Source organism: Borostomias antarcticus (genome assembly GCF_949987555.1).
Source record: "Borostomias antarcticus genome assembly, chromosome: 10".
Taxonomy (NCBI): domain Eukaryota; kingdom Metazoa; phylum Chordata; class Actinopteri; order Stomiiformes; family Stomiidae; genus Borostomias; species Borostomias antarcticus.
The window spans coordinates 15096565-15211564 of record NC_140243.1 but is presented as its reverse complement, the minus strand read 5'-3'; the positions used below and the strand labels follow the sequence as shown (position 1 = coordinate 15211564).

Sequence of the window (115000 nt, the reverse complement as noted above, 5' to 3'; positions counted from 1 at the left end):
AAAATCTCCACAATGACCCCCGGGAAGTTAGTAAAATGAAATAGCGTCTGGCGTGTGCACAGGGATGTTGTCTTTTCCGGGGATGCTAATGTCATTTTAGACTATATTGATATATACTATTTTTTCCCCCAAACTAGCTCAAATGTTATAAAAACAACAACAAAATAACCACAACAAAAAGGCAAAGTGGTGATGAAAAGTGGGGGTTCAAAAGCACACATTTGCACCAGAGGAGGCTCGTACATTGAGGTACAGGAGGATTGTCCTCCTCAGTTTTGGAGAGAAGAGAGAGAGTAAAATGTATATATATATATATATATATATATATATGTATATATATTAATAATTAAAGGTATAATATGTAATATGTGGATTAAAATAAACATTTTTTCAAAAATAATACATCCATAGGGCTTTGCGAAGGCTGCAAAGTAAAAGTATTGTTTTTCCATAATAAATTATATTTTGTCTAAAATTATTACATTATGAAATTTTGACGGCCCAACAATGACATTATGTTGATATCATACCAGCCAATAGTATTACAGCGTTGGTACTGCGCGCTGGGTTGCCAGGTACTATTCTAGCTTCACCACTGTGAGATTAGCAGTAGCCAGCTAACGTTATACTTCCATGAATTAGCAGCATTATAGATGTTGGTTAGTGTGTGTGCGACTATAAAATGACAGCTTTTCCGTCCATTTCCGCTCACTCTTTTCAGCTAAATGTTTGGTAAAATTGCCGAGTTTCGTCGTCCTGCTTCTTCGCCTGAGCCCCGGCGAACCGTGCGATATGAATCTCAAAAGCTCAGTGAACGAAGAAGGAGCAAAAGTCAGATAGATATCGGGCCAGCCTTTGCTCTTTGGACGGAGTTTATGGAGTTTCATGTGATAAAGTCGTATGGTGACATGGCTACTTTTCTGCTAGACCGGTGAGCTAGCTAACTATATAGCTATCGTTATCTTTCTTGGAAGTGTAAGTGCAGCTGGCGGACCCCTACATATCTTATGGAAGGGAGTAGCCTACAGTCCTCCTTTCGGGCGGGTTCATTTACGTAATGCCATTTTTTTCTTGCTAATTTGTGATTGGCCAAAACACTGAAAATGATGCGCATCGGAGGACTGTCCTCCGGCCCTGTCTGAACAGGATTGAAATATTGTCATTTTTTTGGTCCAATCACATTCCAGATTTACCACAGTGAGTGTGACGAGTGATGGTGAAGACATTCATTTGCCACAAATTTACCGACGGTGCTAAATGCAACTTATGTAAAAAGTTAGTTGTGTCCAAAGGGGGTAACACCACCAACCTCGTGAAACACTTAGAAGTTTCACCTTTGGTAAATGTGAAGCAGTGCAGCGTGTTTGACTGCTTTAGCGAAGCAGCTAATGCTAATGCTGTTGGCTCTGATAGCAATGCTGCAGTAGCTAGAAGATGAGCCAGGCTAAAGACTCAGGTAACACTCATTATTGTTATTATAAATAAGTCTGTACAGTGTTTCCCCAAACAGACCTCTGCACCTAAAGGCATTTTGTGGCTACAGTATGTGCATGCCAAAATTGAATGGGTTCTAAATTGGCCAATGCTACACACCTCCACTGAGTTTATGGTCCAGTATTTTTTGTGTAATCCTAGTCCAAAAAAATTAATGGCTGTGACTGGCCGGCCCAGACGTGTTTGGGCAGTTCACAGACCCATCCCATGATTCAGATCCACCCCAGAATTGAATGGGTTGTTAGGTGACCCATGCTACACCCCTCCACCAAGTTTCATGAAAATCAGTCAAGTACCTTTAGTGTAACCATGGTCTAAAAAATGGATGGAGGTGAATGGTCGGCCAAGTTTGGGCGGCTCGTGGACCCACCCCGTGATTTGGATCCGCTCCTACATTTAATGAGCTATAAGCTCTAAGTTGGCCCATGCTACATCCCTCCACTGAGTTTCATGTAAATTGGTCAGGTAGTTTTTGCGTAATCCTGCTAACAAACAAACAAACCAAGAACAGCTCGTGGACCCGTCCCGTGATTCGGATCCGCTCCAAAATGTAATGGATTCTAAGAAGTGCTTCCTACAGTACAAGCTGCTGTCAACCGTAGCAAAGCATGATGCCTTTCTCTTAAGCACCTAACTCACATTATTCCTCATCATTGCTGTTATCCATTTTACAGTAAGAAAAGAATGTAACATAGTCACAATGACAGGAAAAGCACTGTGGCATAACGCTTCACTGGATGTGCAGCCATTAACCACTCTGTGTGCTGCTGTCACAAGCATGAGAGTGGTCTGTGTGCTCCTGAGGTTTTTATGAGTCAAAGGCAGCCAGGAAAGGAGCAATGAGAAAGCATAAGCCCACGTCTGCCTTCTGTTGTGATTATATAAGATAGCTGTATTAGCATGCTAAATATGCTGGAATACAGGAGCAGGGAGAGAGGTCGGCAGGGACCACCATCTCTATGAGGACCTAATTATAGAGTGCCTAAGCGGAAGCAGGAAGGAAAACCGCCATGGGACCTTAAATCAGAAAAAATATGAATGTTAGTGAACGGCGTGAGAAAAATAATTTATTGATCCCGATTGAATTGTACCATGACCGTCACATACGATGTTTGTCAATTTAAAACTTACAATGCTGCACATTTTACTCATCTTGGTTAACTCGCAAGTTAGCTAATATTAGCTAACCGACATTACACTTGTTTAACACTCACAAAAACCCTGTAAAGCCAATCTGCCAGCTCTTACAGAACTGACAAACTCTCCTTTCGCATTCCTGCAGCTCTCAACATGGCCAGACTAATAGTGATTTTCACCTCAACTCGTTCTGGAATAACTGCTTTACAGTTTTACGATGAAATGCGACTTTCTTGACTTGCAAAAATTATGTAAATTGACAAACATCATATTTTATGGTCATGTAACAATTCAAACGGGATCAAGAAATAGGCTAATTTGTTTATCGCTATTGACACCAGCCTACATATTTTTTTCCGAATTAAGGTCCCATGGGACGGCTCTACTTGTTTCCGCTTAGGCACTCTATTGAGCTACATTATGTTATCAAGGACAGTTTGGGCTATTCCGATGGCATTGGCAAGATTTTGGATTGACACCTCAATCCCTGATCACATGAGTTGGTTGGATAATGTACTACGACTGCTTGATTTAGCTTGTCAGACACATTGAAACCCAAAAGTCCTCAATAGTCACTCTTATTTCATTAGAGTGTAGTGCACGTGCGTGTACTGTACATGTGTTGTGTGTGGTCGTTGGCGCTCATTTCACTGTGTGCATTAGTGTGTCGATCACCGTGTGGCGAATCAAAGACCCTTGAGGTCCCGAATTATATAATTATTATATCATACTGTGGTCTAAAGGTACATGTCATGATGCTGAAGATGGTTACAGAAACATCCAAAGTTCACTCAATTTTAAACCCATAAGACAACTTGGCACTGGGGGCATGTCAGCTTGCATGCCTAGTGCCCACATACAGGTTGGCATCCAGAAGAGCAGCTGACATGTGAAGAAGAGTTTAGGGGATGCAGGTGGCTGATTGACCTCCAAGTGCTGCTCCTGGTAAACATCACCGACTGACCCACTGTTGCTGGTCCTTGGTGAGAGCTGATCGCCAACTCTCTGGAAGCAGGAGTACAGGAGAGATAGAGAGAGAGAGAAAGATAATATCTTATTACATTAATAGTTCAGTTAATTGTATTAGCAGTTACGCATTATGATAAGATGAATTAGAACATTACACATGGATGTGACAAATCTCTTGAATCTTGAATGATGAATTGACCTCAGGCCTTGGGGGCAGGAAGAACTGCCGGAGCATATCCTCCTCTTGGTCCAGGACAGGGCCATCCTTATCCCAGACTGTGGAGGCAGAGGCTGAGGTCTTGGTCCGGGACAGGGCCAGCCTTATCCCAGACTTTGGAGGCAGAGGCTGAGGTCTTGGTCCGGGACAGGGCCAGCCTGATCCCAGACTGTGGAGGCAGAGGCCGAGGGAGCGGAGCGGGGGCCTGTGGGTCTTTGCCTTTAGCAGAAATAACGCAAAATAGTTAACCTACAATCACATTTGAAGAAGAAGAACAATTTCAACCAGTGTGAGTCTTTTATCAATGCTTATCGGTAAAGCCAAATACACAAATGACGTGCATTATGAGGTATTATGAGTGAAAGTAGTGAGAGTGTTCAAGGGAGTGAAGGGAGTGTTAAAGTCAAGTAAGTACTGTTAATATGCAGTAGCAGACATGGGCAGTCAGATGAAGATGGCAGGATGAGATGCGACAAGATGACAACTACTGAGAAATGGCCGTGGCTATTAAACATGCAGCATATCTGAAACTCACCAAACCTTCCTTACCCGTTTTATAGATATATGTCCACACAGCTCCTTCGTGTGATGAACTGTAAAATGAAATAATAAGTTAAGTCACTGCATATTGCAATGGTCACCATCATTAATAAACAGTATAATTTCAACTTGAAATATACCTACACATCTCCATGGACATGGCTGCCTGGATCAGCTCTTCATCATTGTCATCTTGAAGAGCTGGTTGTGGGAAAGACACCCCTGCATTATACAGAGAGAGAGGAAGAGAGAGAGAGTTGTGAGATACATAACTAATGAGTAGTCGCATTGATGATTTCTATAGATGTATTACCTCGAACTGCATGCTGAGAAAGATGTTTTTCACGGCAGCCTGCAGTTCACCCGGGCCAATGGAACACTGTGCGAGCAACACGGAGATCACAGGACCAAGAGACCCTTGATAACAGAACAGGATTAGGGTTGTTTTTTTGTTTTTTTAACCAAGAAACTTCATGTATCAGACAAGTTACAAGAGAAGTTAATACTTACGTCGCGGCACTCTTAGGCCGGGTGGTGGTGGCAGGGACAGATGTTCTGGCAGGGCTGGAGGCTGGAGCAGCAGCTGTCCCCTCCTGGTCTCAGCACCTCCTGTACCACCTCCCTCACCTCCACAGTTAACTACATCCTCCAGCGATGGGCCCCCAAGATGACGTGGACGAGCTAAAACACAGAATCAAAAGAAATTGGACTTGGTACATGGCTGAAAAAGGTGGTACAAATATATACTGTATAATTGAAAAAATGTGACTAGTTAAAAAAGGATCAGATCAGTCAGAAAAAGCAAGCACCATCCATCAGGACTGGCGTCACGTGCTGTTTGTGGACGATGCAGCGTGGAGTCCCATGTTGGGCCCCCAAGGCAAGTGGTCTAAAATAAGATAAAAAACAATATTAAGATAAAGTCTAGGCCTGCCTTGGTCCATGGTTTGAACCCATTTGTTCTTTAATAAATACATACAATGATGATCTAACTTTTCTTAGGCCTGTTTATTGATCATCTCAGCCTGGGGAAACCCACACAGTAAGTTCCAGATTCAGCCAGCAGTGCACACGCAAGATTCTGTCAAATCCACTTAGACCCTTTCTTTGACCATAAACACACACACACCACTCGCACGTGCACACACACAGAAACCTATGTCTCTGGCCATTCGGTGATGCTGAGTGGTCATGTGCAGACAGACATATGGACAGTAACAGATGGGGACAAGCGGATGGAGTAAGAACAGTCAAAGAAAACAAAACGCATTGATAATAGGATTTGGAACAGGTTACTCAACGCCAACTCTGATCTCTCTCTCTCTCTCTCTCTCTCTCTCTCTTACATACACACCCACTCGCATGGGGAAGGGGTTGTTACCTGAGCTGGCTGTGTAGTGAAGTTAATGTTTTTCATTTATTGATATGTGTGTGTTTGTTTTTGTTTTTATGTTATTGTCTACTGTCTGTCTGTACATTGTTGTATTGAAACATGTATTATTATCAGTTTATTTACTTTGACACTTTTGTTGTTATGTAGTGTGTGTGTGTCATATATGTTAGGACCCCCTCGAAAACGAGATGGTTCATCTCAAGGGGTTTATCCTAATAAATAAGATGTATTCTTAAGTTGTGACACCACTTTGACAGCAACCAGTGCAAACAAGCTCATAATACAGCTCTGTGGAGAAGGAGGGTCATCAAGTAAAACATTTGGTCTTGCCTGGGTGATACTCATCCTAATGTCAGTTATCTTGTCTCTAGTATGCACACTTGGAGGTAGAGAACATGTTGAACATCTAAGTGGCTCAAGGACTGTATTCAAACGTCCAGGTCACTGTAGGAGTGCAGTTTCAAGTGGAAGTAGGGAAGGCTTTGGGACAATAGATGGTTAGAGTCTAGACAAAACTACTCGATCCCTTGTACTGGGGCTCCAGGAGACAGCGTGTGTGTGTGTGTGTGTGTGTGTGTGTGTGTGTGTGTGTCTAGAGAGGCTCTTACTCCTGTCAAGTGAATGAGTGAAGTTGTACAGTCTCTGCAGTGGGTGGGTGGGTTCCTGTCAGGAAAGCCATGTGCTATAGGCTAGCCTAGCCAGATACAGCTGAACAATGGTTTCCTCCATTAATTTCATTAAAGACTGTTTGGCAATAATTACCATTTTGTAACAATAGACTTTGGAATTGAAGTTGACCATCTGACCTGAACTGAACAGACTAAAACCTCCCAAACAACCAGGCCAGGTCAAGCCTGGCTTATGTGCGTGGCTGGCTTGTTTCTGTTCAGGACTGGTAGGACGGAAGCTAGTCATGCCACTGAAATAGCTGTGAATTGAAATGACATGAAATAATGTCTGATAAATTAAGATAGGTCTTGTCGCCTGGACACATGAGTTTCAATGCTTCCAATGCTAATCCAGCACAATAAGAGCGGGATAGCCAGATAGCTCATGAGCTCACAACTAGCAGCAGCTTCCATAACATTAATGGTAGCGGTCAGTGTCTAAAGCAATGACACTGATGATTCCTGTAACGTTTGCTATTTTGCTGCAGTTGGTTCAACTTCTGTTTCTGGACAAAGGTAAGGGATAAAAATATTAGAGTGAAAGGATGAACATGCTGAGGTTTGGGGTATAGTCCCATAAAGTCATCCCCACCAGGGGCCTTGAACCCCAGTCTCCAGGGTGGGAGCCCTACGCTCTCACCACTACTCTACTTGTGCAGGGAAGATTGGCTGGTTGGTTTTGGTGTCCTCCTTCCAGTCTCTAGTGTGGGTTGGGGTTAGAATAAGGGTTGGGGTTAGAATACGGGTTCGGGTTGAGACAGGATCTGACCTATAAGGCAAGGGGTAAGGGTCGGAGTGAAAGGATGAACATGTGGAGGTTTGGGGTATAGTCCCATAAAGTCATCCCCACCGGGGCCTTGAACACCGATCTTCCGCGTGGGAGTCTATTGCTTTCACCGCTACTCTATTTCTGCAGAGGAAATCAGCCGAGTAATTTTGGTGTCCTTCTTTATTTTGGTGTGCTGGGACTACTGCCTCTTGTGGTGCCAACAGAGACATGCAGATCAACATTCAACAAAGGGAGGGGGGGGAGGGAGGGAGTGAGTGATAACCATAGACATAACAAAGTTCTTTATTATGTCTATGGTGATAACCAGACAAACGCTATCCTAGGTGCGCTGGCTTACAGCCACGCACAAAAAGACAGACAGGCAAGCAAAAAGATACAGGCAGACAGACAGACAGGCAGACAGACAGACAGACAGACAGACAGACAGGCAGACAGATAAGCAGGCAGACAGACAGACAGGCAGGCAGGCAGAAAGATAAGCAGGCAGACAGACAGACAGACAAGCAGGCAGGTGTGCCAGTCATTCCTACCATGAGCCAATGCCACATCATCAGCTTTGTGAGTCAGGGGATCCATATCACAGACACACACACACACACACACACACACACACACACACACACAGACACTCGGAGCAGACCTTGCATCTGAGGAAACTGTCATTGAATGAAGATGTTGAATGAGTCATTGCTATATGGAACGCTGTGAGGCCTGACTGTAACTGTGTCTCCAGGGCATCATTGTTATGTGTGATGCACCACAGTGTATCTCTGGGTCAGGTTGCAGTGACTAGTAGGAGAACATTAGTGCTGTTTCTGGGATTGATATAGAGGTTTCTCGTGATTAATTGATTGGACATATCGACAGTTCAAATGTTTCAAGAAAGAGTTTGACAAGCAATTAACTCAAGCAAGGTGACAGTTTTCAAGTGCTGCACTGTATTTAGAGTGCAAACTATGTTTGAATAGTTGAGTCTTATATGAAACATATATAACATGTTAGGACTAAATCTACGTGTGTGACAGGATCAGAGACCTACAAACGCCAGTTGTTGTCTTATTGTGTATTGTACCCCAGAGGATGCCTAATCTTTCATTCGAGAGACAAGTGTGTGTGTGTGTGTGTGTGTGTGTGTGTGTGTGTGTGTGTGTGTGTGTGTGTGTGTGTGTGTGTGTGTGTGTGGGGATAGTTGTTTTTGTGGGAGGCGAACACACTGCTGCACTGTGGGTCTGGCACTGAAAAAAGGCTGAATCACCAGAGCCTGTCTGTGTGCCAAGCCCACGTGGGTGACTGGCAGAGAGAGAGATAGAGGGGGGGAGAGAGAGAGGGGGGGAGAGAGAGAGAGAGAGAGAGAGAGAGAAAGGAGACTGTAAAACATTGACAGAGGACAGGCCGCCATCTGAAACTAGCAAGTTTCTTTATAAAAGCTTATAAGCCTATAATACAGAGGCTTTCAACACACACACACACGCATACTGTACACTCTTACATTTATTGATTGCTCTCAGCTGTCACAATTTGACACCAAATGTGGTACTTTGTTTCCGTCTCTTTTGATACACTGTGAAATCTCAACAGAGTGTAATCTAAAACAGGCTAGAATTTTTGTTTCTATTTTACATTAGATATAGGCCTATTTTTCTCCTGAGGCCATCTTATCCGTGCTACTTTTAGCCAGGAGAGGCTATTTCAAGCTTTAATCTACTTTCATGGTTTCATTCAATCAAAACGGAATCAATATCATGTTAAAGGTGGTAAGAAACAGTGTAGAAACTCAGTGAGTATAGATCCATAGTAGAAGAAGCAAAGAATGGTACAGTAACATATATGATTTTGAGGGATTTGAAATGCAAATAATAATAAAAATAGTTGAATCATTATAGCCATAATATTTTCAGCACAAAAAAGAAGGTAATTCATAGGTTAATGGGTAATGTAATAAATAGGTTTAATAATTGAAATGGAGTGTACATGTGGTTTGTAAATGTATTTAAACCTTATTTCCACAGGAATTAAATTCCATGAGTAATCGTGATAAAATTAATCAAAAAATGAAATACATATAGAAATCACTCCGATTTTGAAAATCACTAGCCTCAAATACAAAATGTCTAAACCACCAGCAGCCAGACAGAGAGATTGAACAAAGCACATTTTCTGCCTGAGAGAGAAAAGGGATTCAGAGAGCTGAACTGCAGTGTTTAATTGCTGTAAAATAGGCTGTAAGCTTTTCCTCCCACATCCTCTCAGGGTCGTTAATATGCTGTTAGTTCCCCTCCACCCCTCCACCCCTCCACCCCCCCCACCACCCCCACCCCCACCCCCCTCCACCCCGGCAGGCGCATTAACCAACCAGACTCCCTGACACTCCCCCAGTCTTTAGAAAGAGCACCAGTCGCCCTGTCCGCCCGCCCGGACGCTGTTACGCAACAAAGCCCCGAACTGCCGCTCACGCGCTGCCCCCGCCAGCGGCCCTCTGCAGCCCAGCAGGAGCCTCTCTCCTCGCCAGCGGCCCTCTGCAGCCCAGCAGGAGCCTCTCTCCTCGCCCACCCTCAGCATCTCTCTCATGCATGTGAACAAATTCCACCGACCGGCACCGTTCTAAAGCACTGATGAAGAGCACGTACTGTCTAAAGCACTGATGAAGAGCACGTACCGTCTAAAGCACTGATGAAGAGCACGTACCGTCTAAAGCACTGATGAAGAGCACGTACCGTCTAAAGCACTGATGAAGAGCACGTACCGTCTAAAGCACTGATGAAGAGCACGTACTGTCTAAAGCACTGATGAAGAGCACGTACTGTCTAAAGCACTGATGAAGAGCACGTACTGTATAAAGCACTGATGAAGAGCACGTACTGTCTAAAGCACTGATGAAGAGCACGTACCGTCTAAAGCACTGATGAAGAGCACGTACTGTCTAAAGCACTGATGAAGAGCACGTACTGTCTAAAGCACTGATGAAGAGCACGTACTGTCTAAAGCACTGATGAAGAGCACGTACCGTCTAAAGCACTGATGAAGAGCACGTACTGTCCTGTATGAAGGCAGATATGTGCATAGAGGAGACAGCACCGACAGATTTTTCCACATTATTTTTTTAAATCTATGATTTTTTTTTGTATAATGCTGTCTCACTTTATGACGGAACATGTAGGCTGGATGAAGGCCTATCTGTACATTTCCTAGAGACAGTACACACACTGTCAAATATTTTGTATGATCTACAGATTTTGAGTTGACTCAGTTTATAAGGAAAATTGTTGGGACTAATCTATTTCTGTTGGACACATTCATCTTAAGAGGCAATGGAAATAGTTTCCAAATCATTTCAAGTTGGGGGTCAAAAACATTTTTAGTTGAGTGTGTGATCACAATCAATTTTGTGGTTCACTCAAAACTCAAGTTAATACTGTCTAAGAAATGTCTGACTAAAACTAAGAAATGTCAAGTTTGCTTTTTACTACCAATGTCTACATTTACATATAGACAACAGATGCCATTTCATTCACAGAATTAATTAATTATAACAATTACCCAATAAATGACTGCATACATGGACAAATAATACACTTTTGCAATGCTCTGGATTATATCACTTCATAATTCTTTTGCTGAGAGACGGGCTGCATGTGTGTGTGTGTGTGTGTGTGTGTGTGTGTGTGTTTGTGAGTGATGTACGTTTCAGCCTCCCAGCCTCCAGACTTCAGTAACCCAGCCTCCAGCCTCCATCACCCCAGCCTCCAGCCTACAATCACACACTCCTCCTCTCCTGCTGAGAGCAAGAGAAAAAACCTTCTTGTGGGCAAAAGGGCTCCTTGCAGAACAGACTGTCACAGCCTCTAGGTGTAAACACACAGCACAGGCTCACCGCATACATGAATATTTCACAAGGTAAATTAGCCCCTTTGTAGCTACCATACCTGTGACAAAAGTCACAAAGGAAGAGAAGAAGCATGCCCCTGTCCCACGCTCCATTCTGTCAGAAGGAAAATGGCTGAATTTAAAGAAAATCTATCCAGCAGGATGTATTGTATCCCGTAAATACTACTGTTCACCTCCTGACAGAACACAATAATGGTCAGCTGGGGAGATATTGTTATCACCATTGTGATGGCTGGGGAATGGCGGCACAGGGGCTTGCAGTGCAAACATTACAGGAGACCCCAGAACGCAAACAGACTGCAATAGCCACAAACTTGTCAGTTAGTATAGCCCTCATCCTGGAATAAATTCCAACACTAACTATCTTTCTGTGACGCTTCATCAAACTCAAACCTGACTGCATGGGCTCTTATTCCAAAGAGAGCAGCTGTGGATCTCCCAAGAACGGAACCACATTGAAATGAAATGATTTGTTTCTGCAACAACGCAAGCTAGATGGCTGCTCGCCACCATTGTCATTGTGGCTCTTAAAACACAGCTAAGTGATTTGGATTGCAGAATCCTATTCACAGTACATGTTTGCTATTTAGAGGAAGATGAGTGTCTGTCTCTTTGTAAGGCTCAGTGAACCAGGTTTGCTACTGCATCAGTGATTTATTGGTATTTTTGCGGTAGCTAGCGTGGTTATTTGGGTGAAATCATGAGACCATTAATTGTAACAGCAGCCAGTGTCTTATCGGTGGCAGCCAAGCAAAACCTCAATTCAGATGATCAACCCTCTTGATTATAGCCGACTCTGTACTCATCTCCTCTCCTCGCTCCTCTCCTTTCCTCACCTATCTCCTCCCCTCCTCTCCTCCCTCCTCCCCCTCCTCTCCTCTCTTTTCTCACAGTAGTTTTCTTTCAACCTCTATTCCCCACGGCTCTAATAACATTTCTTATCCCTTGTCTTCCTGAAAAGCCATTATGCTTCATTTGGGCCCCAGGGCATCAAGCATGTTCTCTCCCTCCCTGGTCTATTTAAATGGAGCTCAATTCTCAATGCTTATTCTTTGTCTGTGCAATGGTACACAACATTTGGGAAATGAGAAATACGGTAGAACTAACTCTTCAAATCGTTTTGCACAATGAAGACTAATGTGACACGCCTCCTGGGTTCCGTCCTTGCCTGTATTAGCGTCTGTCCTACAGTATGTCCTCTTATCCTCCCTTACTGTGAGGGCGGCCAGGATCCGTCAGACCTCTCTGAGTGTCTGACGTTGAAACTCAATTGTCTGTGTCCCCACGAGCAGCAAGACCGAAGGCAGCCGACATGATCGCCCCATTAACCCTGAAGTGTCCAAATCATCTAGTTATGAATGGATCATCTGGTTATGAATGGACTAACCCCCCCCCCCATCCATTCTGCCCACACACCTCGCCCTCTCACTCCTCACTCCCAAACCCCACCCCCACCGCCACACCGCCCACCCCCCCGAACACCAGACGCACCCAGAACCATCTCTATCTCCTCCCGGTATCACATATCCACACACTTTCATTTCCTCAACGTAGTAATGTGTCCATTTCCTGAAGGACGAGCGGGGGGCCTCCCACTCAGACTGGGAGGGGCCCCTGGCCTCCTCTCCTCTCATTAGGCCAGCATCATCTTCCTGAAAATGCACTTTGATGCACCTTAATTGCATTTGGGAGATAACCCTGTGGGTTAGTGACAGGAAGCTTGCCCATATAAAGCAGAGGGGCGGGGCCCGGACAGGCTCTTTGCTCTAAATCAATGGTCCAACCAGGCCTAATGCAGCTCCGGGCAGCTCCTCAGGAAGCATTAGACCTATTAGTGCAGGCCTGGCAGGAACACACGCGCACGCACACACACGCACACACACACACACATACACACACGTACGTATACAATATGAGAGAGAAGAGAAGCAGCAACGGTGGCTGTGGGTGATGGAGTGTGTGTGTGTGTGTGTGTGTGTGTGTGTGTGTGTGCGTGTGTGTGTGTGTGTGTGTGCGTGTGTGTGTGTGTGTGTGTGTGTGCGTGTGTGTGTGTGTGTGAGAGTGTGTGTGTGAGAGTGTGAGTGTGCGCACCCCATGTGTTCTCTGCCAGTGAGATGGGTCAAGTGTAGAGGCGTGCTCAGCAGTCCAGACAGGTCCAGTCTGGTGGGGTCAGCAGACAGGGGGGGGGAGTGTGGGTGGGGGGCTACAGTCGAGGAAAAACAGCCGACCGCTGCCTCCTATCTGCTCTCAATTAACTCACAACTGACGAGGAGTTGCTGTGTGAGAGAGCACGTGTGTGTGTGTATGTCTGTGCTGGCATGTTTACAGTGTGTGTGTGTGTGTGTGTGTATGTGGGTGTGTGTGTGTGTGTGTGTGTGTGTGTGTGTGTGTGTATGTGCTGGCATGTTTACAGTGTGTGTGTGTGTGTGTGTGTGTGTGTGTGTGTGTGTGTGTGTGTGTATGTGTGTATGTGTGCGTGTGTATATAAAGTGCTGAGTCTAACTCAGGGTCAAATGGTTCAGTTACAGCACCAAGCCTCTGGTAATGCTTTGTTTAGCCTGTGTTCACACGGGCCAGTGAGCATCTCCTCTTTGATATGAGAGCTGCTTCAGAATGGCTGCCTCCAACTAAGCAATGATTCATCTCCCTTCCTCGTCTGAGTGTGTCTCCACTGAGTCACTGTTCAATACCCCGTGGTGTCTGGATGTCTTACACAGACAATAGCAGGACTATTAATACACAGCCAGGGCGCAGACACAGACAGCCCTGCTTAAGGCAGAGATGTCTGGATATATAACTGAAGGTGAATATGAAGCATGCTTTATCTTTTTTTAACCTGATAATTGCTCAGGTTGTGGGTTCAGAGCCCTCCGATTATAGTTCAGGGTTGTGGGTTTAAAGCCTGATGTTGCAGAGTTCTGGAGCGATCTGTCAGCCCGGCAGGCACCTCCCACTCTCAATCGGGGGTTTGGCTGTCACCGTGACAACCAAAGGAGCACCATTCCTTCACCTGAGCGGTTGCGGTCGGCAGGTGCTCGAAGACAGGTCGACACCCAGCCACCGATGACATACAGTACACACTAACACACACACACACACACACACACCTATATATACAAAAAACACACTGTCATTACAGTGAGTGTTCTCTCTGTGAGTCATCTGGGAGAAGAGTATCCCTCCCCCCCCGCACACACACACACACACACACACACCACACACACACTCACCTACACTGTGGCATCATGTTTTATGGATTCCCCCCTCTTCTCTGTGTTCAACCCTTCGCCCGCTGTCATCTCCGGGCCCAGCTTGGTATTTTTAGGCGTGTATTTCAGTGCAGCTGCTTCCCGAGAACCTGACACAGCGAGACCCGTTCGGCAGATTGATTTCTCTGTCTTCTCTCTCTGCCTCTCTCTCCCTCCCTCTCTCTCCCTCTCTCTCTCTCTCTCTCTCCCTCTCTCTCTCTCTCTCTCTCTCTCTCCCTCTCTCTCTCCCTCTCTCTCTCTCTCTCTCTCTCGTCCTCCCCTGTTCTCTCTCTATTTGTCGCTCTCTATCCGTCTTTCTATGTTTGTTTTTTTTGTTTTCTTTTTGCTTGGCCCTCATATTCTCTTCTTCATTTCCGTTCTGTCTCTCCATCCCTCCCTGGGGCCCACTGAGCCTCTAAGCAGGGTTGTGTTCGGTGTGTGTGTGTGTGTGTGTGTGTGTGTGTGTGTGTGTGTGTGTGTGTGTGTGTGTGTGTGTGTGAGTGTGTGTGAGGACTAGGGTTAACGCCCTGTCCGCAGGGCTACAAACATTAGACTAAACGCTGACCAAGCACATCTGTATTTCTCCCAAAGGTTACATTACACACATGTCTTATCCTCCCAGTGCTTATCAACACCTCTTCATTCCCGCTAAAAGCAGGTATTACTTTCCTTCTTCATGTGGGACTTGCATATGCAGTGTCTCTCTCCATCCACTGCGTCAGCAAAGTAAAGTAAGTCTATACAGTTTGTAAAGCATCGTTAAAACACCATTTTAAAAAGCAGTGCTTAACTGAAGTGAAGCAGTTCTCTGACATACACTATATGGACAAAAGTATTGAGACACCTATAGGAGCTTTTATGACATCCCATTCTCAATTCATAGGCATTAATATGGAGTTGGTCCCCCTTTTTCAGCTATAACAGCTTCCATTCTTCTGGGAAGGTTTTCTATAAGACTTTCCAACTTGAACCTGACTGGCCGGTACAGAGCCCTGACCTCAACCCCATTGAACACCTTTGGGATGAACTAGAATGGAGATTACGAGGCCCTCTGGTCCAACATCAGTGTCTGACCTCACAAATGCTCTTCTGGATGAATGGGCAATAATTCCCCCAGACACACTCCACCATCTTGTAGAAAACCTTTCCAGAAGAGTGGAAGCTGTTATAGCTGCAAAGGGGGGACCAACTTCATATTAATGCCTATGAATTTAGAATGAGATGTCATAAAAGCTCATGTAGGTGTAATGTGTAAGTGTCCCAGCACTTTTGTCCATATAGTGTAGAAGCAACAGCCGCCATTTTGGAAAATCTTCAACAGTGTAGAAGAATCACAAGCCAGTTGCATCATGGGTGATGCCTGTTCCTTTGAAGTTGCTGGCTTCCCACACAAGTGGAAATAGCAAAACTTCTGAGTCAAGAATGTTTTTCTGAAGTGAGCTGAAAGCAACTGCTAACTGCCAATCATACTTAAGGAGGAGTTTTGGGTGTCTGGCTGGTGATCTTATTCATTAATCAGGGTGTCAGCTCGCAGCGTACCCAGCATCAGTAGGGAATTACAATGAGAGAAACGAGAGAAGGCATTAAGCATCTGTGTTCTCCTGACAACCCCTGGTCCTGATGGACTACAGCCGCCTGAGGGGAGCGGCATGAAGAGATTGTGGCTGGGGTGGGAGGGGTTGGCCGCAGTACACACACATACACACATACACACGCACACACACACACACACACACACATGCATACACAAGAATGAAATTAAATCCATGTTTACTGGTCATACAGCTTGTCATACACACACACACACACACACACACATGCACACACGTGTGTGCATTTAGCTGTGACACCGAATACACACACAACACATGCGTGCAGGAGCGGTGAGCTGACAAAATGTCCTCTGCATTTATCATCTGTTTGGGACCAATCCAAGCGCTCATATCCAGTCTGGGTCAGGCAGGACAGGAGAGCGATCTGTTCTGCATGTTCCTGTTGCATCTTTTTGTGGAGATAGCACGGTTGCACAGAACATTGAAACATGAAAACTCCACACAAGTCCCGGGAGCACACACAGCCCTGGGGGAGAACACACACCCCACAGCGCACAGCGTCCCATACGGGAATCGAACCCAGGACCTTCTTGCTGTGAGGACAACATGTCCCAAGAGTCTGTAGTAGTCTTCCTGGCAGCAGTGTGCAGTGATGACAGTACATGTCCTCAGCTGCTTTCATTTCTGTTCTGAGAGTCTGACTCCCTTCCCAGCCTCCCTTGTGAGCCCTCCCCCCAGGGAGTTCACTGAGTGTGTTCTACCCAAACTGTTATCTGGTCTGGCCTGTCATTGGCTCTTATGAGGGCGGCTGCGTGACCGGCATCCTGATTAACAAAATCAGAAGTGTTATCCAATGCTGGCATATTTAGATATTCATCTGAAATCGTCGCTCTGTCTCTCGCTCACTCGCTCGCTCACTCACTCACTCACTCACTCACTCACTCACTCACTCACTGACATGCACTCACTCACTCACTCACTCACTCACTCACTCACTCACTGACATGCACTCACTCACTCTCTCTATTACTCACACACACATCCATTTACTCACTCACTCACTCACTCACTCACTCACTCACTCACTCACTCACTCACTCACTCACTCACTCACTCACTCACTCAGTCTCCCTCTACTATCTCTTTCTTTCTTTCTTTCTTTCTTTCTTTCTTTCTTTCTTTCTTTCTTTCTTTCTTTCTTTCTTTCTTTCTTTCTTTCTTTCTCTTTCTGCTGCTGTGCATCAGCTTGGTGACTCGTGAAGTGGTGACATGCATCTGAGTAAATATGGTGACAACACCGTCACATCATCACCGACCACAGCACTCTGCTCTCCTGACCACATACTGTACAGGACGAAGAGACCATTTAGAACACATACAGGACGAAGAGACCATTTAGAACACATACAGGATGAAGAGACCATTCAGAACACATACAGGACGAAGAGACCATTCAGAACACATACAGGACGAAGAGACCATTCAGAACACATACAGGACGAAGAGACCATTTAGAACACATACAGGACGAAGAGACCATTTAGAACACATACAGGACGAAGAGACCATTTAGAACACATACAGGATGAAGAGACCATTTAGAACACATATAGGATGAAGAGACCATTCAGAACACATACAGGATGCAGAGACCATTTAGAACACATACAGGACGAAGAGACCATTTAGAACACATACAGGACGAAGAGACCATTCAGAACACATACAGGACGAAGAGACCATTCAGAACACATACAGGACGAAGAGACCATTCAGAACACATACAGGACGAAGAGACCATTTAGAACACATACAGGACGAAGAGACCATTCAGAACACATACAGGACGAAGAGACCATTTAGAACACATACAGGACGAAGAGACCATTTAGAACACATACAGGACGAAGAGACCATTTAGAACACATACAGGATGAAGAGACCATTTAGAACACATATAGGATGAAGAGACCATTCAGAACACATACAGGATGCAGAGACCATTTAGAACACATACAGGACGAAGAGACCATTTAGAACACATACAGGACGAAGAGACCATTCAGAACACATACAGGACGAAGAGACCATTCAGAACACATACAGGACGAAGAGACCATTCAGAACACATACAGGATGAAGAGACCATTTAGAACACATACAGGACGAAGAGACCATTTAGAACACATACAGGATGAAGAGACCATTCAGAACACATACAGGACGAAGAGACCATTCAGAACACATACAGGATGAAGAGACCATTCAGAACACATACAGGACGAAGAGACCATTCAGAACACATACAGGATGAAGAGACCATTTAGAACACATACAGGACGAAGAGACCATTTAGAACACATACAGGATGAAGAGACCATTCAGAACACATACAGGACGAAGAGACCATTCAGAACACATACAGGATGAAGAGACCATTCAGAACACATACAGGACGAAGAGACCATTCAGAACACATACAGGATGAAGAGACCATTTAGAACACATACAGGATGAAGAGACCATTTAGAACACATACAGGACGAAGAGACCATTTAGAACACATACAGGATGAAGAGACCATTTAGAACACATACAGGACGAAGAGACCATTCAGAACACATACAGGACGAAGAGACCATTCAGAACACATACAGGATGAAGAGACCATTTAGAACACATACAGGATGAAGAGACCATTAAGAACACATACAGGACGAAGAGACCATTTAGAACACATACAGGATGAAGAGATCATTCAGAACACATACAGGATGAAGAGACCATTTAGAACACATACAGGATGAAGAGACCATTTAGAACACATACAGGACTAAGAGACCATTTAGAACACATACCGGATGAAGAGACCATTTAGAACACATACAGGATGAAGAGACCATTTAGAACACATACAGGACGAAGAGACCATTCAGAACACATACAGGACGAAGAGACCATTTAGAACACATACAGGACGAAGAGACCATTCAGAACACATACAGGACGAAGAGACCTGAAGAACACATACAGGACGAAGAGACCATTTAGAACACATACAGGACGAAGAGACCATTCAGAACACATACAGTACAGGACGAAGAGACCATTCAGAACACATACAGGACGAAGAGAACTGTAGAACACATACAGGACGAAGAGACCTGTAGAACACATACAGGACGAAGAGACCATTTAGAACACATACAGGACGAAGACACCATTCAGAACACATACAGGATGAAGAGACCATTCAGAACACATACAGGACAAAGAGACCATTTAGAACACATACAGGACGAAGAGACCATTCAGAACACATACAGGACGAAGAGACCATTCAGAACACATACAGGATGAAGAGACCATTTAGAACACATAAAGGACGAAGAGACCATTCAGAACACATACAGGACGAAGAGACCATTCAGAACACATACAGGACAAAGAGACCATTTAGAACACATACAGGACGAAGAGACCATTCAGAACACATACAGGACGAAGAGACCATTCAGAACACATACAGGATGAAGAGACCATTTAGAACACATACAGGACAAAGAGACCATTTAGAACACATACAGGATGTAGAGACCATTTAGAACACATACAGGATGAAGAGATCATTCAGAACACATACAGGATGAAGAGATCATTCAGAACACATACAGGACGAAGAGACCATTCAGAACACATACAGGATGAAGAGACCATTTAGAACACATACAGGACGAAGAGACCATTTAGAACACATACAGGATGAAGAGACCATTCAGAACACATACAGGACGAAGAGACCATTCAGAACACATACAGGATGAAGAGACCATTCAGAACACATACAGGACGAAGAGACCATTCAGAACACATACAGGATGAAGAGACCATTTAGAACACATACAGGATGAAGAGACCATTTAGAACACATACAGGACGAAGAGACCATTTAGAACACATACAGGATGAAGAGACCATTTAGAACACATACAGGACGAAGAGACCATTCAGAACACATACAGGACGAAGAGACCATTCAGAACACATACAGGATGAAGAGACCATTTAGAACACATACAGGATGAAGAGACCATTTAGAACACATACAGGACGAAGAGACCATTTAGAACACATACAGGACGAAGAGACCATTCAGAACACATACAGGATGAAGAGACCATTTAGAACACATACAGGATGAAGAGACCATTTAGAACACATACAGGACGAAGAGACCATTTAGAACACATACAGGATGAAGAGATCATTCAGAACACATACAGGACGAAGAGACCATTTAGAACACATACAGGATGAAGAGACCATTTAGAACACATACAGGACTAAGAGACCATTCAGAACACATACAGGACGAAGAGACCATTTAGAACACATACAGGACGAAGAGACCATTCAGAACACATACAGTACAGGACGAAGAGACCATTCAGAACACATACAGGACGAAGAGAACTGTAGAACACATACAGGACGAAGAGACCTGTAGAACACATACAGGACGAAGAGACCATTTAGAACACATACAGGACGAAGACACCATTCAGAACACATACAGGACGAAGAGACCATTCAGAACACATACAGGACAAAGAGACCATTTAGAACACATACAGGACGAAGAGACCATTCAGAACACATACAGGACGAAGAGACCATTCAGAACACATACAGGATGAAGAGACCATTTAGAACACATAAAGGACGAAGAGACCATTCAGAACACATACAGGACGAAGAGACCATTCAGAACACATACAGGACAAAGAGACCATTTAGAACACATACAGGACGAAGAGACCATTCAGAACACATACAGGACGAAGAGACCATTCAGAACACATACAGGATGAAGAGACCATTTAGAACACATACAGGACAAAGAGACCATTTAGAACACATACAGGATGTAGAGACCATTTAGAACACATACAGGATGAAGAGATCATTCAGAACACATACAGGATGAAGAGATCATTCAGAACACATACAGGACGAAGAGACCATTCAGAACACATACAGGATGAAGAGACCATTTAGAACACATACAGGACGAAGAGACCATTTAGAACACATACAGGATGAAGAGACCATTCAGAACACATACAGGACAACGCAGATGAAACACTGAGACGCTCAGTACCCTCAGATGGGCGGGGGGGGGGTTGGCATTGGAGAAGTAGAGCAAGAGAGAGAGGAGGGTGGATAAGGAGGAGAGAGAGCCAGCGAAAGAGGCTGGCTAGTGAGAAAAGATAGAGAGAGATTGAAGCCGAGAGGCAGAATTTAATAAATTAGATCTAATACAGCCTCCTGGCTGGTTTCCTAGCAACCCCGACGAGCCCTGTCTGGCCTCTAGAGGTGGCGTGGTGTCAGACTAGCGATGCACGCACACACACACATATGCGCAAATACACATACACACATACTCACACACACAAACACACACTGCCGCATGCACCAGTCTACCAACGTGGTAATTCACATTGTGCTCTGAGTGACGATGATTATATTTGTTTGTGTCACGGTATTGACATGGTATTTTGCTTATCTTAGGTGAAGCCAAAGGCAACTTTCCAAACAATACCTTCTTTTTTAAATGTATTTCTAATGTAATCAGCATCTAACTGAACACCACAGCAAACAGCACAGCATCACAGCGGTGATTGGCGTTCACAACATCTTTCTCCTACAGTATGCACTCGGACTCGGCAGTTTATCTGTCCCCTATGGGTCAAACTGTAACGTTGCCACAGAGACAGAACACTGACTCTATGGATCCTATCACACTGTATGGAGAGGGCTGGAATCCATCAGTGTTACGCGGTCAGACATTCGACAGTCCAGCGGACGGGACAGAAACTGTATCCATCCAGGCTTCTTGGGGATTTTTACACGAGTTTGCACATTTTCCTATTGATCCCGGAGTGATAAGCTCACAAGACAGGATGTACAGTAGAGATCCCTATCTCTGTTAATATCATAAGAAGCCTGAAGCTTCCGGATCTGTGGACGGAAACACAGAGACCGCACCCCCCACCCCCTCCCTCTCTCTCTCTCTCCCTACCCAGCTGCCAGTGCAGCAGCAGGCAGTTTCACTCTGCTACACTGTCCTCATATGCCCTCAGTGCTGCAGAGCAGCGACGGGCCCTCCCACAGCATCTGCCATCATCACAGACAGACCTCTCACACACAGATTTACCACTACCACAACTACTACTAGGAGTAGTGAATGTGTGTTGGGGTGGCAGTGTGACGTAACGTTGACCTTGATGGTTGAGCGTGTGCAATTGCAGCAGTGAGATTGTAGGCGCCACCAGTTCACATAGGGCCTTACGCATGGCCTTCATCTCCTAAACTGAGTGTGATTGCCCCCTATTGGACATTAAGTAGTACTACTAATGTTATTCTAATGTTGTTATGGAACGGGGCGACTAGTCCTGATAGAGGGAAGGATGAATGCAGCTAAGTACACCAAGATCCTTGAAGAAAACCTGCTCCAGAGCGCTCTGGACCTCAGACTGGGGAAAATGTTCACCTGTCAAAAGGACAATGATCCTAAACACAAAGCCAAAATAACAAAGGAGTGGCTTCAGGACAAGTCTGTGAATGTCCTTGTGTGGCCCAGTCAGAGCCCGGCCTTGAACCCCATTGAACATCTCTGGAGACCTGAAAATGGCTGTACGCCGATGCTCCCCATCCAGCCTGATGGAGTTTGAGAAGATCTGCAAAGAAGAATAGGAGAAACTGACCAAAAATAGGTGCGCCAAGCTTGTAGCGTCATCCAGACTTGTGGCTGTCATTGCTGCCAAAGGTGCTTCAACAAAGTACTGGGTAAAGGCTATGTATACATATGTGATATTTCAGTCTTTTATTTTTAATACATTAGCAAAAATCTCTAAAAACGTTTTTCACTTTGTCATTATGGGGTGCTGTGTGTAGATTGATGAGGGGAAATAATTTAATCAATTTTGGAATAAGCATGTAACGTAACAAAATGTGGAAAAAGTGAAGGGGTGTGCAGACTTTCGGACTTGACTACCTGTATATATGCGTAAGATGCATGTCAGACTAGTGTACTACATAACCAGTAAACACTCACATAAACATATATGAGATACAGAGAGAATTATCAGCACAATTTTTAACTGCTTGCTACAATCTGGGGGACAGTACGTCACACACCTAGAGGTATCCTAACATTCATATAAGGCTACAGTATACACTTAAAGGTGCTATAGATAACATTTTTGTATAGACGATCATAAATAAAAAATAAATTTTTTTTAATGAACAAGGCTCGTGAGCCAATTATGACTTCTGATCACTCCCGACACACACTGTTCCCGGGATACCGCGTGGTACCCATGTCATAATACTATTGGCTCACCTTGTTAGAGCTGGGAACCAAACAGACAGACAGAAATAAACACAAAATGCATTATTCAAAATGTTTTAAATTATAAATTTATAATAAAAAATGTTGGGTAGGGAAGCAATACTTTCATTCCGCACCTTTCTAAAAGCTCTGTGGATTCTTTTTTTCCGTCTACATAAACGTTATCTACAGCATCATCAATCTCATGATCCTCAGTGAAGGGTTTTGAGGATTATAATACTATTTTGTCCAACTCCCTATTGATCTATTATTTGTATTTACTGTATATAAAATATAAAGTCCATATATAATGTATACTTATTGTTGATGTTGTATTTACTGTTTGCATAGTCCATGTACTTACTGTTGATGGCTTTATTCTCTGTCTTTTTCTCACAATTTGTTACCTGTTTATTATTATTTTTTATTTTTTTTTACATTTTGGCAATTCAAATGTCTTTGTCATGCCAATAAAGCAACATTAAGTTGGAAAGAGACAGAAAGAACGGAGCAGAGAGACAAACAGACACAGACAGAGGGAGACAGACAGACAGAGACAGACAGACAGAGGGAGAGAGACAGAGAGAAAGAGGGAGAGAGACAAAGACAGAAAGAGAATTGAGAAGGAGACATACAGTATCACAGTAGCCAACAAAGAGACATTTCTATAAGCAACCAATAATGTTTTCTGACTAGTTTTAGAATGACTTAATTGCAATGCATGCATGAATAATCACATTTCGAACTGTGTGAAGACCCGTACCTACAGTGTGTGTATACAGCACCACAGTGTGTAGATCAGTATGGAGAAACCTGACACATGGTCCCAAGGCTAATACACAGATGCCAGGAACACAGAGATGATTCAGAATCACATTGTATAGAGTACAGTGCAGTGTCAGCACACAGGAAGACATCATGGATCCTGTTTCTGTGAAAAATCTATTCCATACTACCTGAGGCCAGTCTTTCTTTTATCAGCTGTACTGACAGATTGCATTTCCATCCAATCATTTCCTATACAGATGCTCAGATATATGATATGGAATCAGAGTTAAATATGATGTATGAATGGTCAACAGCGGGTTTGGCTTCACTACAATCAATCCGGGAAGTATAGTAGACTTAACAGAGAACTCCCACATGAAACCACTATAATGAAAATTAATTCACTCCAAATCTGTCTGAATGACTTTCAGCATTCTCATCAAAAGAAGCAGAATAAAATAATACATTGAAACTGGCACACACAATGTTTTAGCTGCAGCTCTATGGCTCACTCTGTAGGTCGTTCAGTTAGTTGGTCCTCAAAAATGTAAAAGTGCAATGCTGCTGTTGACCACAGGGCAGGGGCGCACACCAGTGCAACATTCAGTATACAAGTCTCACTACTGTAAGTTGTGTTGCGCACTCTATCCTTGTGTATTATACAATAGGCTACTGTCAGTGATTTCTGTATTCAATTGGATGGCCGGCTCAACACACAAAAGTCTCACTGAGTTGTGTTTACCTGACCATTATATCTGTGTGCATTACACGCTACTATATCAGCTACCCGTTGGCTATGTTCCACCAGCTGCCATCGTCTGAAATTTGTATTAGCCTACAAACCTGTGCATGCCGGTAGGATTCTGTGAGACAGATTAAATAAGGAGACAGGATAATGTTAGCTGTTGTTGCTTTGGTTCCTTGCGGTAGAATTTATTAACATGTTTAAATAAAAGTCTTTATTTTGGTCTTTGTTTCATTGTGTCTTAATGTCTCATTCACATATTGTTTAACAGTAAACGTTATCAGAAAAGGTAGACAGATTACAAACACAAGGTTAGCCTATATAGGCCTAGTGAAATTTTAGATACAGTACACCCCCTAAATAATAAGTTATCTTATAAAGACAGTCTTTTCAGAGCTCTTCACCAATCTCTGAACTCCTAGAACCTATCCAATCATCTACTCATCTTTCCTCCAAGTGTGAATAAAGGGGGTGTAGTTTGTATGTACATCAACTGCATCATGCCAGACAAGGCATACTTACTGTAGCCTACTGTAATATTGTATGTACAAATTGCTTGAAATGGCCACCCTTGGTTCCATGTGAAATGCCTGTACTGATCCCCTCTCCTGTCCTGTCCAGGAGGGAACTCTGGAACTGACCCAGTTCTGCTCAGCCCAGCAGATATCGACTATGACGAGACCCTCACCGCACTCAGGTAAAACGCTAACACACACACACACACACACTGCTCTCTCACTTTCTTTCTCTCCCTCTCCCCCTGTCTCTCTCACCTTTTCTCATTCTCTCCCTGTCTTTCTCTCTCTCTCTCTTTGCCCCCCCCCCCTCCTCACTCTCTCTCTCTCTCGCACAACATACAAAAGTCTCTCTAAGTTGTGTTGACTATTATATCCTTTTATATTCTAAGCTACTATCAGTGATTGCTGTATTTAATTTGGCATCAATTTTAGTATTAATATCAGTGATTTTCAATTGGGCTGTCGGCGACCGGCGAACAGTCTCACTAGTTGTGTTGACCATTATACCCTTGTTGTTTTTTCGTATTTATATTTGTTTGTAAGGTTCTTATGTGTATATACATGCACGCTTGGGTGCGTACATGGTCGTGCAAATTTGCGCTTGTTTAAAATCCTGAGTATGACTGTAAAATAAATATGGGTAAAATACACATGCATTCTCCAGCAGTATGTTCACCACAGGGCAAACTAACCAGTGATGCAGTTCAGTCTTCATCTGGAGATCTGTGTCTCACGTTGGTACCCTTACAGAAATGGCAGCAGCTATGCACAGTGAGGGTGACAGTGTGTGGGTGGAGGAGGCCCAGCTCTTCCTGACTGCCCTGCGCTCGTCTGTCTGCTGCCTCTCAGGCGCGCACGGACAGAGGAGGGGTCAAGGCCGAGGCGGGTGTTAAATTGACGCTTGCTGCAGGTGATCGCAGTGACCACCGTTGGCGGCCCTCTTCAGTCCACCTTGTCGAACACCCGGAGCACTCGTTCGTTGAAGTCTTCGGGCTGGTCGGCGTACACGTAGTGGCCCGCCCCACGGATGGACTGGGGTGGAGACACGCACCCACGCACGCACACACACACACACACACACACACACACGCACACAGAATCACAGTATCTTGTGTCAGGGTTCTGGTCCAGGTAGTGCCCGATCTCTTAGAGTATAGGCTCCTGCTCAATAGACAACTACTGTATCCTGTATTCTGTTTTATCTTTATTATTTTATTAGCACTCAGAGATTTTCGAATGAAAAGTGCATTATAAAAAAAAAGTATTATAATTTGTATTATTATTATTATTATTATTATTATCATCTGTAAAAAAAAAAAAAAAAACTTTTCATGTGTTAGGGTCACATTAGGGTTGGTTAAAAGCGTAAAAAGAGAGGCAATTCAAATGAGCACCACAACCCACGAATGTACCTGTGCACTAACAAGGTTTCCCCGCCCACAGCTTTGACCCCTGATTACAGTCCAGTGTGTCGGTCTACTGCCGTGCCCTTCACATCGTCTCCGTAGAGGCAACCAGAGCAGAACTTACCATGATCTCCACCTGGGAGTTTGGCCTCATCTCCTTGATGGCGTTGCCAGAGTTGCCGTCGATGCTGGAGCGTGAGCCGTAGATGACGGTGACGGGGATGTCGGCCTGGAGCTGGCCGATCCTCTGCAGCATGGGTCTCTTAGCCCAGACGTACGGGATGGTCATGTTCTTGAAGGCAGTCTCCCCACTGCAACACCACAGACCAGCACAGGACTCATCACGGAGGGCTTAGTTACCCGACACAGAGGAGGCGTGGTCCTGGGTGAATCATAGTTACATTCAGTGCGGATCTCTGTTGGGGGGTACTGACCTGGGCGTCTGTACATTGAGGTGGTAGATGTACTCAGCGACTGTGTTGTCACTGAACTTGGAAGAGAACTTCCTCTTGAAGTCTGGTCTCAGGGTCTGCACTAGAGATGGACCTGGGGCGCGCACACGCGCACGCACACGCACACACACACACACACACACACATAAGCGGCCCACGGTTAGCAATAGGTTTAGATGTATTTTCTGGTTTTAAAAATATAATACAAAGAAAAACATCAATTTGGGGGACGGTCCAGATGCTCAGATAACTATCAATAAACATTAAACTATCCATTAGCTCTAGCTTCAATGCTAGCCCTACCACTTGTGCATAATCAGCAGAGTTGCAGTTGAAAGTTCATTGATAGTGTATACTGAGCATCTAGAGTCCGTAAAACGGTCACAGTTTTGAGCCCTGGTAGACCATCGGTAGGGTGAGGGTCCCTTAAGACAAAGTGTGACCGACAGTTTTGCCGTAGTCAGATTGGTACACCGGTCTCACCAAGCGGGCCGACCAGTCTGAGGCCAGCCAGGGGGTTGAAGGGGCTGAGCACGGCCCCCAGCACTTTGATCCACACCGGGATGGGCCGGTCCTGGTCCGACGCTTCTGGGCGCTCTGGGAAACCCCACGGCTCCACCAGAATCACGTGCTTCACCCTGCACAACAGGAGGATACCAGGACCGAGTTAAATCAAATCGCGTCTGAGCTGATCTGCTGATCTCAATCGGAATCAGTTTGAGCAATAAGGCACTGGGGACACCGGCCTGGGGGCACGGAGACTGACCTCACTGCTGAAATCTAGTTTAGCTCTGGTGACATGCAGGGAGCAGTCTCCAGACAAACAGTACTGCTATCAGATGTTAGGCTGGTCCAGACTGCATCAGTAGGTTTACTCAGAGAAGGACGCTAGCATATTAATAAAGAAATACGTTTTTAAAACCCACCATTGTCGATGAACAGGGGCGGACTACAAGACCCCTGCTTGAAGCCTCCTGTTCCTAGAGGCCTGTACCAGAAGCCACTTACCGGTCAGGGTGTTTCAGAGAGTAGGAGGCGGACAGGTAGCCTCCCAGGTTGTGTCCCAGCAGGATCATATCCCGCAGGCCCATCTTGGCCCTCCACTCCTCGATGGAGGCCACGAAGTGGGCCTCCGCCTCCCGGGCGTCCTGGGGGAACGGAGGCCGGCTGCTCTGGCCGAAGCCCAGCAGGTCCAGGGCGTAGAGAGGCCGGCCCTGGGACAGAGCGTCCAGGTTGAGGGCCCACAGGCCTACCCCGCCCCCGAAGCCGTGGAGGAGAACCACGGGGGTCTTGTTCTCCTTGGCGCTCCCGTTGAAGACCAGAGTCCACAGCACGTTCCCCTCCGAGATGGGCACGAGCTGCCCCCGGAACCTGCTGGTGAGGCCTGGAGAGAGAGAGAGAGAGGTTGAGGGAGAGAGAGATAGGGGGAGGGGGGACAGAGGGAGAGAAGGGAGGGGTGGAGAGAGAGGGGTGTGTGGGATGAAGGAGAGGAGACAGAAGAGAGAGAAAGAGAGATAGAGAGATAGAGAGAGAGAGAGAGAGAGAGAGAGAGAGAGAGAGAGTCAGTAGTACTATTGTATAGGCCTTATCCACCAGACACCTGACAGCTCACTGTGTCAATCATGTGACAGGCTGGGAGCCAGGTCCCACACAGGGGTCCCCTGTGAGTGAAGACCGTCTATATGACCGACAGTATGTGATGCACCTCTATCTAGTTCCGAGACACAATTCATAATCAGACTGTCCAGAAACTAGGCTAGACTGGACTGTCATGGGTTAGGGGCGGACCAGGCCAGAGGAGGTCCTTACACTGCAGCATCTTCTCTTCTGCAGCTTTAAGCTGGTTCTGGGAGGAGGGACACCAGGGGGGCAACCAGCTGGAGATCCACCAGGACCTGCAGAGTCCAGAGAGACCGTTTAATTCCAGGTCAACAACTCAGGACACAGTCCAGCACTTTAGCTAAGCATGGCCGCCATGGCCAACTCCATAAAATCCACTTTACATTATACAGATTGCTTTTATGATAAAATACCGTTTTGGTTCTCAACATTTCTCTAGTTATTGTGGATAGAAGTATTTGGTGCACTGCTCAGCAAGACTAGCCTCTAGCCAATCTGAAACACATGCAGCATTAAGGGAGTTAGAGAGGACAGCAGCAGCAACAGCAGCAGAAGAATTGGGGAAAGCCAATCACACAGGGTAGGGTACCTCAGAATTCTGTCCAGGAATGAAAACACACCGTTGAACAGACTATGAATACCCAGAAGCATCAATATTCGCTGGACTGGTCTAAAGCCGCAAAACAGAGGAAATTGTGAAAAGAGGGTGTTATTGTTAAAGCCAGGGACTGGACACAGTCTACTAGAGGTCAATCAATAATGTCATGCTTGGCACAATTGAGTGAAAGGCACATATACACTAAGGGTCGGGGATTGTTTTTAAGAGTAGGCTGAAGTACCCCCTATCCCTTCTAAAGCCTTAGCTATCACCAGTTGTTTGACTTTGAGAGAACACTAACGTTACTGTCGAGTACCCGGTCCAGATAATTGCATCAACCGTTGAATTTACACCATTACAGCTGTAAACAAATGACGCGCACGGTTGACAGCAAATAAGTTACTTGAACTATCCCAACAACATGCTATAGCTACATAGCTTGCAGTTAGTCAACAGGCGGAGAGACGATGAAAGGGACACAGCGTATCACTTGAAGGTTTGGTTTATGACTGAGATTAGAGAGTTAGTAGAAGAACTCACCCTCCTGTTGACACTTCTTGCTCGGCCATTCTTGCAGTGACGTCCCTTTCGCCGTGACGTCCTCATTGATTGGACGTTCAGCAGGACGTGAGACACACTGCGGAAGAGGGCGATCCTCTTGGAGAACGACCCTGGATCTACAGCATAGCTCCTGATCTAAACACACCACAGATGAGCACTGGTAAATACAAGTAGTTGTTATTTCCTTTCACAGCAAAAGGAATGCAATGCATGGTGTTCTCTCTTCTTTGTTAGTTAACCCTGTCAATGGATGGTTGCTGACATACTTGCTAGCTAGAGTATTATTCTACGAAACGAATCCAGGCGATTTGCTTACAACGTACCAATTGCATTAGAAACGGAACCAAGCATGTCACGCGGGAATCAGTCAGCAAGCCTAGCCTTTTATGTACAGTAGCTAATACAGCCAACGTGGGTGTGATACGGACCGAAGTCTGAGTGACGTGGAAGCAACTTCTGAGACATGATGTCATTCGAGTTTTAGGGGGGGGGTTTCTATCGCTGAAATAACATTTTGTTTGGTGAAGCAATCGCAGGATCTTAAGTATCTACAGTAGTGTACAAGATAATCTGTTATGTATAATTTATTCACATATTGATAGCTTGTGATTTATTTAAATCAGACCTCACGAGTATGTAAACTTGCACCGAGCTAGCCCCTCCCTCTGTTATCACAAAGCCCCAGCTGCCAATGTCAGTAAAGCTCCAGATCGCCAGATTACTGTATGAAACGTGGGCAATATCTGACTTCAAGTTGCACTGGTATGCCAAGTGTGTGAACCTGAACAGAAACTGTGAGGCAGGGCGAGGGCCACACCTGTCCTGTAAACATTGCAATGTGGAACACACACCCTCATTGTAATGTAGGCCTAGTGTTTGGAATAATTAAATAAATCATACGTTTACATGGTAAGTATTCTGAAACAATTAGACTACCGTATGTCTACAATAAATTAATTTAAAAGCCTACAAGGTATTTCAAGCTAGTGCTACACAAATATTTTGCATTATAATACCGGAACAATGAACGATTAGGTTACAGCAACATTTGAATGTGCAATAATATGTAAAATCCTTACTATAACATTACTACCGCCTCAAACTGTCCGAACTGTCTCTTTGCTGTCCAACTGCCTGTCTGTCTCTCTGCTACGTTGTGTTCTCTGTACGAAGGGTCGGCCTGATGTTTAGCTCATCTGTCTCATATCTCGGTCCCTTTCCCAGCTGCCCAGGGCGAGGAGGAAGAGGAGGGGAGGATGCTGAAGGGCCTGTCTGTGTCCGACAGCGAGGGCCCCTCGTCGTTTGCCCCCCTGGTGGTAGTGGAGCTGGCCCCGGACGCCAAGGAGGAGGCCATCTCATGGCTGCTCACCAGGATCAGGGATGGCCAGCGAAACGGAGGTACTCTATTCTACAGTGCTCTATACTGCAGCATTCTACTGTACTCTGTTGTACTCTGTATTCTACCGCATTCTACAGTGTACTGTACTGCACTCTGTCCCACTACACTACTGGCTTTACCAAACCAGGAAAGTCAGTAGTGATTTGGAACTTATAGGCCCTCTGCTGTTGAGCACGAGATACAGAATACATTGCTCGTAAAGTAAATCTGTTGATATTATTATATTCTATTGGTATTCTATTGTGTATTAGATTTTTACCTTTTTTTATTCTACCTTCCTCTCTCTACCCTACAGGTACCCCTGCATATCTCGACCTGCCCTTCCCCTACGCTAGCACACCTACTCCTCTACACTCTATAGATTTGTATTCTTTTTTGTTTGTGTATTCTATTCAACCCTCCATCTTCATGCCTGCCCCACGCGCTGCTCTTTATTCAGGGGCTGAGTTGCTGGTGCAGCAGCTGAGCCCAGGTGCCGAGGGAGAGGAGAAGGAGAATCCCAACGTGTTCGTTGTGGGGGCGCGGTGGGAGAGGCTTCTGTCCGGGGCCGAGGACGTGGGCCTCTTCAGAGAGTTCAACGACGGCTCCATGAGAGGCTTCACCTGCGCTAACAAACACAACTTCAAAGACTTCCAAGGTAGGGTGCAAGTATACTAGGTAAGTATACAACATGTAGTATGGTATCGTAGTGTTCAGAATGCATTTATTTAGTGCTTTATTTAGACAGGTTAAGACTGATTCGTACTGTTTGCAGACACTGTAAAACCTGAGTGCGCCTCACATACTTCCCTCTGTGTCTGTGATGCATTTTAATTGAACCAGATACACATTTTTGCATATTTTTGATACACAAACACAGCAAGCTGCCATTTTCTGTGCCTGCATCACAGACCTTCCCTTGAGTACACTGTGTACTCCAAGCCTTAGTCACAAAGATATCTGTCCCAAGGTGGTTGGGTAACTGTGTTATTATTAGTGTGTTGAGGAGTGTGTTTCTCTGTGTGGTGAAGGTGATGGCGATGGGTTCCTCAGCATGGCAGAGTGCCAGTACATCATCAAACACGAACTGGACACCCTGCGAGCTAAAGAGGAGACCCACATTCCTGGTTATCCTAAAATGAAACTCTACCCTGGGAAGTCCATCAGTGAGTCTTTCATTTTCATTTTTGTCTCTTTGTGTGTGTGTGTGTGTGTGTGTGTGTGTGTACGTATGTGTGTGTGTGTGTGTGTGTGCGCGTGTGTGTGTGTGTGTGTCTCTCTCTCTCTTCCTCTCAATCTTTTTCTCTCTCTCCCTTTTTGTCTATCTCAGTTACTTATCTTAAAACCCTCACTCCTATAAAATTCCCCAGTATTAGCAGCTGTATTTCTGTATGCAGTCATTCACAATGTGTACTGATTGCTGTTTGCAGCATAAGGGCAATCAATATGCAAATGTGGAGGGGGGTTATAATGAAACATTCAGCTGAACTAATGTACTTTTTGAGCAGATAAGAAGCTACTTACAGTCCGTGTCGTAATGAAAGATGAAGTAATTTATTTTACATATATACAGTATGTATTTGAACCACCATTGGACTCCAACCACATTCAGAATGCCTTTTGTTTCCAAAAAACGGCCTCTCTTTTGTTGAGAGGAAAAGAACACTGCTGCCTCTGAAAAAACACTATTCCCTCGCCACTCGAGTAGACGGCGTTCTCTATTCATTTACAGCCCCTTAACAACTTAACAAGGCCTATTCCAAAAGGGGATTACGTATGAATAGAACCTTGTTCTACCTTTATGTAACATATGAGTGGATTCTTTCTCTGTTCTCCTCAGTCCGCAGGCTCCAGTCCAAGGGGATTCTTTACCAGGTCTTCCCTCTCCATGAGAAGGAGGAGCTGAAGAGGTTGTCCTTCTCCTGGTACAGAAAGATCAAGCTGTCCTTCCAGCCACTTGGTAAGCTGGGGAGGAAGTGATGTCATATGGCCTCGTGGTCAGGATTTTCTTCAAACCTTTAAATAAGCAGCCAGAACTGCGCTTTGATATGTGAAACAACATTGTGTTCTTTGTGAAACACAAAAGAACAACATAACAGGATGGTTAGACCTGTATATTACAACTCCATGATACACACAATGCATTCATGTTAAATGTGTGTGTGTGTGTGTGTGTGTGTGTGTGTGTGTGTGTGTGTGTGTGTGTGTGTGCGCGTGTGCGTGTGCGTGTGTGTGTGTGTGTGGAGCGGCTGTAGTTCATGTGAATGTGTGTGTGAATGGGTGAATGAGAGAACTTCATTGTAAAGCGCTTTGGATAAAAGCGCTATATACTGTAAGCGCAGTCCATTTAGCGTCACCATTTACCATTTTGCCCGCGTCTGCATGCGCGCTCATCCCCCCCAGACGACATCCGCCACTACTTCGGCGAGGGCCTGTCCCTCTACTTCGGCTTCCTGGAATACTTCACGATGGCCCTGCTGCCCATGGCGCTGGTCGGCGTCCCCTACTACCTGTTCGACTGGGAGGACTACGACAAGTACGTGGTGTTCGCCGTCTTCAACCTGGTCTGGAGCACCGTGCTGCTGGAGTTGTGGAAGAGACGCAGCGCCTCGCTGGCCTACGGCTGGGGCACGCTCAGCAGGAAGAAGGCCTTCGAGGAGCCCCGGCCCGGCTTCCACGGCACGCTGGGCCTCAACGCGGTGACGGGCCGCGAGGAGCCGCTCTACCCCAACGCCAAGCGGCAGCTGAGGATCTACCTGGTGTCGCTGCCCTTCGTGCTGCTCTGCCTCTACCTCTCCCTCTACGTCATGATGGTCTACTTCCAGGCCGAGGGCTGGGCGCTGGCCGTCCACCACGAGGACCCGGGCTTCTGGACGGCCGCGCTGGTCTTCATCCCCAGCGTGGTCTACGCCCTGGTCATCGAGGTCATGAACCTGGTGTACCGCTACGCCGCCGAGTTCCTCACCGAGTGGGGTGAGTCGCCGGCCGGGGGGGGGGGGGGGGCGGGGGCGGGGGCGGACTGCGGCGGGGGTCAAATCAGAGTCCGTTTATTGCCAGGTAGTTTACAGCTGCTGGACTAGGAATTTGATTCGGTATGTTGTAAACTACCTAGCAATTCTGATTCTGATACAGAGATAGTGAGATATTTGATAGGAATGCTATTATTATCAAATATCACTATAAAATACTTAAATTGGCCCAATCTTGCTGGAACACTCCTACAGTATGAGCACTCTGCTGGGGAAGTATTACTGATATTGAGATATGTTCATGATTTCTCAAAAGAGGAGATCGTTTTTCAAGTGTTTTCTCCTCTTCAGGGGAGAACATTCAGGTATTGTTTGAGAGTTTGTTCATTGCTCTGCACCAGCGAGTGGGGTGCTGTAGGTGCATTCAAATTTGCACTTTGGGAGTGTTTAGGTTTGGAGTGGGGATGAGTGGAGGACGACTGGTGACTTGAGCACATCAACATCATAATGACGTTATTAACTGTTGCCAACTTGGCGACTTTGTCGCTATATCTGGTGACTTTCCAGACTCCCTTGGCAACTTAGTCAACAGCGGCTAGCGACAAATCTAGCGAGTTTTTCTGGTCATTTGGGGAATGATTGTGTTGACAAAGCTCTGCAAAAGCATCTAACATCCTGTTCTGCGGTTAACCTTACAAGCGAGCTCACGAGAGCCGAGTAGGCCTACAGCGAGGGCTGTCATCTCCTCGCCACTCACACTCACGCTGCCAGACTGACTAGATAGCAGCCCCGCAGCAATGAAAATAGTTTGTTGTAGGTCTACATTCATTAGGCCACTGCATAAATGTAAAATGAAGAAAGAGGAAAAAAAGCCAACGTTATAGTTATACTGTATGGCAACAAAAAAACATGTTTGTAAATACGTAAGTAGCTAGTTTGTTTACTACCTGTTTTTCCTCTTTCCGAATTGCATATTATGCAAATTAGTTGAGTATGTCATCTACTATATACAGCAACACTGTATTAACAACACAGTAGATTCCTACATTCTGAAGTTATATCGTTCCTTGCCACGTAGAAAACCACAGACTGGAATCGACATATCAAAATCACCTGGTTCTTAAAGTGTTGGTGGTAAGTTATAAACCTTTTTTAAACATTTTTTTCTTTTTTTCTTTCACATTAACATGACAGTATGCTCTGCAGCTGTTTTAACTCTCTCCTCTCCGCAGTTCAACTTCTTCAACTGCTTTGCCTCGCTGTTCTACATTGCCTTTGTGATGCAGGACATGGTGCTGCTCAGACAGGTGGGTCCGTAAAGACCCTGTCTACAGGGTTAAGCCTACTTAATACGCAAGGTACGCAACACTGATACGCAAAATGGAGGTTTAGCATACTTGTTGCATCGGAAATATTCACAGGTGTGCTTCTAATTCAAACACAATACAAGTACTGTATGTAAAACAGGCACTCGTTTACTAATATATGTGTACACCATAAGTCATTCACTGCATCAGATGAGTCAACTGATTTCTGAGTACATTACATTACAGTTATTTAGCAGACACTTTTATCCAAAGCAACTAACAATAAGTGCATCTCCTTTCTAAACAAGCAACTAAGAGCATAATCTAGTGCTAAAGCCAAAGTGCAAGACTGGCAAACTATGAATACAATAGGTGGAGGATCCTGGTAGTACTTCTTGAAGAGGTGTGTACTTGTTTGAAATTGAAATGTGTCTTATGGCCTATGGCTCTAACCTTGAGGTTACCACTCACTCACTCACTCACTCACTCACTCACTCACTCACTCACTCACTCACTCACTCACTCACTCACTCACTCACTCACTCACTCACTCACTCACTCACTCACTCACTCACTCACTCACTCACTCACTCACTCACTCACTCACTCACTCATCCATCCACCCATCAAACCAAGTGTCTTGTGTGTGTTGCAGAGCCTGGCAACTCTGCTCATCACGTCCCAGATCCTGAACCAGATAATGGAGGCCTTCCTGCCCTACTGGCTCCAGAGGCGACGCAACAAGCAGATGCACCGCAGGGTGAAGAAGAGGACGACCATGGCCAGCAAGGAGCTGCCCCTGACCCAGCAGGTCAGGCTGGAGGCCAACATGAGCACCTACCTGGTGAGTCAGAGGGATGGGGGACAAGCCACACCAGACACGACTAAGCCACTAACCCGGCACAGACATGGCTTTTTAGGTAGCCTAACATTTACTGGAGGCGGTCTTCCAAGGTGACTGAATGATTGTACGGCGATCGAATTGTCTTTCAGTACAAAACACGGTCCCGGTTTCAACTAAACCTAAAAAATGCTAGTGTTGCAAATAACAAACAAGTGTCATACTCAATAAGCATAAAAGTTAACCTCACTGTGTGTGTGTGTGTGTGTGTGTGTGTGTGTGTGTGTGTGTGTGTACGCGTGTGTCAGGGGACGTTCGATGACTACCTGGAGCTCTTCCTGTTGTTTGGCTACGTCAGCCTCTTCTCCTGCGTGTATCCCCTGGCGGCCGTGCTGGTGGTGCTCAACAACGCCACCGAGTTCTACTCCGACGCCCTCAAGATGAGCCAGGTGTTCAAACGACCTTTCTCCGAGCCGGCCGCCAACATCGGAGTGTGGCAGGTGGGTCCCTGTTGTCGCCAATGACATTTCGATGTCATACAGCTAGATTTCTACCCCCCTGTTCTGGTTTAGCTCAGTGTAATATTGCGGTTGCCGTGAAACTGAGCATGATTCACTGATTCACGTCTCTATCTCTGACCCCCCCCCCCCCTCCTCCCTCCAGCTTGCCTTCGAAGCCATGAGTGTGATCGCCGTGGTGACCAACTGTGCCCTGATCGGCATGTCTCCTCAGGTCAAGGCCTACTTCCCCGACGCCGACACCCAGCTCATACTCTGGGTGGTGGCTATCGAGGTAGACACACGCACACACACACATTCACCTGAGCCTGCTGGTTTAGTACTGTTGTACAAGTTAGCCAGACCATACAGCAGGTGGCACTAGAGAGTCACAGATAGATCTCTGTAGCCCTGCCTGCTACAATGTAAGAGGAGGAAGAGGAGGAGGAGGAGAAAGAGGAGGAGGTTCATGGTGATTATAACATAATGGTGATGATGAGGATAAGGATGGTGACGATGGTGATGAGGATGGTGATGATGAGGACGATGAGGTTGATGAGGAGGAGAAAGAGGATGATGATGGTCGGTAGGGGTCAGTCTTGTGGACGGTGGCTAGGTCAGCAGATAGCACAAGTGGAGGGAGCAGGAAGAAGCATTATTAGCTTGGGGTAGCCTTTATGACTATCCTCTATTTATGGGAGCTTTCTAGCCTCAGAATGAATTCAAAACAAAATAAATTCGTATGAAAATGCATATATGTAAGTGTTTGTTGTGCTGTGCTAACTGGCTCCCAGGGCACTATGCCAGCGGATGCTGCATCTGAACCGCAGTTGATCTGAAACTAGGCCATATCGATTCTGCTGCATGTTTGATTGAATATCTGATTATGCACAGACCTACAGTACAGCAGAACTGTCTCACTCTCACACCTACTCTGTGTTCAGACCTACAGCAGAACTAGCGCACTACCACACACACACACACACACACACACACACACACACACACACACACACTCCCTGTCAGGGTTGGGGTCATTGCCTTTCAAGTCAGTTCAGGAAATGCGATTCATTTCAAATGCAAATAGCTTCCCCGAATCAATCTTCCAAAATCATTTCAGATTAACTCTTGGGGACAGAATTGACCCCGACCCTGCTTCCAGCCTACATTAATTAATGATAAACTAATAATAATTAATTATTAACAGGGCATAGATAGAGCTCTGGTCACAGCTTAGTGGAGTCTTTCTCTGTATGTGCCTGACTGACTTACTGTCATCCACCTCACCACAGTGCATACACACTCCCTCAGCTGGGGCTGTGTGTGTGTGTGTGTGTGTGTGTGTGTGTGTGTGTGTGTGTGTGTGTGCGTGTGTGTGTGCGTGCGTGCGTGCGTGTGTGTGCACGTGCGTGCGTGTGTTTGAGAAAGACAGGTCGATAGACAACGAGTAAGATGAAACAGAGATAGATAATGAAAACGAGGAACAAAGAGAGGATTGTGTGTGGAGAGAGAGAAAGAGAGAGAGAATGAGAGAGAGAGAGAATGAGAGAAAGCAAGCGACCTGAGAAATAGACAGTGAGATGGAGAGAGGAACAGAGGGAGGGGCAGAGTGGTGTGTGATCTGAACCTGCCTCACTGATCGTACCAAGGCACATTTCTCCCTGCTGCTAAACAGCCAACACACACACACACACACACACACACACTAGCGTCCAGCTCTGCTGCTAGCCCGCTGTCTGCATCTGCCTTGCTGCAGGCCACCACAGACTTGGAAGGAGAGCGAGAGGAGATGCTCAGTATGCAGAGGCTAACTAGACGCACGCGCGCACACACACACACACACACACACACACACACACACACACACACACACACCTCCTAGCCCATTATGTGAGAATGATACAGGGACTATCATCTATACAGTCAGTTTGATTCAATTCACTGCAAGCATTGAATTGCATTGAAAAAGGAAAAGAGGGCCCTATCTCTCCCTCTCTCTTTATTTCTATTTATTCTCTCTCTTTCTCTCCATCTTTTTTTCTCTCTCTCTCTCTCCCTCTCTCGCTCTCTCTCCCTCTCTTGCTCTCTCTCTCCTTCTCTCGCTCTCTCCCGGCTCCCGCTCTGTGTTCATCCTGCAATGATACCTGGGTAATTGCTGTACTGGCTATGAGACATGCTTGGCCAAGCAGTAACCAGGCAACAGGCCAGCCACCCAGACACAGACATGCACAGAGGAAAAGCTGGAATCAAAGCTGATTGAAAAAAACTTTAATGACAGGTAAAGTGTATTAAATTCAGTAAACAACAAAAAAAGGTTTTGAATTTCAATTCACCTCTGATTGTAGTGGATGCCAAACCCTCATCTAAAGACCTAGCTCTAAAGACCTAGCACGTTCTCATACAAAATGGGAAATCTGGTGTGTAAATCTACTGTCCCTGTAATAATCCTTACAGACACCAACATTTGGGTATTAAAACGACTGTAAAAATGCAGAAAAGTCTACACTTCCATCTGTGTTTTGTCCCTTTCTCCAAGGTTATTTTCGTTAGCGAATCAGAGAGCAATCCCATTACGCTGGTCTGCAGATAATCAGATTTGAATCCAGCAGGCCTTGCCTTGCCTTGCCTTGACTTCCTCTGCTCTGCTAAACTCTGCTCGGATCTACTATACTCTGCTACTTTACTCTGATCTACTCTGCTATTCTCTACTCTGATCCACACAACTCTACTCTGATCTCCTCTACTCTAGTCTCGCATAGCCAGACCTATCTCCACACTTCGTTTACGCTGTGCCAGCGCCGGAGACAGGTCTGGCTGGACATATTACCATTCTGCAATAGGGGGGGAAAAAACGCAGTATTTCTTTAAACCGATCACAGTCGTCTTGGGGCGGAGCCAGCCCTGGACGCAGCGACGGTGCTCTTGCAAAATAGTCTGGATCGAATCTGATTGGTGCCGAGAGAATCTCTCGGCCCGAATCAGATTAATTTGCGTCACCAGTCTCGCCACTGATTGGGCAGTGTGACAACGAATGACAAGGTTTATTGCCAAAACCTACATCCGTTGAGTCAGACTACCTCTACTCTGATCCACACAACTCTACTCTGCTATACTCTAATTTACTCTGCTCTGATCTACTCTACTCCTCTATACTTTAGTCTACTCTACTCTGCTATACTCTGATCTATTCTGCTATACTCTGATCTATTCTGCTATACTCTGATCTATTCTGCTATACTCTGATCTATTCTGCTATACTCTGATCTATTCTGCTATACTCTGATCTACTCTGCTATACTCTGATCTATTCTGCTATACTCTGATCTATTCTGCTATACTCTGATCTATTCTGCTATACTCTGATCTACTCTTCTATACTCTGCTCTGATCTACAGTACTCTACACTGATCTACTCTGCTCTATATACTGCTCTATACTCTGCTCTGTTCTATACACTGCCCTATACGCTGCTCTGTTCTACTCTATACACTTCTCTATACTTTCTGCTCTTCTTCCCCTCTCTGGCTAGTTTAGAAGCTGACAGTATTGATAGATCTAAAACATTGATAGACCACAGCTGGCTTGTATTGTTCCGGTCATAACAATATTCCTCCCTATCACACACACACGCGCGCGCGCACATGCACAAACAGTAACACATAGTCACACATAAACACACACACTGCTTCTGTTTGGCTCAGGGGAAATCAGCCATTGTCCTCTAAAATAAAACCTTTTGTGCCCCTGCCAGGGTTTAGATCCAGTGTTTGTTCATCTGGTGTGTGTGTGTGTGTGTGTGTGAGCCTGCGTGTGTGCGTGTGTGTGTGTGTGTGTGTGTGTGTGTTAGCTGTGCTTCTGTCTGTTTTGGCACAATGCCAGTGGGCTGGTCTGTTGGAATAGCAGTAGACAGGCCAGTGTGTGTTTCTACAGGGTAGTACAAAACTCTGACAGGTTGCATGCCAATTGCACACACATCCAAAACACGTATACACACGCACACACACTCAAGCTTCCTGCCCCCAATCCATTACTTGTTCTTCTCACTAATACCAATACTTTGTCCTGTCAGGCTCCCCCTACCCAAGCTGTAGTCATAAACACCTTGTTTTGTGTTCCTCCTCCCAGATCAGTTCATCTGTTTGTGTGTGTGTGTGCATGCGTGTGTGTGTGTGTGTGTGTGTGTGTGTGTGTGTGTGCGCGCACGTCAGCCATGTAGTGTAGCTCCCTGCTACCTAGTTACCCCCTAGGGTGTGGTCTCAGAGGAATCACATTACACGGTGGCTGCCTACAGCGATCAATACTCCCAGTGATGGGATAGAGTCTAGAGCGCCCAGAATGAATCCTTTCATGATTCATGATTCTAAGTTCTGTCGCTTCCCTGCCGTCTGATAATGAATCCTCTGGCTTATGTTAGCCTGTGTTCTGTGCAGGAGTGCAGCTAGTAATGAATAGTAGTGTTGGTCTGTGTGTCATAGTATTACTAGACTCCTGGGTGCTCTGATTAAAACACACGGTATGAATGTGCATGTATGAATGATTATGTATCATTCTCACTCTGCCTTAATCACCAATTTGCAAATGTGTTAATGATGAAAAACAACAAAGTCCAACAAACGGCTTCCTTTGAGGCTAGATCCACTCTCTGTCATTCACATCAATTAGAAACGGCAAGAGGTAGAATCAACAATTCCGTTCATGCCGTTTTCCAGAATAAAATTAACGGAATCACTCTTGATCAATTTGGAATCAAAGTGGATTGAAATGCTAATTTTGCAATTAAACATGTACCGCAGTCATGGCAACAGTCACTCTGGCTGAATAGTGAGCAGAAATTACAGTGCCGATACCGAGGTCCTCACCAATCAGCTAAAAGCCGATGTTTATAGTGGCATTTCAATCAGCATGACAACCACAATGCTGAAGCAAGTAGTTCTGCTTACGCTTAGTTGCTCCTCATTCTGCTGTCCACAGCTGACCAGACAGGAACACCCCTCTCAGAGGTGAAAGCCACTAGTGTTAAAGCTGCTGAGCGTTTGCCGTTTTGTGAATGAGGGCCCACAGTCAGACTGCAGCCTGGTTCTGTAGCCAGCCAGTCATCTAGCTCAGGACCGCTGCTCCGCTGAGGAACACATTCTATAAGAATGATGGATCCCTTCACATCTTGGCTCAGCCAGCAGAATTTGTCATGGCTTAACATGCAGGAGTGGTTTTACTCAGATGAGAAGGCTGGCTTCCTCCCGAGGACTGACGGTAGCAGCAGAGCCCAGGGAGACTGATGGAGAGGTGCAGTGGTTGCTGGCAGGCGTCCAGCTATGGGTACTCACACATAAGAAAAAACGGTGCTATGTACAGTAGAACCATTTGTAACTGTAGAAGAGCCCCCTGTAGAAATGTTCCTTTTTTTCCAGGCAAATCTAATTCTCTTGGGATCGAAACAGCACTGTACGGTCATGAAAAGGGTTCTATCTGGGTTCTATCCATCTTTTAAGAGAGTTCTTCTACAGTATTGTTATTTTCAGTGTGGAAGACCTCCTATCAACACCTTCACATAGAGAATACAGGTCTCTCAGGTGTTCATATAGAATACAGGTCTCTCAGCTGCTCATATAGAATACAGGTCTCTCAGGTGTTCATATAGAATACAGGTCTCTCAGGTGCTCATATAGAATACAGGTCTCTCAGCTGCTCATATAGAATACAGGTCTCTCAGGTGCTCATATAGAATACAGGTCTCTCAGCTGCTCATATAGAATACAGGTCTCTCAGGTGCTCATATAGAATACAGGTCTCTCAGGTGTTCATATAGAATACAGGTCTCTCAGCTGCTCATATAGAATACAGGTCTGTGTATTCTCCCCTTCTCCCTGGCCAGAGCTAATATCCCACCCACCAGGTTTGGGGAGGTGGAAGCCCTTGTGCATCTCTGTTCAGTTCCTGTCGATCCAGTCTTATCGGAAAGTGTGAGAAACCAACCTGAGGTGTTTCTCAGAAGCCTGAGAAATTCTGAGCGTAGTAGAGATTAGTTCTGAGAACAACCTCCGTCAATATGGTCAGTGATGCTGGTAGTTAGTGGTTGTATTTCTGCTAACGGTTTCCTTTTCTGTTTGAGTCATTCTGCTGTTGTGGAACCGATGTCTTTACCGGTGAGCTCAGCAAACAGGGGGAACGTACAGTATAAGGGGAACACAGGGAGGAGGTGTACAGTACAGGTTACCTTAGAAGCTATAATACACGACTCTACCAAAGACCATTTTGTGTAATTGGGCGTATACTGTAACAATGAATTAGAACTCTGTCACAGTAGCAGGGAAAAGAGACAGACCCTCACACTCTGTTACCCCTCTGCAGAACCAGGCGGCCTTCATACTCTCTCTTGTCCCTGCGTTGTAGCACCTGCTCCTGGCCTTCAAGTTCATCCTGACCTTCGTCATCCCAGACGTCCCCAAACACATCCAGATCAAACTGTCCCGGCTGGAGTTTGAATCCCTGGAGGCCCTCAAGAAAAAGGTACGGCTGTCACTGTGTGTGTGTGTGTGTGTGTGTGTGTGTGTGTGTGTGTGTGTGTGTGTGTGTGTGTGTGTGTGTGTGTGTGTGTGTGTGTGTGTGTGTATGTGTGTATGTGTGTGTGTGTGCGTGTGCGTGTGTGCTCATTGTGCAGTATAAACTAGGCTGAACCCCTTACAATTATTTAGGCAGTTACTCACCTTGCACATAGCTTAGAAATAGGTCACTGACACGCACAAAAAAGGCGCGCACACACACACACACACACACACACACACACACACACACACACACACACACACATACATGCACACACACTGATTTCCTGCCTAACAGGACAGAAATAGGTCTTTTCACTTGTCCTTTCTGTCAGTTTAAAGTGCTATCTATCTATCTACCCCTATTTCTGCCTTTGCCCAACCCCCTCACGGTTTGCTCCCCTGAGGGGATGTGGAGCACTTATAGCTTCTACATCAGGAATTTAATCTACCGATTTCAACCACTAGGGGCAAACACAAGCCAGATTTACTACTAAAGCATCACTTTTGCAACAATCCTCCTCCGAGATCATCTCAGGGGAGGGGCAGTGTGGGGAGCGGGCTGTATTGTAGGTGTGGACGGCATGGCTCTGCCTGAATAGATTCGGCAAAGGCAGAAATTGGGGTAGATACTTGCACTTTGAGTAATGTCCAGCCCCGGAGTACAGTATAACCAGCCTGTAGTAGCAGCTATTTATGGGCTGTGTGGTTGAGAGGCAGCGTTTAGAAGGCATCAGCAGAAGAAGAGAGCCCTGCAGCATGTCTTTAACGACCTCAGTGTTCTGTATGCATGTGAGACTCACTGCGCCTCCCCTCGCGCTCTAGTTAATATAAATGATGGGTGTGTAGGTAACAGTATTGATATGACAGTCCTGTCCCGGGGCATTATAGACATTAGCGCTCCAGGCTCTAGAGCCATTTCCTGGGAGGGGCGGGGGACGGCTGAGTGCTTCACTAATTAGCCTGGCCTATCGTCTCTCAGCAGAGGGGCGGGAGGGAAGACATACTTCATTTTGATAGGTGTTTCTGTAGCCCGTGTCAGCGAGGGGTGAACCCGGGCAGGGTGGACTTAAACAGGGCTGATGTGTGATTTTCTTGGTCTGTGCAGAGCCAGGGTCCAGGCCGGTAAGTTGATGTGGCTCAGAGCCACGGTGTGGAGTCTTGATGGCGGTAGTCTGCGAGAATGATACTCATACATAACACACAGACACATACTACCTAATGATGCTTTGTAATACCTGGGTCAAATGGTATTTGAAATCCATACAGTATACTTTGAGTGTTAGTCTGTCCAGAGTGTCAGGTGTCAATCATTAAAGCACAGGTACGTACAGTATTTGAAAGGATTTCAAATAGTATTTTGACACAGGTGTGGCTGTAATAACTTTTGAACAGGTACATTACCCACTAAATATCACTTCACTGTACTCAATGCCTGTGGATGTGTTTGTGTAATAGCCATGGGTATTGCCTTGCTAGATTGTGCCAAAGTATTGTGGTGTGGTTCATCTGTCAGGCTACCTTTCATAAAATATAATACCTTTCAATTGTGCCGTAGTGTTGCCCAAGGGTTGTGGTGTGGTTCATCTGTCTGGCTACCTTTGAAATAGGTACTAGTCTATACTACTAATAACCCACCCATCAACTGCTGTCATGGTACCATTACTCACTCCTTCCGGTTCTTGCTAACTTTACCCCCCTTACTGTTCAGTGGAATACCCTACTCTTCCCCCCCAGCCTGGCTTTTCCCTCCCCAATATTACTCTTGTCATGAATTCCTGCCTTTCAATAAAAACCTCCGGTTATCCACTAATGCACAAATCTCTCCACCCGTTCTGCTGATGTTCTCCGTCACCGCCGATATCTCCATCGCGGTCCCAAACATACCCACCATCAAAACTTCCCCACCAACTCCGACATCCAAACTCTACCACGGTCCCCCCCCCCACCCCCTCCCACCACACCTCGCACTGCTAACCTGGATATCCTCAGACCTCTCCAGCACACCTCCTCTACACCTCCCTCTCATTCGACCAACTTTGCCCTCCCCAATACGTGATCAATAAATAATAAAGCTCCCATCCTATATGAACTGGTCTTGGACAATTCACTCGGTTTCCTTCTGCTCAATGAAACCTGGCAGCAACCTGATGACTTCTTCTCCATTAATCAAGCAACCCCCCCCCCCCGCCTAGTTTTAGTTACACCAGCAAGCCCCGTCCCTCTCGTCGGTCGCAGAGGAGGTTTTGCTGTTTTATTTAATCAGAATTTCAAGACCACAGAACTCACTCACTCATTCTCCCCAACGTCTCATCATTCGAATCCTTTGCATTTAAAGCCTGTTGCTCAACCACTGTCATCCTGCAGTAATGTACCAGCCACCCAAATCTCCATTAACTCGTCTTTCCTGTCTGACCTGTCTGAACTTCTCGCCATCCATCCCTCCCCCCCCCCCCCCACTACTGCTGCTCGGTGATTTCAACATACACATTGACTCACCCAACTGTAAGCTGACATCCGAATTCACCACTCTCCTTGACAATCTCAGCCTCACCCAGCACGCCACCTTCCCTACCCATGCTAAAGGCCATGTCCTCGACCTGGTCTGCTCTGTGAATTTGCCAGTAATCAACATCCATCCATCCTTATTCCCCCTGTCTAATCATAACCGCATCCAGTTTACCACTACATTCCCTACCCCATGTCAACAACTCCCAAGAGAAACATTCCGGAACATAAATTAAATCTAACCTGATGTTGTTCTCACCAATAACCTCAACTCCACCCTGGCTGCCGTCCTCAACACACTAGCGCCTTTGAAAACAAAAAACGTCACTTTCAACATCTCTGCACCCCGGTTCACACCTGAGCTCCACACCTGAGCTCAAATTGGAACGGCTCTCCAGGAAAACATTATTCACTGTCCAACTCCAAGCCTACAAACTCCACCTCTCTGCCTACAAAGATGCCCTCACCGCCGCCAAGTCTGTCTATTTCTCCACCATCATCAATGACCCCAGCTATAACTCCCATGCCCTCTTCTTCACTGTGAACAACCTCCTCGAGCCTCGTAACAATGCCGTCCCCACCTCTACACCTGAATAATGCAGCTCATTCCTTAAATTCTTCGCAGACAAAATCACCTCCATCAATAAATCACTGTCCCCTCTGCCTGAGCATCCAGCCCCTACTCCTGCCCATCCCCTCTCGACCCCCCCATGCCACGTCTCCCTGTTAAACAGGGACCAGCTGCCCCCTCCCTCATCACCAAACCCACAACCTGCTCCCTAGACCCCCTCCCCACTCTGAAGACCTGCCTTCCTGTCCTATGCCCCTCCCTCACCTACCTCTTCAACTCCTCACTGTCCCATGGAATTGTCCCCTCCACCTTCAAAACGGCTGCTGCCACCCCAATCCTCAAAAAAACTGGTCTCGATCCAACTACAGGCCAATCTCCAGCCTCCTCTTCCTCTCAAAAACCGTGGAATGCCTCATCACCACACAACTCCAAACCCACTTCAATAACTGTTTGAGCCGCTCCAGTCCGGTTTTCGCGCACTCCACAGCACAGAAACTGCACTAATACTGACTGATAGTCAGTGACCTCCTCACTGCTGCTAAACATCCTCATCCTCCTAGACCTGAGTGCAGCCTTCAACACCGTGAGCCACAACATTCAGACTAGAAGGCCTTGGTGTTGAGGGCACTGCACTCAGCAAGTCCTACCTCACCAACAGATCACACTTCATCTCCCTACTCAAAACACTCGTCTGTCACATCCATCCAGTAACACAAGGAGTTCCTCAAGGCTTAGTTCTCGGCCCCTTCTTTTCATCATCTACATCCTCCCTTTTGGTCAGATTCTCCACCACTTCAAGCTGGATTTTCACGATGACACCCAGATATACCTCAGCACCAAATCCCTCCACAAATCACCCCTCTCTGACATTGAATCCTGCCTCTCTGCAATAAAAGCTTGGATGCAACAAAATTTCCTCAAACTCAACAGTGACAAAACACAACTCCCCATCGGCTCCAATCCCACCCTCAGTAAGATCAACGGCTTCCCACTTACCATTGATGGCACCACAGTCTCCCCCTACTCCCCTGCAGTAACCTTGGCGGGATCCTCGACCCCCATATCTGCCAAATTGCCAAATCCTCCTTTTTCAACCTTTGCAGTATTGCAAAGATCCAACCCACTCTTGCATACCCCGTTGCCGAGAGACTGATCCACACCTTCATTTCCTCCCATCTCGACTATCACGACTCAAGGCATCAGCGCTAGCTCCAGCAATAGACTGGTCCAGAACGCATCCGCCAGACTCCTAACCCACACTAAATCCTGGCACGATATCACCTCAGTCCTAGAAGATCTCCATTGGCTTCCTGTCTTCTGTCAGATCTTCTTCTTCTTCTGTCAAAATCCTGGTCCTCACCTACAAAGCCCTTCATCAATGCTCCCCAACCCCCATATCTCACAGACCTCCTTTCCCCTTACCAACCCTCCCGGTCACTCAGATCTACCTCAGCCTCCCTCCTCTCCACCCCAACGTCCAAATATCACGGCTTGGGGGACAGGGATTTCTCCAGGGTGGGCTCTGGAACTCCCTCCCCCAATTCATCAGGGACTCAGGAGTCCCATTCAATTTTCTAATCCCGCCCCAAGACCTTTGTGTTTGTGTTGTCCTATGCCATGTTTGTGCTACGATTGTCTGTTGTTCGTCTCATTTGGTCCGGGACCTTTGTCGGTACCGATGTTCTGCCCAGATTATCTGGTAATGTCAGGGCTTTACAGATCCAATCCTAAACCACCAGATCTGTTTGCAGACTGATCTGGTAAGGAGAGCTCAGTTTTCCACTGGAGTTTGGAGGTCAGGTTCTAGGAACAGAGCAGGGCGACCGTCTTGGCTGTGCTTCTGAAGCCCCATCTGACTGGATCAATCAGACTGTTTCCATGGGTTCAGCAGTCAGCCAGTGAGCCAGTCAGCCAGCTAGTGAGCCAGGAGCTGAGACATCCATCACAGGAAGGAGACAGTCCTTTGGCATGGGGTGGGAGGTGGGCTGGGAAGAGGGGTGGAGGGGGAGATGGGGGGGGGGGGGGGGGGGCTAGGAAGAGGGGTGGAGGGGGAGATGGGGGGGAGGTGGGCTGGGAAGAGGGGTGGAGGGGAGGTAGGGGGGGGGAGGGCTGGGAAAAGGGGTGGAGGGGGAGATGGGGGGGGGGCGGGTGTTGTGAAGTACTGAGAAGAGCAGGTGTTCGGACAGTGGAAATCCCCTGTATAGTGAGCTACTCTGGCTGCCCTCCACACACGCCCACCACACACACACACACACACACTCTCTCTCTAGGTGACTCTGGGTGCATTTGATATGGCCCACAGTACATTGGTGTGGAGCCCATAGTGTGATGGTTATTATGAAGGGTGAACTTGCTATTAGCACATGGTTGACTGTGATGAAGCCTATAGGCCAGATCCTTATGCATATATACGTGCACATTATGCATATCACAAGAGCTGATTGCATAATTACACAACAAAATGATAGCAATAGTGGTGATAAATGGACTACTGGATTAGCAGGGATAGAATTCAGATTTCACACCAATAGTTTAACCTATTTATTATTTTACAAATGTGCACACACATTGTGGCAGAGTGACTGTCAATTTAAGCAGTGCGGGCCTCACCTCAACATGCAAACAGACTAAATGCCTGTAGCCTACAGTATTCATTATTATATTATGGTTTATTTCTGTTTACTGAATAATATATTCTTGTGACTGGATGACATTCATTCATTGTGACAGCTGACAGCACATGACAGTGCGCCCTCATGTGTGTGTGTGTGTGTGTGTGTGTGTGCGTGTGTGCACGCGCATGTGTGTGTAGCCTGCTACCCTACAGAGCAGTATTGTCAGAAGCCTAGGTGCTGGTGATGACTAAAGCTTTTAAAGCTGTACCGCTGTGGCTTGCTGTTCCATGATCAATACTAACATGTCAAGCTAATGAGCTGGACATGTTCACTGTGGCGCCCAGGAACACCAGAGCATTAGTTCCCACCGCGAGCCTCTGAGGATGGCCTAGGGCCTAGACTGGAGGTTCACTGTGGAAGTACTAGGTATTTTGGTACTATATATACTATGGTTTGGTTCTCTGTCTGTCTGTCTGTCTGTCTGTCTGTCTGTCTGTCTGTCTCTCTCTCTCTCTCTCTCTCTCTCTCTCTCTCTCTCTTTCTTTCTCACACACACACACACACACACACACACAGTTTCCGTCCCTCTTTCACCCTCTCTTTATCCATCTCCCCTCCTCTTCCTCCACGTCGCGTCCATGTGTCTGTCTGACAGACGGGTAACAGCCGTCCTACTATAGCCACGGCCGCGACCGCCGCTGCCTCCTCACAGACGCTCCACCGCGGTCGAGCTCTCTGATATATCAGGATATTATCAGCCCTCTCAGTGTAGGAGGAGCCCGGCTGTCCTAATGGACACGACTACCACGTTCCCTCCAGTAGTTCACGTTAACATTGTTAGAACAGAACGTACCAGGCCTACTCTGTCAGAGCGGAGCCACCAGGAGAGAATAATGCAGGGTCTGGATTGGCAAACAATCACAGAGATTTCCTGACTCACCAGTCTCTGCCCTCCGTTCCCCTTCTGCAGAAGGATGTAAACAGTCAGTGGCTGACGTGTTCCAATCCTCCTGATTGGCTGGCCTTCGGGCAGAATCCGCCACGCTCTATTTCAGAGGGAGGCAGAGCTCCCACTGAATCAACCCCGAACACAGAGCGCCGATGTCAGCAGATCTCTCCCTATTGATCGGGGCTCTGGACTCCTTTAATTGCACGTAACACATTTGAACCCAGAAAGTAATTTGTTGCTGTGGGCTGCAGGCAGTGCAATGAATTGATTAGAATGTAACTCAGAGCCCTGATAGGGGCCTGGGGACTCTGTGATGTACAAAGTCTTATAATATCCAAATAACTCAATCTGGGTGAAAATCTCCAGGTCCTCTCAGGGCTGCAAATCCGCGGCCATACGGAGATGTAATGCTATTTTCCAACCCCTCGCTTCCTCTCTTCAAAGGGCCTAATGTTATTTCAGCAGAGAGGGAGAGAGCCACAGTGTACCATAGAACAGAGGAAGGGAACAGTTCTTCTCAATGTCGTGGTCAGGTTGGATCCTAGGGGCTTTAATAGTTAGTACAATTAGTCTTTGTAAAGGAGGAGGACTGTACTTATTAGGGCCCGAGCACTGGCGGTGCGAGGCCCTATTGAAACTCGAAGGATTATTATTCTCCTTCTCCTTCTCCTTCTCCTTCTTCTCCTTTACTCCAAACAAATGCCTTTTAGGCGGCCTGAACATCGATGAAAACGGATGAAACTTTGCAGATACGTCAGTCCCGGTGAAAAATTTGATAATTCATGGGTGACGGAAATGGGCGTGGCAAAACGGCTCAAGTGCGCCCCCTGGAAAATTTAAAATGGCGAGCCCCACCTTTTAGTTTGATGTAGTCGAACGAAATTCGGTGGGCATATGTAGTTCATCGAGACACACTAAAATGTCTCTTGGAGCTATACCCAACATGCAACAGGAAGTCCGCCATCTTGCTTTTAATGTGCCATTTTGTCCTTGTTTTGACCATTTCCATGCCTCGTACTTCAACGAACTCCTCCTACAGATTTCATCCGATCAACTTCATATCCGGTCAGCTTCATCTTAAGACCTTTGTGATCAAAAGTTATCAAAAAAATTGAGTTTTCACCAAACACCCTTGCCGTGGCGCCCCGCCAAAGTTTGACATTTCGCCATAAAACACGAAGTCCTCATAACTCCTCCATACATTATCCAATTTGTCCGATATATCTCACGCTTCATGACGGTTCTGTCCTGAACACATCTATGTGTCAGTATTGCATCATACTTATAGCGCCACCTATTGGTGAAACAGGAAGTCCTCATAACTCCTCCATACATTATCCAATTCGTCCGATATATCTCACGCTTCATGAAGGTTCTGTCCTGAACACATCTATGTGTCAGTATTGCGTCACACTTATAGCGCCACCTATTGGTAAAACAGGAAGTCCTCATAACTCCTCCATACATTATCCGATTTGTCCGATATATCTCACGCTTCATGACGGTTCTGTCCTGAACACATCTATGTGTCAGTATTGCGTCAAACTTATAGCGCCACCTATTGGTGAAACAGGAAGTCCTCATAACTCCTCCATACATTATCCGATTTGTCCGATTTATCTCACGCTTCATGACGGTTCTGTCCTGAACACATCTATGTGTCAGTATTGCGTCATACTTATAGCGCCACCTATTGGTGAAACAGGAAGTCCTCATAACTCCTGCATACATCATCCGATTTGCACCAAATTGCTGACGCTTCATGAAGGTCACCTTCTGAACACATCTATGCGTCGGTATTGAGTTACACTTACAGCGCCACCTACTGGTGAAACAGGAAGTACTCATAACTCCTACATACATTATCCGATTTACTCCAAATTGCTCATGCTTGATGAAGGTCGCATCTTGAACACATCTGTAGGTCAGTATTGCGTCATACCTACAGCGCCACCTACTGCTTACAGGAAGTCCTCATAACTCCTACATACTTTGTCCGATTTACACAACATTTCTCACGCTTCATCAAGGTACTGTCCTGAACACATCTATGCGTCGGTATTGAGTCACGCTTAGAGCGCCACCTACTGGTGACAGGAAGTTTCTGTCAGTACTGGACACCGAAATAGCACACCCTTTAACGGCACCACACCCCGACCCGCATGGGGTGCGAGGGCCCGCTCACTGCTGCTCGCAGCACTAGTTCTGAATTGATTCTTGATTGATTGATTGATTGATTGATTGATTGATTGAAATCTTCACCCGGTGTTTTCAGAAAATGCTTGAAGCTACGGGGATCTCAAAGACAGTCGGGTGAGGAGGAGAGGAGAGGCCGACCCTGCAGACCCCGAGGAGCCCGGGGGACGGCTCCTCTGCCTGTGGCCTCACCACGGTTTACACCGCCGCTGCCAGAGGAAGGAGCATCATCCACGCAGATTTCATTTTGATACAAACGGTTGCTCGACCTGGTTTTAAACACATTATTTTGCTGTCTTTGGTGGTTCATAGAAATATCAGTTGTTGTTTTGATTTTGTGTGTGTGCGTGTGCGGATGGAGAGGGGGTTAAAGTCCCTCCAGCATCCTTATGACACATTTCAACAAACTAAGGACCATGTTCTCAAAACAGTTAACCCAGCCAGCTTGACTCTTGATAATATATAAAAAACTAAAAGTATTATTTTCGTTGTTTTCTTAATTGCAAAATTAAACACAATCTAGAAATCCTGTTCTGCAAATGTAACCCATGTTAAGGGCTTGACCCCACGTTCAACAAGCTCTCCTCCTTGTGAGGTAGACACGCTGATAGTTGCGCCAACAAGGACGTCCCCCTTGGAGGGACTGTCAGCGCTCCTTTGAGGAGTGAGTTTCACCAGCTACTCCATATTTCACTCGGTTACACAGTCTATTTCAGTTGCAGTGTTAACTGTTTTAACAACATGGAACCCGGTTTGGGGAAATTTGTCAAATTGTTAAGAGAAGAACAGAGTAAATGGTAAAAATGTTAGACATCTTTTCTCACCTTAAGATTCAGCTGTTCTAACAAGAATAATATATGGTTTTGTTAATATACCACTGTTGTGAAACTATACTGTAGCTACAAACCAAATGTTTGATGTGGGTTGTTGCATAGCTTCAATGTAGGGCCTATGAATAGGTATCACTTTTGACGGTTGCATCTTGTAGAACTGACACGTCTGTTGAAGAACTGACACATTTGTAGAACTGACACATTTGGCTGCCTGTAGCTACAGGTGAAGGTGCCATCTTGTCTGCAAATTCAGTATGAGGGGGAGTGAACAACATGAAGAATTCACCTTTCTTTTCGTATTTGGCTTACCTCGTTTGCGAGGTGTGGCTTCAAATGGAGCCATTTATTTTCTCACTGCCTTGGTGGTGTGGGGCGATCATCTCTATAGGAATAGTATCTTTCCAGTATTTAACCACAACAAACCCAATGATTCATCCATGACTGTTCATTGATATGGTTCTTCCACACAAGTATTTATTTGCTTATCAACCACTGACAACACTTTTTTTACAATAGGGTTGCATCAGAGTATCTAAGACTGCTACAGTACTGTATGTAAGATGAACTGCTTTTGATCTGGAGGGAGGGCTCAAGAACTGCGGTGTAATCATGTACTCCTTGATCATTTCAGAGGGTCTCGACTTGATACAGTTGCATGTAAGAAATATATGTTCAGAGTATTATTGGATTCAGAATGATACTGTATAAAATGTAAAGAATTTACATGGTATCACTCAAACCGAACCCTCACCTACAGTTAAAGATCAAAATCATGGTTACCTTAAAGATGGTGGAGCAGAATTCTAGCAGTGCTTGTGCTTAGACTATGTGTACGTTTACCGTAAGAGACAATTTCATAAGTTGTTTGCAACCTTAACAGACTGTGCAAAGACAATGCACTCCTAAAACACAGTGCCTTGAAATGTGATGTGCTATCTGTTATATTTTTGTTTTATATACTCCAGCACTCTGCACTATCATCAGATGCACAGTCAATCTTCTAGAAGGTTCTGGGCAGCATTATTGGAACTACATAAATTTGCCTTTGCTGAAATAAACCAATACGTGGTGATATACTGGCAGATAAGTGTAACTGATTTGTAATGGATGTCTAAATGTTTTAGTCTGTTTTCACCTGTGGTTGAGTTCCCAGTGTGAGGTGCTGCATGTCTGTGATACTGCTGGGAGAGAGAGTAGATTAGAGGACGGGGGTGAGCCATGCTGGTCTTGGTACTAGGGGCTGGTCTAGTGACCAGGCTAGGGCCGGGGACATGGCTAAATGCCAGAAAAAAGGGCCAGGCTAAGGACTGGGACAAGGAGCTAATAGATTATAAGGACATGGGGCTGGGGCCCGGAACTAGGGGCTGGTTCTGGTGTCCCAGAGAGAGAGAGAGAGAGAGACATGCACACACACATGCTCTCGAGGCTGCCTGGTTACTCGAGTGGAGAGACAGGTCGGGTAGCTCATAAATCACAGGAGAACATCTTTCAACAGAGGGCCATGGCCTGGGTGTTAAAACCATATCTCTTTACCCAGGGCATGGTCGGATATCAAGACTCAACGACTGCAGTCAAATCCTGCTCTAGTCACAGTCTAAACTCACTCCATGCTTAGATTGACATGCAATCCATTTCATAGAACTGAAATAGAACTCCATGCTTGGATCGACATGTACAGTAGTCCACTACATATAGAACTGCTGTCCACAAGCATTATTTGAATCATAAAATCACAAACAATGTGAGAGTTTCTGAGTGTGTTTTTTTCCACAACATTTTTATTTTGGATATTACCATAGCTATATGTAACGTTTGACAACAGGTATCAACTACAGAATAATACATTTAATAATTCTGTCATGTTCAATTTTTTTTTTTTTTTTTAAGCCAGTACATGGTTTGGTCCAGTAACATATTCTGTGGATGGTTCTTCTTTTGCTAGATGTCCTTGGATCGATAATGTCAAACACTGAACACATGCACGTCATTCACCGGTTTACAGCTGGGTAAGACAACAGTCAGAGACTGACAGTATGACTAGAATCATGTCTTTTCACACGGTATTTTTCTTAGACACCCATGACTAATAAGGCTATAATACAGCTATGCACCAAATGGTTCACTCAGCTGTTCTAAGTATAGAGAGCACCATATTTACACCACTATGTACAAACGTTTCAGTTGGAAAAGAAAAACAAACAAAAAAATACTCAAGATATCTTTCTCCTTTTATCAGTCCAATGTGCCATTCTAAGGCTGCACAGGTTTGAAATACAAAACAAAAAATATGTTTATTTACAGATAGCTGCAACATATAGCTTATTGCCAATGCCCTTAAAATATATTCCCAATCCCCACAGCCTCCATCTCTCTTTCGTTTCTAGTCCAGGTCCTTTAAAGCCTCTAGCGATGAGCCTACTCTCCTGACCTGTGTGACCGCTGGAGCAGTGGGGACACACGTAGCCTGGATCGGGGGGAGGGGGGGGTTTGCCTTCAACCAATGAAGCAGTCCAAGTCTCAACCCACTTGCGTCAAACATACGTGCCCACTGATTCAGACTGCAAAACCTCGCTTCTATCCTCAGTCTGTAGTGTCCAATAAAATTATCAAGGACACACTCTCACATACACACTCTCTCTCTCTCTCTCTCTCTCTCACACACACACAAACACACACATAATTGTTCTTCTCCAATGAGAGACTCGAGGGCCAGCATCAAGACAGCATTTTAAAACAGCAGATTTTTCAAAGTCTAAAAATAAATCTTTTTAAACATATATACTGTACATACTCAACAAACACCCTTAAAAAAAACATCCTGCCTGAAAAATCAGTTTCATAACTGGTTTCAACATAAAAAGGTCAAACACATTAAAACAAGCAGACATGTGGATGCCACTGAGCCCACTGGAACATCTACACCACAGTCATCTCTGCACAGTCAGATACTCTCTCTCTCCCTCTCTTTAGGTCTTCACAACAATTAAGCGGAGTGGAAGATACAGTAAGAAAAGAACAAGAACATGACCAGAACGTTACCATGACCAGATCTAGCATAGCCTCTACCGTGAGACACGCTACCGTTCAGTTCCGTCACATGGAAACATACAGCTCTATCTTACATTCAACTCGCATAAATCCACGTTGGTGCTGAATTCACCTCGCTCGGTTTGGGAACGCATGTACTGTAGCAGTAACGCCATGCTGACCTTCTGCACGCCGTGCCCTCTCTGCTGTCTACAGTGTATGGATGGACAGTAACCTGCTCCTTGGCGAGTATCATTCTCATTCTAGCTGTACTGGTGAGCTTTGCTGCCAGGGAGGAGTGGGAGAGGAATAAGCCCCATGGATGAAGGAGTTTTCCTGTATACTCAGTAACTAAGCTTGTGGGTCTCGGTAAGCTCTTCTTTATGGGTTGGTACGTGGTTCAGTAATTGCTGTGACCTGCGAATCAATTCAGTGAGAGCTGTACGGCCATTCAAAATCAATCTTTAATTTCATCAATATATATAGACGTTTAAAAACAAAAACACACATAAAACGGATTGTCTGGTGTGCAATTTTGGAGTCATAAAAGCACCTTGCAGACAGTAGTCGTGTCGTCGCTGTAAAAAAAACAAAAAACAAAACATAAAAAATGAGGTCACTCAAACATATTCATATCTCTCCACATCAGCATGTTACCACTGGTGGCTGGGTTTAAGACTGGGGGCGGGCCTCCAGGCAGCTGGGAGGAGCTCCTCTTCCTAGTGTGTTGGTACTACTAGATGGTTCGGAGCACACACCAGGCCCATCTATGGTCATTCCTGGCCCTGCCATCTCCTAAATATGTCACTCTCAGGTGCCCCATACATGGGTCACTGCGGATGGGTAGCAACGCCAAGGGCTTGATTTTAATAGACTTTCAGCCTGATTTAAGTGCTTGCCCTTTCAGCTAAAATGCTGTTTAGTACTATCCACTGTTGAAGTTTGGTCTTTTCTTTATTTCTCCTGAACACAGCTGTAAAATCTAACGTTCGTTCCCTTTCGCCCCCCCTCCCTTGCCGCTCATCTAGGAATATCCTTCAGCGCTACTCGTTTCAGGGGTGTGCAAAAGGCCAAAGTGAAAGTAACATGTATATAAAAATAAAAAAAACAACAAAGAACCTCTGTAGCAGCATGCACCTCATGGATCCTAATGAAGAGAACCACTATCCAACACAGATGGACGGACAGACAGACAGACAGACAGTCAGCCCAACCTAGTGAGGAGGAAGTCAACAGCAGAAGGCAGGTGTGATGGTGAGGTGCAGTGAGGTCCGAAGACATCTGCTACAGCTGTGACCGGGGAGGGGTGAGTTGCTGGACTCATGATTTGGGGTTTGAGGAAAGGGAGGAGCTTGGTCATATGACCTGGGATATGGTGGTGGTGGTGAGGGGGGGTGGGACTATATGACCTGACAACAGCTGGCCTGAGTGGAGGCACAGAGGAGGCCCTCCCTGGAGCTGCGCCGGATATTCACAGAGATGGTCTTCTCGCACAGAGGTAGCTGGAGCAGGCCGTTCTTCAGCCTCATGCTGCCGCCGCCACCCTCCCTGGCCTGGCGCGCGGCCGGGCGGCCAACAGGGGGCGGGGCCTTGGAGTCCGAGAACGAGCCGCCCAGACGCTCCACGGAGGATGCGTCGGGGTCCATGTAGCCCCCCAGGTGGCCCTTGCAGGCGGCTCGCCGGTCGGCGCTGTAGCGCCCCGCGTGTTCCGCGGGGGCGGCGTTCGAGTCTGAGGAGCCTCCCAGGCAGCCCAGGGAGGCAGCCCTGCGGCCCGGGAAGCCTCCGGGGCTGCCGAGGGCCGTGGCGGCGGCGGGCGGCGCAAGGGCGTCCAGGCTCCCGGTGGAGCCGACGCACATCTTCCACGAGGACGTCGCCCGGCCGGGCCGTCTGTGCTGCTGCAGCTGGGAGCTGAGACACAGGCTCATCAGCTTCAGACTCTCCACCAGCTCCCCGGCGCTGCGGCCCACCGGCGCCCCCCTCCCTGACCGGCACGACCCACCGCCGGAACCCGACGATGAGTGCTTCGAGCTGCCGTTGGAGCAGCTGGAGGGGCTTCCTTGTCCCTTACCCCCCCCTCCCCCTCCTCCTCCTCCGCTCCCTCCTCCTCCTCCTCCTCCTCCCCCGCCGCCTCCTCCCGGAGGGCTCCCCCTGTCCGGCCCGGAGCTGCCCTCCCCGGGGGGTTTGCCCTGCCCCCCTCCACTGCTGCCCCCGCCGTTGCCCCCCGAGCTCCCGGGCGGACCCTCGCTGCTGTCGCGGCGGTTCCAGCTGTAGCCGAAGCCCCCGTCCTTGTCCAGGCGGCGGCGGTGGCTCTCCGAGTCGTCGTCGCTGGTCTCCGAGCTGGAGCAGGAGGAGCCGCGGCCCTGCGACTTGCGGCGGTGGTAGCGCTTCTGGCTGCTGCCCGGGGAGGACGAGGCCGAGCCCCCCGCAGCCGCCATGTTCATCTTCAGCCGGCTCAGCTTGGGCGGCAGCCCCTCCTCCAGATCGAAGTCGTCGTCCGACTCGCCCTCCTCCTCGAAGATCTGGTTGAGGACGGGCGCGCTCTTCCGCGAGGTGAGGCGGCTGGTGATGGAGGGCGGCTTGCGGCGCAGGACGACCTGGGCGGGCAGGGGGGCGGGCTCCTGCTCCTCCTCCTCCTCCTCGTCCTCCTCCACCCGGAACAGGCAGGTGCGCTGCTTGGCCGAGGTGGAGCCGGAGCTGGAGGCGGAGCTGGAGGGCCCCGCCCTGAAGCCCCCGACGGCGGACCCCGAGGCCGGGCCCCCCTGAGGCTCCTCCTCCCGGCGGCCCAGCTCCAGCAGGCCCTTGCTCCGGTGGCCATTGAGCAGGTTCTCAGTGCTGCGGGCCGGAGACTGGGGCCCTCCGGCGTGGGAGATGGAGGACGCAGCCAGGCTGTCCTCGATGTCCTGGTGCATGTCAATCTTAGTGGGCCACGACTGCCTGCCGAGGGAGGAGAGCAGAGGAGAGAGATCAGCGAACATATAGGTAAGACGTTATATTAAGGTCCTCTTATTAAGCATAAGTTAATACAGTAGGTAATAAGGTCCTTATAAGATGATTAACATTAAAGTGTTAATGAAGCCATTTATGGGTCAAAGACGTGACGCTTGTTTTTTTGTGTCCCTTTGGTTAAGTTGACATTTTTAGGTTAAAAATTTAAAATAAACTTAAGGATAACTTGCATACATTCTTTTCTGACAACCTGCCCTAAAAAGTTGTGGTTTTAATTCATTTCGAGAGAATAATTGAGTAAAAATTGCAAAAATGTCTAAGTGGTGTAACCATAAAAACTGAGTACAGAAAAATTCAAATTGCTCAAAAGAGCTGAAAGTCTAAAAAAAACAAACATATAAACTAATTTTGCATAATCTTACATAAGAACTATTTTAAAGTTAATAAAAGAAGTGGAACTATGTTGTTCTGGATATTATAAATAATCCAGGGAATCATGTCAGGTCAACTTACATAAGTGTCTAGATGGTGTAACCACCATATAAGGAGTTTTTTCTTCTTTACAAAAAGACAATTTTGGTGGGAAATGTATCACAGAGAAGGACCCCTCTCTGCTCTTCATGGTTGCATGTCAAGGTTAGTAACTCTCTTAGAAATATTGAGATAATTTGACATTTTAGGGTATGGTCAGGTATGATTAGGTTTACATGTCAAATGGTGTAACCAGTGGAAAATGGTGTAACCAGTGAAAAACATTGATTATTGATCTTTATCATATTTCATGGTTTATCAGCTTTCATGGGTGTCCATGTAAATGCCTGACAAATTTGATTTTTAAAGTAAATGTCAAATGGTGTAACCAGTTTGACTCAAATATGATTCCTATTATAAGTCTTTCTGTTTGATGCTATTTTAGGCAAGGGCCAATATTTTATGATGCAGCACAAGGACAACTAGCCATCTTAAGAAGAAATGTTTAGTTTATTAGTCTGTTTTATTTATTTTCCAAGTAAAGGGGTATTGTCATTTACATCATAGAATGTCTGGCCAAATAACATGTAGGCTATGTTGTGTTGAGACTCAGAGATGGCCTGCCTAATAAGTCAGATGCTTGTCTGCCATTTCATCATTAATACAATATAATAAATGTGGTAAATGTGGATGGTTACACCAATTGACACTGGGTTGTGTCAAATGGTGCAACCAGCGTTTGTTCATGAAAATATGAAATTATAAAGAAATATTAATTATATTCCTATTCCTATCTAAGCATTATATTCTACTGTAGTGTAACAACATGTTTTTAGCCATTTTGACATACATTTCCATAGATTATAACAAAAACCAAGGTGTTTTCAGCATACCATATGACCCACTCGATGTTGCAAAACTGGAGAAATATTGAAAATTGAGATCACCCTGATAAAATCTATTCTTAGGTAACATGTTGCAATTTATTATTATTATGAGCACACCTACATACACTCTAGGTTGATAAAATATTGAATATTTACCACTTTTCTCTGGTTACACCACTTCACATTTTCAGGCGCATTTGGTCTTACTTTTTGAAAAAAAAAAGTGCAAATGTAATTTCAAATGACATAAAACCAACATAAATACAAAATCCACATATTAAAACACCTGATGCATGCTTTTAAAACAGTATTTCCCCCTTTTTTTTTCATCTTTCCCACCCTTGTCACTGACCCTTATAAGTGTTAATAATAGCATTATAAACACGTTCAGACTATATACACTGTACTTAATAAGAGGACCTTAATGTAAAGTGTTAGGAAAATACATTCCGTAATCCAGGCAAGACTTTATTCAGAGGTTGAATATTTGCCCGAATAATTCAAAAGGTCTGTGTGTTATCATAATTAAGAATTTCAGATTTCCACTTTCGAAGAATTGTGCCGCAAAATAACCTGCCTCATCACCACGTTCATGTTGACAACCATAATCCTCATACTCCTTTCACTCAGTAAAATACCTAAAAGACTGATACTCTGAGATAGAACAGAAAATCTGGTTCACAAAGCCGATTAAACCGGTGAGCTTGGAATATGGGATTCTGAATGTTAGTTGGTATAATGATGGCTGACATCATTATATTAGCTGATGACAAGGTAGACGTCGAGGTAGGTAACACTGCACTGAGATGATATAGCGCAGAGACGGATGAGAAAATGTCATAGTTCAGTGGGGTTGATATTTGAAGAAAAGATGGGGTTTATTTGTAATTCTGAACTGCTGAACTGGAATGAATCTTCCTGTTGACGTGGGCAGAGCTGAAAACAAACACCGTGGAATGATTCTCTCTCCACGCCACAGCCACTACGGCTGCGGCAGTAATAACAGATTAATCCCATGGTAGTCCACTTGTTAGTTGAACACACATGCAGACACACACTATACACACACAGATTCTGCCTCAGGGCACTGTGCATCTGAACTCCCATCCAATTTAATTTAGCTGGGCTTTCAAAGGCTTAGCCACATTAGAATATCTCAGACACACAAACAGGCTTTGTTACATAGCAGATCCATTTTCTCTCACACACACACACACACACACACACACACACACACACACACACACACACACACACACACACACACACACACACACACACACACACACACACACACACACACACACACACACACACACACACACACACACACACACACACACACACACACACACACCTCAGACAACCTCAGACAACCTCAGACCCCTATGTAATCTACCTGCTGAAGCTCTGAGTCAGGTATGGTACAGAAATATCCGACAGACAATATCCGACAGATCAAACAGAGATAGTCAGACAGACAGAAGGCGAGGGGAAGGCATTAGCTAGCAGTCGTGTTTCTATGGCTGCCATGAGCTCAATATGTTTAAAGGCAATGTTTTCATGCTTAGGGTTGCAAAATTCTGGGAATATTCAAAGTTGGAAACTTTCCATGGGAATTAACAAGAATAAACTGGGAATTTGGGGGTTATTTATATCAACTGTATTTACCGTGTCATAAACGTTTCTAATCAAGATTTTAAAAATGACATTTTATGCTTAATTTATGCGAGTAGAACTTTAATGGATTCTAGAGCCCTCTGAGTGTGCATGATGCTAGGAATTAGCTGTGCATGTGATGGAAAAATGTACTGCACATGTGATAGATCAATGCACAGTACAGGGCTGAAATTCAACTGAATTTGCATTAAATCAGGTTGTTTTAACCAAAATCATGCTGCAAGATCTAGAATTGCATTTTATGTTTTTTCCCCAACTAGGCTACATTTAAGTTCCCTGTTATAGGGGTCTGCGGTGGTGTAGCAGTCTAATGCATTGTGTTCCGGTGCAGCTGCCCACCGGGAACCGGTGGTCTCACCAGATCCGAGTATGGCCAGATCCCAGAGTGGCCTATTGGGCCACCGCTGCCCGAGGGTGGTTAGTTAAATCTTGGCTTGAGAGTTTGTCACACAACAGCAACCCTGTCTGGTGTTGGAATTACGGTTGTGAGCTGAGATAGTCAAGGAGGTGTCTCTCCCTTTCACATTGCCAACCGCCTGGGTTGTGTGACGAGTCCTCAACAGTTAGTAGGGGTAACTGGACACTAGGTCAGGGTCAATTGGCTACCAAATTGAATGAAAACAGGATAAAATCCTAAAATAATCCTAAAATAAGTATATAAAATAAAAAGCTGAAAACAAAATAAAAAGCTGAAAAAAGCTGTTATAGGCTACAAAACAGGTCAACATTTCCTAAATTCCCTTAGTTTAACTTTCCAGGGAAAATTTCCAGAAAGTTTCTGGAAATGTACCGAAAAATGACCGCCCCTTTGCAACCCTATGTATGCTACCCTACCCTTGACAAAAAGTTTTATTTCCAGTGTTGAAGCACATTCTTTTTTGTTTTCCTGCTTTACTAGTATATTCTCTCCCAAAGTATGAAAGCCACAGATATTCTGGTTTGCTTTGGAAGTGTAATATCCCTTTAACAAGAAGCAGATCCCAGGTCCTCATGGCTGGGAGACTGGAGAGAAAGTGTAGGCCAGGCTGTTCTGCTTTTTGTATTTAAAAAAAAATATATATATTGTAATTTTGTATTTAAATATATATATATCACATGTGCATTGTGAGTATTCAGACCCTTTACTCAGTACGTTGTTGAGGCACCTTTGGCAGCGATTACAGCCTCAAGTCTTCTTGGGTACTGTATGACGCTACAAGCTTGGCACACCTGTATTTGGGGTATTTCTCCCAGTCTTCTCTGCAGATCCTCTCAAGCTCTGTCAGGTTACATGGGGAGCATCGCTGCACAGCCATTTTGAGATCTCTCCAGAGATGTTCAGTCGGGTCCAAGTCTGGGCTGGGCCACTCAAGGACATTCAGAGACTTGTCCCAAAGCCACTCCTTCATTGTATTGGCTGTGTGCTTAGGGTCGTTGCCCCGTTGGAAGGTAAACCTTCGCCCCAGTCTGAGGTCCTGAGTGCTCTGGAGCAGGTTTTCATCAAGGATCTCTCTTTATTTTGCTCTGTTAATCTTTCCCTCTATCCTTACTAGTCTCCTACAGTAGTTCCTGCCACATCCCCTGAAAAACATCCCCACAGCATGATGCTTCCACCACCATACTTCATCGTAAGGATGGCATTAGCCAGGTGGTGAGCAGTGCCTGGTTTCCTCCAGACGTGATGCTTGGCATTTAGGCCAAAGAGTTCAATCTTGGTTTCAGCAGACCAGACAATCGTGTTTCTCATGGTTTGAGAGTCTGGTGCCTTCTGGCCACTACCATAAAGGCCTGATTGGTGGAGTGCTGCAGAGATGGTTGTCCTTCTGGAAGGTTCTCCCATTGTCACAGAAGAACACTGGAGCTCTGTCAGTGACCATCAAGTTTTTGGTTACCTCCCTGACCAAGGCCTTTCTTCCCTGATTACTCAGTTTGGCCAGGGGCCAGCTCTAGGAGAAGTCCAAACGTCTTCCATTTACAAATGATGGAGACCACTGTGCTCTTTAGGACCTTCAATGCTGCAGAAATGTTTTTGTACCATTCCCCAGATCTGTGTGTCGATACAATCCTGCCTCAGAGGTCTAAAGACAATTCCTTTGACTTCAGGGCTTGGTTTCTACTCTGACATGCACTGTCAACTTTGGGACGGTATATTGACAGGGTCACTTTCCAAATCATGTCCAATTAATTGAGTTTACAACAGGTGGACTCCAATCAAGTTGTAGAAACATCACAACGATGATGAGTGGAAACAGGATGTTTTTTCCTGAGTGAATACTTATGTGATATTTTCTTTTTTTTTTTGAAATATATTTTGGAATAAGGCTGTAAAATAACTAAATGTGGAAAAAGGGAAGGGGTGTGAGTACTTTCTGGATGCACTGTAAGTCCTAAGCAGCTTTCAGACTGCAGCCTGTCTCCCCAGCAGAGGCGCTCCCTCCCTCCCTCTCCCTCCCTCCCTCCCTCCCTCTCCCTCTACCAGTTTCTAGGTCACTCACAACCAATTACCTCCCGCACCCTTTAAACACATTTGTCATCTGGCACCGAGGAATCACACAACTGGGGATAGCTGGCGAGAGACCAAACAGGCCGTGTGTGTAACTGTGTGCCTGTGGTGAGTGTGTGTGTGTGCGTGTGTCTGTGTGTATAAGCACACAAGTGTGTGTTTGTGTGTGTGTGTGTGTATGTGTGTGTGTATGTGTGCGTGTGTATGTGTGCGTGTGTGTATGCACGTGTGTGTATGCACGTGTGTGTATGTATGGATTTTCCAGATGCCAGTGCAGACACCCAGCAGCACTAAAACTGCCAGAGCATGAGAGGTCAATGACCATGTGAACCTACTTCTGCCCGTGGCATAACTGAACGATAATCATGATGATAATGACTGGTAATTCTCCATCAAAGGGAGGTAAATCCCCTATCTGAATGGCTCTACAGAAGGAATGAGGACAGGATCATGATGGCCAAGGACACATAAGGCATGTTTATTTCAAGTGGCTAATGGCTGTCAAGATTGGGCGTTTGTTTAGGTTACCCGAGGTTGTGTAGTGTTTGTGTGTACTACAGTCAGTTAAGCGTACGTGAATGTCTGCGTTGCCTGTGCATGTGTGTGTGTGTGTATGCGTGTGTGCGTGAGTGTGTGTGCATGCACCTGTGTGTGCGCGCACGTGTGCGTGAGTGTGTGTGCATGCATGTGTGCAGCTGTGTATATGTGCGTGTGTGTGCGTGCGCCTATGTATATGTGTGTGTGTTACCTGAAGTGGGCCTTGATGTTGCTGGGGCTGGAGGAGCGTGTCTGGACCTCCTTCTCCTGCTTCTCTCTCAGGATCCTCTCGGCCAGCAGGAAGTAGGTGGCGGTGATGTGGTTGTACTTGTTGGTCTCCAGGGCTCTGTGGCGGTAACGTGGCAGAGGGGGGGGAGTTAAAGGACCATTTCACCCCAGTTCTATAATTAATAATTACAGGACCTCAGGGGGTCTTTAGTCTGCCAGACGGTAAGTGGAGCACAAAAGTGAGCGGCGACACAGCGCACGCACGCACGCACGCCGAACGCACACACGCACACAACTTCCAGGTGTCGACGGTCTACGGGACGGGAATCTGTCCTCTGCATTTATGCCATCCAAGCTGTCCTCCTCCAGGGGGGGACGTCAGGCGGCCTCATCAGTGGCGCCCGGGGACCGAGTCCGAGTGCTCAGTCCAAGTCCTGGTCAGGGACAGGACTGAAGAGCATCTGATGGTTTTCGTATGGGCTTCCTAGGAGGGGACCCTTACGAACACTTGGAGAACGTGCAAACTCCGCACAGAAAGACCCAGGAGAACATCCCCAGTATCGGCATCATTCCCAAGCGGGAATTGAACCCAGGACCTTCTTGCCGTGAGGCGACAGTGCCAAGTACTGTGCCGCCGTGACACTCGTGAGCTATTTGGGGAGCTGGGATCGAACTGGGGACCTTCCAACCCCCAGACGGCAGCTGTGTGTCGATGTGCGTTGTTGAACACCAGGAGGTGAGGATATTTCCTCCAGACTAGGCGGGTGGAGGTGAGCTGGATGGACGCATGATCATTTGTTCCCAACAGACTCATCAACTATGAAAAACAATCATCCGCATTCAATCCGCTGCCCACTAAAGGCGTGTCTCTCTAACACTTGGCAGAGGCAGTGGTTTCAGTTCTAGTCCTGCTGTTTTTACCAGCAGTGTTTCAGTTCATGTTCAGTGACTCGGCAGCAATCTACAACCATCCAGCATCTTACACACACATGCACGCGCGCACACACACACGCACACACACACAGTCACAGACACACATAGACACACACACAAACACACACACAGACCCTGAATTTGAGGCTCTGATCCTGAGATGACCTCTAATCCCTCTGGGAGAGGAGACTTCCCAGCAGCCAGTGGGATTAGCTAGACAAGTTAATGAAGCAACAAATTAACTCCTCAATTGTCAGCCTTGCAAGAACGGGTACGTGTATGTGCTAGTACAGTGCTAGTGAGCGTGTGTAAGTGCACTAATGTGTGCATGTGTTAGTGTCGTTATCACCTGAATGACTGTAAGGGGGTCAATTAACTTGTTTGTCAAATCCTCTGGCTTCTGACTAGAGAAATCAGACCTGATCGTAATTCATAGACATACACAGCGCAAAAGTCTGACGCGTACTTGCTTAGGAAAAAAATCCATGGAGGTTCGCAGCCCGATGAATTCCGACTCAAAAGCCAACTAGGAAGGGTTGCCATTCCGCCTAGCTGGCTTTATAGAGAGGACATGACTTCAGCCTGAGGAGGGGGGCATGTCTGGCTGTGAACCACGCCTACGGCACCATACTCCTCACGTGTTCCCCTATCACAGACACGATTCACATTCAGACGCGGCCGTTCAATTGCAAACGCTCAATTTAACACTCCGCTCACTTCTGCTCCTGGGCTCGCTTGAGATTCACAAGAGCGCGGGAGAAGTTGTACGCACACACACACACACACCTACGCAGGTGTAGGCGCAGAGGCTAGCAGAGGCTAGCACACACACACATATATGCACAGACACAGGCGTGCGCACACATGCGTGTGAGCGAGCGCACACACACACAGGATCTGATGTATTTTTCTGAGAGAGGGCTCAGAGGCATAGCACTGCAGCCTGGGAATGGAAACAGGAGGCGAAGATGAGAGTGATAGGAACACACTGAGATCAACGAACGCACACACACTCTCTCTCCCTCTCCCTCTCTCTCTCTCTAACACCTCACTTCGCAAGAGCATCACATGCATTACAGGCAGCTCTGGGTAGACTAGGGTCCACTGTGACACCTGTGTCCCAAGCCTCCTTCACAGGCGCAGTGCAGAACAGCGCAGTGCAGAACAACGCTAACTGGTTGGGCGGGTTACTAGAAGCCGCGCCACTCAGACTAGCAGAGGAAGAGACGGACTAGTCACGATCCTCTGATTCATGTCTGACACATTTAGGTGTAAATAATATCAAAGCGTGTGTGTGCGTGTCTGTGTGTGTTTGTCTGTGTGTGTGTATGCGTGTCTGAATGTGAAGGGAGTTAATGATTGGGCAGGTGAGCCTGCAGCCTTTGTCAGATGCATATCTGTTGCATGACTTACTCCACTATGGCCTCTCGGTCGGCGATGTCCCCCAGGACCATGCGCTGGATGATGCTGTTGTGCTCCTCCTCCGACAGGTTCTTGTGGGACACCAGGGGCGTGTTGAACTTGGTGGCGGGGGAAGGGTCCACCCCCTGGAGCCACGCGTGGCCCTCGATCTCCTCCAGGGACGCTCGTCCCTTAGGGTCCCGCTGCAGCATCCGGTCTATCAGACTGTGGGGGGGTGGGGGGGGGGGGGTTGAGGGAGGTAGGGGGGAGGTAGTTGAAGGGGGGGGGTGAAAGAAGGGGATGGAGGGATGAGGACAAGGGGAGGGGGGGTGGAAGGAAGGGAAGAGAGACGCGGCAGAGTGAAAGTGTTAGAATCCCGCTCCCACAGTGACGGTAGTCCGACTCTAAAGCCTTTCAGCTCGGTATCGCTCTCTCTCTCTCTGAGCCCCGCGCCGCCCCCCTGCTGGGGCAGAAACCCAGATTGCACTTTGAAGGTGCAATGGTACTGCTGGCTCACGAGCCCTGTTGGAGGCGCGCCAAACCGGACAGAGTACAAAACGGGACGTCCTTGTCCAACCCCTCAACATTTCTTAAATTGATGAATTCAGACTCAATAATGTTTTGGTGGGGAAAGGCCGTTTTATTCTGCACCTTTCTAAAACCTCTGTGGATGTATAATTTTTGTATATATTTTTTTTTCTACATAAAAATCTTGTCTATTATGACCTTTAATATGATTATGCAGGCTGTAAAATCTGGTGGAGAGACTAATCTAATCTAAACCAAAATGTATCAAAGGCCAGTCCAAAGCTATCTGGGAAAATCTCTGAGATATTATTCCCATAAAAGGACAGACAGCCCGATGCACTCCTGATAAAAGGCCTAGTATATTAGTATATTAGTGTGTGATGTGTTTAGAGCATATAGGCCTTTACACCTTTACATCAAGACAGAACACACGGATTATGTCACAAAGAGACACATTACCATAAAGGCAATCAGCCCTGTCTGCCTTGAACTGCTATTGCTAGCTATGATGCAAAATGATTAGCCTATGCCTAGGCATAATTTGTACATAGTTATATCCATCTAACACAACAAGTGGTTAGCCTTGCCCCATCCACTACTGTACATCAGCCTGCTAGCTAGCTAGATTCCACGATCAGAATCAGAACTCCACCTTCCTTGGAGTCCATCAATATCCACACAGCACACAACATGTGCTAGCTTTAGCTTATCTCCATCCGTTCCATCCAAATCAGCAGGCTAGCTAGCTTGGTTCCTGGGTAGAGGGTCCAGTTAGGAGTTAGTCTAGCTAGCAAATTAGACCCAAGACACCGGGCTCAATACTGTAGCTAGCATAGCATAGCTACAGCCAACACACTAGGCCATCTTAGAATAGTTCCATCCACTAGCTATATCAGGCTAGCAAGCTAGGTTCCTGAGTAGAGGGTCCAGCCTGAGCTAGTGTAGTGTTAGCGTCCATCAATCAGTGGGCTCTGGGAGGGGGCTTAGTGAAAGCTGGTCTCTCTAGGGACCCCCAGCAGAAAACTGGCAGCCTCCTGATAACACACCACTCCTCTGATTTAATACCCCCCCACACACACACACACAAACACACACACACACAACTTCCCTTTCTACTCATCACCCTGACTGAAAGCGTGACCAAATGTTTAAAAAAAACACACACTGACACATGCACACACATGCACACACATGCACACAGGCAAGAATGAGGAGGGAAGTGTTACGGTTATGGGTGGACATATGAAAGTGGGTTGAGAATAATGAGCTGAGTTCTGGACAGTAGAGCAGCTGCAGAGCACAAATAATGTGCAGGGAAGTAGTAAGACATCGAGGATGCCAGTAGAAGACCAGATAAGTGTGTGTGTGTGTTTGTGTGTGTGTGTACACGTGTGAGTGTGTGCATCCTCCATATCTTACTACTTCCCTGCACATTCTCTGTGCAGCTGCCCTACTGTCCAAAACTCAGCTCATTCCTCCCATGCCAGTTTCATACCTATAATGTCCACCCATAACAGTACCACTTCCCTTCTCATTCCTGCCTGTGTGCATGTTTGTGTGTGTGTGTGTGTGTTTCTGCCTATTCCTGCCTCATCTCTCCCTCTCTCTCTGCTGTCTCTGGGGACCGTGTCAGGAAGCTGCTAGGGGGATATTTATAGTAGCTCAGAACGTTGCTGGATCTTCTCCTGCACATCTCGGTTCTCATACTGAAACAGCTGGCAGAGAGGGAGGGAGGGAGAGAGAGAGGGAGAGAGAGGAAGAAAGAGAGTGGACAATGCATGTGGTAGAGTGTTAAATAGATACAAAAGCAAAGATACAAAGTTGGATGTCTGTCTTTTTCTAAACCTTGTACTTCAATCTCCTGCAGGCATTAAAAAATGGAACCCTCTTCCGAACAGCTGTAAGAGGACAGCACTTTTAGTTTATAACTACAGGAAGCCCCCAGAGAATCAGACCATCAAGACAGGAAACAAGACAGGAAAGTACACAGTGTTCAGTCCCCATGTCATTGTCTCAAAACGAGAGCATATCCCCCCCAATCCCATGTCACGCTGGCTTAAAGACTAGTTTTGAATCGGATCCCGAAAAATGTAGGCATATTTATTCTCATCATGAATGACAAACAGAAACGGGGGACGGATGAAGAGTGAGGAGGAACGAGCGGTGGGGAGTAGATGGGTTTGGGCACAGCTAGACGGGAGAGCGAGGACATTGTAATGAGGAAAGGGTCGCTTATCTGGCGCTCCAGCTCTAATATCCCAGGTGGACTGTTTATCTGCAGGGAGAAGACGGCTGCTCGTGCTTTGGGGGGGCGGGGTGGTTGTTGTAGCGGTAGCCTATCTACGTAGGGTGTTATCACACTCGGTCCATTTCAGCCCTTTAAAGTGAACTCAAGAGAGGTTTGCTAGAGTTTTTTGCACACGTGCGATTGTGAATGTTTGTGAACTCGGGGCCCATCTGAATCGGGAGCTGGTCTGAGTTCACGCTATGCTTCGCTTCATCTGCTCGGTGTGAACACCAAGTGCTCCCGGCTCACTTGTTATTTACGATCGCTTTTTGCATTACGTGTTTGGCCTGCTTGCCATACACAGCTCATGTGACAAAACACTGGAGAGCTCCCAAAACAAATCTGAAGTCACTTTTATGGTCTGAAGTGAAGAGTCATCTACTGCACCCCTTTTTCAGAATCCTTTTGTGCAATGTGGCTCAATAATGCAGGTGCAAGACATTTGAGAATGACAGTCTGTGTCCCTTGATCATGGGACAGAGAAAGTCCTGCATTTGTCCTTACTATTCAATTGGAGAAATCATCGTCATCTCCACATTTATTGTTATTAATTTGTCTTTATTTTTATTCCAGAAAGAGATCATTTGGTTCTTTAAAGAGAACTATGAGAAAACACCCTCAGTATCTATGCATCTGCAGGCATCTTCACTAGCCTTGTAAGACCACCCTGATCTCGCGAGCTCACGTTGTTTCACTCCACTCATCAGTCTGGAAAAGCTCCAGAGAGATCCGTTTGCAGAAAACGATCGGCCAATCAGCGTTCTTTGAGGAAATACTACATAGCAGCTACTGTACGCCGGGTGTGGTCTCCGGGTGACGACAGCGAGAAGCAACTGTTCGTTCTAAAACAACAATGGCAAGATTAGCGTAGATGCTGTTATAGCATCAGTTATCTTCATTGACAGAAATGTGTGGCTTTGACACTGAAGGTTTTCCTATGCGGAAAACACATTTTCGCAATTCTCCGACTGGCTTCGGTAAGAATTTGATTTAACCGCGATAGACGGTGATACACATACTGTATGGTTTATCCAATCAAATGCGAAGTAGTTTTGAAAGTGCCTGCCCATTTCCAAACAGTTTCCCACTAAGCTTTCCCAGATGGCTGAGTGAAACAGACCATCTGGCGCGCGTCAGGTTATATCTTCACGCTCATCCTGCGTCCGGTTACAGCCTCCCTGGTCCCTCGAACCTAGAAGCCTGGGGTCGTATACAGCCTCATGCCTGGTGAGTAGTGCCAACGCTATGAGCCAATGATACCAGTCCTAATAAAAAGAGAGACCTGGCCTCTCGCCCTCTCCAGGGGGCATCATTATCATCATCATCACACCGGGAAAGGTCAAACACTTGCCAACAACCAATTAGTGCAACTAACAGCCTGGCTAGCTGTTCATTAGTCAGCAGGGAGTGTCTCCAACTGGTTTTTGATGCTGGCCTCATTATGGTCAGTTATCCGACCCAGCACCAGCAGTTCTTTGGTTCAGTATCAAGCCTGCCTCCAAAGCCCGCAGCTTTTTCCTCAGAGTCAAGGGAACAATATCACTCATGGACACGGTCATTAATAAGGTAGATGGGCAGAGGGCGTATGACAGACTGGACATGACAGTTCACTTCCTGGTTGAGGAAGGTACTACTACAGTCATCTCCCATCTCTCTCCTCAGACACTCTTAAGTCTTCTCCTATAGAACGGGTGTCTCTCTCTCAAAAGGTTCTGGTCTGTCACAAAGATACAAGATGCCAAACACGTCGGGCCTGTATCAGACAATTGTTGCATGTGTATTGCATCAAGCTCTCTCGCCATATTGCTGCTTTAGCTCTGAGCAACACCGCCAGACTGAGACGGGCAGAGTGAGTCCACAGAGGATAGCGGCCTCCTACTCCGACTCTCCGCTTGCCCAGTCATACGGAAACGAGCTAGATACAATGTTCCAATTAGAGCGTCGTCACGGCAAAAAAAAAAAACGAGTGGCGGATTCAATTACATTCAGAGTTAGCTTAGCCATGCCCAGCCGGCCAGCTAGCTAGCAGTGAGCGAGCCTTCATTTCATTTGACTGGGAGATTGAGTCAAGACGTCCGAAGACAGGCGGTGGAGGGATGGAGGAAGGACACCCATATAAACAGGGGAGCGGAGGAAGGGGAGGAGGCGTTCGAGGGGCGAAGGAGGAGGAATAACAACCATCAGTCAAACACTGGCTAAGCACACAGGGCTCCACTGCAGGTCTTAAACTCTGCTGCACACCGGAAAAGAGACCGCGATGAGTTAGACGGCTGGAATACACTCCCTACATGCGACTGTGTGCGTGTGTGTGTGTTTGGCAGTGTGTTAGACTTACTCTTTGCAGGCGTTGGAGACATGGGCAGGCACGGTGTATTTACAGTCCATGATCATGGTGAGGGTCTCGCTGTCATTGGCCTCCTGGAAGGGAGGCTGTCCACACACCAACATGAAGAGGATCACCCCCAGACTCCAGATATCTACCAGGACAGATAGGGGGAGGGAGGGAGAGAGGGAGAGACAAAGAGAGAGAGCAGGCAGTGAGAGTGAGAGAGAGGGAATGTAAACATCAATCTGTAACAGCCATGTTAAAAACCATCTCCAGTCCCAGAGCACTTTGTGCAATCCTCTTCTGTCACTTCTGTCAGCTCAGGCTGGCCAGACAAAATCAGTGTGTGTGTGTGTGTGTGTGTGTGTGTGTGTGTGTGTGTGTGTGTGTGTGTGTGTGTGTGTGTGTGTGTGTGTGCGTGCGTGCATGCGTGTGTGTGTGCATGTGTGTGCGTACGTCCCTGAGGGCCAACCTGTCACTATACAGAGCAACTGAGCCATGTCGACTCTACTACAGTCTCTCTCTCTCTGTCTCTCTCTCACACTCACACAATGGTGTGTATGTGTAATGCAACCTTCACCACAGGACTAGCCAAACAGATCTTAGATGCCCTCTGGCATTGCTAGGCACCAGTCTACACAGACCCCTAACACAGAGAGAAAGATAGACTACTACTACTACTACTACTAGACTGCTGCTGCTGCTGCTGCTACTACTAATACTACTGCTGCTACTAATACTACTGCTGCTGCTGCTACTACTACTACTACTGCTACTAATAATAATAATACTACTGCTGCTGCTACTACTACTACTACTACTAATACTACTGCTGCTGCTACTACTACTGCTGCTGCTGCTGCTGCTACTACTACTACTACTGCTGCTGCTACTACTACTACTACTACTGCTGCTGCTACTACTACTTCCACTGTACTACTGAGAGGAAACTCAGTTCCCACATAACAGACTATTACTCACACCGGTATGGAATAGCCTGTCTGCTGAGTAGTCCCTGAGTTTGAGTAATGAATACAAAATAACTAGAATATAACATCTTTAAACCCCCAGTTTGTTAGAGCAGCACTCAGGCAACCTGATACTCGAGGAGAGAAAGAGACCCTCTACACAACACCAGGAGAATCTTCCCAGAGTCCCTACGTCCGTCCATCCCTCCGTTAGCAAGATTATGCAAAGATGACCAGACCGATTTTCATGAAACCCTGTGGAAGGGTGTAGCATGCCACGGGCCAACTTAGAACCCATTCGCCCGAACACGGCTGGCCATTCACCTCCATTCATGTTTTGTATTAGGACTAGGATTATGCAAACACTACCAGACCAAATGTCATGATACTCGGTGGAGGGGTGTAGCATGGGCCACCTTAGAACCAGAGCCGCCCATACACGGCCGGCCGTTCACCTCCATTCATTTTTTGGCCTTAGAGCAAAATATCTCGGCATGGGAAGATCACAGAGTTCCACAACTGTCTCGAATACTACTTTCAACTGTCCCAGGCTTAACAACTATTGTCCCAAATTGAGTTGCAGCTGAGGTCCCTTGGACACTGGAGGCTGAGCCTCATTGAAGATTGGAAGCTCCTCCTCCAATTTAAGGAGACAAACCGAATGGATAATATATTACAATGATATTACAATAATAGTAACGGTATAAGTTTCCTCTTGACCCAACTGAACAAGTTCTGTATGTACAGTAGGCCTACATTTTCATTAATATATTGGCTAGTCTTTTTATTGCTAGGTTTTTATAGCAGTTATTTATAGTTCTAACATATTTAATGCACAGTTTTGTGTTAAGACTATATAATATAGATATGTTAGTCCAGTCCTGGGGATCATTAAAGTTTGTACGTTTGATCCATCTGTCTGTCTGTCTATCTATCTAATAGGGCTGTCAAATAATATTTGATTTTCGCTTCGACTAAACATTCCGCCTAAACAGTAACCAAAAAGTGCAATATTATATCAGTAGGCTTATGGCCTAGATTTGTGAATGGGAAGGAGATGGATTGGTCTGGCAGCCATGGGAGGAATATTCCACCAAGCCTGTAACCATGGAGTCAACACTGGGGGAGTAAGAAATCTCTCTCACCTCACACACTCTCCCTGTCCTATCACCTCTCTCCCTCCCCCTTCATCTCAGACTTTTCGCACGTCAAGCGCATGACAGCACATAGCGGTGCATCGCATTTTTCAAATGTGAACGTCTAACAATTAAAATTGTATAATAGCATATAATACTCCATGACACAAACGTAATAATATTGTCCCAGACACCATATCTTTGTGTCCCAGGTGTTATTTTCTCTACTGTCCCAGAATTGTCCCAGACATTGTATCTTAGTGTCCCAGGTGCTAAATGTATTGTCCCCGGGGCAACGGGACACTCTTAATTTCTAACGCTGGCAGCAACACCACACATGTCCTGCTCACGCGCACAAGCTCGTGCAGAGCCACAAAATGCATTCATGGGCGGAGGTCTGTGCTCTCCTAGCACCATTTCTAGTTTCATTATTAAGCCAGTGCCCTGAAAAACTGAATGGGGTTGAGGGAATGCTCTGTAGTCAGCCTCAAGGCAGAACTGTGCAGTAGCTTAGCAGTAGTAGGCCAAATGAGCACAGCTGGGGGCCCTATTCACTCATTGTTTACAAGTAATCCAGCCTCATACCTGCGAGAGATAAAGGTCAGGTCAAGTCACCGCCAGATTTCCAGGTGAAAGCAATATGGCTGTGGTTCCATTTGGATACAATTTCATGAGGGGTAGGGCCTGGGCCCAGGGGGCTGATCTGCACGCCAGCCTGAGGCTGAGGCCTGTACTAAATGCTGTTCAAAATACCAACAGGTGTGGCCTAGCCTGCGTTCGATGAGAAAGGTCAGCACTCAGCAGCGCCACATGACAACGAGGGACCGCTCGGTGTTCTAATTGCACCTCGCGTCGCGCTGACAAATCACAGATCAGACGCTGCCGTTGGTGGAAGCAGACAGCTGCTGGGGCTTATCAGGCGGGGTGGGATGGGGGCTGGAGGGGTTTGTTGACCGGGTGAAGATGAACCAGGAGGACGGGGAGGGGGGGTCACCGGGCCGCGTCGATGCAAAGACAAGAGCGGGGAACAGTCTGTGCGCGTCGCATTCGTCTTCAGATGCAAGAGCTGCGAGTTGTGAGGTGAGTTTCTCTTTCTCTTCCCGTCAGAGGATGGAAGGAGGGAAGGGTAGGCTCCTCGAAGGTCCATGTCCTTGGGGGACAAACACCACATTCCAGGGCCTTCTTTTCACACCATGCCAATCAACATGTGTCAAAGAAATATATTCCTAACCATCAAAAAGGAAGTATTTCCATGCAGAGGCTGAGCCGGTTAAACAAGCCACAACCCAGCATGGAAATAAAGCAGAATCACTTTAGCCCTCCTATCAGACCATGGGAAGCAGTGCACACAAGGCCTGATGATCTATTTGTCTACTGACTGAGTGGAAACAAAGTAGTCTGCCTCTTGTAACAAGGCTACCTGCAGAAACCCACACTCTTCAGAGAATTCTTCTGACCGTGGGATGAAAAAAGAAGGCCTTGACTGCAGCATAAATACTGCAATGCAGGTTCAATTGAGTTGGTCCGAGCTAGTTAACACACACACGTCAGCACTTTGGTGTCAAAGACACATGCATAAGTTTTCAACTAGAGGACCACTTCAACCCCACTTCATTCGCTTTGAAACCAGACTGGCCCTGCTAGAGGGCTCTGTTGATGACAGCTTCCAGGTCCTTAACAGCAGGTCTCTCTACCTCTCTCCCTCCTTCTCTCTCCCTCCTTCTCTCTCCCTCCTTCTCTCTCTCTCCCTCCCTCTAGGTCCTTAACATCAGGTCTCTCTCTCTCCCTCCCTCCCTCCCTCCCTCCCTCTCCCTACCTCTAGGTCCTTAACAGCAGGTCTCTCTCTACCTTTCTCCCTCCTTCTCTCTCCCTCCCTCCCTCTAGGTCCTTAACAGCAGGTCTCTCTCTCCCTCCCTCTCTCTCTCTCTCTCCCTTCCTCTCTCTCTAGAATTTCTGCAACAGGCAAACACCAGACCTCTCCTTGCCGTGCCCTTGCCGTTCTCCGGTCTCATAGACGGGTCTCAGGATTAGCACTTCTCTCCACGCTGCCTGTCCAGGCTCAGGGTTTGACATTTAGTAGCTGACAGGAGAATGGCCCAGTTGGCCCAGCTCTCCTTTCAGACAGCCTGGACTCCAGTCCTCCAAGCCCCTAGTAGGGGCTCTCTCCTATGCCCGTCTTAGGCATGGTCAAGCATAGCCCGGTGGGAATTCCTGTTGTGAAAATCTCAGCCCGAGTAGAGGCAGGCAGACATCTTACACTGCTGACCTGAGTGGTTCTTACAGTGGGCCCTATAAGTAGGAGAGAGTGCAGCGAGGCTAGGCTATGTTGGGAATCTTGTCCGATTGCCGCAGAGAGCCAGCATGATACTCTCTGTGCTCCCGGCTCCTTGTTTTTATCTCAAGGGCCTTCCGTGCCAGCGCGTGCGAAAGGAGAGAGCAAAACTGGAGGAGAGGTGACATCTTCCGAAACGCTGACACGAAGGATACGCCAAGTTCCGTGATACCTGTTGCCCTCTCCTCGCGTTTCTCCAATATGCAATTGATCCTGCAAATTGTGCCGTCCCTGGCAGCAACATGTGTAACACGATGACAGGGACTGTCACAACATGTCATTGTGTGTCAGAGGCCCTGGAGCTTCCGAGGGGAAAGAACACGTCTACTTCAGACACAATTAAGAACTTGACGACCTTTCCCAGAAATATTACATGGTTTAGACTACATTCACGTAGGCCTAAAGGATATCTCAAGAGCAGTACAGGAGCAAAAAATAAAGGACTCTGGTCACTTTCCGTTCAAATTCAAATAGGGCTGAATCTCATCTCTTTCAAAATACTAGCTCAGATTGAATAACAGGCCGTCGGGCACTGAGAAGCCAGGATTCAACACTAACACAGACACAGCGAAAACATGCCAGGTCTGTGGGTGGCAGAGGTCTGGGGAAGGATGGCGCTAATTGGTACGCATATTCCTCCTCCAGAGAGTCACATGAAGAGTAACAGATGTTGAGAGACAAAAAGCACACAGTGGGGTCTGATTGATGCAGACAGCCTCATGTTACTGATCAGGACAAGAAGGGGAGAGGGGGGGAGTGAGAGAGAGAGAAAGAGAGAGAGAGAGAGAGAGAGAGAGAGAGAGAGAGAGGGGAGAGAGAGAGAGAGAGAGAGGGGAGAGAGAGAGAGAGAGAGAGAGAGAGAGAGAGAGAGAGAGGAGAGAGGGGAGAGAGAGAGTGAGAAGAGTGTAAGAGTAAGGGCAAAGACAGTAAGATTGTAAGGGAAGCTCTAAACCAGTATGCTTTTTTTTTGTTTAAGTCTGAGAGCAGAACTACAAAAAGAGTGGAGCTGTTGGTTAGTCACCACCAACATTAAACTCCAAAATAACCCCCGTGTTAACACAGGGAATGCCCTTCTGCCCATCCCAGCATAAAGGTAATATGGCATGATGGTAGTCTTCTCCATGTAAAGTACCTATGGCAAAATGTCAGCCTCAAAGTGCAATGACCTGCCACTGTGACACATGAGTAGCTTACGTCATGTTATGTGAAAGGAAAACCAGCCTATTTATGACAGAGAGAAAACATGATGTGCATTAATATGACTCAGAGGTAGGCCTAGGGAATGCTTACGCTGCACAAAATTCAGACCAGGCCACAGCCAACCCCAATCGCTGTACCCTACTTTGTCTTGTCTCCCCTTTCGGATGATCTCGGTCTAATTCATGTCAGATCACACAGTGCCTGCCATCTCTCACATATACCTATGAATGAATGCCAGATGGATTTGATTCTCGACCCATTACGCTTCTCTCTGTACCTTTCCTGTCTCTCCTGTCTATAGAGCAAAGAAGAAAATAAAGAGCTTTTCTCCTACACAAAAACATCACACCAATACACACAGAGAGGACCAGACCTTCCACTCCAATTTTTACAATCCAGTCCTCTAATAATCACCAGGCCAGGCCTGTCTGTGTGCGGTCTTTCTTACCCACAGCCGGAGCGTCATATTCGTCCCCTAGCAGGATCTCTGGGGCGGAGTAGGCCAGAGAGCCACAGCTGGTCGTCAGCTTCTTGCCTGGCTGGAACTTGTTACTGAAGCCAAAGTCTGTGAGCTTCACCAGGCCCTGCTTCTCGAAGAACACCACGTTCTCTGGCTTGAGGTCTCGGTGGACCACATGGAGTCGGTGGCAGTAGGAGATTGCATGGACGATCTGGGCAAAGTACTTCTTGGCCAGCTCCTCGCTGAGGCCGTCCTCGTGCTTCATGATGTAGTCGAACATGTCCCCCCCGTCGCCCAGCTCCAGGATGAGGTAGAGCTTGGTCTGTGTGTCGATCACCTCGTACAGCCTGACAATGTTGGGATGCTGTACCAGCTTCATGCAGCGCACCTCCTGGAAGAGGTGGCCCGTGGCGACCGTGTCCAGCTTGGTCTTGTCGATGACTTTCACCGCCACTTTCTCCCCGGTGAAAACGTGACGCGCCAGCTTGACCACGGCGAAGTGGCCCCGGCCCAGCGTCTTGTCCAGGTCGTAGAGGCCGGCGATCTTGCCGTCGTAGCCACGCTTGAAGCCTGCCATGGCTGCAGGGGCAGGGGAATGCCCCCGGACTGGGGGCTGGGGAAGGGTTGGCTGAGTCGTGTGGGTCTAGTTCACTTTAGTACATTCCAGGTAGCTGTTGCCGTGCCCATGGTGCCAGCTTCCTGGAAAGCCACAGGGAGAGACAGTCTGGAAAAAATACAGGAAAAGAAACCAACAAAACTGAAAGAACATTTTAGATGGTGCAGGTACATAATGAAAGAAAGCGGTGATCTAGCTATGCGTCATGCTATGGTCCTCCTACTAGAAAGTTAAGATAATTACATGGAGGTGGAGCTCAGTCAAGTCAAGTGGTGAATAGCGTTACAATATAACGTTACAATTCCAGTTATGCTTCAACCCCTGATGTTACTGGTGCATTGGAGTAACGTTAGCCAGCACACACACATTTCATTTCTGTAATAAGACAATAATGTACTTACGCCAGCTGGCTTATTGAGCAATATCCCCCTGGGCATCAGTATCTACTAATACCATAGCTCTGTGCCGCCAGTATTGCTAACGATAGCTAAATAGTCTTACCTTACCATATCAACTGCGCAATGTGCTGCAACTTGGCATACGATAACGTTACCAGTAGTTTAGTTAGCTAGCGTAGCTAAGTTTTGCTATCGATACATTGGTTCGATAGATTAACATAACGTGAATAGCTAACGTTAGCTAACATTAGCTCTATGAGTTTGTGCTCGCCAGCTAGCTAGCATGCTAACGTTACTAAGAGAAGAAAGTCAGAAAACCGCGACAGGCCTTTGCTGGATGGCCAGATTGCTAACGGCTCAACACTATTATATATTCGTTTTGGCTAACGTTACAACAGTTGTTAGCCAGTCGTGTAGCCATGAGGACGGAGTACGTAATCCCGGGCAACATGGTGCACCGCCGGGTGGCCAGGTTACTCTAAACGAAATTCATTCCACTGACTCGTTCGCTAGCAAGTTAGCTAGCCGTGTAAGTAACGTTAACTTAAGCTAGCTAGCTAACGTCGTTAAAGCTTGCTTCAACATTTAACTCACACTAGTAGCTAGCTAATAGCTGGTGTTCCAAGTTAGCGGACTACACGGACATACCCATTTTCTAGCAGCTATCGAGCACTAGCGTGCGTGTGCCTGCTAGCTAGCGGATGATAGCTAGCTTTAATGATTAGATAACTTAGCTAGACTAGCTAACAGCAGATAGCGCACACCGTGGTTTGATCGTGGAACTTACCACCCTCTCTCTCCGGTAAACATCAAGCTAAAGTCGGAGGAAGATCCGATGATGGCAGGATAACGTCCTCTAAAAACCGGCAGCCGTGAAAGTGTATTATTTCCGCTATAGGGAGATTAAACAAATCAACTGTGACAATTACCACGGCATTGTAACCGTGTCTAGAATGCCCATATTTCATCAGTGAAACAAGGCATTCCTCGTTAGCTGCAGCCCTCATAGAACTGCTGTTCTTCCTCCCCGGAACGGCATCATCAACCGCATTCATTTCTGACGTCAAAGGAGCGTAGTCTACTGGGCTGAGGCTGTAGTACTGAGGCTGTAGTACTGTAGGCAGAAAGTCTCCTCAGCGCTCCTGCATTAATGAAATGTACACTGACTAACACTAACAAATAGGTAACTCGCCTAAGACGTACATCATTTATTTATTTTTTATTGACAATGGACATAGCCTACAGTCTACGTCTTCGTGATTCCGCCAATACAGTATAAAACAATGAAGTCCTAAATCTATAATATTGTTTATACTTTTAACGTAGCCTATTTTGAGACCACACACAGCATACAAATTAATGTGTACTTCTACGCGTGCAGTACAGCTTACTAAGTAAATTGATCCATTGTCATGCATTTCTTGATCCCCAAATGGCTCTGCCAAAAAAGTGGATGTGATCCGCCATCTAGTGGCAGATACACGTTTCACCCGGTTGTGGCTAGATGGGAAGCAGCTACGGCCTGTGTAGAAGGCTAGTGCAGAAACCGTTCAAAGCCTAGTCTCGCTCCAGACTCAAATATTACCACGACTATCTGAGTGGTGTAGCAACACTGTGTCTTGAGAAGGTAGGCCTGCAGGCAGATGCCTCTCAAATATTACGTTGAATTGCTTCGCTCCGCATAATCGCAGTGTTTCCCAAAGACTGGGTCGCGACCATGGATGTAGTCGCGACCCAAAGATGGGTCGCAGGAGATTTTGTTTGGGTCGCCAAATAAATTAGGAAAATATATCTGCAGTACCCCTTTCAGACACACGAGGGAGCACATTGATTTTCTAAACGGGATGTAACGCATCTGACCGGACTTATTCAAACACACCTAGTGGCACTCATTGATAACTTTGATCGCTATTATCCAACGGAGAGAATTAACATTTTGAATGACAAAAGGTGGGTTCAAAATCCCTTTGAATTTTAAAGCACAGAATCAGTGCTGGAACTGGAACTCCTGCTGAAGAAACAGAGCTGTTACAGCTGAGCAGCGATTGCACACTGAAAGGACGTTATGAACGCATGCCATTAGGTCCATCTTCATTTTGGATAAGCATCTTATCGGAATATCCAGTCCTAAGTAAGGCAAGCATTTTGCTACTCCTTCCTTTCACAACTACATACAAGTGTGAAGTGGGATTTTCTGTTCTCACAAAAATGAAGACAAAATACAAATGCAATACTAAAGCGCAAGCAGGCACATCTATCACATTAGCCTGGTAAACTGTCCTGGCCTACATGTGCAGTAGCCTACCTATCACATTAGCCAGGGTGTGCCTGTGGAATTTGAGGTGAAATATAGGCCTATCTGATGTGATAACAGTTGACTGATAATAGCACTTAAACACAATCCTACTGTATAATAAGTCTAATAATAGGCTAATAATAAGAATACAACTTGTTATGGTTTTGCCCACTGATGAGAGGAAATAAAAAATTAATTGTTAAATTTGCTTAAAAGCATTTTATGGTCTCAGTAACATGTAGTTTAATAGTGCTACTTTTTTCGATAACATAAAACAAAGCTAAAATGGCATGGGAAGTTCATTTTTGTGCAAATTCTGTCTTCTCACGATTTATAGACAAGCCTTATGTATTGATTGGGTCGTGATGATTTGTCATTTTTGAAAAGTGGGTCCCCAGAAAAAAAGTTTGTAATACACTGCTCTACAGCATGCAGTAACGTAGTTAGTGTAGGTTACGTAGGCCTAGTGTATCAGTGAAATAACTCTCATGCCATGGGTCTCAACATGGGTCTGGCGTTGAGACTAGTCAAAGCCCCCCCAACCCTAAATCTAACCCAACACTAAATGGCCTCTGCGTTTATGGGAACTAGCCTTTACCGTCCTTCTACATCGGCCGTAGCTGTACCCCATCTAGCCACCTCTAGCCTACCTCTAATAACGGATATTATGATTTTCTAAACAGTGGTCCCTCAAATGTATTGTAAATTCGCGACAGTAAACATAACGTTTTTTATTAGTTTATTACTTTCTGGAACAAAAATATTTTTTCGTTTTAGAGACATTCATACAATCGTATGGTTACAGATAGATGTCTGTCTTTTTCTTTTTCTTTCTTTTTTTTTTTTTTAAATCAAATTTGTTCCATAAAAATAATCCGCCCAGTGTGGCATATGAGCTTGTCAATTTGAATAATGGAACGTTCAAATTCAGCCTGTGGACGGGACTGTGGACGGGGTTTAAATGTAGACCTTTATTTTGAAGGTTACAGTGCCCTGAATGGACAGCCAGTATGGCAGCTAGCCAGAGACCCTCCTACTCTTCACATCCTGTAGTTGTTGACATGCAATTAAAATGCACAAAACTTCAAACTAGCACCATATGGCACTCCTCTACTATTGTGTTACATCAATAAAGAAAAGCGGTAGTAGCGTGAACTGATAGCCTAAGTGAAATGCTTTAGAAGGGATACTATACTGTAGTCTACAAACTGTAGTAATGATGCATCCGCTATGGTATGTTACTGGGCGTGGTTTTTAAGACGTGATGCAAGTGGATTGAATTTGAATGCATGTTAAACATTGCATTAAAATGCTTTAAGTCGGGTCTAGAAATACGAATTTGGTGCGAGCTTTGTTCCAAATACTATTTGTCAAGGAACAAATTATGGACGCAGATCTCGGTGAGTCTTCTTTTTATATCTGTGCTACACTGTCTCACAGACGAACTTTTGCATATCTTGGGTATGGGGCGTCACAATCTTGGGTTAAGACGAAGCAAGGCATATGTATACCCCTCAGAATGAATAGATCCGAAGGCTTGAAGAGTGATAAAAAACACAACTTACTCAGAATTAGCCTAATATATAATTCAAAAGATAGCCAAGAGTGCACACAAATGTAGTTATCATCAGAGTTGTACTTTGTGTAGCCTACTCTTTATTGTAGATGTGGCTGGATCAGTTACACTCTGAAGTCATATACTAACATGTAGGGTAAATACAGACAAAAATACAGATAAATCACATATGTGTTTGTACTACTAGTAGGCCTACTATATTATTACATAAAATAAGTTGTACAGGGCTAGGTCTCAGATCATATCAGTTATACAGTTTTAGACATGTTTGCTACAGTGGATAGGTTGATACTGTATGTAGGATAAAATAATCACAGAAACAGTCCAACAGCTTGTAAACAACATGATAATCTACGATAGGACCAGGATTGTGTAAAGCACTTGTGTGGGGAGCAAAATCTGTACATGGATTCCCAACAGGTAAACCTAATGTATGTAAATGTGGGCAAGTCAGAGGGGGAGAGTGTGATCAGTATCACACCTACACAGGACAACGAAGCACTGGTTTCTGCCATGTCTATGACAACATACAAGTATGTGTGTGTGTGTGTGTGTGTGTGTGTGTGTGTGTAACGGCTGATCATTCAGCTCAGTGTACAGGTTACTCCAAAACATTATTTACCATGACATCATGAGACAACACATCAATACAGATTCATAAAGCATTCAAACAAATCTCTTAGAACAAGATTCATTATACGTAGTATCAAAATAAACTGAGAATAAAAGAACATAATAACTCCTATGAAGTTCATGACAAATGCTTCTACACACACACTCACCCACTCCCTCAAAGGCTTAAAATGCCATTCATGGTCGAAGTACATCATCTTGTGCTAGCTTTGTTTAGAGGTGCAATGGCTGCAGGTACAAAAGTATTTCTGTATCATTTGTTCTCCACCTAGGGGCCCCCAAACCGACAACCGGAGTGAAAAAGCTGGAATTATTTATGTAAAGGATGGGAACAGAATAGAGCTTGCCTTGCCAGCTGTCCAAAGAACTGATAGGTTGCATTGAGACTCATTAACAAGCTTACTAGCCCACCTAACAATTTGGTTGAGATAGTTTTTGTTTTGCAGAGACAGGTTACCAAACCATGACGCAAGGAAGAGAGACTAGATTGATTCGATATGCGCCCTATAAAAGAGGGTCATCATAGTTTTATCAATGTGAAAATGAGACAGACAATATTGACACACAATACTGACACAACAGATACATATTGACACTTGTATTAATACATAATTTACAACAACAACAAAAATGACACAAAACACTATCACTATAATATACAAGAAAAATACATTATTTCATGTGTTGCCATTCCCTGGCCTCAAGCTCTAAACCTCCTGGTGTGAAAGCACGCACCCTACCGAAGGAGCTGTAGTTTCTGTTGCTCTGATCTCTCCTTGCACAATAGTAATACGTTGATACATCTCACGTCGGTACAGGTAGATACCTTATTATTTGTGTCAACATACTCTATCTGTGAGCAGTGGTGGGCGGTGGGAAGTATTATACAGTAACACCTATGTACTCGCAATGAAAAATAGAAAAGAAGAAAAGTAAGAGGTGAATGGGTGGCCGTGTTTGGGCGGCTACGTGGCGCCCCTGCGGGGGGGTGGTTTGGTGCTGGTGCACTCCGTCCTGTCTCCTCACACACCCCGTGTTCTAGCGCTGGCCCCACACAGGCCTGTGATTCGGATCCCCTCCAAAATTGAATAGGTTCTTCCTTGGTTCACGCTACACCCCTCCACCGAGTTTCCTGAGAATTGGTCTTGTAGTTTTGCGTAATCCGGTTAACAAGCAGACGGACAAACAAACAGGAACCAAACACACGGCCACACACAAAATATTGCATTGCCTCAACTCAACTCAACTCAAACTTTATTTATAAAGCACATTTCAAACAACCAAGGTTGACCAAAGTGCTGTACAGCTCCAGAGCAACAAAACACACAGCACGCAACAGAACTCTACAATACATCATACACAATAAGCAATATGAAATACTGTACAATACAGGGGCCATCAGGTCTCCAGCTCAACCTGAGATGAAGGCCTGGGAGAACAGGTGAGTCTTTAAAGAAGACTTAAAAATCTCTATGGTCTGGGCAGACCTAATGTGCCAGGGCAGACTGTTCCAGAGCCTGGGGGCCGCCGCCCCAAGGTCACCTCTAGTCTAGCTGGGGCATGAAAATGCAGGAGATCGTCAAGATACTGAGGTGCCTGTACTCAGCAAAAACAACTGGATGTGCAATAGAAAATATGCCTTTTCAGTAAAAATGCAATAACTAGGCTGCATCCTGTCTTTGGTTCCTATTGCTAAAGCTCTGGTTACAAATTGCACAAATTTGCCTTGGAAATGTATGTTTAGCCATTTGAATGGTACCCATTAAAGCAGGAAATGTGCTTATACTGTATATCAGTAAAATTGGTTTAGGGAGATGGCGGCCTCAGAAACGTGTGGCAGGGATTAAACACCATGACTGACTATAAGGGGTCGCCATCCTCCTCGGGAGGTGTAGATGATGCTCTTGTAAACAGCCTCAACGCTTTCGATGCACACTGAGACCAACAACGGCCAAACGGCCATCGCACCTGAGGCGGTGATAGGTGATAGACTTGATATCCAATAATGATGAGAGGGCCTACCTGGAGGAGGTGAGGCTCCTGTCCTGATCCAGTGGTGTCAGGAAAATGACCTCCATCTGAATGTCAGCAAGACTGAGGAGATGCTGGTGGACTTGGGAAGGAAGCAGGAGAGGAACTAAACCCCCCTAATCATCAACGGGACCCCTGTAGAGGGAGTGGACAGTTTCAAGAACCTTGGCATCCAGATCACCAAGGACCTGACATGGTCAGCACACATAGACACTGTGGTGAGGAAAGCACGTCAGAGAATGTACCACCTCAGACAACTGAGGAAATTCAGAGCGTCCCACCAGATTCGACAAGAGTTTCTACTGATGCATGATCGAGAGCATCCTGACTGGGAATATCACCACCTGGTACAGGAACAATAGTTCTCAGGATCGCAAGACAAGATCGGACCTTATAGAGAGTGATACGGTCAGCCAAACGTACCTTGGGGTGGCCACTCCCCCACCTGGAGGACAGCTGCACCAGAAGATGCAAGACCCCAGCCTCCCAGGCAAAGGACTGTTCTCTCTGCTTCGGTCGGAAAAGATACCGCACACACATGTGTGAACATGGAGAGACTCAGAAAGGGCTTCCATTGCCACTACATGTACAGTGCCATTATCTAGTATCTATTACCCCCCCCCCATCTTATCTCTATCTTTTACTCTATAGAGATGGTATTTCTTGAGTATTTGGTCATTTGTAAATTGAGAATTAGAGTTTATCTTCTGTATTGAGCATAATCTTGGAGCCGGCAGGCAGCAACATTTCACTGTGACTGTATACTGTATATTACGAATAAAAAAAATCTTGAATCTTCAGGTCGTGGTCTCAAGCCAGTGTGGGCAAGTGAGGGTGGAAGCTACTTACTGAGGAGTGAAACCTGTGACACACACACACACACACATACACACGTCGAAATTGAACAGTGGCGACAGAAGTCAAGAATGCCCAAATAAAAATGTAGAGATGGCGGAGCACCAGACTTCACCTGTCATATTTTAGTAGTGTCAGTAGTGGTGATAAAATAAAACAAAAAAAGATTCATCGGATGCTATTACTCGTTCAGTGAACACTGTATCTGGGTGCACAGAGTTGCTGGACCTCCTCATTTTGGAGCCCATTAAACTATTGTTTTGTAAAATAATGAAAACAATATTAAAATATATTAGAAATGATACAAATAGTATTGTATAGTAATCCTATAATAGTATACAACTGTAGAAATGAAGTAGGCCTAAATACAATAGCCAACTATCTGACACAAACATGTCCGCACGACTGCTTTTCAGTGTTCGTAGATGGTGTTCTTACCTACGAACAAATCCCAAATCAGAAAACATTGGTGAATGCCAGAACCTTCATGAAAATGGCAAAATGCGGTTAAAGAAGAAAATGCTTCGTAAGAACAGTTGGTGAATGAGGCCCAATGTTTGCTACCTTTGGACTTGGCAATCACCGAATAATACAGTTCTAGTTTCCGTTAAAGGGTGCAACTCCTAACAGTTTCATTAGTCTGCTGTACAAAGCACATTTGTTCATGGGAATGTTGTTTCTCTCATACAGGCGAGGGTTTGCGTATCACTGATGTCATCATCATGAGAGAGAATGATTGTGCTCTTTTCTGCTGATCCTCAGTCCCCTCGCTCCAGGGGTATATTTTGGGTGCATTGTCTGAGTTGTAATCAGCCCTGGTTTCCCCTTCTCTATGGCTCTCATTCTTACAGTCCGTCCATCTCAGACCAGACCTGAACTCGGGGGAAACCACCACTCATTGGTATATTTATATCCCCCATTACATATTGTGTATGGCAGCTGGAATATGTTTAGCTTTTACAACAGTGAGACTTTCTAGAAAGCATGTTGATGGAAAGCACCCTCAGGAATAAATCAGGTGCCAGGGGTACCAAATGACGCACAGAACTGATTAGGTCTTTTTGTTTCAGGGTCAACGTAAAAAAAGGTGTGTCTTTGTCCCGCTGATAATAATAACATTGGTATCAGCCTGCCATCGACACTAATTAGGATACTAGAAATGGTTCTCTGAGAGCACAGACCTCCACCCATGAATGCATTTAGTGGTTCTGTGCACATGCAGGTGCGTGCGAGCAGGACATGTTTGGTATTGCTGCATTTGTTAGGCCAACACACCACCAAAAACAATACCATCCACCTTGCGTTATTTCTGGGGCGGAGGTAAATGTTTGGTCAGCAGGTACAGTAGCATTGTCTAGTTTACTCTGGTGGCACGTTTGACTGTGGTGGTTTTTCTAGTTTAATACATGTATTTATTCAGCAGATCTTTCAATGCATTTACGTATGCCCCATTGCCATCCATTGTAGCCTAGAGAGAGCCTGCAGAAAAATCACAGACCACAAATAGAGTTAATCATCAAGTGGTGACACACCAAGTTATGTGGAATTAACAAGGCATATTTCGCAAGACCTAAACTGTAGTTGTTCATTTGAAAAGGTTTGTTTGCTGTATAGAGCCAGCAGTTGGCCACACCCATGTGCAATCAGAGGTTAAACGTGACCTCTAGGATCCATTGTGTGAACATAGCCACATCCTAGCACCCTCCCAAAGAATGCCTGTTCCCTGTAGGAGAGAGAAAATCTTTCCAGCGCTTTATGAATTGGGGTGTGGGGAGGGAATTAGCCATCTATTGGTAGTTATGGTTGGAAAACAAATTTTGGTTGAATCTATGCAGAATGAATGGAAAAAATAGTTGAATGATGAGCTCTGTGGTATGATTCATATCTGTTATGATGTCCTTTTATCTCAGGAACGTTTGATCCCAACATTCCAGAAGAGGGTCCTACAGCTCCCCCTCCTGGCTGGCTGGACAACGTGACAGGATATGAGGCGCCTAAAGGAGATGGTGAGTCAGGCTGGGTGCATCCCAAAACTTTATCCTATGTGCACCTGTTGATGACCTCATCAGCGATTGTGATGACAGCAAATCTGAGCTCTAAAGAGGGAGACATTTTTCTTTCAACACCCAATTAGTTTGACCCCATATTGAAATACAGCATGATTGCAGCTGAAACATGTATCATATATGGAATAAAATATAAAGCTGTATACTATTTAGCCCCTTTCGGTCCTGTAGACGGCCAACAGCGTTGGACGAGCTACCGCTCTCTGTTACTGCAGTCCCTCATCTCACCATAGAAAAAAGGGTAAATCAAATATCGTGGCCTAGTCAGCAGCGAAAAGCTTGTTGAATAAGTGTTGCAGAGAAATTTCAAAGGTACTCACAGTTGCATGAAGGTTTCAGGAACATGGTGGGTGGTTTTGAAAGCTTGGCGTTGCTAATAAACATTTTTAATACTTTTCTGAAAAACTCGTCAACTTTTGTGTACAGAAAAAATGTCCGGTCTTCTTCTTCGTTTGTGCCGTGGGAGGCCAATCACAGCGCTCGCTATGGCATACAAACGCAGAAGAAGATGGTTCACTGCTTCTGCCAAAGTCAATGATTTTTTTTTCAGAAAATTCTTAAAAAAATGTATTAGCTTGGGTTTTGGTCTGAAAAATACTTACACGTGTGTATCACCCGTGTTTGCATCCTTCAGGAGGTGTTTGAAGGTACATTTTGTCACCTCCACCAGTATTGGGACAGCAAGTGCTATGAATATGCAAAACGACTATCATGCATATTAATTCGGTAGCGAACCAAGGGAGGAGACATTTTTGGACAAATGGGACATACCGATAATCTCTCATTCCTTCCTCCCTTACATCCTCCCTCTCTCAAGTGATAACTGAGCGTCCTCTCCTCCCCCTCAGACGGCGCTGGCCAGCTGTACCCGCCTCCTCCTGCCTACAACCCCCAGCCTGAGTATGACAAGAATGCCTCCGTTCCCAAAATCAGGTCAGACCCACAGCGTGCAGTTAGATGTAGCACAGACAGATGCAGTTTAATCAGGGTTGGGATCAGACCCATTTAAATAAGTCACATGACATTCAAATCGATCCTGCTTGAAGTATTTGTCCTCAGGTCTAGTTCAGTGTGAAACACGGTGCTTGTGTCTCCCAGAGTCCCCACTGTGTCAGAGGATGTAGCCAGAGAAGCCCTGCTCAAGTTTGTTGGCTCCAAGTGGACCTACAGCAGCAAGCCTGCCAAGAACCTGGTCTTCAAACAAATGAAGCCTCTCACCGTCTACAGGGTATGTAGTCAACCACACCACTGACCCTCAAAGATCCACATGCAGAACGTGCAAGCAGAACGATTTTGCTCTAATCAAAATCGCACTGTTTAGGAGAGTAGCCTGGTTCTCCAGTGTAATTTAGTTCTAATGTCAACTCTTTTTTTTTTTGCAGTACCGGTTGGAGACGTACACTGAGACCAGAGTCAGTGCCTGGGACTGTGAGCCATTTTCTGGTGGTACGTTACACCTGGCTGCATGCACTGCATAGGGCATGTAATGGCAAAAATCACTCCCTATTGTTTTTCCATTTCCATGGAGGCAGGTGTATCTGCCTGACTCGCAGCCATCATATCAGCCATCATAATCCCAAAAAGAAATCCAAGTCCAAGCTGTTTCTTACAATTAATTTGGGATTTATTTACAAAAATAAAATAAACAAACAAATTAGATTTTCAGAATGGGCTCAGGGCTGTGGCTGAGGTCAATGACGGTATCGCCACACCCGCCTTTCCCCCTCATGTGCAGTGCACCCCAATTTATCAATGGCAGGCATCTTCATCACCTGTAGGTGGCGACACTGGACAAAACATTAAACACAAGACAAACAAATTCAGCTCCTACAGGGCATTTTCCGTTGTTATTGAATAGACAAATTCTAATTCTATTTTATTCTATTCTACCGGCTGTCTCTTCCAGCTCAGTATGTGGACGGACCTCAGTACGGCATGAGCCCACCTCCTTGGGACATTCCCGTGGGGATGCCACAGAGATACACCGACGTGGTTCAGAAGATCCGCGTGCCACACTCCTCTGTGGTAAAGGTACAGATGCTTCACAGCCTCTGGAGAGAAAGCTCTCGCCTGTGACACGGACAGTCTTGCTTCTTAATTGAACATGATGTATTTGAATGAATGAAACTGTAACAGCAGTACAGCTTGAACCCTTCAAATGATCTCATTTGAATCAAGTGGCTGTGTGACAGAACAGTTTTTGATGGCGTGTGTGCGTGCGTGTGTGTGTGTGTGTGTGTGTGTGTGCTTGCGTGTGTGTGTGTGCGCGTGTGTGATTTGTTTCAGCCATGCCATCGATGCCACGGCTGTGGCCAAGTGAGGTGTAGCTCCTGCCATGGGATAGGGGTTGTGAGTGACACTTCATCCCTTTTGTTACATTATATCTTCCCTCTCACCCTCTCTCTCAATTCAATTTCAATTAAATTCTCTCTCTCTCGCATATATACAAACACTCTCTCTGGCTCACACCCCGCACACACTAAATTCAATTCAATAAATCTTTATTGTCCCTAGAGGTCAAATTAGGTGCAGCTTAAAACATAAACTTTACAAACACTCACAAAACACATACCACTATACACAAACAAATAAGAACATTAACAAAGTCCATGTGTAAAAGAAAGTGCAAGTAATACCCAAGTCCATCCCTAAAGGTGGCTTTGTCACCAATCCTGTTTGTGATTTTCATGGACAGGATATCGAGGCGTAGTCGTGGGGAGGTGGGTTTGCAGTTCGGTGAGCCGGGGATCACGTCGCTGCTATTTGCAGATGATGTGGTCCTGATGGCATCATCTGCCTGCGACCTCCAGCACTGTCTGGATAGGTTCGCAACTGAGTGTGAAGCGGCTGGGATGAGAATCAGCACTTCTAAATCTGAGGCCATGGTTCTCAGCAGGAAACCGGTGGTCTGTCCGCTCCGAGTAGGAAATGAGTCCTTACCCCAAGTGAAGGAGTTCAAGTATCTGGGGGTCTTGTTCACAAGTGAGGGAACCATGGAGAGGGAGTTTGGCCGGAGAATCTGAGCAGCTGGTGCGGTTCTGCAGTCGCTTTACCGCACTGTTGTGACGAAAAGAGAGCTGAGCCAAAAGGCAAAGCTTTCGATCTACCGGTCTATCTTCGTCCCCACCCTCACCTATGGTCATGAAGGATGGCTCATGACCGAAAGAACGAGATCACCGATACAAGCGGCCGAAATTAGTTTTCTCCGGAGGGTGGCTGGGGTCTCCCTGAGAGATCGGGTGAGAAGTTCAGTCATCCGGGAGAGACTCGGAGTAGAGCCGCTGCTTCTTTGCGTCGAAAGGAGCCAGTTGAGGTGGTTCGGGCATCTAGTGAGGAGGCCTCCTGGGCGCCTGTTCCAGGCATGGGGTAGACCCAGGACCAGGTGGCAGGACTACATCTCCGCACTGGCCTGGGAGCGGCTGAAGATTCCCCAGGCAGAGCTGGTTGATGCTGCCAGGGAAAGAGATGTCTGGGGCCCCCTGCTGTAACTGCTGCCTCCGCGACCCGACCCTGGATAAGCGGATGAAGATGGATGGATGGATCCCTAAAGGTGGCCTATATAATTACTTGTTAATGGCAGAAATTGCCTTGGGTATAAAAAAGTGTTGGGCCCTGGAGCTCCTGAGCCTAGGGATCCTGTACCCCTGCCCAGAGGGCAGAAGATGGAACTCCTGGTTAGAACTCTCTCTCAAACATAATATATACAATCTCTCTCTCTCTCTCTCTCTCTCTCTCTCTCTCTCTCTCTCTCTCTCTCTCTCTCTCTCTCATACATACAAACACCTCTCTCTCTCATACATACAAACACTCTCCTCCCCCTCCCTGATACATATAGTACTCTCTCTATCTCTCTCTTCCCCCCCTCCCTCATACATACGTACAAACACTCTGCCCCACACCCCACTGTCCCCCCCCCCCCTCTCTCTCTCTCTCTCCATAGTTCTGTCTTGTTCTCTCTTCTACTCATTGACTCTTCTTCTTTATCCCCTCCCTCTATTTTTCTGTCTGCTTTCTCTAGCAATAAGAAAGGAGAGGTGGATGGAGATATTTTTGTTGATTTTCAGTATCCTTGAGCTTTAGAAAGGAAATCCAATGCATTATTATTATTATTATTATTATTATTATTATTATTATTATTATTATTATAGACATGGATATGCCTCAAGTGTCTGACTGTCTCGTAGAAACGTTGTGTGTTCTGCCATGGCCATGGCATCTCCAGGAACCAACGCTGCATCAGCTGTCACGGGATGGGCAGAAAAAGGTGAGAGTACTTACCTGTGCTCTCTCTCTCTCTGTCTCTCTCTCTCTCTCTCTCTCTCTCTCTCTCTCTCTCTCTCCCTAGATTACCTTCACATCTCGGGTTCATATCTCTGTACAGGGAGACTTGGGCCTCAAATTAGGAACCAGAGCGTCTCTTGGATAGGTTAACTTACCAATAGGTGCTTCCCCAATACCTACAGCATGTGGGGCACCACAAAGATGTGATGGTCGCGATCACGGTCAAACATTATTGGATATAAGAAAGCGCTATAGACATGATGGTAAACCTTTGGTATTTCACTCAAGCAAAATATTCTCAGATATCGGTATAGATGATTCCATTATAGGGGTGGAATGACTGGATGAAGCAGTGGCCTTTCCCAAGCCAATCAACTGTGCCACAGTATAAAAACTGTGTGAAGTACAAGACCACAAATTACAGAGCCAAATCATGATGTGAAATATTAGAGTCGCTTGAGAGGAGATGGCTGTTAGTAATTCATGAAATTATCTTTCCTACAGAAAGATGTGGTGGTATGTTTTTTGTAATTAAAGTATTATCTGAATTGAATGCATTTTGTTTTGTTGGCTGGTAGGCCAGAAATTAAAATGATGGCAATTGATATAAGCCATGTTTAGCCAAGGTTGGCAAACGAGACTCAATGTAAAAAAGTTTTTCTAAGGACTGTATTGCAGTGCTCCCCCTGAACTTGAATTTCGAGACATCTATTTATTTTGTTTTCACTTTTCAGAGTGACTTTTTCTTTGACGACAACTCTTGCATGCCAGAAGCTTAATTTTATATTTTTGGGAAATCATAACAACAATGGTCAAAGTGCCCAATGCAAATGTTCTCAGGGATAATTTATTTCATTTATTTATGTATTTATTTTCCCGCACCCCAAGTGAAAAGATAGCTATTTAGTTCCTCCTCCATGTTAGCAAGAAAGGATGAGCGTTTCCTCCCAGCACTCCCATAAACAGCTCCACTTACTTTGAGGCAAACTTTGCACGATCCTGGAAAACGTACCTTTAGGTGGCACAAAATTCCAAACTGCCTATTGAGCTCGTCTTTGCCGACAATGCGAGTGGTTCTGCGCTGCCATCCCAGTGCTTGTACCCTTCTCCCCTGCTGTGTGGGTAGTGACCACGCCTAGCCTGCTGTCTTCCCAGGTGCATCCATTGTCATGGAACAGGCCACAAGACATGCCCCTCCTGCAATGGCAACAGGAACCTCCTCCACTTCATCCAGCTGACTGTGACGTGGTACAGTGTGCTCTTTTCACTTCTATCTGATTTGTTCCCGTGGGAGATTTGTAGTAGCCAGCATGGCCTGACAAGCTCACACAACAGAACAAAAGTGAAACATTCAAACCTCACAAAAAATACACACTCACAAGTCACCTACACACTCAATCACAATAGCAAAATGTACTGTGCCCCAGTATTGTTTGGTGTGTTTGATTTTCCCACGTTCTGCTTCTCACTAACCAATAGCCATCCTGTTCTCTATCCTTCTCCACAGGAAGAACAATGTGTTTCAGTTCATACCTGACGGAATACCCGAGTTCCCTCTCAAGAAGTTGGAGACGGTGACTGCAGACCCTTTCTTCGTGGATGAGAACCTTCTGGTAAAGACAGGTCTTCTCTTCTCGTCTCCTCTCTTAAGCTGTACGCACACAGGCTTGGATTCACCAGAGCAAGACGTCACATAAATGGTCAATGGACAATGGTCATTTCAATGTTTGTCAAGACAAAAATAAATAACTCAATATAGCCTTTATTGTCTTACAAAATCATATGCAACTTTTTATGAACCATAGATCCTCATATCCTTGCCTGTAGAGTGCCTAATGTTAGCTAGAAGTGGGACATTGCTTGTATCAGTTGCTAGGGGAAACCACAGGGACTCTTAGTACAGTAAAAATTTGAACCACGTAGCTTTCCTTTAGCAGTTGTGAGCCTTTTGGATATATTTTCACTGTATATCTCAGTTCAAATCAGTGTGTGCTGAATTGAAATCGATCCCGGTGCTGCCGGGTTCTTGCGGAAAGACGCCAGTAATGAGCCTCCATAGAAAACAATGGGAGCTTAATAATAAGCGTAAACATATATATATTTTTTTTTAAGACGGTTGAGTGCAACTGCCTTTATCCTCTCCTCTCTATATTCTACTCTGGTGAGTATAAATGGCCAGTACTACCACTGCTCCTCTCCTCCAGGCGTACTCCATCAGTACTACAGTAGCACTGCTCCTCTCCTCCAGGTCTTCCCCATCAGTACTACAGTAGCACTGCTCCTCTCCTCCAGGTCTACCCCATCAGTACTACAGTAGCACTGCTCCTCTCCTCCAGGTCTACCCCATCAGTACTACAGTAGCACTGCTCCTCTCCTCCAGGTCTACCCCATCAGTACTACAGTAGCACTGCTCCTCTCCTCCAGGTCTACCCCATCAGTACTACAGTAGCACTGCTCCTCTCCTCCAGGTCTACCCCATCAGTACTACAGTAGCACTGCTCCTCTCCTCCAGGTCTACCCCATCAGTACTACAGTAGCACTGCTCCTCTCCTCCAGGTCTACCCCATCAGTACTACAGTAGCACTGCTCCTCTCCTCCAGGTCTACCCCATCAGTACTACAGTAGCACTGCTCCTCTCCTCCAGGTCTACCCCATCAGTACTACAGTAGCACTGCTCCTCTCCTCCAGGTCTACCCCATCAGTACTACAGTAGCACTGCTCCTCTCCTCCAGGTCTACCCCATCAGTACTACAGTAGCACTGCTCCTCTCCTCCAGGTCTACCCCATCAGTACTACAGTAGCACTGCTCCTCTCCTCCAGGTCTTCCCCATCAGTACTACAGTAGCACTGCTCCTCTCCTCCAGGTCTACCCCATCAGTACTACAGTAGCACTGCTCCTCTCCTCCAGGTCTACCCCATCAGTACTACAGTAGCACTGCTCCTCTCCTCCAGGTCTACCCCATCAGTACTACAGTAGCACTGCTCCTCTCCTCCAGGTCTACCCCATCAGTACTACAGTAGCACTGCTCCTCTCCTCCAGGTCTACCCCATCAGTACTACAGTAGCACTGCTCCTCTCCTCCAGGTCTACCCCATCAGTACTACAGTAGCACTGCTCCTCTCCTCCAGGTCTACCCCATCGTGGGCTTCCCGGACCAGGACATCTGTGAGCAGTCCAGGAGAGCAATCCAGGAACACTTCAGCAAGTTCTCCCCTATCAGCCGCATCCTGCAGCAGGTCAGACTCACCTTCTACCACACACACACACACACACACACACACACACACACACACACACACACACACACACACACATACACACACACACAGACAAACATACACTCACACACTCTCTCACACACACACACACACACACACACACACACACACACACACACACTCACTCTCTCTATACTATAAACCCCCCATACAGTACCACTCACATTTACACACACACACACTCTCTCTCTCTCTCCCCAACTATACACCCCCTCATACACACTATCCACTTCACATACTATCCATCAACTACTCACATTCACACACACACACACACACACACACACACACACACACACACGCACTCTCTTCTCTCTCTCTCTCCCCCCTCTATACACACTTTTCCCCTCATACACACTATCCATCTACCACTCACCTCTTTCTCCCATTCACACTCTCAGGGATTCATACGTAGCTTTGCCTTGAATGACCAGTAGATGTCAGTGCTGACAATGATAGAGGAGAACCTCTCACCCTAGAACAGATCAAGTTCCCAGGCTCGCCTCTCCATTCCCATAGACCCTTGTGTTGGTCTAAGAGAAATGGATTAGCAGGCTACAACAGGCTGGACAGTGAAAATTCCACCCAGCCTATCATAGCCACAACAATACTGTTCACACCTACTTAGTAGATTGACAGAACTCCAGGTGCATAGGTGCTTTTGGAGAGGGTGTGGAAATATAGAGGCTTGGTAGAGAACGACTGGTAATACTGAAGAATAGTGTGTTACTGTATGTCATGTTTGTTTGTCGTTTTCTTCTTTCAGCGTCAAAGCATTGAGATGGTTCCTCTAACCCATGCCTTCTATACCTACAAAGGAAAAGACTACGACTACTTTGTTTATGGTCTAGAAAACAAGGTTTTCACCCCTAAGTATCCCTCCGCATGTAGCATTATGTAAATGTTAACATTTCATGTGTTTTATACAGAATGTAAGCATAGTCCTTCACTTCATAATGATATTATTATCCTAGTATGTATTCACAGCATTGTACTTAATTGTATTGTCCCTGTATTGTATTTGTACTTAATTAATTTGATAATCATTTAATCACAAATTGAGAAGTAATGGTAACTGATTATAGATATATCAGAATGTTCCCTTTTCATAAAGAGAAGATGTAATGTATTATTCCAGTATAAGACTTCATACTATTGGCTGCTACAGTAGGTGTGCATTCATTCTTAGTAATTGCACACATCTGGATGTGGTTCAGGCTGTTCGTATGCTCTCTGAGCCTTTGTATTATCTTGCATCTACTGTACGTATATGTGGCTCAAAGTACTGTGTATGGTAATCTATACACAACATTTGCTATAATCACTTTTTCAATAAAGGTATTTTTATGAATTATGTATGAATGCATGTCTGTGGTCATCGCCTCTGGAACAGCCTGCCAGAGGATCTGAGGGAACCACAATCTTACACACTTTCAAACACAACCTCAAGATATACCGTTTTCATCTTACCTTATTTGAATCTACCCCCTGCTCCGCCATGTTTCATATCGTATATGTTTACTACAGTATATTGCTATCTTGTTTTTGTTTTATTTCATTGTATTGTTACCTCCGCCCCAGCGACAGTGCAGGGTGAGCTCATTTTTTCGGTGATGTGTGCATTTCTTTGTTTGTTTGTTAGCAGGATCACGCAAAACCTACCAGACCAATTTTCACAAAACCCAGTGGAAGCATGTGTGAAGCATGGGCCAAGTTAGGAGCTGATCCGAATCACAGGGCAGGTCCACGAGCCATTTACTGATTTCTCCATTCACCTCCATTCATTTTTTGAATTAGGATTACGCAAAAACTACCAGACCGATTTTCATGAAATTCGGTGGAGGGGTGTAGGTAGCATGAGCCAACTTAGATTCTTTTTTTTTTTAATAGATCCAAATCATGGGGCGGGTCCACAAGCCATTTCTTGATTTGTTAGTTGTTAGCAGGATTACACAAAAACTACCAGACCAATTTTTATGATACTCGGTGAAGGGGTGTAGCATGGGCCAACTTAGAATCCATTCAATTTTGGAGTGGATCCACATCATGCGGCTGGTCTATGAGCCACCCAAACACGGCAGACCATTCACCTCCATTCATTTTTTAGACCAGGTTTACCCTCTGAGCATCATTTCTAGTTGTATTTTCATTGTATTGTTGTATTTTGATAAATCAAAGAGGGAGGAGAGACACATCACACCTACCTCTCCCTTCCACACTCTATAAGCTACAGCGATAGAACAGTTTGAGTGTGGGAGGGAGAGGCAGGTGTGGTGTGTCTCTCCTCCCTCTTCGCTTTGATCTGATCTGCTCATGTTGTATTACTTCATTAGGTCGTCCTCAGATGAGCTTGACAGCAAAGTCTCCAATCATCTCGGTCGTCCTAACATCCAGCCAGTTCCGCAGAACTCTCCACTCCTGCGTCCCTCCTCAGTACATCAACATTACTTACTGCTAGAAATGTGCTATGTTATTGCCTGTAAAAGGACTTGAGAAAGTGTGCTTATCTCATAGAGAACCAAATGAGTATGGGTAGTAGCCTATTGGTCTTTGACAGTGCAATAAAGTCGGTCACAACCGGCCACACTTCTCAGAAGCTCTAAACAAAAACATCTTGACATGCGGGTATTGAGGGATTTGGAACATTGTAGAGCGTTCCAGCCACAGAGACAGAGAGAGAGAGAGAGAGAGAGAGAGAGATGCTAAATGCTAAATGCCCACCGTGACCGTCACAGCAGAACGGAGAGTGGAGCTAAAATAGTCAGAGAACAAATGTGGGGTTCAAACAGCCGTGTCCCACTGCAGCCTGGCATGTGAGGCCTGGGCAGCATCACCAGGGGCTTTCTGATCACGCCTTCCCTGATGAGGGGAAAGTCCTGCAGTTAAAATACATTATTTCAGTTCTTCCTTAAAATATAGTTCCTTGTATTATAGTGAATGCCAAGGCGTAGGTCTGTTTCAGTGCTCTCTAGTCCATCTATAAATGGATATTGAAGCAATTCAGATGTTTAAGTCTAAAAATAACAAACTTGAATTCATGAAACATAATGAAAGATAAATAAATATCTATAAGAATCTTATTTTCTTAAAAATAGCTGATTACTGGACCTTCAGTGATTTATCTTCTGTCACTTCCAGTAAAACATTTTTTTTTTTGCGCGTGTGGTTTCTCTGCTCTCTCTGTCCACTAATGTATTCTGCACTTGTTGTGGCCCAGTGTTGAATGACAGCAAGGTTTAGTGCCCTGCCCTGAGGCCAATTTACAACATCTGGTCGGGTAGCCAGGCTCCTCAGTCAGGGGACCCCATTGGTCCAGAGAATGGGCATTATAATTTGAGGCTGGAGAGCCAGACATGACGATGGCCATTGGCCTCAGTCACTGGAACGTAAGACACGGTGACCTCACTACCGCCACCCCCCTCCCGCCCTCCTACCTTCACATGTGAACCATACCTAACCATACAAACACAACTCTACTAATGTCATCTCGATTAAAGGAGCAGGGAAGAGAAACATAAGATAATGTAATGAAGGTGGTTTGAGACCTGAAGACTGAAGACAAATGTATAGGCTTTAGCTTCGCGTGCTCCAGTGAACTGGTGGTTTGCCGGAGACTCAGGCTAAAACCTGCTGGTCACATTGGTGCTGTGCCCTGTGTACAGTCTGTCTTAGCGAGGAGGAGGAGGTCAAAGAGGGTTGGAGTATTGAAATAGGTTGCATTGAACTTAAGCATTGGCGTGAAATATTGGTCCCCTGCCGCCTCTTTACATGTGGACACCTGAAAGGTGGGGGTGAAACTTTGGTTTGGTTCACTGGGGGTGAAACTTTGATGGATTCAGTATTGTACATATAGACAAAGCAAACACACGAGACATTCACTGTTTTATTCAATCAAATCTGATGTTAAAAGTGTTCCAGTGCTTTTCCAAAAACTTGCACAATGCAGTACATTCCTAGTGGTTGATATACAGTGCAACAGTAGTACCAGGATATTAATGGCTGTATAGGGCCCCTCATTTATTCAGATTCCCTTCAAAACTCCGGGAAAGCCCGTGGCCCTACAGTAGGCCTACATCTGTATTAGACCTAGCAATGGAATACCTGGTCCATCTCTCTCAGCCTCCTCTCTAGTCGTTCTGCCACACGGTGGAGCTGGGACTTCCTCAGCATCTCGGGGAGCCTCCTCAGCTCTTTCTCTGGAGCCTGGCTCACCCACTGCTTTACCAGGCCCAGGAGAGGGCCTTTCTGCCTGGCCAGGCCACTCTCTGATAGCACCTGGCCCTGGAGCTTCATGCCTGGAAGGAGGTACCTCCAGATCAACGTCCTCATCTTAGACGGGCGTATCTTGTGATGAGAGAGGAAGCCGGGGAGGAATGTCCGGAGCAGCCCCAAGACATCTGTGCAGGATATAGGTGTCAGTAAAAAGAATATCAGGCATTTGTATCAATGCAAATAAGAGGACATAGAGAGAGAGGGTAATTTTGTAAACATATTATAACCTCCAATGCTGTGGTAATGTATTCAATAACAACTTCAGTGGCATACCTCTGTCTTTCAGGTGTCCACAGGCAGCACAAACGTTGTCATGCCAACTCTTGCCTCTGATTATGGTCTGGAGCCCGCGTGATTCACAAACACTGTGATCTTCACACTTTGCACGGGACGAGGCGATGGAGCTGAAGGAGCCGTTATGGCATTTTTCGCACTCTGTGTTTCTGTGCGTCGTACCTGCAAGTCGAGAGAAAGGTTCAAAGTGTTGGCGACTTGTCATCCCGATTTACCTGCGAAATCCACAAAACGGAATCCTTGTGAATGAAAAGGACGGGACTGAACGTCAGAAGAGGAGATGGGTGCGCCCGTTCGGAGCCTACCTAGTCGCTTGACCCCGTAGCCAGCGGGACATTCCCTGTGTCTGGTGCAGTACTCAGCGTGCCAGTAATGACCCTCCTTGCACTCACACACCCTGTTAGTGGTCGGTGAGCAGTCCTCCTTCACAAACTGATTTCCTAAACAGAACAAGTTGCAGTAGAGGCATTTGGAGAGGTAGTTCCAGTGCTCTGTGTAGTGGTGGTCTGGACACCTGCGGCACGCTGTCTGTGTGGTCGCGGTGCAGTCAGCAGACATGTGATAGCCAGACGGACAGTAGTCGCAGGTGAGTATCTGACCGGTGGTCGGATCCAGGTGCTCGTAGGTCGGAGTGTGAACCGCAGCGCCGCAGGTGGGCTCCTTGACCATGAACACCAGGACCATGAGGAACAACTGTGGATGAATTCTTCATATTAAATGTCTTATTTGGACGCCAACAATTGTAATAAGATAAGAAAATGCACTGCCTACGTGATATTGTTCATATTATTTGTTATATGTTACTTATCAGTGATATACGTTACTTATCACTGATTTGTCATTGACATTGCATTTCAAACTCAGTTTGCTCATTTTAAATTCCATACCATTCTGGGTCATATTGACCTGATTCATATAAATCATGGGAAATTAGTAATACATTCATATTCAATCTCTTCAAATGATATCCCACATAAATGACCAACATGTTTCTCAACAGATGTTGTCATTTGAATCATTGTGTCATGTAGTTTGTTTGACATGTAAACGTAGTTACTGTCAATTATGCAGGAATTATGCATTTTCATGAATCATACTGTTCATACTGTAGGCTACATTTTGTGAGTACAGTATGTTTATTTATTTATTTTCACAAAAAAGTTGTAATCTCTTAACTCACTATGCATATATGTACTGTTGGCCAAAAGATGAACAGTATAAACCTTAAAAAATAAAAAATTGTGTTTTGTGAGTGCTAAAACCTGACAATGCTCATTACTTGCTCATCACCCTAGAAAAGTAAAGAAAGTCACACAAACACACACAAAAAAGATCCTCCATTTTAAAGTGAGGTCAGATTATCTGTATCTACAGTATAACTCACCATGCCGATGTGTTGCTGCCTGTGTCCTCCTGCCAAAAGACTAAAAGTGCTTGATCACATCATGTTATATTGATAGGTCAAGGGAAGCCCCAACTGAGGGAAGTGACATGCACGATATCATCCCTGCCAGTGCTTGTCCAAATATGTTCATAATTGTGGGCCAGGTTGATAATCCACCCGAAAAGGTCAAAGTAACTTCTGTATTTTGAGGTGAGGATTATTTCCCCAGGCCTTCATGTTTACAGAAGGTATGTCTTCAAACAAGTTAGTTCCAGCTAGATAAAAAATATGGATGTCATCTAACCTTCTCAAACGCAACAGCAAAAAAATGGAGGTCATGGCTGTGGCCCCCAAGGCGCTGTTCTGGAAGGTTGGAGATTTTCTCCTCCAGGTAAATGGCTGCTCCATCTCCCCATCTCCTGAAGTCCGGAACCTGAGTGTCGTTCTTGACTCCACCCTCTCCTTCCAGTTACACATCAAATCCATCACCAAATCCACCTTCTTTCACCTAAAGAACATTTCCAGACTCCGGCCACAATCTCAGATCCATCACCTCATCCATGCCTTCATCTCCTCCCGTCTCGACTAATGCAATGGAGTCCTGTTCGGGGTACCCAGTAAAGCCCTGGACAATATCCAGTATGTGCACCCCCGACACCAGCCTGCAAAACCTTGGGGACAGAGCCTTCAGTGTGGCAGCCCCCACCCTCTGGAACTCTCTCCCCACGGAGATTTGTAACGCCCCAACCTTGGACATTTTCAAATCAGCCCTCAAAACCCACCTGTTCACTAAGTAGTGTTGTTAGTTAGTTAGCTAGCTAGTTAGTTAGTTAGTTAGTTAGTTAGTTAGTTAGTTAGTTAGTTCGTTAGTTAGTTAGTTAGTTTGTTAGTTAATTGGTTTATGTGCCCATTTTTTGTTTTGGTCTGTTGTCGGTCTGATTTGTTCATCACTGTAAAGCATCTTATGGTTTTTAGAAAGGCACTATATAAATGTAATGTATTATTATTATTATTATTGTTATTATTGTTATGATTATTATTGTTATTATTATTATTATTATTGTTGTTGTTGTTATTATTATTAAACTATCAAGGAGATGGTGGAGATGGAGAACCATGTAAACCATCCTGCACTGTTCTATTGTCCGTCTCTGATCACATTTCCAGATGTATGTCCGATAGATGTGTGGCTTCCCTTTCTTGAAATCGACATGTGTGGGTGTAGAGATGTTTGTTCCCCTGTAAATCTGGAACTAGTACTGTACATTGTTTTATGTGACATTTACAATGAAAATATTTGTTATTCTTTACAGTCAATACTTCTTAAGAGTGAAGCATGTTTTGACACATCTCTTCAATGAGTGCTGACAATAAAACCAAACAACTATTCTAAGAAAATTATTTTATTCCAATAATTTGACACTGTGTTCACAAAGTAACAAAGACTTAAAAAGACCAAACAAGTAAATGCACAATAAAGATCCTTACACAATATATTTTTAAAAAGATTAAAACAACATCAACAACATATCAAACATTGTAACTTGCAGCATTCAGAATCCAGTTTTGTAGTAAAGTATAAAAAAGCTTTTACAATGTCAGTAAAGTAAAATTACATTTTAAATAGAAAACAATTGCACTCATGTGTACATTCATAACAAGCTGACATCCTATGAAAAGGGAAAACAGTTTCAATAGAGCTTTGCATGTCAGCAGTCCTAAACACCAAACATCAGAGGGAAACATTTCATTATGAAACCAGTTCCCTCCCAGTTAAACAGCGAGAAAGCAAGAAAAACTCCCCTTCTCCCTTCATCTCCTTTTCTCCATAAAATAATGGACTATTTACATTATTTAAATAATTATTTTCACATAGGACTGTCCACTGGGTGTGGACTATTCGTTGTAGGGTTTGGTTTTGAAGCAGGAGCTGTCTTGGACCATGCTGAGGAACATCTTCTCATACATCTTGTGTATGGACGAGGTGCCGATGATGCGGCTGATCCTCTTGATGCTTTTGAGGAGGTGTCGCGGAGCCCCCCGGCCCCTCAGAGTCCTCAGGCAGTGGGAGAGACCCTTGGCCAGGTCCACCTCAGCGTTCTGGCTCTTCCACAGTTGAAGGAGCTGCAGGATGTATTGCCGGGACGGACAGGAAGTCACCACCGCCTGCACGTCGCCCTCACTGACTTTGACCCCTGGTAGGCTGTTGGTGACAGTCATGAGGTCGTCCAGGGTCAGGTTCTTGAGCCCGACACAGCGGGACACTTTCCTCTCGCAGTGGTTCACACCTGTGGCACACCCGTGGGACAGAGCACAGACTCCGGTCAGGGACAGTGCCTAGTAGAAGACTATCAGTTCTGACTGAAAATCTTTTCCAGGGCAAACTCTGAGAACTGACTGCATTTCATATGAATGGGGTGGAGTAGTTCACCTCAGATTCGAATTAGATCAACCTCTACTGCTCTCACAAAGTTAAAGTAGCCTCCAATACGGTCCATGGAGTTAGTGCTCAAGTCTAACCCCCCCTCCCCCCATAGGCCCGGGCGACCATGGGTGCTGCAGTCTAACCTTGTATGATGCCGTAAAGTTTGTCCTGGTCCTTGTTCTGCTCCCTCCACAGACGGAGGAGCTGCAGGACCTGCTGCTGGGGGCTGCAGGCCTTCTTCAGACGCTCCAGGCTCTTCCTGTCCACCCGCCGGCCCGGCAGGCTCTCCAGCAGGCTCTCCAGGGGCACCGAGGACAGGCGCAGGGACGCCAGGGACTGGAAGATGGCCTCCTCGCACAGAGTCACATCTATAGTGGGGGTGGGGCGTAGAGAGAGAGAGAGCAATAGAGAAAGAGAGGGGTTGATTGACAGACCGATAAACGGACGGACGGACGGACGGACGGACGGACGGACGGACGGACGGACGGACGGACGGACGGACGGACGGACGGACGGACGGACGGACGGACGGACGGACGGACGGACGGACGGACGGACGGACGGACGGACGGACGGACAGACAGACAGACAGACAAACACTTGTGGCTTTGGGTGTAATGGGTTAAATCTCATGCAGTGTTGAATGCCGGACAGACGGACAGACAGACAGACAGATCGAACACTTGTGGCTATGGGTGTAATGGGTTAAATCTCATGCAGTGTTGAATCTCATGTGAGTCTCATCAAGTGAATCTCATGTGTCTCATCATGCCGTAATGTGTTCTGGCTGGGATGCTGAGTAACATCAAACTATGGGTGTTCTAGAAGGCTGTGTGTGTCATTTAGCAATTTTATCATTACCACACCAGTAAATGCAAACATAACTTCCCCTGTCTGTCTTTATGTGTGTGTGTGTGTGTGTGTGTGTGTGTGTGTGTGTGTGTGTGTGTGTGTGTGTGTTCCACCCAGTTTGAGATGGGTCTGATAGGCCAATTTCCTGGAGTTTCTCAAACTCAGACTGACTTCCATCTGTTTCCCAAATTATCTAATTGCACTTTGGCTTGTGACTTTTAACTGCTTTCAATTTTATGTTTCGTTTCAACCTATCTCCGAGTTCATTGCAAATGATCTGTGGTCTTGTAGCTAGCTAAAACAAAATGTGAGTAAATATTTGAGGGGAGATTCAGTCCTCAGAGACCTCTTTTTTACTGTGACAGAGATTATAGTCAGGCTTCAGGAATCCAACTCTATAATGGAGAGTTTCCTCACAGCATCAGTCATTGTTTCGCTGTGAGTAACATCCTGAACCTCTGGTTTCATGATTCCTTTTCGTGATTCCGTGTGAGTCAGTTCCCCCTAACCATGTTTGAGGATATGACAGGGGTCCAGTGTCAATATTTAATGTCATCCTGCTACTGCAAGAGCTGGCCTGGATGTCTGGACTCACCTGTATGGCACTGACTGTGGTGTCTGGAGCACTCCAGCACCGGGCTCTTTGCCTGGTTGTCACACTGACTGTCCTGGTGGGAGGTCCCAGACCGCAGGGTCTTCAGCCCCAGCTCACTGCAGTTCCTGTGGGGGACGCAGGGCTCTGTAGGGGAGGTCACACTGGAGAAGTGGCCCGTGGGACAGCGCTCACATATGGTGTCACTCTCTGGCGTGCCTTCAAAAGAAACACACACACAGTCTAACACTGTTACCTGGAGAGCTACAATATGACTCTTTTGTAAACCTGGCCAGGAAAACTCACTCCTGACTAGTACACAGGTGTTTGGCCGTGAAGACATACAGCAGTAGGCAGTCGGTCTGTCAAGATGTCATGATGTGGTTTGCAATGTCATACTTACAGGAAGCTAAGCATCTGATAGAGACCTGAGCAAAAGATTATTCAAAAGTCAACTGACAAGAAACACTGTTTTCTGTCACAAAAAATAGTTTCTATACCTGGTTTCAAACAGTTCTATATATATCGTAGCTGACAGCTATCTGGATGGACCAGAGGTTGACCACATCTTCCCTCTTTATGTGACAAGAGAAGTGAAAGTTTGAAGGGATCAGAGATACATCATGTTGATCTTTTCACTTGCTTCCCCATCAGAGATGACAGTGCACACCTGACTCTTTTCCCTTTTGCAAAAGGCTGGGAACTCTCTACAACTGAAGAGGTCTCAAAAACTATTGTGTTCTCCAGTGTGATGGAGACCAGGAGACCTCATGACCAAACTGTTGCTCATCTTGTGCCCTTTAGAAAACAGGTTGGTTCAAGCCCCAGTGCATTCTGGGATAATGAGGAGGTAGAGAGAAAGGGAGGAAAAGAGGGATGGAGATAGTTAGGGCTTTCAACTGCTGGGCCACAATACTGTTGCTCTGAGAGCATGATGCCATTATGACCCGAGAGCTCCTCAGAGAGGTGGAGGGGAAGAAGCAGGAGTCCATGGAAAATGTTGTTTCAGCCTTATGCAACCCCTAGAGTTGATCTGTTGTTTCCAGACACCTCTCTCTCTCTCTCTCTCTCTCTCTCTCTCTCTCTCTCTCTCTCTCTCTCTCTCTTTCTCTCTCTCTCCCAGCCTGTGTGATCCAGGAGGTGTGGTCTGATATAAACCAGCAAAGAGACCTGTGCACTAAGCCAGGGTTTCCCAATCTGGGGTCCGGGCCCCCCTTAGGTTATGACAAAATACATGATTATGTCTACTCTTCATTGTACCCTTACTTACACCTGATGGAATTTGCCCTCCCCAAGTTGTTGTGACCGTCCAGTGTGTGTTGACCTCCGCAGGACGTAGACTGGACGTTCACAACGACTTGGGGGGGGGGGGGGGGGGGGGGCACAAATTACAGGGGGCTCTATGGAAGAAAGGTTGGGAACCATTGCACTAAGCGGATGCTAACTTGAACAGATTAGAACTTCTCAGTAAGTGTGAGCTCATAGGATGTTGCTATTTCCACATCTTAGTTGCCTGATGTGGTTTACAACCGCCGGAGGGAATCAGCACCTGTTTCAAAAGAGATAACTCTATCGCCATCTCCTGGACCGGGTTCAGTCAGGGCAAACATGCCAAAGATTCTCTTTACCCCAAGGCAACAATTCAAAACCAACTTTGGAGGCCAGCCACTCCATTTTGTTATTGTAAATATTTGAAGTAGTCGATGGCTGAAACACATGCAACATGATACGCAAGAAGATGTTTCGGAACATCTGAAAGAAAAAAGGTATTTTGCAGCCTGCAAAACTTGAGCACTGGTTATACTCACAGTAAAACCAAGACAGAGTATCAAACATCAAATACTCATGGACACGGTCCATTTTGGATCACCATCCATCTTTCTCTCTCTCTCTCTGGCACACCATCAATCTCTCTCTCTTTCTCTGACACACCGTCCACCTCTCTCTCTCTCTCTCTCTCTCTCTCTCTCTCCCTCTCTCAATCTCTCTCCCTTCCTCCCTCTTGCCCTTATTCCCTTTCTCCCTCCTTCTCTTAGAACAAAGTCTGAGATGGAGAGAGGGAATCTCCAACAGCTCCAGTTACATCCCAGTGTCTACAGTAAAACCTGACATGTCCTTATTAATCCCAGTGTCTACAGTAAAACCTGACATGTCCTTATTAATCCCAGTGTCTAAAGTAAAACCTGACATGTCCTTATTAATCCCAGTGTCTACAGTAAAACCTGACATGTCCTTATTAATCCCAGTGTCTACAGTAAAGCCTGATATGTCCTTATTCAGCCCAGTGTCTACAGTAAAACCTGACATGTCCCTATTCACCATCTAATGGAGAAATGGCACAGACTGTTAACACAGAGGCCTCGTCCAGAACCCCTCTGGGACACCTGGGATGAGGCTCAACTGTGGTCAGAACTCAGATTCACAAATCAGGGGGAAGCAAGATCCGGATAGAGAGTCCTATGGTTGTAACAGAGGGTGATCGTATTCAGGTTAGGTTTTATAACACAGACAGGATGGAGAGTAGGATATAGCATACTGTCTGCCCACAAAGCAGGGCTGGCCCTTGGCATGAACAGGCTAAGTGACCTAGGGGCATGCCCCCTGACCACCCTGGTGTTGGAGGCACCTCCCAGCTCACCAAGGGCCCTGAATACATTTCGCTTCAGGAACCCACAAGGCCTAAGACCGGTCCTGTGGTCAAGACACTGATTATTAGCACTTGGCTCTGCTGGAACACACCATACCCTCTTCATCACTAAACCTTCACATAACCAAGCAAGTATCATCAATTATGAAGGGAGACCTAACAGTAACTCTTGACCTAGTTTTGTGCTACCATTCATCAACAGACAAAAATAAACTAAGGCAATAACTGCACAGGTTAAAACATGACATCAAACTCATAGATCTGATTTATTCATCAATTGAGAAATGTATTGATTTAATCAAAAAATGTATTGATTTATTAATCGACTGAATCATTTATCAGTTGATAGTAAATACCTACCCAGAGTGACCGCTCCATATCCAGGTGTGCAGGTACTGTGCTTGATGCAAAACTCGACCACTAGGTGGAACCCTGGAGCACACTCACACAGCTGGTCGTGGGTGCTGTTACACTCTCTCCTCACCAGCTGCCTCTCCTTACACACCGCTGTGCAGTACTGGCACGACTCCCCCCAGTGCCAGTCCTCCGAGAACTGGCGCTCAGGGCACGGCAAGCAGGCAGTGGGCTCGTCGGCGGTGCAGTGGCGCTCGACGGCCATGCCGGGAGGACACTGGTCACACTGGAGGAGGTCGGAGGTCAACGGGTCCCGGTGGGGGTACTTGGGGCGCGGGTTCTGCTGGAAGGCCCAGGAGACCGATGCCGTGAAGAGCTGTAGGGAGAGGAGAGGAGAGGAGAGGAGAGGAGAGGAGAGGAGAGGAGAGGAGAGGAGAGGAGAGGAGAGGAGAGGAGAGGAGAGGAGAGGAGAGGAGAGGAGAGGAGAGGAGAGGAGAGGAGAGGAGAGGAGAGGAGAGGAGAGGAGAGGAGAGGAGAGGAGAGGAGGAGGGCAGACAAAAGGATATCTTCATCAGAATAAGAGGATGTTTTCCAAGTCTCATTCTGATGATGTCACCCTTATGATGACAACAAGTGCACAGCGGAAACTTTGAGGAGAGTCCCGATCTCTCATAACTGAATGATGAAATCATTCAGATCGATGATACGGTGAGGAAGCCTGTCAGCTCACACACGTCTGCCATGAACGTGTGTCGCACGCTAACTGTGACCCAAGTACCGGGGCTGCTGAGTGCGACTGCGAGCGCAAGGGCCTTTGATGCCAGATATAAATAAATAAATCACGACCCAAGAATGTTGCCAGGGCGCTCCATCTCCCCCTTCCCTCACGAGGCAGCAGCCAGACCCGGTGCATGTGTTGTCCAGATATCACCAGAGCAGCACATCTTTGAAAAGCAATTTTACTGGATGGACTTTCCATCTGCTTGCCCCACTGTCTATAGCCAAAGCCCTGAATAACTCAGTCTGTATCAGCATCTGTTCTGACCTGGGGTGACTTCTACAGTAGCTTCTGTTCAACCGATCACATGGACATTACTGGAAATTTCCCGAAGACCCCTCTGCCATAAAAGACATGACCGATCAACTTCTCTGCGCATTAGTCTTCCAGGAGTTTAAACCAATTAACTCCTCTCCACATCAGGCTTCCAATCAGGCCTGGCCAATCAACTCCCCTTCACATCAGGCTGCCAGTGGGCCTGACCAATCAACTCCTCTCCACATCCGATGGTTATAGTCTTCCAGGCGCCTTTTAACCAGTTAACTTCTCTCCACATCAATCTTCAAAGAGACCTGACCAATCAACTCGTCTCTACAGTATATCATGCTTCCAGCAAGCCTGACCAATCAACTTCTCTCCACATCAGATGGTTACCCTCAGTGGTGAGAGCATTACTTTCAGGCCTTCAACTCATTTTTTTTCCCAAAGAGGGAATCCCCCGGCCTTTGTAGATTATCAAGCACTAAAGAAGACGTTGAACTCTTCACCTTTCGGCGTTCCGTTGGAAGTGCTGCACGGCGCTGGAAACCAAAATTACACACTGCTGCTGGGCCTCAAACAACCATAATTGCTTTGCTCCAACGATCTGAAGGGAACTCACATAGGATGCGTTTGTGACCCGTAGCCAGCCGAAAGAGACTGTTTGATGTGAAGGTATAAGCGCAGGACCCTTCCTTCATCTGATTGAATTGGCTGCCTGTCTACACAGAGCTCGAGGGGATCCCGTTGAGCTCGCTGGTGGTCAGACCGCTAACGTGAACATCAGAGGACAGGTTATGATGAGGGACTGATTAACAACTGCGACAGCGCATCATCACACCAAATACATAGCTGTTTATCACACTCCCTGTGTTCTGTACAAGACACCAACGCACTACAAAGGCAGTGTTCCTAAAACCATATGGTACTGTAGGTCATGTGTTCACTGATAAGAGCAGAATAGGACAGTAAGAGCAGAATATCAAAGCTGATATGGAGGACACACACACATGTACACAGTACATAGCTGGTCATGGGAATCCCAGTGAAGACCATTCTGTACTGCCCAGATATCTCTCCTTTGACGAAGCAGTGTGGGCACCTGTTCAGCACTGTCCCACTGTAGGAGACCAGCATCACCCTCAGCTCAGTCCGCACCGGTATCAACCGGACAGGTCCACAAGTCCACCAGCTAAGATCACTTTCAGGCATTTTCTGTTACCATTGCATCCATACCGATGTACAAGCCTTACAAAAAACTAACAAAGAACAAAAAGTTCAAACCAATGATCTCACATTGTGACAATAACATGAGGATTATCAGTTCAACTGCAATATTGCAGTGCAATTCAATGACATATTTAATACATTGATAACACTTTAGTTATTTGGACTGCTTTGGTCATGCTACAGCATTCTCACAGCAACTCCAGAATGTAAAGCGATAAAGATAACTGTATCTCAGTCTCATTCCATCCCTCTTTCCTTCCTCTCTCTCTCTCTCTCTCTCACACACACACACACACACGCACACACAGGTAGGCACGCACACACACACACACACACACACACGCACACACACACACACACACACACACACACACACACACACACACACACACACACATACGCACACACAAACACACACACACACACACACCTTTGTCATTAGAGTTTGTCATGAAGACAAATGAGGACAAAATTGGCCAGATTTTACATGTTGATGTAAAAGGGGAAGCTGGACTGGGGAAGTTTCCTTTCAGGATTATATTCGTTCCTTTTTGAATAAACATTACTTGAACTGAAGCCGCTGGCTTCAGTGTTTGTTGAAAAACAAATCATGTTTATTTTAGAGGATAATATGTGACCTTATACTCTGACCTCGGTGAGAGTGGCTAATTTTGGGGAAGTTGGCCCTAACTGTCACCCCTAACCGCAGAGCATGAAGATAAAGAGCTCGAAGATAACAGGACCTAATAGAATATTCACACCGCTTACACATTGACATGACTGTATTAGCAGAATGAAGCACTGTAACTCTTCAAAGACTGTTCAGTAAAAACATACACACATGTACTGTACACACACTAAGTCACACAACACGCACCAAGTCACACACACACACACACACACACACACACACATCCAACCACTCACTAACACAAACACACACACACGCAAATGCACACACACATGCACAAACACACATTCGACAGGTATGCGATGAGATGAAAGTAAAGTTGCTATGATACAGTCTAAGCTCTGTCTCCTGTCAGATACACATCTCAACATGGACGCATGCAAATGATGTTATGGCCCAGGGCAGGCCACCATGCAAAGCACTGCAGAGGAAGTACCTGTACTAACGTTCTCCAGCCCCCCCAGGCTAGGATTTATATCAACACAAGAGATGCAACTCTACTACTGTGGACATTCTGCCCATTGCAACACAAAAACCCTGGGTGACTCATCTGAATAAGGAGACAATAACAGAGTTTTGGAGCTCATAAACAGACATTTGACTACTGTACTTTTGTCTTTATATCATAATCTACAGATGCAGAAATTGATCAACAATCCACTGCAACTCAGTTGATATGAAACAACCAAGGTTGGAGTAAGGGCTACGGTTAGTACTTCTGTAGTAATTGATGGCTTGATGGCAAATTAATGAGTTTAAGTGGAATAATTTTCATTAGTTGAAATACGGTATTTATTTATGCACCTCAATATCCCCCTACTGCAATTTGTTGTAGATTCATATTCCCTTTGAATAAGATAATGCATAATTCAATGACAATGTCTATTATCCAAAAATATATATAATAAATGCATGTATATAACTGAATTGAATCAAATTGTCAATCACATGACAACATTTAAACATTAAATTATGAAGTCTATCATTTGCAATTTGAAGTATTTTATTTCGTGAAAAACTAATGTATGAATCATTTTATATTTTGAGATTCAATAGTGATCTAGGTTACATATCATTGATAAATCTACTTCATTCAAATAGGAGAAAATCCAAGCTGAATAGCCTAGGTCCTTCCGGCATTCATTCATTTGATATTATCCAGGCAGCTCATTTTATAATATTTCACGTCAACCCGCAATAAAGTTAGTCAAAAATAAAACATACTTAAGTATAGCCTATAGGCAACAGTCTCCCCAAGAAAAAAACAAAGTAAAGTTGTTAAGATTAGCTACTCACCACAAATAATTTCATTGCGGGATGTGATTTCATTATCCGTATGCTCATCTCTTCTCTAAGTCAACTCCGTAAGGACGGGGTCGTTTCCATACTTATACGGTGGTAGGGATGAGGGAAGTGTGCCCACCCACTTCGATGGCATTTCATTTCCACCAGTGGACTTTGCTGTGCGCGCTCGCCTCGCAGACCCGCGTCTAAAAAAGAGCATCCTCAGTGATTGCGTTGTTGCTTACGCAGAGAAACTAAAAAGAAGCACTCAATGAGTAATTTACCAATCCACTCATGCCTTTGTCGTATGATGAGTGATAGGCTCCTTCATATAATTTGGCTATAATACTTGCATGATTAATATAGTAGGCTATAATTGTTGATACAGTATGATTATTATAGCCGAATAATAGTGTATGTATAGATGCGTGACGATTACCGTAATCTGCGTAGGCTACGTGTTTGGTAAACAAACCACCATTGCAAAAAAGCAACAACAAAAAACATTTACATGATTTGCAGGGACAGTTTTAGGCTACATATCAAGAGATTAAAGGCAGATGCTTAATTTGGGATTTGGCATTTGGCATTTGGGAAAAGAAGTGAGGGAGTGAGCGGATTTTCTTGATTCACATCTCTACTTCTCAATGCAATAATGTGACTGACATTATAAAGCGGTTGGAACGTTTGGATTGCACCCATTATGCCACATCATAACCTCCCTGTCGATGAACTTCTTGATCACTTAGGATTTTGGAGATTTCTGCTGTGGTTGTTGGACTACAATATTAGCCTACAAAACATTTAGTAAAGAAGTGGGCCTATTTATAGAGGATGATGATCTGTGTGATTGCATTTTATCCTTTCTTAAACAAAACCAAGTTTAGTTCCTCACTAATCATTTCCATACTCAAAAGAC

General features: G+C 45.9%; 5 protein-coding genes across 8 annotated transcripts; 2 read left to right on the top strand and 3 right to left on the bottom strand.

Annotated features, from left to right (window-relative positions):
* Positions 1-24990: 24990 nt before the first annotated feature.
* On the bottom strand, positions 24991-29961 carry abhd5a (abhydrolase domain containing 5, lysophosphatidic acid acyltransferase a). 4 transcript variants are annotated; one of them, XM_084445099.1, is made up of 9 exons: positions 29935-29948; positions 29386-29466; positions 29210-29291; positions 28986-29071; positions 28185-28560; positions 27660-27814; positions 27159-27270; positions 26849-27035; positions 24991-26350 (listed from the first exon to the last, which is right to left on the bottom strand). In XM_084445099.1, exons 4-9 carry the CDS (start codon positions 28993-28995, stop codon positions 26261-26263), a joined length of 930 nt encoding a protein of 309 aa, XP_084301225.1. In that variant the 5' UTR covers positions 28996-29071; positions 29210-29291; positions 29386-29466; positions 29935-29948; the 3' UTR covers positions 24991-26260. The 4 variants fall into 4 exon arrangements, with proteins under 4 accessions (XP_084301225.1, XP_084301224.1, XP_084301226.1 ...); XM_084445098.1 differs by having other exon boundaries at positions 29210-29466; positions 29935-29961; XM_084445100.1 differs by lacking the exon at positions 29210-29291 and having other exon boundaries at positions 29417-29466; positions 29935-29961.
* A 105-nt stretch (positions 29962-30066) lies between these two features.
* ano10a (anoctamin 10a) lies at positions 30067-54755 on the top strand. The gene is made up of 13 exons (XM_084445154.1): positions 30067-30115; positions 31180-31353; positions 31794-31991; positions 32365-32499; positions 33174-33293; positions 33737-34306; positions 35381-35436; positions 35535-35609; positions 36265-36453; positions 36759-36950; positions 37114-37242; positions 43338-43454; positions 52408-54755. The coding sequence occupies exons 1-13, from the start codon at positions 30106-30108 to the stop codon at positions 52447-52449; spliced, it is 2007 nt and encodes a 668-aa protein (XP_084301280.1). The 5' UTR covers positions 30067-30105; the 3' UTR covers positions 52450-54755.
* Positions 54756-57588: 2833 nt separating this feature from the next.
* On the bottom strand, positions 57589-79567 carry snrka (SNF related kinase a; the record flags this gene model as incomplete). The annotated part of the gene is made up of 5 exons (XM_084444525.1): positions 57589-59122; positions 65403-65537; positions 67766-67978; positions 72904-73045; positions 78979-79567. 5 exons carry the CDS (start codon positions 79565-79567, stop codon positions 57589-57591), a joined length of 2613 nt encoding a protein of 870 aa, XP_084300651.1.
* Positions 79568-83561: 3994 nt separating this feature from the next.
* LOC311314188 (protein SSUH2 homolog) lies at positions 83562-97921 on the top strand (the record flags this gene model as incomplete). Its single annotated transcript, XM_084444524.1, has 12 exons — positions 83562-83700; positions 89306-89401; positions 90310-90394; positions 90560-90689; positions 90844-90904; positions 91368-91492; positions 91748-91810; positions 93646-93725; positions 94898-94990; positions 95250-95355; positions 96871-96978; positions 97787-97921. Exons 1-12 carry the CDS (start codon positions 83685-83687, stop codon positions 97919-97921), a joined length of 1098 nt encoding a protein of 365 aa, XP_084300650.1. The 5' UTR covers positions 83562-83684.
* Positions 97922-104866: 6945 nt separating this feature from the next.
* Positions 104867-114141, bottom strand: LOC311314426 (tumor necrosis factor receptor superfamily member 11B-like; the record flags this gene model as incomplete). Its single annotated transcript, XM_084444777.1, has 5 exons — positions 104867-105258; positions 105539-105763; positions 106843-107058; positions 109847-110216; positions 114094-114141. 5 exons carry the CDS (start codon positions 114139-114141, stop codon positions 104867-104869), a joined length of 1251 nt encoding a protein of 416 aa, XP_084300903.1.
* Positions 114142-115000: the final 859 nt, after the last annotated feature.

Coding starts and splice junctions, on each gene's coding strand:
- abhd5a (XM_084445097.1), bottom strand. CDS start 29,447: ATGCTTCTGGGTATTCATAGTCTGTTCAACGGTGTGTTTTCATTCCTG. Junction 29,072..29,385: donor TTCCTGGACAGAATTCTGAG/GTACCCTACCCT, acceptor TGGACTCTGCAG/GTCCTGGTGGATCTCCAGCT. Junction 27,815..28,184: donor TCTCTGAAACACCCTGACCG/GTAAGTGGCTTC, acceptor CCTGTTGTGCAG/GGTGAAGCACGTGATTCTGG.
- ano10a (XM_084445154.1), top strand. Junction 35,610..36,264: donor ACATGGTGCTGCTCAGACAG/GTGGGTCCGTAA, acceptor TGTGTGTTGCAG/AGCCTGGCAACTCTGCTCAT. Junction 36,454..36,758: donor CCAACATGAGCACCTACCTG/GTGAGTCAGAGG, acceptor CGCGTGTGTCAG/GGGACGTTCGATGACTACCT.